This window comes from Bubalus kerabau, chromosome 13, assembly GCF_029407905.1.
Source record: "Bubalus kerabau isolate K-KA32 ecotype Philippines breed swamp buffalo chromosome 13, PCC_UOA_SB_1v2, whole genome shotgun sequence".
NCBI classification, from domain to species: Eukaryota; Metazoa; Chordata; class Mammalia; order Artiodactyla; family Bovidae; genus Bubalus; species Bubalus kerabau.
The window spans coordinates 59,075,336-59,216,085 of record NC_073636.1 but is presented as its reverse complement, the minus strand read 5'-3'; the positions used below and the strand labels follow the sequence as shown (position 1 = coordinate 59,216,085).

At 52.2% G+C, this 140,750-nt stretch overlaps 3 protein-coding genes and 1 long non-coding RNA gene across 10 annotated transcripts in view; 2 read left to right on the top strand and 2 right to left on the bottom strand.

Moving 5' to 3' along the window:
• The window catches only part of PCK1 (phosphoenolpyruvate carboxykinase 1), a 5,802-nt gene extending 570 nt beyond the window's left edge, over positions 1-5,232 (top strand). Inside the window, exons 2-9 of the mRNA XM_055543190.1 lie at positions 528-709; positions 1,439-1,642; positions 1,752-1,939; positions 2,173-2,335; positions 2,952-3,176; positions 3,265-3,396; positions 3,801-3,896; positions 4,249-5,232. Coding sequence (XP_055399165.1) covers positions 528-709; positions 1,439-1,642; positions 1,752-1,939; positions 2,173-2,335; positions 2,952-3,176; positions 3,265-3,396; positions 3,801-3,896; positions 4,249-4,703 — 1,645 coding nt within the window. The 3' untranslated portion in view covers positions 4,704-5,232. The remainder of the gene's footprint in view (positions 1-527; positions 710-1,438; positions 1,643-1,751; positions 1,940-2,172; positions 2,336-2,951; positions 3,177-3,264; positions 3,397-3,800; positions 3,897-4,248) is intronic.
• A 29,640-nt stretch (positions 5,233-34,872) lies between these two features.
• Positions 34,873-38,675, top strand: LOC129625023 (uncharacterized). Its single transcript, XR_008701224.1, has 3 exons — positions 34,873-36,360; positions 37,812-37,931; positions 38,038-38,675. It is a non-coding gene; the product is annotated as an uncharacterized LOC129625023 (long non-coding RNA).
• A 4,502-nt stretch (positions 38,676-43,177) lies between these two features.
• ZBP1 (Z-DNA binding protein 1) lies at positions 43,178-53,350 on the bottom strand. 2 transcript variants are annotated; one of them, XM_055543188.1, is made up of 8 exons: positions 53,122-53,350; positions 50,328-50,537; positions 49,504-49,569; positions 48,932-49,105; positions 47,599-47,760; positions 46,342-46,545; positions 45,110-45,322; positions 43,178-43,828 (listed from the first exon to the last, which is right to left on the bottom strand). In XM_055543188.1, exons 1-8 carry the CDS (start codon positions 53,153-53,155, stop codon positions 43,677-43,679), a joined length of 1,215 nt encoding a protein of 404 aa, XP_055399163.1. In that variant the 5' UTR covers positions 53,156-53,350; the 3' UTR covers positions 43,178-43,676. The 2 variants fall into 2 exon arrangements, with proteins under 2 accessions (XP_055399163.1, XP_055399164.1); XM_055543189.1 differs by having other exon boundaries at positions 47,599-47,757.
• A 19,451-nt stretch (positions 53,351-72,801) lies between these two features.
• PMEPA1 (prostate transmembrane protein, androgen induced 1) lies at positions 72,802-130,130 on the bottom strand. Of its 6 annotated transcripts, none has more exons than XM_055544621.1 (5): positions 106,862-107,919; positions 102,550-102,715; positions 80,563-80,717; positions 77,478-77,531; positions 72,802-76,995 (listed from the first exon to the last, which is right to left on the bottom strand). In XM_055544621.1, the coding sequence occupies exons 3-5, from the start codon at positions 80,671-80,673 to the stop codon at positions 76,447-76,449; spliced, it is 714 nt and encodes a 237-aa protein (XP_055400596.1). In that variant the 5' UTR covers positions 80,674-80,717; positions 102,550-102,715; positions 106,862-107,919; the 3' UTR covers positions 72,802-76,446. The 6 variants fall into 6 exon arrangements, 5 of the variants coding, with proteins under 5 accessions (XP_055400596.1, XP_055400597.1, XP_055400592.1 ...); XM_055544622.1 differs by having other exon boundaries at positions 106,874-107,919; XM_055544617.1 differs by lacking the exons at positions 102,550-102,715; positions 106,862-107,919 and adding an exon at positions 129,600-130,130.
• Between the last annotated feature and the right edge of the window lie 10,620 nt (positions 130,131-140,750).

Genomic DNA, 140,750 nt, shown 5'->3' with positions numbered 1-140,750 from the left:
TTGATGCAGCATCCTTAGTGCCCTTGGTACCTGCCAGGTGTGGGAAGAACATGATGATGAGAAAACTGGTCCCTTCCTGAATGGTCCATGGCTGAGGGAACCTAGGGAGCAGATGCCATGCAGAATATCAGTGCTTCTCTAATCCCCACCTGTGTATTTTAAATTTTTATTTACTTATTTATTTTTAGCTGTGCAGGTTCTTCATTGCTGTGATGGCTTTTCTTTGCTTGCGGAAAGTGGGGGCTACTCTATAGTTGCAGTGCCAGGGCTTCTCATTGTGGTGGCTTCTCTTGTTGCAGAGCACGGGCTCTAGAGTGTAGGGGCTTCAGTAGTTGAGGCTCCCGGGATCTTACACACAGGCTCAGGCTCAACAGTTGTGGTGAAAGGGCTTAGTTGCTCCATGGCATGTGGGATCTTCCTGGATCAGAAATCGAACCTGTGTCCCTTGCATTGCAAGGTGGATTGTTTACCACTGAGCCACTAGGGAAGCCCCTAATCTGTGTATTTTAATTTTTTTTTCTTTGCAGCTGGTTGGCTCTCACTGACCCCAGGGATGTGGCCAGAATTGAAAGCAAGACAGTCATCATCACTCGAGAGCAAAGAGATACGGTGCCCGTCCCCAAAACCGGCCTCAGCCAGCTGGGCCGCTGGATGTCCGAGGAGGATTTTGAGAAAGCATTCAACGTCCGATTTCCGGGGTGCATGAAGGGTGAGTGAAACATTTATTTGACTGGGTACAATATCAGCAAACCTTTTATTATCATCTCTGTCCTACTGGTAATTGTCCCAGGAACTCCCATTGCTCAGAGAGTTATAAATTCCACATGAGAACTGGCCACATGTTGAAAACGTACATCTCAGTTCTTGTTTTATAGACTAATTTCCACACTTGTGAATTTAAGATAGCTTGGTGGAACCCAGCTGCACATTTATGAAAACTCTTTAATTTTGCTGTTATGGCCACCTTTTCATTTGGTGTTGTTGAGTTGCTAAGTTGTGTCTGACTTTTTTGTAACCCCATGGACTGCAGCATGCCAGGCTCTTCTGTCCACCACTATCTCCTAAACTTTGCTCAAACTCTTGTCCATTGAGTTGGTGATGCCATCCAACCATCTCATCCTCTGCCACCTCTTTCTACTTTTGCCTTCAATCTTTCCCAGTGTCTTTTGCATTGAGTTGGTTCTTCGCATCAGGTGGCCAAAGTATTAGAGCTTCAGCATCAGTCCTTCCAATGAGTATTCAGGGTTGATTTCCTTTAGGATTGACTGGAGTAATCTCCTTGCAGTTCACAGGACTCTCAGTGGACTCTTCCAATCAAGGGGCTGGTGGCAAGCAAGACGTGATGCTGTCAGAGGGGGATCATGAGAAGGGTCACAGATGGCGGTTGTCTGTGAGTCTGGGGTTGTTTCTCACCAGCTCCCACCTCCCGGCCCCACAGGTCGCACCATGTATGTCATCCCGTTCAGCATGGGGCCCCTGGGCTCTCCTCTGTCCAAGACTGGCATCGAGCTGACAGACTCGCCCTACGTGGTGACCAGCATGCGCATCATGACGAGGATGGGCACCAGCGTCCTGGAAGCGCTGGGGGACGGCGAGTTCGTCAAGTGCCTCCACTCCGTGGGGTGCCCTTTGCCTTTAAAAAGTAAGCACATTATTTCAAAATCAAAAGCCAGAATTAAAAAAAGAAAAAGCTTGCCCTTAAACTCCATTGGGGACCTGGCACACTCATGTGGGCGTGTCCTCCTGCACAGAGCCTTTGGTTAACAACTGGGCCTGTAACCCCGAGCTCACACTCATCGCCCACCTGCCCGACCGCCGAGAAATCATCTCCTTTGGGAGTGGGTACGGCGGGAACTCGCTCCTTGGGAAGAAGTGCTTTGCCCTCAGGATGGCCAGCCGGCTGGCCAAGGAGGAGGGGTGGCTGGCAGAGCACATGCTGGTAAGATGCAGGGAATTCTAAACGTGTGCAGCAGAGGGTCGGGCAGAGGAGGGGAAGTGGCAGACCCCTACTGCATTAGCATTCCTGGTAGGCATCAGAGTTCCAGTGCTCCAAGGGCACTGGGAATTCCATCAGTAACGATGAATGGCTTCCAGGCCCCCTCCTAGACTAGGGCGTGGACCTCTGGGGCAGAAAGGAACCAAGTGCTTCAGGAGAAATCTTGTCTCCAACAGATTCTGGGCATCACCAACCCCAAGGGCCAGAAGAAGTACTTCGCGGCTGCGTTTCCCAGCGCCTGTGGGAAGACCAACCTGGCCATGATGAACCCTACTCTCCCGGGATGGAAAGTAGAGTGTGTGGGTGATGATATCGCCTGGATGAAATTTGACCAACAAGGTGACTCTTTTAGGCCCAGGTGTTGATGATAATCATTGGACCTGAGTGAAGTTTTAGGGTTTAAACATGCCAAATCCTCCCAAGTCCACAGTGTCTGGATTTTTAAATTCAGTTAGTTCTTGCAAAAGCTCGGACATATGTATTCCATCAGCTTTCTTTAATCTCATATCCAATCTGGATTGAAATGGGACCTTCTATCACTGTTTGTTTATATTTTGTTTAGTTGCTAAGTCATGTCTGACTCTTTGCAACACCATGGACTGTAGCCCACCAGGCTCCTCTGTCCATGGGATTTCCCAGGCAAGGATACTGGAGTGGGTTGCCATTTCCTTCTCCAGAGGATCTTCCTGACCCAGGGATCGAACCCACATCTCCTGCACTGACAGGCAGATTCTTTACCACTGAGATACCTGGGTTGGTTAAAATAGTTTGATGGGAAACTGGTAAGAAATTCAAAGTTGATTAATAATGCTGGCATGAGGCAAGAGAAAGAGATTCTGGGGAGGAGGGAAAAAATAAAGACTTGAGAATTTGGTGCAGAAATTACCCTGGCAAGATAGAAGATGGTACGCTTCCCTTGGTACTCACTTCCACTCCTTGGTTTAAAACTTTCCAGGTAACTTGCGGGCCATCAATCCAGAGAATGGGTTTTTTGGCGTCGCTCCGGGAACCTCTGTGAGGACAAATCCCAACGCCATCAAGACCATCCAGAAGAATACCATCTTCACCAATGTGGCCGAGACCAGTGATGGGGGTGTTTACTGGGAAGGCATTGACCAGCCGCTGGCCTCAGGCATCAAGCTCATTTCCTGGAAGGGCAAGGAGTGGGACCCAAAGGATGGTAAGCCCCCCAGGAAGCCTGGCACCCCGGCCCTTGGGTGTGTGTGCTTGGCCAGACGCTCAGGGCCTGTCTTCCCTTGCTGCTGTAGGGGAGCCTTGTGCCCATCCCAACTCACGGTTCTGCACTCCGGCCAGCCAGTGCCCCATCATTGACCCTGACTGGGAGTCTCCAGAGGGCGTGCCCATTGAGGGCATCATCTTTGGAGGGCGCCGGCCTGTTGGTGAGGCTCCTGGGCAATCGGGCTGGGACACGGGTGTGTCACTACGGGGGGACGTGTCACTACAAGGGCTCACGTTCCATGACCTGGTTGGAGGGTGTCGAGGATACGGAGCTTCCTTTCACAAACAACAGGGTAATGAGCAAGCTCGGGCATAGAACTTAGTCTCTGGTCACTGAAATTCCTGGGTCCTTGTCCAGGGATGGGGCTCCTAGTTTGACTTTGGCCACGTGGCCTCCTGCCATGACTCTGACGTGGCAGCGTCCGCCCTTAGCTCTGGTGCTCCAGCATCAGCCCCTTTAGAAGAGAGACGACACACAGCACATCTTTCCACTTAGGAGACGGAGTCGCGGCTGAGGGGGCTGGGGGTCAAGGCCTCTAAGGAGAGTTTCTTTCTCCTGCTAAAGGTGTCCCTCTGGTCTACGAGGCTCTCAGCTGGCAGCACGGTGTGTTTGTGGGGGCAGCCATGAGATCTGAGGCCACGGCAGCGGCGGAGTACAAGGGTGAGTCTGGCCAAGATCCGGGGCCACCAAGAAGGGACGGTGACAGCTCTGTCTCTGTGTTTCCCCGTCTCTCTGTGTTTCTGTTTTTCTGTTGCTCTGCTTCTCTGTCTCTTTCTGTCTCTGTTTCTATGTCTCTCTGTCTCTCTCTCTCTGTTTCTATATCTCTGTGTCTCTCTGTCTCTTTCTGTCTCTATATCTCTGTCTCTCAGTTGCCCCTCTGTCTCTTTATCTGTCTCCCCGTGTCTCTCTCTGTATATGCAGAGAGGTACAGAAAGCCAGGGGGCCATGTCAACAGTAAATGTGCCCATAGTCCTGTGAGGCCTCACTTACCCACAGAGTCCCCTGTTAACAGGCAAAGTCATCATGCACGACCCCTTCGCCATGCGCCCCTTCTTTGGCTACAACTTCGGCCAGTACCTGGCACACTGGCTCAGCATGGCCCAGCGCCCCGCAGCCAAGCTGCCCAAGATCTTCCATGTCAACTGGTTCCGAAAGGACAAGGCCGGCAGGTTCCTCTGGCCCGGCTTTGGCGAGAACTCCCGGGTGCTGGAGTGGATGTTCAACCGTGTGGCGGGGGAAGGCGGCGCCAAGCTCACGCCCATCGGCTACATCCCCAGTGAGGATGCCCTGGACCTCCGGGGCCTGGGGGATGTCGACGTGAAGGAGCTCTTCCACATCTCCAAGGAGTTCTGGGAGGAGGAGGTGGAGGAAATACAGAAGTACCTTGAGGAGCAAGTGAACGTCGATCTACCCCCGGAGATCAAGAATCAGGTCCTGGCCCTGAAGCAGAGAATCAGCCAGATGTAATCAGGTTCGCCTGACTGTCCACCTCCAATCCATACAACGCACCAGGAGCAGGAGACACGGCGCTTCCCGAATTCTCACTGCCTGCAGCACCGCAATGAGCGCACCCAGGGGCTGATTGAAACCCTTAATTTTTCAGTTAAGGCCGTATAGCAGACTGAAGCTAGTCACTAAAGAGGTTGGGGAGGGAAATAGCAGGCTCCAGGAAATAGCAAACATTCATGATACAATGCACCCTTGTTCAACTTAGGGACACTCAAGCAGACAGTCTTGTCTTTTCCCTTTAGCTGTATCAGTTAGCCAGGATGCCCAGAAAAAGGACACTTGAGCTGTATATATGTGTGTGTGCACACGCGTGTGTGTCTTGTACTGTTGTCTAAAATGTATTTAATGACTTTGGAAAAATCTTGGGCAAGATTACCTCCTAGTTGTTGCTAGAATGCAATGTGGCTTTCTTATTAATATGTGTGTCTAAATTATTTTTATATACCATGGTTCCTTACCTTTACATAATTTCAACATTTTCCCCTAACACTTCTTGGAAAAAAAATAATCACAAAATAAACTTTTATAGAAAAGATGAATTTGTTTGCCTGGTTTTTCTTATCTGAACAGCCAAGAAGAGGGGACTCTGATGAAACCTTCTGTGATAGAATCCCTTCCAAAGAATGTGGGACCACCCTGGTGGAGGGGGTGAGCTGGGGGGTGGAGGGAGCCAGATGGGGAGGTGTGAGCAGAGAGACTGTCACCCAGAGGTGACACGGCACCATGCTTTGGGTTTTCTGAATTAACTCGAAGCCATCCATTAGTGCCCTTGAACATCCACAAACCTTTAAATTGTGGGTCTTGGGTAAGGGGAACAGGAGGGTTTAAAGCATGCTTTTTGACAAAACCTTGGGTGTGGGGGTTAGGCCTTTCATAAGAATTATATTGTGTCCAATTTCACAGACTTTTGTCAATAAATGCTCTTTTCAGCAACTCTTTTCTTCACTGTCATCCACTGGGGAGGAGAGTGGAGACAGAAATATCCTTCAGAAGAAAACAGCAAAAGGCATTGATGGAGCACCTTCTGTATACAGGGCATCATGCCTTTGATGGGCTCAAGGTGGGCTGCCTTGCACCCTCCTCTGGTCCCTCTGTCCCCAGTGTTTATTGGGTCCTCCGGGCAGTTTGAACAGACCACATGCTGGACCGGGCACATGTGTTCCATAGATGCACCAGGCTTTCTCTGGCTGCTAGTCTCCTTTCTGGGCCAGCTCTCCTGCTCAGCACACACCAGGAAGTCAGTTCTTCTCAGCTCTGCTTGCTTCCACAGCTTATGGACTCACCGTCCCCTTAAAGTCCTCTGTTTCTTCTGGGATCCATGTGGATGGGCAAGCTGAGATCCACCTGATGTTATAGGTGGGGAAACCAAGGCCAGGTGGGTCCTTCAGGGCTGCCAAACCATAACCAGAGTTTTCTTCCCCTTTAAGGAGCTGAGAGCCGACGGGGCTCCGCTGGCAAAGTGTCATGTTCTGATAGCAAAATCACTGACAGCGAAAAATCATTTAACTGAATTAAGTGCTATCTGCTGTATTAATTTAAATCAGTGGCTTTCAAACTTGTTTCTTCCTTTTCACTGCAGAACCCATGCTTGACAGCTACTCTGACTCAGAAACCCAACTTCCAAGGAAGACAGAACGGGAGGCTGCCCACCTGAGGCTGGGCAGGTGTCGGGACCCAGGCCTCCTGTTTTCCTTTTTTCTACTCCCTGGGGGCCTCTGAGGAAGTTCCTTGGACCCCTGAGAGGCACTTTCAGGATATAGCTGGGGCACCATTTTCAAAATGCAGGCCCCAGACTTTGGCATCCTGTTCTAGGCTCTCAGAGGCTTCATCTCTTTTCGAGCAAAGCCGTCCATCTCACAGTTCCCTGCGCACAGAATCACCCACCCAGCCAGCAGACTCACACAGGACCGTGTTGCCACCTGGCCTAGGAAGCCAGGGAGACAGCTTGAAGGAAGTGTCTTAAACAGAATAAGAATTTTCAGGGAACGAAAAGGACTCAGCTCTCGCCATTGGTACCTTAGTTGGTTTCCCCAAACCGAGCCAGCTGTGCTCCACTCACCTCCAAGTCCTAGTTTCTGTGCTGAGCCCACAATAATAGGGACGCTAGGACCTTGATGGAGAAGGAAATGGCAACCCACTCCAGTGTTCTTGCCTGGAGAATCCCAGGGACGGGGTAGCCTGGTGGGCTGCTGTCTATGGGGTCTCACAGAGTCGGACACGACTGAAGCGACTTAGCAGCAGTAGCAGCAGGACCTTGATGGCTGAGGTTCTATTGTTGAGCCTGAGCTGTCAAGCGAAGGCAGGAAGTCAGCTAAGGCCAAGGCCACTTGCAGGTGATCAGACTGAGGCCTTGAGAGTGGCCCTTTGCTCAGGGTCAGGGTAAGAATGAGAAGTCAGGCTCCCAGTTCCTGATCAGCTCTCCCCACGGTACACGTGAGTCCAAACCAACAGAGTTTGGTACTGACGTCCTCTACTGGAATCCAGTGTAGCAGCTGCCCCCTGACCTCCATGGGTTCCCGGAGCCCTGCTGGGGTCTGGGTTAAAGACCAGAATGAGGTGGGTACACAGCACATATTGAACCAGGACAACAAACTTGTCTCTATGTTCACCTGGGCATCTGAGGGGAATCCAGGGGAGTGGGGGGTGGTGGTGAGGAGGGGGCTCTTGGGGGCCTTCTCCCTTTTCTCCTTCAGCCCGGCCTAACCCAGAGCCTCTGGTCTGCTGCCCCCCACCTCTGGGCCACACTACATGTACCTTCCAGGGTTCTAAGGCCACAGGCATGGGCTCTGGAGGCTCCTGGTGCTGTGCCCTGCCAGGGCGGTGACCCCTGCTTTGTCCTCACTGTCAGCGATTGCGGCAACAGGGACTGGGTTCCGTCATGTATGGGAAAGGGCCGGCTGCCTGCCCCCAGCCTCCTGCCCGCTTCCTTCCTTGAAGGTAGTAAATACTGGTGACCTTGGACAGCTCCCAGCTCTGCCTTTGACCAGCAGTGTCACTGAAGTGACACCCGGACCTGCAGTGTGGCCTAATAGTAATAATGCCCCTGCTAGAGTCCAAGGAGCGTGAAATGAGCAGGCCAGCTCTGCACAGCTTCTGGGATTCGGAGGGTCTGGGTGTGAGTCACTACCCCCCTTCCCTGTAGCAGGGTATTCTCAGGTGTTGACACACAACTCTGGAAACCTCAGTTTCCTCAACTGTATAATGGGCTCCACTCCACTCTGGGCTGACATTCAATACAATGGGACTGGAAGTGAGAAGCTGAAACCCAACCCCCACCCCTATATGGGCTGATGGGGAGCTCCCTCCCCAGCTCCCAGACTGGCCCCAAATCACCCATCCCAGGTCCTCCCCCAGGACCTCCAGACCTTCCCACACAGCTGCGGGGGCTCCCAAATCTGACCTCTGGATTATCTCTAGGTGGTCATCACTCCCACTGGCTTTTAAGTATTTTGAACATAACTCCTGTCCTAGCCCCACCCCAAAGTTCTGATGCTACACAACCACCCCCCAACTCAGAATTCAGATGAAAACTGTAAAACTCTGCAGGAGGAGAAGAAGCCCTTGAGAAAACCTTGAGTCCACTGGCTTCATTGCAGTGCAATGAGATCCAGTTTCCTCCAAGGGGAAAACTGGGGGCTTGAGAAGGAGACAAAGTTCAGAGGGAGTAAAATTTACAAAGTGGCTTTTTCTGCATTTTGGAAATTTTGCCTTGCATTTTCTTGCATGGGAAGCTGAACACAGTGGGACCCCTGGGAGATGCTCTACATGGGTTTTTGTTAAGTATCACCTCCCAGGATCACAGCACAGGGCAGGATGGCTATGGTTCTGATTATCACACAGCTGTTCTCAGGCTCTGTGTTCTCTCTGCCCCAGCCCAGAGGTTTCTTTGATGCTGCAGAGCTGGGATTCAGGGCTGCCGTGGAGGAACAGCAGACGTTACTGACCCACAGTGACACCATGGTGAGGCCCAGAACATACAGGCCTGGCTGACACCTGCCACATTTTTCACTGACGTATTTGTTCTTGAGGACCTGCTTGTCTGCCACCTGCTCATCACCATGTGGCCCCCTGGTAACAGGATATATAAATGTGTGAATATTCGCACACCAGACCTGCCAGCCCAACAGCAGAACCTTTCTCCAGGCAAAGCCATTTTCAGCAAAATATGCTGTAAATATTTGTTCAGCTCAAGAAAATGACTTTAATTGCATAATTAAACTCGATGTATATGCTGATTCCAGACAGCATGGCTGGAAGAAGCCGAGGCCACATCTGTTCCTCTGTGTTTGTTGAACAGAGGGGCAAACGGCTTGTTTGTGGAGATATTGCTCTGGTCCCCGTCTCTCGTCTGTGCAACGAGGGTTTGGAGAAAAGTCAGAGAGGATGGAGCAAGGGGCTTAGTGGCTTCTGAAAAGAGAAGAAAGGGGAAAATTTCCCCAAATCAGAGAAACAAGAGCAATGGGACCCCACCTCTCAGACAGGATTTGCACTGTGTATTCCAAATGTTCTAAGCACATCCTACCTTCCTTGGGTAACTGGTAACTTAAGCAAATGATCAATACATTAGAGTGAATGAAGAAGAAAATATTACATCCCAATGGTTAATTAAACCCAGAATTCCTCACTAAAGTAAGCATATAAACATAAAGCCTGAGTAGAAGGAGCTAGCCACAAAAGACAAGTACGTTATGTGGTTCCATTGATATGAAATATCCAGAATAGGCAGATCCACAGATATAGGAAGAACATTTGTGGTTTCCAGGGGTCAAGGGTCAGGGAGAGAGATTGGGGAGAAATCATTAATGGGTGCAGGGTTTCTTTGGGGGCTGATGAAACTGTTCTAAAATTGGATTGTGGCGAAGGTCGCACAATCCTGTGAATATATTATAATAAAAGCCATTAAATTGTACATTGTAAGTGGGTAAATTTGATGGCATGTGAATTGAAGCTCCATAAAGTGATTAACACAAAGAATAAATACAATAAAAACAAAAGTCTGGTCTTGTGTTAGAAACCAATTATCTGCCAAGGCTCCGAGATGAAGGCCTTGTTTGCCATGTCACAAAGAGAGATAATGGCAGGGGCGAAGGGGAATGTGGCCACCTGGGAGGCAGCCTCTTGGGCTTCTCTCCTGGAGAGCATCAGGAGGATTCAGAGAAATGGAAACAGGATGGGCTGATTCATTATGGGATTCAGTGCCATTTAATGCCTGGCCTGGTTTCAGATGATCGTGAGCACCCTCAAAGTCATCACAGCAACTGGCAGAGGAGAAACATACCAGCAGCCTGCAGAACTCATGGAGGCCAGCAGGTGGCAGAGCTGAGACCTCAGATTCCAGGTGTCGAGGGGTCCTCAGCAGAGGGAAGGATCCCTGAGTCTGGGGGGTCACGGGCCCCAGCCCCCTCTGACAGTGGATTGGAAGCTCTCACAGTGGAAGAGGGGCTCATGTCACCCCCACAGGGGAGGGCGAGACTCTGGTGCCCTGGACCCAGAGGCTCCAGCCCCGGCAGGAGAGCCCTCAGCCCTACCTGGGAGCAGAAGCCTGTAGAAGGGACTAACGGTAGGCGCTGGGTGCAGTGTAAATACTTCCTCTCCGAGCCTGGGTTTCCTCAGCTGTACAAGACTGCCCTGTCTTGCCCCCAGAAAGTCTCTCCCACTCCAACCTGCCACCCCTGGGACGCCCCCTTGCTCCCTGTCTGTTCCACTGCCCCTCCTGTACTGCTGAGATCTTCCAATGCCAAGACCCAGGGAAGGACAGTGGGGAACAGGAAACTCATGAGCACACCCCCAAGGTCCCCTTGCCTCCACCCCCATCCTGACCCAAAGCCTGGTTCCCCCACGGAAACTCACAACTTGCTGCTGGTTTTGTCTTTGGCATGAAGCTTACACAGTGGGGCCTTCACACCTCCCAGGGAGGGAGGGGACCCACTCTGTGGCAGCTCTGGGGCCATCCAACCAGCATCTGGAAGACCTTGGCTGTCACTCAAATGAAGATTCCTGGAGGGTTCACGGCTATTTTTTGGGATCTGGGTGAAGATAGTCCTCTGTACCCAGTGGGGAACCCCAGCTTGTAGTGAACTCTGCCCAGGCTGAGGATCCTGAATCTCGGTTAGTGGGTTTCTTGGGAGACTAGTTCGGCTCACACTAGTTCGCAGGGGTACCCTGCGCTGTGGTTTTCCCTCCCACCCCCATTCCCCACCCCACCACACCCCCCACCCCCTGGTAGTGGAACACTCTGCCCTCCGAAGTGAGCTGTGGTCTGGCCTTAGTGGGCACAGAGGCAGCGCTGTCTGTCCGAAGCCTGGCCGAGGGTTTCATCACCATTAGGAGCGGGGTCCCGGGAGCCAGGGCCCCGGGTGACTCATGTGGCAGCTGCTCCCGTCCTGTAGGGCTGAGTCAGAGCCATTAGGTGATAGGAGATGAATTTACATTTTGAATTAACTCGGATCATCAGAGTGCTTCCTCTCGACCCGGGGAAATTAAACATAAAGTCAGAGGGAGCTGTGGGCTGGGAGCAGGGGCTCAGCCAAGCGTGCTAGATCGGTGCTTCTTTTTATTTTTTCTTCAACAGGCTGCAGGCAAAAGGGGACGAGAGGACACTGTCTACCGCAGAGTCAGCTCAGGAGAGAGAAGATGGAAAGCTGAGATATTCTTTCTCTCTTCTTCCTTGGGCAGAAACACAATAAATCCGCATGGCAGAATTAAATTCTGATCTGTCCGATTTCTTCCATCTCTTCCTCCTCTAATAATGGTTATTTATTGAGTTCTTATTATGTGCCCGGCAGTTAGCTAAACACTTTAGAGATAAGGCAGAAGTGAATTTGTACCTTCCCCCTCCCCGCACCCCTTTCTTTATTTCCTGGCAGGGAGGGAGTCTGAGGGAAGAAGAAAAGAGACAGTTTTGTTAACAACACAAGGCTCAGTGACTTATGTTAGGAAGTTATCTTTGTTTTTTCAGATGGATCACTGGGAGACCAGAGGCCCACAGACCCCCTCCCACAATGAAGTGCACTGAAACCCACCCTCCTCCCCCTGAGTCACTGTGAAGGGTGCCCCCTGGGGTCGTGCAGTGTAACCTTGTCTCAGGTGCCCGGACAATCTGTAAGACTGTCCAAGTCAGAACAGACCTCGGCAGGCAAGCTGAGGGGTCTGTACCTTCCTGGGACCTCTGAGCCCATCTCTGATCAGCATCTATGGTGGTTTATCCTCCTGGAAAGGAGAGCCTCACTTTGTGTGGAAGAGGCCCGTTGTCACTCAATGCCACGATCACCGCCCTTTATCTATGGGGTCTTCCAGGCTTCACAGGCAGATCGACTCCTGAGAACAGTTTATAACTCAAGTTGCCTTGAATTGACTTGGCCCAACCTCAGGTCCTTCATGCCTGCACCCGGATGGTCAGAGGTTCAACCTCCTGGAACTGTGGATGTTAGTTCTCTTTGGGAGACATGTACCCCCCGGAGCCCCTGGGGTCACAGTCACTGCACAAACATGGGGCCAATAACTGAAGACTGGGGTCTGGGCTTGTTGCTGTGGGACAAGACTTTCCTGCCACTCAGAGTGAGGAAACGAGCTCCGATGGGCTGTTTCCAGCTGGCCGCCCCCCCTTGATGGCTGGCCTCCAAGATCAATTCGTCACTTTCCAATGAACAGTTATTGAACGCCCTCTGACTGCCTGGCACTTAGAGTCAACCCAAGTGCTTAGAGGAGCTGATCAGGACTGTCCTTCTTAATGAATTGGTCCCAAGGGAGGCCTTGTCCTTTCCCCAGGGTCACCAAAAAGCTTCAAGCCTCAAGTTATCAGGAGCATTATTCTCTGTGAAAAAGAATCCACAGGTTTGTTTTCTTCTCCGTTCAGAATTTCTGGGTAGTCAGCCTCCTGGGCCGTCCCTCAGACTTCGTAAATCTTCCTGGAAGCTGGGCTCATCTTCGGCCCTCCTTCCCTCCCTCCCTTCCTTCCTTTCGCCGATCCAGCCCTACCCTTCCACTTAATCACCCACTCTTGCGTCCTCCATCTATGCCCCCATAGACCTTCCATCTGGACACCCATCCAATAGACCATCCAACCTCCACTCAGGGGCTCACCTAATATCAGGGTCAATCAGCCGTAAACTCAGCATCCATCCCTGAGCCACCCTTCCATCTTCTCACCAAGGCCATACAGCTATGATGCTATGAGAGCCAGGATTTGAATCAACTCAGCTTGATTTTTGTCTAGACGACATGCCTCCAGGCCAGAATAGCTGCTCAGCTGGATGGAGAGGAAGACCTGGGTGCCCTCCAGGGTAAAGACAGGTTGCTATAAAGGTTCAGAGAAAGGGGAGGTGTGAAGAAGGAGGTCTAGAGGAAGCAGCATTTGAGCAGTGTTCCTAGATCAAACCAATCAACCCTAAAGGAAATCAACCCTGAATATTCATTGGAAGGACTGATGCTGAAGCGGAAGCTCCAATACTTCGGCCACCTGAAGCAAAGAGTTGATTCATTAGAAAAGACCCTGATGCTGGGATAGATTGAGGGCAGGAGGAGAAAGGGACAACAGAGGATGGGTTGGTTGGATGGCATCATCGACTCAATGCACATGAGTTTGAAAAAACTCTAGGAGGTAGTAAAGGGGAGGGAAGCCTGTTGTGCTGCAGTTCATAGGGTCGCAAAGAGTAGGATATGACTGAGCGACTGAAGCTCTTTCTAGACTCCTGTCAGATTTGGAAAACCAAGATCTAAAGGGCAAAGTAGAGGAAATCCAGGTGGAGCGAGGGATGTCAGCGAGTGTCAGGGTGGGTCAAGGGTGGAATATATTTGCCGATGGGTGGAGGGTGAAGAGAAGGTAGATACTGTGTGGGTGGTTAAAGGCGGAATGGATGGAGTGTGGCCTGGGTGGAGTGAAGGGTATGGATGGTGGAAGGAGGGAAAGGCAGAGTGGGTCGCAGGCTGGTGCAGACTACAGAAAGCCAGGCCGCGGAGTTGGCTGGGGTTCATTTGTTGGCACAGGGAGGTAGGAAGCCTGCTGGTGATGGGGAACATCCAGTGAGAGAAACCCGGGCCAAGAGTAGACCCTGAAATTGTGCGCTATCCCCTCTGGGAGGTTACTGGTGGCACTAGCCTTCTCAGCCTGGGAAGATGGGCCCAGGTTGTCAGCGAGTACAGCCCGAGACCATTTGGCCATGTCTAAAGAGGGGCCGGGGGCGAGGGTCTCTCCATTCAGCCCTCACAGCAGAACTCAACAGGATCTGAAGCAACTTGAGCCAGAAAACAAGTTGCTGTTAGGAGCTTGGCTGCCTGCAGTTCAGAAAACGACATCTCTGTGGTCATTTCATAATGGCCTGGTTTTCCACCAACAACAAAGTGGCAGAGGAAACCGAACAACTTGCCAGGGTCTTGCCTCTGGCAGGGGAGAAATCTATCTTTTGTGGTTTCTGACATAAGTGCTAGCCTGCTGTTATGCTAAAAATCTCAGCATCCGAAAAGTTTCAAGCTAATTTTGAGGGGGGGAATTAGATGCCAAGCGGCTTTTAAAACCCAGAGGATCTTGGGTTTAAAAACTTGGTTGCCAAGGAAACCCTTTCTCTGATACTTCCTTGCCACCGTGTTATAAATTAATCCCCCTAACTAAAGGGTAATTAAGGTGATTGGTGGCACAGCTCCAGACAGAGGAGATGGCAAGGGGGGCCCAACATTTCAGGGGACCCCCCACCTTGGCCCTGGGGAAGCTGGACCTATTAGCGCCCTGGGGGCTTGAAGGCACCTGTGGAGGAGAATGCAAGCCAGAGAACAGCTGCACAGTGTGTTCTGTGAAAGGCACACAAGTGATTGCTGAAAGGAAACCTTGCTGCTACCCTGTTGGCTTGGAATAGGTGAAAAGCTTTGTGAGCCAGTTAATGAGCAGATTGTTCAGGCTGTGGTGTTCCGGCCCCTGCGGCCTTGTTCATGGCTGTGGTGCCAGGCATTAGCTGAAGCAATTGTTATCTCCACCTTCCAGGGGGAGGCAATTTAGGTGTTCACTTGTGGTCCCAGTCATCCAGCAAGTTATCTGCCCATTCATCTCTCTCTCCATCTGTTCATTCAACTAATTGTTCATCAGAATGTCCATCTACCCTTCCTCTATCCACCCACCAAACCAGATATCCACCCATGCATTTATTCATCTACCCATCCATCTATCTGTCTACCTGTCCATCCACTTTCTGCCCCTACAACCGAGAGTTGGATGGAAGAACAGACGGACGGATGGATGCAGGGATGGGTAGCGAATGAGTGCATATCCACTCTCCCATCCATCTACTTCCACTTACTTATCTAGAGGTCTACTTGCTTATAAATTCATCCATCTATCCTCCGCCCATCCATCCATCCATCCTCTCATCCACCCACCCATCTAGTTAGTAAACATTTACTGAGCATTCATGGTCCAACAACAGTAGCTTCTATAGCGTGCTTACAGCATGCCAAGCCCTGCCTCTTTGGTACCTTTGCTCAGAGCTGAGACTGGGGAGTTAGTATTGTCCCCATTATATAGATGAGGCGCTAGAATGGCTAGCCAGGATGGGACTTGGATTTTAACTCTTCTCTCCACCCTGGGGGCAAATCCCCAGAGAGGAGGGTGGTGAGTTTGGCATCATCCATTCACCAGCATTTCAGCCCTAAGTGCAAGATATGAAGGAGGAGGGGGCCACAGAGGGTTAAGCATCAGGAGAAAAACCACAGCCAAAGTTCCAGGGCCTAGAGGCTCTCAGGGGCCTGAGTCTGGCTGCCCTGGCTCTGATCTCCTGCCCTAGTGGGTGTGTGCACGCTGACACACACACATACACATACACACACTCGCCCCCCGTATCTGGCCTTTCCCACAAGGTAAACACTGCCAGCGTGGTCAGGGAGCTGGTGCCAAGGTGAAAAGTCCACGGGTCAGAAACCTTAGAGGCTGAGGCCAAGCCCCCCGGGAAGTGTTCCCAGAAGCGGAGACCTTTCTCCCCATGAGCTCTGCCCTATTTCAGAGGAAGCCCAGTAGAGAAACTGGTGCCCTTGGCTCTGGCCTCTGCCTATCCCTCCCCTCCTTCCATGATACCCCATCCTCGGAACCAGTTTGGTGGTTGGTGGGCTCCTTGACCTCCTGACTCCTGACACATGGGGAAGGGGATTCTGGTCCACAGCAGAGGAAGGAGGAGGGACGGACATGCTGGTGCATGTCCCCCACAACCCAGGATTCTGCTGGGGGCTCCCATTGCCTCTTGGTTAACCTGTCAACACCCTGACTTGGGGCTGGCCTGAAGCGGTCCAGAAAGCCCGTGCCTCTGAGAGGCCTTGGCAGGGCACTGGCAGGGCTGGAGGTCCTCAGTCGGGGACAGGTCACAGTCCCAGGAGAGGCAGCCTCATTGCAGAGACTGCTGGGAGCACGCACTTGGGGAGGGGGGCCCCCCTCAGCCTGTCCTCAGGCACAGGTATTATGACTTTTTTGTGATCCAGAGGGACGCATGAGTATTTGTTGAGTGACCTGCAGAGGAACAGGGCCCCCACCTTGGCACCCAGCACAGCCCGGTGTCAGGAAGGCAGTGAGCAGACATTCCCGAGGGCTCGGGTTGGGGGGGCGGTGGGGGCACTGACAACAGGCTGCCTTTCCGAGCCCCCCACCAACTCTCTGAGGAAACTGACCCATGTGTCTGGCTTTCGAGGCTGAGATGGGGGTCAGGCAGTGCCAGACCACTCGCCAAGGTCGCTGGATGCTGAGGAGCAGAGCAGCTTTGAACCCTGGTGTGTCTGGGTTCAGAGGGGCTCATCTACCACTCTGCTTCCCAGCCACCTGCGGACCAGGGAGGAGCCAGGCAGGGGCTGACCTGATGCTTTTGCATGGGTCACTAACATCTTGCTTGTTGGCGAAGAGTCACTCAGCCCTGGGACCACTTGCTGAATGTTGTCCCCATGGCAGGTGCTGGGGGTCCTGGGTGAGCCAGACTGGCTAGGGCATGGGTAGCAGCTTCAGGACCAGGGATTCCTGCCCAGGAGTCAGCTCTGCAACCCTTGGGACTGCTTCCTGAAGCCTAGAGCTAAGTCTGGACAAACATCATCACGTTTATTCCCTATGGACGGGGGCCGGGGGGTGCACTTGGAGACCCCCGAAGTCCTGGAGGGAGATGCTCCCTTCGTTCCCACTCTTGATAAGAACGCCTAGGAGAGCTTGCTGCGAGGACCACCCCCTCTCTTGTTCAGCGAGCATCTTCAAGTCGAATCGTAGCAAGCATCCTGCATTCGCCTGGGCTTGCCCACCCAACTGCCTCAGCCCCTCGCCCAGGTGAGCAGACAGAGGCGATGCTGAGCACTCCCTGCATCTCTTCAGGCAGGGAAACTGGGGTTGGGCACTGGGAAGGGGCTGCTCTGAGGGCCCCTGAGTTTCTCTTCCTGACTGCAGACAGGCTGAGGGAGTCATCCAAGGTCGCCCGAGCTGCGAGGCGAGGCGCCAGCAGTGTTTTGACTTCTGGTCAGGTCCTTCTCCATCACGACGCGCCGCGTGGGGGAGGGAGGTGTGGGGGCCGCCAGGGGCCTCTTTAATTCATGAGTTACTGGCAGCAGCACAGTCTCGGGGGAAGATTGATGACCGGCTGCAGGTACTGGTGGGCGGATTCATAAAGCTGTCGGCAGCGGGCAGTAAATCAGATGAATATTCAAGATTCCGCCTGGGGAGCAGTTCTCAGGCTCCGGCAATAACACGATGGATGTGGCGCAGGCAGGCAGGCGCGGTGGCCTCAGGAGCCCTCGGCCCTGGAGTGAAGCACTTTCCACCTGCTCAGAACTTCCGCCTTCTGTCTGGGAAACTTGGGCAGCTTGAGAGAGAGAGAGGAGGGGCAGGTGTGGATCCCAAACCCACCTGCAGACCCCGTTTCACGGATACTGTTTACTCAAGCATATTTTACCTGCAGCAAAACTCACAGGTGTTAAGTCGGAAGTGGGAGCAGTTTGGACCCCTGTGTGTACCCACCACCCGGATCCAGATCTGGATCAAGATCCAGAACATTCCATCTTCACCCCCTGAAAGTCCCCTTCTTTATTAACCCCCACCTCCCCAAGCCCCAGGGAACCACTGATCCTTCTGTCACTAGAAACAAGGTTCTCCTTACCCATGGCAGACAAAGTCCCAGGTCGACCTGGGTTCACCCTCTGTGGGCAGTTTTGTTTTCTGCCTGTTTTGCCCTGAGTCCTCACCAGACTGCACTTCCAGAAGCCCTCCCTGGTGCTCGGTCCCAGGAGAGGCAACCTCACTGCAGAGACTGCTGGGAGCTGGCTGTGTGGTTCTCCACTGGAAGCAGTGAGCACAGTTGATTGAGCCATTCCCCTCTCTATGGCTGCCTTGTCTGTTTCCAGTGCTGCCTGTTTAGAATAAGGCTGCTGTGAATGCCTGTCCTGGTCATTTCTTCCGGGCGTTTACTCTTGGGTAGAGCACATACAGAGTTAACTTTTTAAGGAACTGTCAGGCACACTTCCAAGTGGACAAGAAGTTGGCACCCTGGCCAGCACTCAGTGTGGTCTGATGTCTGTCTCCTCCCCTAGCAGATGTGTGATGGTGGCGTCTGCTGTAGGATTCCCCTTTATTTAATCCACAAAGTCTCTGCTGGTCTGCAGGAGGGTTAGCTTTCTGGGCTCCCTCTGCCCGCATCTCGGGCCACCATCCCACCTGTTAACCAGATCTGGTCCTAAGCCAGGGCTTTGCACTGGCTGCTCCTTCTGCCCCGAGAGTGAGGGGCTTCCCTTGGAGGTATCTGTGTTTTCTCCTCTCTCACCCCTGTGTCCTCAGTAGCTGCTCCATCCTGGGGTCCCACAGGCTCACTGGGGGTTAAACTCAGTCTGCAGAGAAGCCTCTGCTGCCTTCCCATCCGTTGGCTCCATCTGTCAGTGGATGCATGTCTGGGGGGTGTCACTACTGTCCTCTGCAGCAAGGCACTTGCTTGCAGGATTAGGTGCCAGGCAAGGTCACTGCCACTGGTCCCTTTGTGAACAAGCCCATCAGACAGACCAGGACACTGAAGTCTCCACCATGTCCACAACCCCCTCCATCTCTAGTCCGTGGAGTCTGGCTTCCCTCGGGGAGGAGACCCTGAGCAGTCTGGGCTGGCTTTGGGCAGAGACTACACTTGAAGAAATGCTCCCTCTTGGGATTCACTTCCTCCCAGTAGGACAAAAGCAAAGTTCTCGCCTTTTCTCTCCAGAGAGCATTTAGTATCTCCTGATACTCGTGAGACAAACTTGTCTGCTAACTCCAGGCTCTGTTTCTTCGCTGCTGCCAGCCAGCCTGGTAGGTGAATATTCTGTGGATTAAGAACCTTTAGATGGTAGTACCTACAAGACCTTCTCTACCCCTGGGTCACCCCTACCTGTCTAGTGTTCCCCTTGGCCATCCTGGTATAATGTCAGCCCCAGGACTCATCAGCATGCCAGGTCAGAGCCTCCAGAAACTCAGAGCAAACTTTGCCCCTGGGAACTGCACCCCTCTGTCTCCTTATTCCTTGCTTCAGGGGGAGGGGCTGTTGACAGAGGACACGTTCCCCTGCCTCCTCTGCCCCAGGTAGCTCTCTTATTTTCCCATAGCTGAGAGAACTAAAACAACCCCAGTCCTTAAAGAAAGAAAACTGTCCCCAGGTTATCTCTTAGGGGTCCTGTAGCAGTTTTGATTTCTATTAATGAATATTGGTGCCAGACATCAGCCCCTCAAATCAACTCCCCAAAAGGCAGTCACTCCAGATGTCCCCCCACTGAGATAAAAGTCTTCTGTCTTAGACTCTCAAAGTCAGAGGAAGAGCCTTAGCAACACAATCACGCCTGCTGGCAGACACGTGCGTTATGGAAACCGTAGAGGTAGCTGATTGGCCCACTTCTGCTGCAGTGTGTCAAGTCCCCAAGCACTTGAAAAACAACCTAATGTATTCCTGTCTGTAGCTCTGAGCAAAAGCTCATTTCATGTCTTGTGTTTCCATTTCCTGAGGATTAATAAGTGTGGAAGGGGGACTCAGGCTTTGTGCCGAATATTTATTCAGTCAATATACACATAAGTTTAGCAAATTAGAGATTGCACGCCATTTCTAAGCAATGCTGTAAAAATAATAGCTGTACTTTAAACTCGTAATGGATTTTGGTGTGGGGGGTGGTGGTGGGGGAGCGGGGGGGAAGCGGCAAATACGTGCCTGGCACTTTATAAGCACAAAGTTTAGTTCTCCTTAAACTACAGTGAATGTCTGAGTCATCACTGAAGTGGTTGTTTGTTGAGAAAGCAGACACCTAAACCCCATTCTCTGGAGGACACAGAAGGGGTCTGGGGTGGGGATTCTGAAACCCACCCTGAAGACAGAGTGGACTTTGAATGAACTGTCCCTGCATTCAGACCCTGACTCTGCTTCTTCTGGCCAGGTGACTGCAGAGAGCGGGGTTTCTCAGACTCAGCACTGCTGACTTTTGGGGTTCATGATTCTCTCTGTAACCACCAGGAATGGCTCCAGACATTGACACATGTCCCCTAGGATACACCCCCCCCTCCAGTTGAGAATTACTGGTCTAGAACCAGATTCTTTGGTCTCTGTAAGCTTCATTTCTTCATGGAGATCCAGTTCTGTGAGCAAGATTCCACCCCACAACCCAGTGAGAGAGTGGCTGCTCTTCACTTCATAGAGGAGAAAAGATAGGCTCAGAGAGATATTGGGACATGCCCAGGGGTACACAGCAGGCACATGGCCCAGTGGAGGCATGCAAGCCATCTCCTGCTTTTTGGAATGGTCAGTAGCTCCATCCAAACGGCTCCTCTTCAGAAAGGCCCACTCTGGGTTCCTCGGCTTGGGTAGGTTTCCACCCCCTCACTCCCCACTGCTCCTTCTCATCACTGTTGTTCTCTTCAGAGGGCTTCACTGCCACCAGCTCAAGTGTGTGTTGATCTGATTCTTGTCTGTCCCATTCTCTGGAGTGCGGGTCCCATCAGTCAGCAAGCAGGGCTTTCTTCATCTTGCCCCCTGCTGTTTTATCAGTGTCTGATAAATGTGCAGTCACATGCTGGCCAATGAGTTATAAGCAGAAGTCTTATGTGTGGCATTCTGGGAGGTGTCCATATTGGGAGAGAGCAAGCTTTTCTTCACCTCTTTCTTTTAACTGATGGTTGGAATGCAGACATGATGGCTGGAGCACAAGCCACAATCTTGGACTATGAAGTAGAAGCTCTGTGTTGCAGATAGAGGGGCAACAAGGCAGAAAGCACTGGGCTTTGCTGACTTCTGCAAGGTGCCTTACTCACCCCAGACATCCTTCCTCTGAGCTTCTCCTACAGGAGGGTAAATAATCTGTTGCTACTCTTTAAGCTGCTTTTACCTTTGTTTCTCCGCTCTGACTTCTAACTCATACTCAGCTAGGCTTTTGGGAGTGCCCAGGACAGAGGAGGAAGCACATGTTTTTGACCCTGTCCAGGTTGTCCTCAGATCTATGGGTCTCACCCTTGCGGGAGGAGTCCCCCCTACACAGTCATGGTCAATGCCTCCAGGTTCCACAGTGAGAGGGGTATTAGTGATCCCATGAGAAAAGCAACACACTGAGGGTCAGGGGGAGGACACAGGAGTGAGAAATGGGCTGAGATTCAAGCCTTACAATGCCAGCTCAGGACGCCAGTTTCCTTAGATGACACTGCTGATTCTCTGCCTCTCAGGCAAGTACTTCTAGTCATTTATTCATCTAGTAAAGGCCATTCTGTGCTTGCTAGAGTCTGAGGACAGAATGGTAAACACTGCTGTTTCTGGAATTCAGGGTGAGGTAGACAGTTGTCTCCAGTGGGAGACAGACTATGAACCAATAAACAAGGAAATGGATGTGGAGGTTCTAGAGTAGGTGGGCTAGGCTGGGAGTGAAAGGGGAATGGGAATTGAGAGGGATGTGTTGGTGGTGGTGGGCTTTACAAGAGAAGTAGGGAGGCACTCCCTGCACAGGGGATGGTGTTGAAATGCAGGGAGGAGGGGAAGAGGGGCTGTGGGAGCTGGGAATGATGCTCTGGGCAGAGGTCGCAGCCAGGGCAAGGGCTCTCAGGCTGGGCATGTCAAGGGAGCAGAAAGCTGGCCGGGGGGGGCAGCAAGCCTGGAAGGTGATTCGATTAGGGCTCAGTTCATGGGGGGTTACGAGGGGAGCTGAACTCCATGAGCTCTTCCCCATGCTCTGTCTGCCAAGGCTGGTATTCTCAGGATGTCCTCATGTGCCCCTAGCTCTCTCCCAGCAGCAGCTGTGACTCTGAGTGCTGGGGGCTTTCTGAGGCCACTGCAGCTGCTCTTCCCACTGTGGGGCAGGCTGCTTACACTGCTCCGCATCCCGCTGGGGGCAGCCATCAACCCACAGGCTGGTTACACTGCTCCGCATCCCGCTGGGGGCAGCCATCAACCCACAGCTCCTCCTGTTGTTGGGTAAACCCCGAGTCTCCCTCACCTTCTGCTGGGAATAAACTCCATCTCACAGTTACCAACAGTGTGTTCTGCATGGGGTCCTGGAGCCCCACTCCCCACCACAGGGCCAAGTCCAAGCTGCCCCTGAGGATGACCTACCTCGTCCAAGCCCCTGCACTGCCTGCCTCCTGCTTCCAGTCTCCCTTCCCTACTCTTCCCCTGGGGCTTCCAGAGTCACTCCCATCCTTGTCTCTAGTCTGCTCTCGGGAGAACCTGACCCAGACATAGTGCTAGCTCATTCAATCCTCACAAAACCCTGGGAAGGAGATGCTATTATTGCTCCCATTTTGAAGAGAAGGAAAACAAGCCGAAGCATGGAGATGTTAAGCCATTTGATTAAGGACACACAGAAAGTGGCAGAGCCAGGGCTTGAATCCAGACAGTCTGGTTCCCGAGTCTGTGTGCTAACCCCTGCCCAGCAGGGTATTGGATGTGTGGTTCTGCTTTTGGTTTGAAGTCAGCACAGGGCCCCATGCAGCAGCAGCAGCAGCAGCACTTGGGGACTCGTTACCAAGGCGGTCTTGGGAGCCCCACTCCTGACATGCTGAATCAGAGACTAGGGGTGGGGCCCAGGACCACTCCCCTCATTTAGACTCTGGCCCACACTCAAGTTTGAGAACCACTCTCAGGTGGCACTAGTGGTAAAGAACCCACCTGCCAATGCCAACTCAAAGGACTCTGGTTTAACAGAGCAGGGCTTCCCTGGTGGCTCAGAAGGTACAGAATCTGTCTGCAATGCAAGAGACCCAGGTTTGATCCTTGGGTCAGGAAGATGGCTGAAGACGGGAATACTGGGCAAGCTAGTCCAGTATTCTTACTTGGAGAATTCTATGGACAGAGGAGCCTGGTGGGCTATAGCCCATAGGGTCATAAAGAGTCAGACACAACTGAAGCGACTTAGCACACACAGTGCAGACAGTAGTGTAGACAGTTTTAAAATGTTCCTTCTGGCTGTCATGTGGGAGATGGGTGAGGGGGACAGAAAGGGTCTCCATCCTATGGAGGAGGGGCTTCAGCAGAGAGAGGAGGGTAGAAAGAATGTGTCAGATTCAGGCTACATCTAGGGTTGGGCCACCAGCCTGGAGATGGATAGGCTGATGGTGGGACATCAAGAAGGACCGAGGATGCTCCCTAGATTTTTGGCTTCAGCCAGGCTGTGGTGTAAGTTCTAGAGTGGAGAACACTGCAGGTGAGGCTGGCTGTACCCCTGCTCACGAAAAAAACTCAACAGCTATGTCCCACAGTTGCATTCCAAGCTTTAAAGTGATGGTTGTCCACCCAAACGTGGAGCCCTCCAAGGATGACCACATCCTGGCAGTCACGAGGTACGAAAGGGGCTTTGTCTGGGACACCGGTGGGCTTACCACGGGTGTCCATGTGAGAGAACAGAGTTATCCTGATGTCAGAGCCAACTTAAAAACCAGATGATAACTTTTAATAAGCGCTGAAAAATAATTCCATTATCTACATGCTTAGGAAAACAATGTCTGATGCTGCCCAAGGATGTTCATGCAGAATGGAGAGGAGGGGAGAAGTGAGTGTATTTGGGACTTGCAGAAATCTGGAATTAAGTGGAGAGCGGTGACAACAGGCAGATGCGGCGGGAAGGAGCAACGTGGGAAGGACCACATTTGGGGACCGACTGGCCTGGTGGCACCCTGAGCTCAGAAGATGCCTGGGGTTGAACTGTGGAGTAGCCCATCAGGCTGGGCAGGGAAGTTCGGGTTCACTGAACATAGGAGCTCAGAAGTGTCAGATAGAGGATGAAAACAGATGCTCATCTCTGGACAAGGCTTTGATTGTGGGTAACCTGATCCAGCACATATTAACTGAGCACCCACCAACTTTACACTCGTGTAGATACAATGGGGGAGCAGACAGACACAGCCCTGTCCCCATAGAGCACAAAGTCCAGTGGGGTGGCCTAGCTAGGGGTCATCATATGAGGTCATCCTTGAGAAATTACTCCCTGGGAGCAGGTTGAGGGCACCCCAGGGGCCTCCAGTGTCTGCTGGGATAGCTGGGAGGTATCTCAAGCAAAGAGGACTGAACAGTACACCCTGTGGATTCTTCCAGAAGAAGGAGAGACACATTTTTGCTGCCATAAGGGACCTATCTGTCTCCCTGCCTCTTTCTCCATCCAAAAAGGAGGCTTCTCAATTTGGGACTGACTCTTGAAGAGAGAGTACAGCGGGCCCAGAAAACTCCTCCTCCTTGGGTGTCCCTGTGCCTGTTTCCTATGTTAAGACTGAGAAGGTGATGGATAGGATTTAACCTTCTTTTTTCATTGGAGCTATTCTGCTTCAGCTCCAAAGTGCAAGTGAAAGTGTTAGTCACTCAGTCATGTCTGACTCTTTATGCCCCCATAGCTCATACATAGGATTGTTTACATAGGACTGTAGCCCACCAGGCTCCTCTGTCCATAGAATTATCCAGGCAAGAATATTGGAGAGGGTTGCCATTCCCTTCTCCAGGGGATTTTTCTGACCCAGGGATTGAACCTGGGTCTCCTGCATTGCAGGCAGTTTCTTTACCTTCTGAGCCACCAGGGAAGCCTTGCTCTGTTAAACCAGTCCTTTGGAGCCATGGCTGTACTTCTTTAGAAGCAGCTGTAGGGGATGCTTTGATCATCTAAACACATCTTTGGAAAAGAGTCTCATCTTCAGACCAGTCAGTCTGTCCTGAGATTTCTTGCAATCACAAACACACTCTTCCTGAGAGGAGCCCTAATAAATATGAATTTCCCCAATTTGTCACATTCCCACCAAAGTTCTAGCACCTGGGGAGTTAGGGCTCAGAGATGTGTCTCAACTCACTCCTTAATTGGTTTCTGCTGCTGCTGCTGCTGCTGCTAAGTCACGTCAGTCGTGTCCGACTCTGTGCAATCCCATAGACGGCAGCCCACAGGCTGCCCCGTCCCTGGGATTCTCCAGGCAAGAACACTGGAGTGGGTTGCCATTTCCTTTTCCAATGCGTGAAAGTGAAAAGTGAAAGTGAAGTCGCTCAGTCGTGTCTGACTCCTAGCAACCCCATGGACTGAAGTGCACCAGGCTCCTCCATCCATGGGATTTTCCAAGCAAGAGTACTAGAGTGGGGTGCCATTGCCTTCTCCCAATTGGTTTCTGACTTAAACCTAAATCCTTCAGCATTTTCTCATCTGGTGTCTCTTCACCATGCTATGCAATTGGTCATATGTATCAATACAAAGGGCTTCCTAGGTGGCTCAGTAGTAAAGAACCCACCTGCCAATGCAGGAGACATAAGAGATACAGGTTCGATCCCTGGGTTGGGAAGATCCCCTGGAGGAGGACATGGCAACCCACTCCAGTATTCTTGCCTGGAGAATCCCCATGGACAGAGGAGCCTGGTGGGCTACAGTCCATAGGGTTGCAAAGAGTCGGACATGACTGAAGCTACTTAAAACACAGCACACATCAATGCAAAGTCACAGACTCATGCAATTCAGGCCAGGAAGGGACATTTATGGAAAAACCAGCACATTAGGGTGCTGTAAGCTTGACGCTATGGTAGACACTTGACCTGGACTAACTCATTTACCCACCCATTCCCACTGTCAAACTGGCACCTGAGGGAACCATCAGTTCACCTTCTTACCCAGGGCAAGCCACTGCGGGACCATAGACAATGGAGTGTACATTCCTTGCTTGATCTCATCCCGGGATGGGAAGCTCCCTCCTTCTTTCCCAAGTAGCTGCAGAATGGCTATATCCAAAGGGGTCAAGAGCCAGAAGCCCCTCTGCATCCTCAAGGGCTTTATGTCTATATCCCAGAAAACATCGAGCCCTGCAATTCCTCCTTAGATCCTGCTGCCCTGGTGTGGGTGGCCCCTCCCTTATTTACCTAACACAATGCCTGAAACAGACCTGGTCTTCCAAGGAGGCTTCTGGGGTTTAGCCTGCAGCATCCCCGTGTTGCTTCACATCAGTCAGGGAGTTGGAAGAGGCAAAAGGGGAAGAAAGGCATCTACGACAGTGAGCTTGGACCCTCAGGCTGAGTCTGCGGACGCTGGTATGTCCTGGGGTGGGGCAAGGACATAAGTAAAACCTACAGTCCCACCTTGGGAATAGTAACACGGGTGCCCATACAAGGCACTCTCTGTTGCCAGGAGTGTTTTAGCTTCTTAGAAGGACTAAGCCACATTCTCTTCTTAGCAGCCTGGGGAGGTGTGGCCCTCCCTCCCCACACCTGCACAGACTAGGCTGTGGTGAGAATTAAATGAGATAATACACTTTTGAGAGTCCCTTGGACTGCAAGGAGATCAAACCAGTCAATCTTAAAGGAAATCAACCTTGAATATTCATTGGAAGGACTGATGCTGAAGCTCCAGCACTTTGACCACTTGATGCTAAGAGCCAACTCATTGGAAAAGACCCTGATGCCGGGAAAGACTGAGGGCAGAAGAAGGGGATGGCAGAGAAAGAGATGGTTGGATGGCATCACCGACTCAATGGACATGAACTCGGGTAAACTCTGGGAGATAGTGAGAGACAGGGAGGCCTGGTGTGCTACAGTCCATGGGATGGAAAGGAGTTGGATGTGACTGAGTGACTGAACAACAACAAATATACATGAACAGCTTAGAGCAGGGCCTGGTAACTTCTAAGCACTCGAGGAGTGCAGACTGTTACTATTTCTGTGTAACAGAAGAGGAAACCAAGGCCAGAAAGCACAAGTGGTTTATGGTCAATATTCCTGATCCCTGGGCTGAACCCTGGATATTAACCCTGGACACTAACCTAGACCTTCTAAGGAATCAGGTCAAGCACATGAATGGTGAAAATGAAGATGCTTCTGGCGACTGGCCCCAGAGTCGCTTTCGGGTCAACTCCCATAAGAGGAGCTGTCATTGTCCTCATTACAAATGGGGACACTCTGACAAGGGAGACTAGACCTGCTTGAGGCCACATAGGGAGGCAGGATTTGAACTCAGGTCCCAGGAGGTGCTAGTGATAAAGATCTCGCCTGCCAATGCAGGAGACATAAGAGACATGACTTCAGTCCCTGGGTTGGGAAGATCCCCTGGAGCAGGGCACGGCAAGCCATTCCAGTATTCTTGCCTGGAGAATCCCATGGACAGGGGAGCCTGGTGGGCTACAGTCCATAGGGTCTCAAACAGTCAGACAGGACTGAAGCAGCTTAGCACAAACATGCATTCCCAAATAGCGGAGCCCCTGTAATTAACAACCACACAGGGCTATCCTTACTACTTCCTCCTCATGGACAGAAAAAGCAGGCTCCACTCTGAGCCAGCATCCTTTACACTGACACCCAGGGTATACCTGGAAGTGGCTGTAGTTCAGAGAGCATCTGCAGGAGGGCAGAGATTCTGGTGATGGCTGGGGGAGTCATGGACAGATATGTGGACAGCATTCCTACAGGGCTGTTTCCCAGCTGTGTGATCCGTGGCCAGTGGTCTCCCCGCTCTGAGTGCAGCTCCCTGAGATGGATTATTGCCCATTTTTCAGAGAACATCATGGCACATCTGGGGTTGGACTCAGCTGGGAAAGGCTCCCAGTCTGATTTGGCTCCTCCCTACCACCCTTCTCTACCCTTGGGGCTGTAGGGAGGAGGAATTGGGGCATATCCCAGCTGGGCACACAGCAGGCCTGGCCCAACCTGACCCTAAGGGGCTGCACTCTGAATCAGGACTGTGGCCCCAGGGGAGAGCTCGGAGGTGGGCTTCCCAGTGCAGAGGCCTGAGCTGGGGGAGCCAGGGGCCCCAGTCTGCAAACAAGCTACCTGCTCCCCAGGAATGGCTCCAGGTTCAAAGCCAGTCAAAGAGCACAGTCAGGACAAAGGACCTGAGGACACAGTCTCCCTGCCCCACTGCCCCATGGATGCCACCAGTTCTGGGGAATTCTCCTTTCCTGGCAGGTGGGGGGAGGTCCCTCCCCCTGGTGTCCCCTGCACTGCCCCTACCCTGCTAGGACAGGGCTTTGCATGCCTGATTTTGCTTTACCAAAGTCCTGGGCAGTGGGGTGCAGACCTGCTAGGGTAGGGGCGGGCTGCCACAGCTAATCCAAACCACTGTCTCCAAGAGCTTGGACGTTTCCAGCCAGAGATCCAGCCCCAGCCAGCTCCATTAATCATTCCCTGTCCATTGGAGTCCTGCCTGGAAGAACTTTCCAGGCCCCAGCTAGCCCAGGCCCCAGCATCATGCCTGGCTGTGATCAGTCCCGTGGGGTGTTTTGTGACCTGCCCGAGGAAGGGGGAACTTTGGGGTCCCCAGGGAAGGTCTGAGTTCCTATGGTTGGGGTCACACCGCCTCACACTCCTTCCAGAGCCAACAGGCGGTGGGATGAGATTAGATGAGAAACAGGGGCTGGGGCACAGGTGCTGGGCAGCCCCAGAGACCCCCCATTTCCTGCCACAGCCTATAAAGAGGGCCAGGGTCTCCTTGGAGCCCTGGGACCGTTGTTTACTCACTAAACACCTGCAGAACACCTGGCGGTATGAGACACCAGGTGCAGACACGAACGTGAAAATGAAATCTTAGTAAAAGGATGTTGAAATTAACAAGGAAATGCTCACATTTATTGAGCTTTTACTACATATCAGGCTTATTTCCAGGCTCTCAACAACTACCCAGCTCACCCTGGCCCCCTGGGTGGGGAGATTACCATCAGCTCCACTCCAGGGCAGCCTGAAGCTCAGAGGGGTCAGCCCCCTGCCGGGAAATGGCAGAGCAGGTAAGCTCTGAGTCCCTTGTCACCTGTGAGCCAATTGTGGGCAGGCCTGGGATGGATATCGACATGGATATGTTCCCTTGGCCAATGGCCAGCTCCCCAGCAGGTGATGTGGGGGTGGCTGGGGACTTGCTGACTTGCAGACCCAGAAGGGCCCCCCGGGGCAGGGCTGAGACCTGCTACCATCAGCTGGAGTGAAGAGCTGGGTGGGGGAGGCTTCGCTGGGAGGGGACCTGAGCAGCAGATGGAATATGTCCCCAGGAGCACCTGGCAGGAACTGGATCCACCCACTCTGCTCTGTCCTGGGGATACTCACAGTCTCTGGTCATCCCAGGCCCACTTGGTGCAACACAGCTGCCTCCAGTGGAGGCCAAGTGCCAGTCCCAGGGCCACATGCAGGGCCAAGACAGCACCTCGGCGGGGAGAGTGACAGGAGCCTCCTGCCTGCAAAGAGACGTCTGAGCTGAGCCACATAAAGAAGTGGGAAGGGCATCCCATGAGAGGGAATAGCCTTGTGCAGAGGTTTGGAGGCCAGGGTGAGGCCAAGGCATGTGGGGAAGAGAAGCGGCAGTTAGGGGTGGTGGGCTGAGCTGGGGGTTAAGCAGTGGGGAGAAGAGGCAGAGGGGCTGGAGGGCCAGTTCTGGCTGGCCTGAGGGCCAAGTTTGAGGGGGCAATGGGGAGCCACTGAGGGCTGCAGTGGAGGAGCAGCAGAACTGGAGTGGCATTTTCCAAGTCTCTTGGATACCGGGTGGAGAAGGGGCAGAGAGGTGAGAGAGGGGCGGTCAGTGGGGAGGCTCCTGCAGTGTCTATAGAAAGATGGTGGCGTCCGGGCTGGGTGGATTTGGAAGCAGGGGGATCTGGTGGGTTTGAGAGCTCTACTGGGTGAATGTTGTCTCTCTCCCTGGGCAGAGTGCTCAAGAGAGATCTGTAGGGTCCTGGGAAGAATGTGATGAGCAGGGGTTGGGGATGCCTGGAGCCGCCTGGCCAGGCCCTCCCCTACTCCCGGGGCACTGGGAGGGTGGAGACCCAGAGTACCAGGCCTCACCCTTCAGGGACTTCTGTCTCACCCAGGAGGAGCCAGGACCACCTCAGAGCAGTGGAAGGGGCAGGGAAGACTGGCTCAGCCCACCCCACCATCCCTCACAGAGGAAGGGCAGGCTGGAAGAGGGGGTGGGGGATCAGCCTGGAGGAGAGAGACAGGGTCAAATGAGTGGGGGCAAGAGGGAGGGCAGCTTGGCGCCATGGGCAGAGAGGAGGTTTGGTCCGGGCTTTGAAAGCCAGAAAAGGAGAAACTGGGTCTGGGGTGGGAGGGCAGCCCCCACCTCGGGTGGAAAGCCTCTGAATCGTTTCTGTCATGTCTGGCCCCAGCAGTTCCCTTAGGCGTCCCCTGTCCAAAGCTGGAATCAGCCAGGACCATGAATGCTTAACCCAACGGGGACATTGGCCACGGTGTCAGCACTTGGACCAGGCCCGGGGTCTCTGTAAACACCCCATCCCAGAGCGAAGTCCCAGCCCAAAGTCCTGGCCCGCCAGTGGGGTTCAAGTCCACCTGCTCGACTCTGTGGGGTGCTTAGCAGCCAGGGCCCAAAGAGTGCTGGGTGCAGAGACTGTGGGGTTCCCGGGGCACCTGACCTTCCTGCATTGTGACTGTGGTCCCCTGAGGAATCTAAGATGCAGTCCTGCTGGGACAGACTCCCCTGATAGGGCGAGGGGACAGGATCGTCTGGGACTGCACACAGGGACAGGGTCCCCAAATGATGGCACAGTTGCTGTCTTCAGATCTCACTGTCCAGTGGAGGGAACAGGGGCTGAGCTAAGTCCCTCCCTGCCATCCAGGTGGGAGGTGGATGGATGAGGGTCCCTGTTACGACCTCGGAGGGTCACCAGCACACCCGCCCTTCTGCCTTGTGTGTCATACGGGGACTGGAAGAGTTGCCCACTCTTTGGACTGTTTCTTTTTCAGTAAACGGCTCTTGCTTCTGTGTCAGGCTGGTTCAAGCACGTCAGGTGTCTGGGCTTCCTGAACCACCACAGTGGCCTGTGAGCTCAGTGCAGGCGGGAAGCCGGGCAGAGAGAGGGTGTGCATTTGCCCCGGGCTGCACAGCCTGGGAGAGGGTTTGAACTGCTGAGGCTGCTCTGGGACAAAGCACTTGCCCTTGGGACAAGGTGGCCAAGGAGGCCTCTATTTCCCCTGCTTGCCCTGGGTCCTGCAGAGGGCAAAGGGCAGAGAGCAGAGGGCAAGAGCTGCTCCTTCTGGGTTCGGGCTCCTGGCTTGGTAAGACATGAGTCACTGAGCTCAGCCAACCACCAGCCCACATAAGGTCCCGGAAAGCAGGTGCTGATGCTGATTCCCGGGCTACACTCATCTTGCCCCTCTTCATCAGGGGCCCCTAAGCCAGCATGTCTATGGAACCCACACTGGGGTCTGAGGATGATCAATACAGGCCAGGTGCCTGGGGGTGCTGCTCCTGGAGAAAACAGCGAATGCCCTGAGAAACCCATAAACTATGGGGTGGAGTTTATGGGACAGAATGATAAATATTGACTCAAGGAACAGTCCAGGAAGGCTTCTTGGTGGAGTCCAAAGTTGGGTGGGGCCTTAACAGTGAGTTCTATGGCAGAGTTGAGAGAGCACCCAGGTGGAGGGCACTGCCTAAGCCAAGGCTCAGGGCCTGGAAAGGGTGACCCTGGACTGGAGTGATCAGGTTTGGGAAGCACCTGGGGGAAAATGCAGGGAGTGAAGCCTTGACCTTCAAAGGCCCTGAAGGGTGGGCTAACTGACCAGGTTCCAGCCCTCACTGGGCATCAGTCACCTGGGGATGTTCACTCATTCATTTATGAATTACAAACATATTGTGTCGTATATGAGAGCCAGATATAGTTCTTGACACTGAGAGGATCGCAGACAAACTGATGGACGAGATCTCTACCCTGGTGGAGCAGAGAATGTGGTCCAGGGAGAGATGGTAATGAAAGAAGCAGGGACATAAGGTATACCAGATCACTCTGGATGCTTAGATGGAAATAGCTCAGCGAGTGTGGCAAAGAGGGCCTGGGGTTGGGGGGAGACTCTCTAAGGAGAAGACACTTGAACTGAGACCTGGAAGGCGAGCCAGGAAGACACAGAGACAGGATACTGGAGGGAGTGTGTGTGCAAAGGCCCTGGGGCAGGAGGCCTGGGATAAATTCAAGGCCATGCAATTTGAGGCCAGGGAGGGAGACAGAGGGATGTCAGGAGAGGAAGGCGAGGGGCCGGCAGGGCCAGGTCAGACCCGCAGCCTAGGCTGGCAGGGATCTTGAGCAGTGAGCTCACCACGGAGTGTTTGCTGCTGATGAGATTTGCATGAAATGCTGATTCCAGGGTCCACCCGGACCTACTCACCTGAATTCTCAAGGGTGGGGTCTGGTAGTCTGCCTGTGCAGACACCTGGACTTTGCTGGACAGTAAGATTTCATGTGGTAGGAGCGGATGCTGAGAGGCAGACAGAGGCAGAGAGAGGAAATCAGATAGAAATGCAGAGAGAGACAGGCAGCCGAAGACAAGAGCTGGTGGGGCTTCAGGCGTGCATGGGGTGTGACACTGACCAGAATGAGGGGGTCAGTGAGGGCTGGGAAGGGGCCCGGACAGGTGGGATCCCTGCAGGGACTGAACACAAGGTCACCTGAAGGTCACTTTGAGGACACACACACCTCTGGGCAGAGGGAAGAGATGTGCAGGGTGGTCACCTTGCTCTATGGAAGAACTGCTGACTTGGGTGTGGCAAGTCCACAGAGACCCCCTACCCACGTCCTAGAGTCTGAAGCTCTGGATCTCAGGACCCAGTCCTGACCCTGGGTGTCCTGGGCTCACTAGAGGCAGAAAATTGGATCCCATGAGCACTTGCCCCACTGCCCCATTAATTCCAAACTTGGGCTTGATTTGCAAAAGAAGATCGGGGGCGCCACCTGGTGGTCAGAGCCCTGGCCATGGCCTACGTCAGGGCCCACAGGGTCGGGGGGCCCAGGAGGCCCTATGACAGATGTTTCCTATCCTGTAAGACCCTCAGTCATGTCCAACTCTTTGCAACCCTATGGACTCTAGCTGGCCAGGCTCCTTTCTCCATGGATTCTCCAGGTAAGAATAATGGAGTGGGTTGCCATGCCCTCCTCCAGGGGAATCTTTCCAACTCAGGGATTGAACCCGCGTTTCCTGTGTCTCCTGCATTGCAGGCAGAATCTCGACCACTAGTGCCACTTGGGAAGCCCATGTTTATAGTTACCCAATTAATGCACTCGCCCTGCAGGGAAAGCTGAAGAAGCAGGTAAAGCAGAAAGAAACCAAGCACCTGGAGTTTCAGCCAAGGAGAGCCTTTCTTCACGTACACACATACACCGACTTTCTTCCGTCTCTTTCCCACGCATCCAGATACTTTTTATCCAAAAAGTGCATCACCCCCGACATGGAGCTCTGGGACCTGCCGGGATTGTCCCCACACACAAGATGCTGGGTCTCCTTCCATGTCACTGAAGGTTCTTTCACAACATAATCTGAGCAGCTGCACATGCCCTCTGGGTGTGGCCAGGGGGTGATTCAGGCTGGCTGAGCACTGTAGGTTGGATTTCTTAGAGCAAAGTGAGTTTTCCAGAGTTTCTCATCCCTTGAGGAAGATTGAAACTTCAAAGCCCTCGGCTCTGTGATAAGAAGGGAGTTTTGACAAATCCACATTTGGACACACACTCATGGCTCTGGGGACCAGGCCCACCCAGCCTCCTAGCATCAGCTATGAGTCACCCCACGACCTGCCCCAGGCTCTGCCTATAGTTGGAGGATCCTGACCCACCATGGGGGCCAGTCAGAATGAGATTTGATCTTGCTTTCCTGGGCCTCAGTTTCCTTATCTGTGAAGTGGGCAAAATCTCTTTGTGCATTTCTTAGGGCTGGTGTGAGGGCTGAACAGGTGACGTCTGTGTGGAGGGACAGCTCAGCATTCAAACGCAGAGTCACAGGCTATGGGATGAGGCCTGGCCTGCTCTCGTCCTCTGCAGACGGGGTCGGGATACCTCCTAGGAGGGGCCTGAGCAGCAGATGGCATTAAGTCACAGCAGCTTAGGCTTGCCGTTTGCGGTCACTGTGGCCAAGGCTGTGTGGGAAGCTGTGAGCACAGGATCACAGCAGCCACGTCCACAGATGTCCGTGGAATGCTCACTGCACACTGGACGCTGCCACGGAGCATGTGTTAACCTCTGCTTTGCAGATGGGGAACCCGAAGCTCAGAAAGACGGCACAGCGTTTCCAGGGCCAAGCCTCTGCTAAGAATATGAGCCCTGATGGTCCCAGGCCTGGCTGCCTCTGGGTAGGCAGGAGGAGGTGATGTTGCCCAGAAGCGTGCGCGTGTGTGTGTGTGCGCGCGCGTGTGCCGGTGGGAGGGGGCTTCCCTGTCGGGAGAGGCACCTCTTCTGTCCTGGGCACTGAGCTGTGTGTGCACTGCGGAGTTGAGGTGCTGAGGCCTGAGGTGGCAGACCACTCAGGGTGAGTCACAGCCCAGAGGGTGAAGCTTCTGCTTGCTGGGCCTGATGGGGATTGCTAGGAGCGGTGCAGCTTCTGACCATCCTATCCACCCTGATGTCGGAGTAAAACCAGGGGCTATACCAGGATCCGGAGGAGGATGGAGGGCTGGGGGGCAACATGGAAAGGTGCGGCCTCTGAGATGTGGGTCTCTTAGGGGGCCATATGGGAGGGCCACACTTATGAGCAGCACTGACGCAGGGGCCCTGGTTCCTAAGAACCAGACACTGATTTCATCCTGCAAACCATCTTGTGAAGGAAGAGCCATGATTACCCCCTTTCACACATATGGAATCTGAGGCACAGACAGACTAGACATCTGCCCAAAATCACACAGCAGGAAAGGGAGTGGCTGAACTCAGAAATGGGGTGCCCCTGAGCTTGTTCCCTTCAGCCCTATAGTGTTGCAGAGACATGGGGGCATTCACCTGCGTGGTGGGCCTGCCTGAGGACAGGTGGCTGGCTGCACTCAGGTGGGGGAAGGTGGGAGCCACCCCCACCTCCCAGACCAAGGCATTGCCCAAGCATGTGGGCCTTCCATGTACAGAGGTTTTCTTTTACACCCCAAGGGGCTGTTTTCACACACTTTGTCCCCTGGATTGGATGCTGGCTGTGTGACCATGGGCAAGTAGCTTAACCTCTCTGTGACTCAGTATTCCCACCGTGTGAAATGGGATGAGAATCCCTTTCTTCACAGGCTGGATGGAAGGATGAAGTGAGTTAGTACACGTAGGAGTTCCAAAAATGTCAGGACTCAGGGCTGTGACGCTGTGGACCAGGTCCCTGGGATTCCTGCAGAAGTTGGGCTGGGATCTTCCAGGGGGTGGGGGTCGGTCCCCAAGCTTATAGGGGTATTCCTCTTGAGGAAAGAGAATCAGCTTTTGCGGGCACTGGGTTGTTGATTTTGGAGTGCTGGCAGCTGGGGGAAGGGAGGGCAGTGCAGGGACTTAATCTGGGGTCTGTGGACAAGTTTAGGTTGTGAGGCAGAGCCCCAGATGTAAGTCTGGCCACTTAAATGGGAGGGAATGGTCCCAGCCCACCCCACCCCAGACTGGGACCCTGGAAGTTCACAAGCCCAGCCTGGTGGGGGCTGCAGCCGGCCACTGGCCAAGTTGCCTGCCGCCAGCAGGTGGCGCTCAAACCAAAGCAGTGAAAGGCTGAACCCGAATCCTCCACAGCCCAGGCTGAGGGCCACCTGGGACCTGGGACCCTGAACCTGGCTGGGATGTGGCTTGGGGTTCTTCTCCCTCTAGATGCTCTCCTGCACCAGCCAGAAGGTGGTGCTGGGTGAGGGATTTCTGCGGTCCTAACAGCTGTGGTCTGTTGGTGTCCTGGGTATGTCCAACTGGAGCCAGACAGGGATAGCTCAGCCCCCAAGGGGCTCCTTGGGATCACAGAGGAGCTTTAAAGAACATACCCCAGCCCAGGCCTCTTTCCCAGAGACTGTCATCAGTCGCTTTGGGGTGGACTGGAACTCAGCATTTGTTAGATGCTCTGAGAGCTGAGAATCACTGTGCAGGATACCCTTTCATCCTCGCAGGGTGTGGAGGTGATAAAGGACCTTGAGGGGACCTGGATAAAGGACCATTATCCTGGATGGGCAGACAGTAATCACAAGGGTTCTTAGAAGAGGCGGAAAGAGGAGGGAAGGGAGAGAATCGAAGATGTGATGCTGCTCAATTTGGGGATAGAGGGAAGGGCTGTGAGCCAGGAGAGCAGGTGCCCCTGGAAGCTGGGAAAAGCAAGAGAATGGTTCTCTGCCAAATCTCTGGAGGAACCGGCTTTGCTCACGCCATGACTTTCACCCAGTCTGCCTCCAGGACCAGATGCTGAGTTTGTGTTGTTTTAAACCCCTCACATGCGGCACTTTGTTACAGCAGCAACAGGAACCCGCTCCCCCTGCCCTGAGACAACCAAGGGTCCAGGTGGGTACCCACCCCCGTGCCAACCACGACACATACTGCTATTTCGTTTCAAAACTAAAACTAGAGCTACTTTTTGACCCCACGATCCCACTCCTGGGCATATATTTGGAGAAAAACAAGATCCGAAAGGATACATGCGTCCTAACATTCATTGCAGCACTGTTTCCAGTAGCCAAGACCTGATGCCACGTTAATGTCCACTGACACGGGAATGGATACAGATGTGGTGCACAGGTACAACGGAATGTTACTTAGCCATGTATGCAATGGAACATTACTCAGCAAAATAATGCCATTTGCAGTAACATGGATGGACCTACGGTGTGTGATAGTGAGTGAAATAAGAAAAACAGAATAAGACAAATATATAACATCGCTTATACTTGCGATCTAAAAGAAGGGAACAAATGAACTTATCCACAAAACAGAAACAGAGTTACAAATGTAGAAAACAAGCTAATGGTTACCAGGGAGTAAAGAGGGTGGGGAAGAAATGAATTGGGAGGCTGAGATTTACAAATACATGTCACTATACATAAAATACATAACTAAAAAGGACCTACTGTATAGCACAGAGGAACTCTAATCAATATATTGTAATGGCCTATATGGGAAAATAATCTAAAGAAGAGTGGATATTTGTTTATGTATAACTGATTCACTTTGCTGTACAGCAAGCTGACACAACGTTGTAAATCGACTATTCTCTAATAAAATGTTTTTAAAAAGAAGGAAAATAGAATCGTGTTTGTGAGCAGGTCATGGTGATTTTGGAAAATTACTTTTAACTCTAGTAGGAAATTCTTCCTTCCCCATCCCAACCCTCACCCTATCCCACTCCAGAGGCTTCAAGTTCTGTGTGCACAAGAATCATTGGGGCAATGGATGAGCTAGTGAGAGCAAAGGCTGGGGATAGATGGACTTAATCATTCTTTGTATTAACGGTAGCTAGTTAATTTCATTCCTGAAGAGACCAGCTTTGACCTTCACCTCCAGCCCCAATTAACTGCTAACAATGCTTTGTCAGCGTGTTTACACCAAATTAATCACACAGAGAGGTGAAATCTCGCAGGAAAATTGAGTGCTCTGGCCTGGGCTGCAGGTGGGAGCTGAAGTTGAGCTCTGAGATGATTTTGATCACCTGCCGATACAGGCCTGGTTAACCACAGACGCCGGGCAAACTTTGAGGCAAGCACTTGGTTTTCAGCTCACTGCAGAGGGAAGACAATGCCAGAAGCAAGGAGCCAAACCTGATTTCATGCCCCTGACATCCTGGTGGCATGTTTGCAAACTGGTTATGCCAGCCAGGAATGATTTTGGAGCCCTAGATCACAGGGGTGGTCGAGATAACTTTGTCCCCTTGTAGACAGAGCCATTCCAGTCCACCAGACAAAAGCCTGCCTTCCTTGTAATGAAGCCAACTTCCTTGTTCTCCCTGAATATTTGTGCAGGTGGAGTGGTGCTTGTTCAGAGCTCAGCATCAAGTTCAGATTCCTCTCCAGCCGATCTTCCAGTTGTATATTCTTTGCACTGGGTTTTTCAGCAACACCTACACTGCTGTGCTGCTCTGAGTAAGTTGTCTTAAGTAAGTTGAAGAAGTTCTGAGCATTGTGTCTTTGCTCAGGCTGAGCCCTTGCCTAGAACATCATTCCCTTCCCAACCCCCTCCTTCTGCCAGGTGCTGAAGAATGAGTTCCAGAGCTATCTCCTTCAAAGCCTCCTGGCCCTGCAGATGGTGTCTGGGACCCTGTTCTGCCCCCCGTTATTCCACGTGGTCATTCCTGTTCAGGACTCACTGCCCAGGCCCGGACTGCCGCTCCTGCTGACTGTGAACTGCTCCCCAAGGGCAGGGACTGAGTCTTCCTGTCTCTGCAGCCTGAGGGCTTGGTACTCAGGAGGTGGTCAGTGTGGTGAGAGGCAGGGGCCTGTCTAGCATCTACTGGAGGATCAAGAGTGAAAAGACAGGGCCTCTGTGCCTAGTGAGTTCACCGGCTGGTGCTGGGGGAGATGCAGCTGGCTTCTGAGGTTTTCATCTGTCTTGTTGTTCAGCCGCTCAGTCGTGTCTGACTCTTTGCAACCCTGTGGACTGCAGCATGTCAGGTTTCCCTGTCCTTCACTCTCTCCCGGAATTTACCCAAACTCATGCCCATTGAGATGATGATGGGAGTTTACCCTTTTCTGGTAACGTTAGGGAATGACCCATCCCTAGCCTTCAAGGAGAAGGTGGGAAGGTTCTAGAAAGGTCAGTTGGTAAAACCATTAGGGGGCCACGATGGGCATTGAGGAAGTCAAGTCTTACATGGAGAGCAAAGAGTGGGTGGCCCTGATGTATGGTGGACCCAGGAAGGCGCCCCCTGGCAGGCTGCTCCTGGCCGCCAGAGGCCCTGTCTGTTGAGTCCTGTCCCCAAGGCCACAGAAGTGGAGCCCAGAACCAAGGTCACCTCCGAAGCTGACTGAGCCCTTTTGTAACTTTGCGAAAAGCCCCCGACCATCATTAACAAGTTTCCTGACTCCCAGCTAGGCAAAGATGCCAACTCCAGTAAATACCCTATAACATCCCAAGAAATCACCTGGTGAAAACCATCCAGCAGGAATGTCCTTTGTCTTGAGGCTATAAAAATTGGTTCAGTTCAGTTCAGTCGCTCAAGTCATGTCCGACTCTTTGCGACCCCATGAATCACAGCACGCCAGGCCTCTCTGTCCATCACCAACTCCCGGAGTTCACTCAGACTCACGTCCATCGAGTCAGTGATGCCATCCAGCCATCTCCTCCTCTGTTGTCCCCTTCTCCTCCTGCCTCTAACCCCTCCCAGCATCAGAGTCTTTTCCAATGAGTCAACTCTTCGCATGAGGTGGCCAAAGTACTGGAATTTCAGCTTCAGCATCATTCTTTCCAAAGAAATCCCAGGGCTCATCTCCTTCAGAATGGACTGGTTGGATCTCCTTACAGTCCAAGGGACTCTGAAGAGTCTTCTCCAACACCACAGTTCAAAAGCATCAATTCTTCAGCGCTCAGCTTTCTTCACAGTCCAACTCTCACATCCATACATGACTACTGGAAAAACCATAGCCTTGACTAGACGGACCTTTGTTGGCAAAGTAATGTCTCTGCTTTTCAATATGCTATCTAGGTTGGTCATAACTTTCCTTCCGAGGAGTAAGCATCTTTTAATTTCATGGCTGCAGTCACCATCTGCAGTGATTTTGGAGCCCAGAAAAATAAGTCTGAGACTGTTTCCACTGTTTCCCCATCTATTTCCCATGAAGTGATGGGACCAGTTGCCATGAACTTTGTTTTCTGAATGTTGAGTTTTAAGCCAACTTTTTCACTCTCCACTTTCACTTTCATCAAGAGGCTTTTTAGTTCCTCTTCATTTTCTGCCATAAGGGTGGTGTCATCTGCATATCTGAGGTTATTGATATTTCGCCCGGCAATCTTGATTCCAGCTTGTGCTTCTTCCAGCCCAGCGTTTCTCATGATGTACTCTGCATAGAAGTTAAATAAGCATGGTGACAATATACAGCCTTGACGTACTCTTTTTCCTATTTGGAACCAGTCTGTTGTTCCATGTCCAGTTCTAACTGTTGCTTCCTGACCTGCATATGGGTTTCTCAAGAGGCAGGTCAGGTGGTCTGGTATTCCCATCTCTTTCAGAATTTTCCACAGTTGATTGTGATCCACACAGTCAAAGGCTTTGGCATAGTCAATAAAGCAGAAAAAGATGTTTTTCTGGAACTCTCTTGCTTTTTCCATGATCCAGCGGATATTGGCAGTTTGGTCTCTGCTTCCTCTGCCTTTTCTAAAACCAGCTTGAACATCTGGAAGTTCATGGTTCACGTATTGCTGAAGCCTGGCTTGGAGAATTTTGAGCATTACTTTACTAGCGTGTGAGATGAGTGCAATTGTGCAGTAGTTTGAGCATTCTTTGGCATTGCCTTTCTTTGAGATTGGAATGAAAACTGACCTTTTCCAGTCCTGTGGCCACTGCTGAGTTTTCCAAATTTGCTGGCATATTGAGTGCAGCACTTTCACAGCATCATCTTCCAGGATTTGGAATAGCTCCACTGGAATTCCATCACCTCCACTAGCTTTGTTCATAGTGATGCTTTCTAAGGCCCACTTGACTTCACATTCCAGGATGTCTGGCTCTAGGTCAGTGATCACACCATCATGATTATCTGGGTCGTGAAGATCTTTTTTGTGTAGTTCTTCTGTGTATTCTTGCCATCTCTTCTTAATATCTTCTGCTTCTGTTAGGTCCATACCATTTCTGTCCTTTATCGAGCCCATCTTTGCATGAAATGTTCCCTTGGTATCTCTAATTTTCTTGAAGAGATCTCTAGTCTTTCCCATTCTGTTGTTTTCCTCTATTTCTTTGCATTGATCGCTGAGGAAGGCTTTCTTATCTCTCCTTGGTATTCTTTGGAACTCTGCATTCAGATGCATATATCTTTCCTTTTCTCCTTTGCTTTTCGCGTCTCTTCTTTTCACAGCTATTTGTAAGGCCTCCCCAGACAGCCATTTTGCTTTCTTGCGTTTCTTTTCCATGGTCATGGTCTTGATCCCTGTCTCCTGTACAGTGTCACAAACCTCATTCCATAGTTCATCAGGCACTCTATCTATCAGATCTAGTCCCTTAAATCTATTTCTCACTTCCATAGTACAATCATAAGGGATTTGATTTAGGTCTTACCTGAATGGTCTAGTGGTTTTCCCTACTTTCTTCAATTTAAGTCTGAATTTGGCAATAAGGAGTTCATGATCTGAGCCACAGTCAGCTCCTGGTCTTGTTTTTGTTGACTGTATAGAGCTTCTCCATCTTTGGCTGCAAAGAATATAATCAATCTGATTTCAGTGTTGACCATTTGGTGAGGTCCATGTGTAGAGTCTTCTCTTGTGTTGTTGGAAGAGGGTGTTTGCTATGACCAGTGCATTTTCTTGGCAAAACTCTATTAGCCTTTGCCCTGCTTCATTCCGTATTCCAAGGCCAAATTTGCCTGTTACTCCAGGTGTTTCTTGACTTCCTACTTTTGCATTCCAGTCCCCTCTAATGAAAAGGTCATCTTTTTTGGGTGTTAGTTCTAAAAGGTCTTGTAGGTCTTCATAGAAGCATTCAACTTCAGCTTCTTCAGTGTTACTGGTCGGGGCATAGACTTGGATTACTGTGATATTGAATGGTTTACCCTGGAAACGAACAGAGATCATTCTTTTGTTTTTGAGATTGCATCCGAGTACTGCATTTCGCACTCTTTTGTTGACCATGATGGCCACTCCATTTCTTCTGAGGGATTCCTGCCCGCAGTAGTAGATATAATGGTCATCTGAGTTAAATTCACCCATTCCAGTCCATTTTAGTTCGCTGATTACTAGAATGTCAACGTTCACTCTTGCCATCTCTTGTTTGACCACTTCCAATTTGCCTTGATTCATGGACCTGACATCCCAGGTTCCTATGCAATATTGCTCTTTACAGCATTGGACCTTGCTTCTTAAAAATCGGTTATTAACCCGCAAAACCTGTCATCTCTCCCTGGCCTGTCGGGAGTTGTTGGTCCACTGCACTTGCAGCGGTCACTTTATCTCTGCTCTTTGTTCTCAATGGAGAATGCAATGGCAACCCACTCCAGTAGTCTTGCCTGGCAAGTCCCATGGCAAATCCCTCCTACAGGAGGAGCCTGGTAGGCTGCAGTTCATGGGGTCGCTAGGAGTCGGACACGACCGAGTGACTTCACTTTCACTTTTCACGTTCATGCACTGGAGAAGGAAATGGCAACCCACTCCAGTGTTCTTGCCTGGAAAATCCCAGAGACGGCGGAGCCTGGTGGGCTGCCATCTCTGGAGTCGCACAGAATTGGACATGACTGAAGCGACTTAGCAGCAGCAGCAGCAGAATGCAGGAGACCCCAGTTCAATTCCTGGGTTCTGAAAGATCCGCTGGAGAAAGGATACGCTACCCACTGCAATATTCTTCCTTTGTGGCTCAGCTGGTAAAGAATCTGCCTGCAATGTGGGAGAGCTGGATTCGATCCCTGGATTGGCAAGATCCCCTGGAAAAGGGAATGACTACCCTTCTCAGGAGCCAAAGGAGACCCCACAGGGTGGGAAGCCAGCACCATCCAGGCAAGTCCTTTTTTTTTTTCCCCACTGCTGCCACACGACTTTATTTGTGAAACCCCGGGCACAGCCCAGATACACATAGAGCACACGGGAAAAGCACAGTGTGTCACGGGGCGCCTCCAGCCCAGCCCAGCCCAGCCCACCCCCACCCCAGGTCCTCAGGCATGATCGGGCCCTGTCCCTGCCCAGCCCACCCCCACCCCAGGTCCTCAGGCATGATCGGGCCCTGTCCCTGCCCAGCCCACCCCCACCCCAGGTCCTCAGGCATGATCGGGCCCTGTCCCTGCCCAGCCCACCCCCACCCCAGGTCCTCAGGCATGATCGGGCCCTGTCCCTGCCCAGCCCACCCCCACCCCAGGTCCTCAGGCATGATCGGGCCCTGTCCCTGCCCAGCCCACCCCCACCCCAGGTCCTCAGGCATGATAGGCCCTGTCCCTGACCTCCTCGGCTGGAGATCCAGCTTGGGCCCACCCAGATGCCCCCTCCAGCATGGCTCGCAGACATCTCAGCAGCCAGAGGAGGCCCCACGGGGTGCGGAGCCAGCACCGTCCAGGCCAAGTCTAGTTTCCAGACCCCAGTGTCTGCCCCCTAGCTTCTCTTCCTGTCCACATGCTGTGGGTGCCAGTCTTGCCCTCTGCGCCCCCTCCCCCCACCCCATGGCCCCAACCAGAGCAGTCTCTGCCCATCAGGTTGAGGGGTCACACAGCGGGGATGGATGTTAGGGGCAGGGGTGGCCGGAGGAACTGAGTCTGGTGACAGGAAGCAGAGCAGCCATCGAGCGAGCAGCCCCAGACAGGGCAGGACAAACCTGGCCACAGCTCAGGGAGCGGGCAGCACCCGGACAGCAACTGCCCAGGCCTGTCGGGACTTGACGGCCCACTGTGATCGCAGTGCCCACGTTATTTCTGGTCTTTGTTCTTAATAAACTCACTCCTTTCTGCAGTACTCTGGGTCTGGAAACTCTATTCCAAGCCACACTCAGACTGCCTCGACACAGCCCTCGCACCACGCCGGGTCCAGCCCAAATGCTGACCCACAGTGGTCGTGTGTCCGGAGGCGAGAAGGTAAAAAATGACATTTATGGCAGCAGAGAGCTCACCCGCCCCCAGGCTCTTTCTGTGTGCGTCTGCCTCCAGGCTGTTTGCTCTGAGTTCCACCCCCGCCCCCGCCCCGGGACACCGGCTCTTCGGGTCCTTCACTCAGCAGGTGTCTTCTGTCCTTTCGGAGCCACGCCTCTCAAGGGTCATCGCTGTCAGCTTTTCTGAGATGAGCGTCTCAGCGCTGACGGGGTCGGCCTGACTGCCAACAGGAGGGACCTCGCTTCTGGATGGTGCATCTCGGTGGGGAGGCTCTGGGGAAGAGAGGGGACACCAGGAACACGTCAGCCGCCTCCCCACGAACAACTGAACAACCGAGGTGACTTGGTTCATGGTTGCTGAAGCCGCTGCCTGGGGTGCGGGCTTCACGGGTGGATGACCTCATGTCCCCATGTCCGAAGCCCCATTCTTTCTCCTCCAGACCACTGCTCCCACTTCTTCTGCCCCCTTTGATTTCAGATTATCTTTGGTCAGACTTTTAAATTGTGCCCCACATCATGTTGCCCCCTGCTCCAACCCCCCAGGCCACCCCAGCTTACTTCAGATAAGACCCAGACCTTTCTCTTGGGCTTCCCAGCAGGGAGAGACCCAGCCTTGCCTATTGGATCACAGCCCTCTGCTCTCTGGGCTCATGTGTGTGGTTCTGGACCTTGTTCCCATCTCAGGGCCTTTGCACTTGCTGTTCCCTCTGCCTGCAGTGCTCTTCCCACATCTATGCTTGTCTGGTTCCTCCCTTCCTGCAGGCCTGGGCACAGATGCCACCTCATCCTGAGCTTCTCTGTGGGCCTGGCTAAGGCACGTCTACTAGGTCACACTCTGCCTCCCGTTTTATAGTTCTTTTTGGTGCTGGTCTCAAAAGGCTAGTCTCTACTCGCTACTGGACTCTTATCTCATGAGTGGGGTGTATTTGTCTCTTTGTGCTCTTAGCTGTATCTCCAGGGATGGGGAGGGTTTGCGTGCAGGAGTGGGGCCAAAGTGGGTGAATGAATGAATGAATGAATGACTTCTTCCTAATAAATGAAGATGTGGGAGAAGCGTAAGGTGGCTACAGTGTTATTTGTGGGGAAGAATTAGTGAGCTGGGTGACTACGAATAGAGGAGGGATCGTGTTCCAGAAGGTTCCAAGGCAGCCCAGCCTCATGGCATGTGGCTTGGGTGGCCACACAGGCCTTCAGATGGGCCTGTGTTCGGCTTACCACTCTCGTGTCTTTGTCTTGAAATTCTTCCTAAGTTTTGAACAAGGAGCCTTGCTTTTTCTTGCCGCACCGGGCTGCACAAACATGTCACTGGTCTGGTCCAGGTGCCGCAGCAGTGAGTGGAGTGCATCCAGTCCTCCCCACAGCCCAGGGGCCATGGGCTCCTCTAACCCTCAACTTATAGATGGGGAAGCAAAGGCTCCCAGCTGAGTGATGGGTTAGGTGGACTCCACTTCTGTCATGATTCTCCTGCCTCCCAGACTCCAGGAAACAGGAGATTCATGACTGTTGAGTGAGTAAGAGAAAGAGCATGCGGGTCCCGCCCTGCCCCAGGCTCACCTGCGTCCCCTCCTGTTTCCCCAGGCCTTTTGACTCCCTTGACATCAGCTGCCCCTGGGTGGACCATCATCCTGTTGCTGTTGCCGACGGTGGTGTCCTCGAGGAAGCAGGAGCGAATGTGGACTCTCTGGGAGGTGACCCCTTCAGACTGAGGTCCTGGTTCAGGGATTTGAATTTCGATGGAAGCTTCTGGGCTGGTGCCCAAGACAGAGGCTGCAGGTCGGTCATAGAAAGGGATTCGGGGAGGGGTTGTGAGCAGCTGGACAGCAGGCCTGACCTCCGACCTGGCTCCCAGGTGCTGCACAGCTGACCATCCTCCTGGAGCCTCCCTGCAGTGGTCTGTGCCATGCTCTGTCATGGGCAGACATGTGGCCTCACGTGGTGCCTCTGTATGTTCCTTTCATGTGCCTGGGCTGCCAGTTCTCTTGGCCCCTGGGTCTGCCAGCTTGAGTTCCCCTCCTCCTGCTGCCCATCCCCACTGACCTGGTCCTCTGTGCCTCCCTGGGCACTCAACTACTGCCCCCGCGGACCCTTGTCCCTGTCTCTCTGCTGCCTGCCTTCTGGCAACTCTGGAACACCATCACCATCTTCAGTTAGAATCTTCACGTGACCCCCAGCCCAGTCCCCAGCCCCTGCCATCTTGCTCCTGCCTCCCCTGCCAAACTTCAGAAGAGAGCTGGCCACGCTCTGTCTCACCTCCTTCCACTGCCCTCGCTCCTTCTGGCCCCTCAGGTCACTGCAGACCCCTTGTTGCCAGACCCCGTGACCCTCCCTTGATCTCACAGCCTCTTCTCTTCTGGAAACTTGTGCCCTGGCATCCCTGGGGCTCCTCCTCTCCCAGGCCTCTCTGCTGCATCTCCCCCAGCCTGTCTCTGGATGCCCAGTGTCAGCGAGGACTTCGCCTCAGCCCTCTGGTCAACAGCACCTAGGTGGCTCCTTAGATGCCTTTCCAACCCAGCCATCTCCTTTGTCTCCACTTCATCTGGCCCAGGAAATGATCCCTGCCCATTGCAGAGATGAAGCCATTGAGGTTTCCTAGGTGGGTAGCAGGAATGGGAACCCTAGTGTTAACTCTGCCAGACCCCCTTGCTCTACTCTGTGGACAGCCTCCTGGTGGGATGGAAAGAATTTCCCATCAAGCCTCTCCCCACAAGGACTGGCTCAAGTCCCATGTATCGAGGAGGCCAGATGGGGTGTGGTGAGGGCAGGATGGCAGCCCACTGTCCCATTACCTGGGGGGCTGTCACAGGCACCGCGGGCAGAGCCCTTGGCTGGGTTGCTGTGAAGTCTCATCTCATTGCCATGGCCCATCTGAACTCGCCTGAGCACAGACTTCTCCATCCGGATGTCCTGGGGCCCCCAGGATCCAGCCAGGGAATCCAGAGTTGAGGGATCAGCAGAAGCCATTGGAGGGAGGTAGCAGGGAGCCGTGGAGCCTGGTAGAGGACATGGAAACATGACCCTTAACCCCCACCCTCTGGTACTGCTCTTCCCACCCCCTCCCCACCATGCACACAGATAAATCCAGACAGAGGAGACAGGACTCTGAATTCTTTCTGGACACCAGCAGACTGGGAGTGACTACTTTAGGCTCTGAATTGAAGAGCAGGTGGATCAGCAGAACAGTTAGCGTGGGTTTCCAGGGTTTTATAACTGGGATGCCTGGGGTGTCAATGGGGCATTGAAAACCCAAATACTGAGCTTGCCCTCTGTTCCTAGCCATTCTCACCCCTCTGGGTCTATTGGGGAAAAGTCTCCTTGGGGTGACCTTTGTGGTTTTCAAGGAAATGCTGTAAAAGTTTACTTTAAAATGAATTTGAGTAGAATAAAAGGTAAACCATTTAGCAACACCGAATTAACAGTCAGCCAAGGACTCAGCCAAAATTACGGAAGGTGGAGCTCAGAGGACTGAAGGTGGGGAAAGGCTGATTTAGAGTCTAGAACAAAGTTCCTCATTTCACAGTTAAGGAAACTGTGGCCCAGAGCGGGGAAGGGCTTTCTCGAGGTCAAAGGGGTGTCCCAAATTTGGGGTCAATGCTTTCACTCATGTCCCATAGCTGGACTGAGAGGTGGCCCTGTCCCCTCTCCCCACAGTGCCTGGTACGGAGTAGGTACTCACTTGCTTACTGTTATTTCATCAAAGCCAGGATGTACCCAGTAAGAGGGATCCCAGTTTGTGAAATGCTAACATGAGGGAAGAAACAGTGTCTTGGAACAAACACAATGTTACAATGATGCCTTGTGCCATCTTAGTGAGAGAGAAGGAATGAAGTTGTTTCTTGTGGAAAATGTGGCAAAAGATGGCAGAGTAAAGGGAATGCAGGAAGGGTTTGATCCAGGCACAAGGAGAGACAGCCTGATTCTTGGGGAAGCCAGAAAGGACCTTGGAAATCTGATAGCTGCCCTTTCTCCCTGGAGACATGCACCCCCTGCTCCTCACCCCACCCAGATGGACAGGACCCCTCTCCCAGGCATCTCAGAGGACTCACCGTTTTCTGCAGAGCCCATTTGTCTCACTAGGAGATTCCCGTGTCCAATCTGGATATCTTCACAGTTCTGGATGGAAATGTGGCTGTTTGGTCCCTTCTGACAGATCATGTTGATTGGATTTTGCTGGTAAATAACTGGGGTGGACTGATTTCTAGAACCTTCTGCAAAATAATATTCCACTCAATCCTTTTGTGCCTCTCAAGGGGTCGGAAGTTCCAAATACTAGTCCACAGCACCAGAATCTCCTGGGTGGGCGGGGTGGGGGGGGCTGGTTAAAACACGAATTCCTGGGGGCCCACCCTGGGGTTCTGAGTCAGTGGGCCCAGGTGGGTCCCAGGAGCCAGAGTGTTTACCAAACGCTGCAGGTAAACTTGTACTTTGTCCCACAGGCCACCCTACCCATGTGTCCTCTGCCACCACGGGAGGGCAGCTGGTGCCTGCTTGCACTCTCTGCCCCCTCCCACTGCGAGGAAACCACGGCTCTAACCTCCGCTTTCCTATAGGGACCTTTCCTCTCGGGACCTTTCCTCTCTCCCTTTAGGGAGCTGTCCACGGGCTGCTTCTAACCATGGGAAAAGCTCTGTTTGGTTCACAAGGCATTTTTAAGAATTTGGAGAAGTCACCACTGTTTAACATCTAGCCTTTAAGATGCTGAGGCCCTCCTTGGGTGCCATAAGCAGGGGTGTTAGCTCCACATGGGCTCCACACAAAGGGCCACATTCCCACCTTCGTGGGCCCTTGGCTCTTGTGTCTTTGTGAGCCCTCAACTCCATAAAAAGTATTTAAAATTGCATTTAATGACTGTGTTGGGATAAAGGCAAATATAAATCAGCTGGAATTATTAGCTATTCATTCTTACTATGATATCCATTTTTTTCTTCCAATTTAAAGAGAAATTGGACCATTTGGTGACCCCCTAAAAGTACTGGAGTCTCTAGGCCTTGGGCCTGCTGTTTGTAATGCCTAAGTCAGTTCTGGGACTCCACCTGTGGGTATGTAAGCCCAGCCTAGCCGACTCCTTCAACAACTTTAAAACTCCAAGTTGGGCAAAATGCTTACAGAAAACTGTTAGCAAACTCAAACTGAGACCTGTGTCCCAGGGTTGATACAGTCAGGGGTGGACCCCACCTCCAGGAAGCCCTCCTTGGTTACTCCCACCAGCATTCCCCTCCCTCCTGGAATCCCCTGCCAGGGACAGGTCAGCAAGACTCCAGCTTCTGACAAGGTGGGGCAGCCAGAGTACTTAGCAGGAGCCCGGCAAGGACCAGGGCTTGTGTGTTACAATTTCTCTTCACAGCTCTGCCCTCTACCCTGTCCAGAGTAAGGGCCTACCTGATCGATAAATTGTCCAAGAGTTTGATTTCTGGTCAAAGTCCAGGAGGTGCTTGTCCCTCATTGCATACAAGTCTGGGTTGACTTCCTTTGCTGTCTTCATCCCCAGGGCCTTGGAGATCATCAGGGCTTTATGGGGCCCATGGGCTTCCAGAAACTGGTAGATCTCTTCCTCTGGGAGGTGGGAGGCCAGTGGTTAAAGAGGACCCTGGAGGCTGGATCTACTCCCCTGCTTACCAGCCCCTCTGTCCATTTTCCTCATCTGTGAAATGGACACAATAATATTACTGCACCACAGAGGTCGTTCTGGGGGTTGGGAATTCTCTTCAGGGGTTCTGAACAGTGCCTGCCCATGCTAAGTGCACAGCAAATGCTAACCATTTATCAGACAAATGATTTCTCAGTCACTTAGCCTCTCCCCAAGAGACAGAGCCTTGCCTCTGAACACTGTGTGCAGTGGGGGGACCTTTCAGTGGGTGGGGTGGTTGTCGCTGGACACGTGTAGCTTCCTGAATGACCGTGAGAGTCTGGGGGCAGAGGGAACTGGCGCTGAATGAAACCAGGATGCTTACCCTGTTTACTGAGCTGGGGGCCCGGCTTCTTTGGAATTGCAACTGCGTCTTGCTGGGGCCTCTCCGCTGGAGAAAGAAAGACGGTCAAGGGGTGAAGGAACGGGAGAGGGGACGTGGATTCTGCCAGACAAAGGTGGGCTGCTCTGTAGAGGACCCAGCACACGGATCTCCAAACTCAGATTCTAGAGTTAAAGGAACTTAGCTTCAAATCCTGCCCCATGCCCTTCTGGGCTTCCCTGGTGGCTCAGACTGTAAATATGGGAGACCTGGTTTCAATCCCTAGGTTGGGAAGATCCCCTCGAGAAGGGAACAGCTACCCACTCCAGTATTCTTGCCTGGAGAATTCCATGGACAGAGGAGCCTGATGGGCTACAGTCCATGGTGTCGCAAAGAGTTGGACATGACTGAGCGACTAACACTTTCACTTTGAGCCCCACCTCCCCCAACCCTGGTCCTGCAACAGCTTTTTGTAAGTACTTGACACATGTCAGCTGTTTAGGTCCATGGGCCGCAGAACCAGAGAAGTGGATCTCATGCGATGCTAAGACTTCAGTTATTATCGTGTCGTTGGTAGTGTCATAAACATCATTATTAAAGTTTGGCTGAGCACCTACTATGTGCTGGCATGGGCTTAGCCCTTTGCATCAAATCCTCTCGACTCCATTGGCCAGAGAAAGAAATCAGGATGCAGTGAGAACATGGCATGCACCCTCAAGGGCAGAGCCCGTACTTGAACCCAGGTCCAAATCTGGGCTTGGCCGCTACCAGGACCGCTCATGCTGGGTCCCGCACCCCCACCTCCCCCGCCGCCGGTGACAGGTTACCCCGCTCTGTGGGAACCACTTCTTTGGTCCCGCCGTAGCCCAAGCACCACGTCGCAGGGCCTGCGAGCATGACTCCTTTTGACTCCTGCTTCATCTTGTGGAGGAGCTGGTTGAGCTTCTTCTTGGGCACTTGCAATTTCTTTAACAGTTGGGCAGTCTTCACAGGGGAGCCAGCATCCCTCAATACCTCCAGAATCTTCTGCTCAAGGTCTGGGAGAGCAAGATAGGGGCAGAGACAGAACTGAGGTCCCCACGACCCAGTCTGGGCCGTCAGGAGCCCTCACAGAGGGATCCAGGGCAGACGGAGGAACAGAGGTCAAAGTAGACATCCATCAGTGTCTCTGTTCAGGGAGGGGTGCGTGGGCTGCTCAGAAATGACCTGGGCCGGACAGTCTGGTGGCCAGAGGAGCTGCCAGGCCTTCCGAGTGTCCCCCGCCTGTGTGAGCACTGGAGGACGTTTGGGAACAGTCAGCTCTCAGGTGTCCTCAGAGCAGAGGAGAGTGGAGGCCGCCGGATGCAGGAGGGTAAGGGCGGAGCAGAGGAGCGGGGGGAGTGAGGCCTGTCCCTGGTGCTCTCCATCCCCCATCCACCCCGCCCTGTGGAATCTGCTCCTTGGGCTCACCATCCACAGGGGCGATGTCACTGTTCATCCCCATTAGAAACCCAGCAGGCGTTCAGAAACAGAGCTTTCACCGTGCTGCCCAACCATGGAGTCCTGGTGGTACCGCTCCAGACTCTCTCAACCCCTTCTTCTCCTTTTCTCCGCCTCCACTCCCCACTCCTTGTCAGCATCCCCTCGATGACAGCAGTTCCACCCACTCCAGGTTCCCTCCAGTCCACCCTCCTCTTGGCTGGCAGAACGGGTTCTGCCAGCCTCATCTTTACCCACCCTCAACTGCCCTTCAAGTGCCAACCTGTTTGAATTCCTTTCAGCCATACTCACCCCTGGGCCTTTGCACATGCTGTTCCCTTTGCCAGGCGTGCTCTTCCCCCCCTCTCCACCTGTCCACTGTGAGTTCTTACTCAGACTGCAATGCTGGAAGGCTGTCCTGAGTGCCCTGAGCAGGTGGGACGCTGGTCCTGTGCGGGTCCCCTGCAGAGTGTCCCCAGGGATCTGCTGCTGTGATTGCCAGGTTCACTGTAGTGGTTCTGTGTCTAGCCATGGGCCAGGCATGCAGTAGGGTCTCAGGAACTATTAGCAGCATTTGAGCGGAGGAGGGACTGGATGAAAGAGTGAGTGTCCACTACTGGGTAGGTGTGTGCTCAGATGGCCTGGGCAGGGGATGGGCGCTCCTCTAAGGCCTCTGTTTCTGCCTCCCCTCTGCCAGAGTTAATGGTCCTAAGCAGGATGCCTCGAGGCTCAAAGAGGAACTTTCCAAATGGCCCCAATCCTCCCAGGCAGGCTCCCATAAACCCAAGCCAGCTGCCCTGCGGGGACTGAGAGAACTGGTGGACGCTGAGTCAGCAGTGCATGGAGCTGGGAGAGAAAGTGTCTGCCCCTGAGAACACCGTGGGAATGCAAAGCAGGGCCTTTCTTGGGAAGGCCAAGTTACCCTTCCAGGGCAGCAGCCCAACCCTTTGACCTCTGGGTTCTTGCTGGATTCTGAGTGGGCAGCACTAGGGGATGACCTGTTTACCAGCTCTGCACTGGGCAGTGTGGCTTGCTCTTGTGGATGGAATGTTTGCATCTTTCTGGGGGCAGGTGATGGGCATTACAACCCCTGGGGTCACCCAGCCTGAACTTCACTCACTAAACACTACCCCCGAGACTGTCATACCCGTCCAACCCACTGATGCTTTGCCTAGCCTTGAAAAGAGTTTTGATTCCTGAAAAACCTGCTCCTGGGTGCGCCTCTCTCTCTTCCTCCTCCTGCAGTCCCCTGACCCCAAAGAGAAAATGGGGTCCATGCAGTGAAGGCTGGGCTTGCCTCCCCCACTGAGTCTTCTGGCTGCTGAACCAGAAATTGCAAAATGGGATGAGGGATCAGTTAAAAGGAAAACCTGCTGGGGAACAAGTTAAATTCAGTTACCCAGTGCCCCTGACATGTCTGTCTCCTTGGGAAAATATAACAGGAACCTGGGAACCAACCAGCCTGGGATCCTGGGCCACTCCCAGTTAACCCCCCTCCCTGACACAACATATTTTCCTGGGTTTGAGCCAAAACTCTGCCACCTACCAGCTGTGTGACCTCTCTGGGTCTCCATTTCCCCTTCTTTGAAATGGTGAGATTCATGACTACTTCAGAGCGTGGTGAGGTTCAGATAGTTATTGATCACAGAACAAAGACAGACGAAAAGCGCCTCAGCCCCCAGCCCACATGCTTTCAGTGGGGACCCTAGAAAACAGCTCTGTTCAGTGCCAGTTAAGTTTTGTGTGTGCTGTTCAATAAAAGAACAGTAGCAGGAGGAAAGCCACATATAAGCACTTGCCAGTCTTAGCAAAGCAACTTCTCTCCTTCTTCAAAATGAAAGTGAAGACGGGTGTTCAGGCCCCAAGCTCAACCGTGGTCCCCTGAGTTATTTCACCTGTGCCGCCTGTGATCTCAGGAGTGAGGTGGGAACCTCAGCGGGCTTCCCCTGAGGGTTCCTGCAAAACGCACACGGAGCGTGTTGCAAGATGCCTGGTGTAGAGCAAGGCTCTGAACCCAATGCAATGCTCTCTCCCTCTCTTTCTTACGGTTGTGCCTTTAGATATTAGCCTATCGTGGTTGTCATCTGAACCAAGAAAAGGAACCAGAAGAAAATTTAAGTCCCACCCGGGCACTCCCATGGGTCCTTAGAGGGAAAAAAGTACCTGTGTCTCCTGGGCCAGCAGGGACCTCGGCCATTCTGGCAGCAGCTGCCTGGGAGATTTGGAGTCAGCAGCAGGCTCTGACCCTGGGGCCTGCAGAAGGTGGGTCCGGTCAAGGCTGGGTGTACTCTTGTGGGCCAGGCTGGTGCTTCTGGCAGCTGTGAAGACACTCCAGCTTCATCCGGACGGCTGTCAGCTGTCAGCTGTTCACACCCGGAAATGGGGCCCTAGGCAGCCAACCTGATCAGTCTCTGGAGAAAATGAAAATGAAACTTCTGTGTGTGGTTTTTCAGAGAAACAAAATCGAAAGCTGAATTGAGCAAGACACAGTTATGCTTTCTACTAGATATTGGTAGGGAGCTGCTGAGATGGAGGAGACCAGAGCTGCTTCTGGGGCTGGGGGGTTTCCCACCGCTGTCCACCTTGACTCCCCCAGCCACAGGCCAAGATACCTGGGTGGGTGGGTGGCTGAGCACCTGTGATCATCAAAACCACATAAGTGTGTGCATATCAAACCGACGACAGTGTTGATGTACAGCAGAGACCACAACTTTGAAAAGCAATTATCCTCTAGTTAAAAAAAAAGGAGGACTCTCTTTAATGAGTACCTACTATGTACTTTCCAAGCTCATGTGCCCCTGACTCATCTACAGGTTAGGGTCTAGTTAGGGTCTCTTTTCTCAGGAAACTGAGGCTTGGGTCAATGAGGCCACTTGTCCAAGGTCACAGAGATGCTCAGGTTCTAACTCAGCCCCACCATTTACTGGCTGTGGGACCTTGGGCAGGTTATTCTACCTATTTATGTCTTAGTTTTCTCATCTATGAAATGGGCCAATAAAAGGAGTGACCTCAAGATGTGGTGGCGAGGACTAAAAGGGTTAATTCAGGCACCTCTACAGCCATGGACACAGCTGGGCACCCACTGACCTGGTTCTGGAAAAAAGACCCATCGCTTCTGAAACTTCTTACAGGGGCCACTGACCTCCCCAAACAGTTCAGGGACACTGCTCAGTCCAGGTGATGGAAGGGGAAACTGAGGCCAACAGAGGTGAAGGGCTTTGTGCGAGGCAGACCAGAGGGTCAAGGGCTCAGGGTCTCAGTTGAGGCCAAGGAGTGGGTGCCAGTCCCAGGCTCCCAGGAGGACACCATCCCCAGCATTTCTGCAAAGGGAGGCACTTGGGAACAAGTACAGCCATGGAAAGGGCCCCGAAGGCTTATCTCAAAGTTGTCTTTGTGTTCCCGAGTCCAGGTTCTCCTGGCTAACTGCACAGCAGGCCAATGAATCAGAGACAAGGTGTGGAGGCAAGAAGTACAACTTTATTTGGAGAGCCAGCTGACCTAAAAGATGGCATACAATTGTCTTAACCATCTTATGGGGTCTGGATGCTAGGTTCTTTCACAGATCAGAGGTGGAGGGAGATGAGGAAACAAAGTAAAAAGGCCATTAATCTTGCAAACATCTCCTAGAATGGCAAGCCTCAGGAAGGGGATGTGTTCATTTCTTCCTTCCTGCCATCTACAGGTGGACAGGGTTCTGAACAAAGGCACTCTAGTTTAATAGTCAGGCAGAGGGGACAGGATTCTGAGGCAGGCCATTATGCGTGAGTATAACAACAAAAGCAACAGAGAGCAAAGTGGAAACAGTTCCAACGTGGAGCCAGAAGTGGTTTATCCCTGCAACATTTGCAGAGCAAGCAAGAAAAATCCCGATGCCCTGTCCACTCTCAGATCAATTAAGTCCCCATCTTGGGAGGCAGGGCTGGAAGTCCCAGAGGACTTCACTTGAACCAGAGGTGAAGTGTTGGACAACTCAATAAAAATAGGAAGCTGCAATGATGTTTTTGCTCCTTTTTAATGTCAGGAGGAGAAGGGGACGACAGAGGATGAGATGGCTGGATGGCATCACCAACTCAATGGACGTGAGTCTGAGTGAACTCTGGGAGTTGGTGATGGACAGGGAGGCCTGGTGTGCTGCAATTCATGGGGTCGCAGAGAGTCGGACACGACTGAACGACTGAACTGAACTGAACGGAACTGAATGTAAAACAGAAGAAACGTGTGCCTCTATGTGCGTTAACAACGTTCATTTTAAATGAGGATTAATTGGGTGTTTTGGGAGAGATTGTCAGGTGTCTTCTGAACTCAGGCTCAGGCTGAGTCACTGTGGGCGGCTGGGAGGCGCCACGCCGGGACTGGCCACTAGGTGGCGCCCGCTCACTGAGTCCCGGCTCCCTTTGCCCAGTTCCTCTCATTTAGCGGGGGTGGCTCTCACCTGCCCCCATCCTAGGATAACCCCAACTCAGTCTGACCATATTCTGGCTTCTCAGCCATGTGGACCTTAGTGTGGACACTCCGACTTGGACCTAGGCCTGGGTACCTGGTGGGTTTGCAGGTCACACTAGAGTCTGATCTGGGGGTCAGCTGCTTCTGGTCTGTGTCTGTATGCACGTGTTTGGGTGACCCTGTGTCCCCATCACCCACCTCTGAGCTGCAACCCTTCTTCTCCCTAACAGTGTGTTGCTTCCTCTCTGAGCCTTGGTTTAATTATAAAGCAGAAATAACAGATAAGAAAAAGCATGTTTATCTGTCACTTAGTAGGTGTTTATAAAATTTGCATCATTTAGAAAGTGCCATGTGATTGATAGATCTCCATAACATAACTTTAGACACTGTGCTGTGCTTAGTTGTTCAGTCGTGTTTGACTCTTTGCGACCCAATGGACTGTAGGCTGCCAGGCTCCTCTGTCCGTGGAATTCTCCAGGCAAGAATCCTGGAGTGAGTTGCCATGCCCTCCTTCAGGGGATCTTCCCAACCCAGGGATCAAACCCAGGTATCCTGAATTGCAGGTGGATTCTTTACTGTCTGAGCCACCAGGGAAGCCCAAGAATACTGGAGTGGGTGGCCTATCCCTTCTCCAGGGGATCTTTCCGACCCAGGAATTGAACCAGGGTCTCCTGCACTGTAGGCAGATTCTTTATGAGCTGAGATGCCAGGAGAGCCCAAGTTTAGACACTAGGCAAAAAAAAAAAAAAAAAGCAAGTGAGAAAGAGAAAGAAAAAAAAAACAATTTAATGTAGATGGGTCCTCCTTCCTTAGCGTTCCATGGTACACCTGGAATGGAAACCATGAACCTACTGTGAACATCTTACCACATTGAATGGGGTTCTTACTGTTAAAGTTTTAATTAGCTTGCATTTCCTCTTCTCTACTTAAGAGAGTTTCAAGGTAATTTTGACTATAAGGATGGTCTTTCACTGAAATATCAGTGACTTACACTATACAGAAACTTCTTTCTTTCTCCTATAACAGTCTGGTAGGTAGCCCAGCACCACAGTGTTGAGACCCAGGCCCCTTCTATTTTGTTGCTCTGCCATTTGTGGGCTTTATGTTCTAAGATGGCTGCTCAAGCTCCAGCCATCACAACTCCATTCCTCACAGGAGGAAGGAAGCAAGGGAAGAAGAATAAGTATCTCTCCTTTAAGAACACTCACAAATTGCACAGACATTCCCCTGACATCCCTCAGTCTCAGAGCCCAGGAGGGAGGCTGGGAAAGAAGGTCTTTATTCTGGGCTACCATGCTACCTAGCTAACACTGGGGGATTGATTAACTTCCAAATAGGGGATAAGATATTGGAAGATACTTAGCTGTCCCTGCCATTTTGAAGCTGTTTTCACCCCAAGAAAGGAGCAGGGAAACCTCCTCTATGCTTTGAAGCATATCTGTTCAGCGGAGCTTCTGTATTGAGCAGGTCTAAGGCTGGCTCACAGGTAGTTCCTACACTGTCAGAGACTCCCGTCCAGGGTGGAAGACAAAAGGGGAGAGGATGCTAGGAGCTCCCTGCTCTCCCTGGGAAGGACCTCAAAGGCCACAGGAGTTTCAAAATGGCGCCACTGCCTGCTGGAGCCCAGGTACATTTTTGCCTTGAAAAGCTCACTCCTTTTTCATTGCTTGTGTTTTTCTGGAAACTATTAGAATTCTCCGCCCCAACCAGATGATAATTACATGTTACTGATCTTGAGTCTTTAAATTTCTCTCTCTTTCTCCCTTTTAAAAGAGAGATATTTTTGCTGCACATTCTGTTGGCAAAACGCAGTCTCCTTTCTACCAGGCAGCCTGAATCTTATGATCATGGTTTCTCTGTGAAATCACCTCAGGGGGAGGGAGTGGAAAGGTCTGAAGGCACCAAGTGGGGACAATAATTACTGCCTTTGTCCAGGGGCAAAGGTCAGAGGACCAGAGGTGGCCAGAGGGAGACAGAGATTACACAAGATCTCAAGAGCTATGGTAGAGGGCGAGGAACAAAGACCAGACCAGGGGCTACGGGAGGCAGCGGGTTCTCTGTGCAGCTTCCGAAGGTTCTGCCCCTAAAGCTGTCTTCCCCAGGCTACATTCACTGCCCTTCAAGGAACAGGTCAGGGAGGCTCCTTGGGCCATCACTGTCTCCTGGAGTTGGACAGACTTGGGATTCTGTTCTGGGGTTCTGATCTTGTGGCTCTATGCCCTGAACCCCTCACTACTTTTTCTGAGCTTCGATTTCTCCCTTGGAGAAAGGGGATCGTAGCAGCCCTGCCGGGGGTCTTTCTTTGCAAGCTTCCCTGAGATCATCCCCCGGAAGGTCCCAGCAGAGCACTGGGAGCAAAGTGTGTGCTCCGTGAGCAGGCACTGTTGTGTCTTCATACTGTGACCCCCATCTGTCCCTCTCTGAATGACAAAGCAGGTCCATTCACTCATCTGGTTTTGCATCAGGTGATTCCGTGTGCCTCCTTTATCCCAGGCTATGTGCTGGGCGCTAGAGCCGGGAGGGAGTGGGGTGTGAAAGCGAGCCCTCCCCTTGCTAGTTCCTGGTTCCACTTCTCATTTAAACTGCAGAAAAAGCCAATCTGCTCAATTGAGGTATTGATGGGTGACTAAGGCCAATTCCTGAGTCCCCCACCACTCCTGGAAGTGTTGCCTGGTAAGAGGAGTTGAGCAGCTCAGTTCAGTTCAGTTCAGTCGCTCAGTTGTGTCCGACTCTTTGCGACCCTGTGGACTGCAGCATGCCAGGCCTCCCTGTCCACTCCTGTCCTAGAATTTACTCAAACTTATGTCCATTGAGTCGGCGATGCCATCCAACCATCTCATCCTCTGTCGTCCCCTTCTCCTCCAGCCTTTAATCTTTCCCAGCATCAGGGTCTTTTCAAATGAGTCAGTTTTTCTCATCAGGTGGCCAAAGTATTGGAGTTTCAGCTACAGCATCAGTCCTTCCAATGAATATCCATCCTTTAGGATGGACTGGTTGGATCTCCTTGCTGTCCAGGGAACTCTCAAGAGCTCTTCTAACTAACACCACAGTTCAAAAGCATCAATTCTTCAGCACTCAGCTTTCTTTATAGGCCAACTCTCATATCCATTCATGACTACTGGAAAAACCATAGCTGCGACTAGACAGACCTTTGTTGGCAAAGTAATGTCTCTGCTTTTTAAGAAGTTGTCTAGGTTGGTCATAACTTTCTTCCAAGGAGCAAGCGTCTTTTAATTTCATGGCTGCAGTCACCATCTGCAGTGATTTTGGAGACCCCCAAAATAAAATCTGTCACTGTTTCCACTGTTTCGCTATTTGCCTTGAAGTGATGGGACTGGATGCCATGATCTCAGTTTTCTGAATGTTGAGTTTTAAGCCAACTTTTTCACTTTCCTCTTTAACTTTCATCAAGAGGCTCTTTAGTTCTTCTTCACTTGATATTTCTCCTGGCAATCTTGATTCCAGCTTGTGTTTCTTCCAGCCCAGCATTTCGCATGATGTACTCTGCATATAAGTTAAATAAGCAGGGTGACAATATATAGCCTTGACGTACTCCTTTCCCGATTTGAAACCAGTCTGTTGTTCCATGTCCAGTTCTAACTGTTGCTTCTTGACCTGCATACAGATTTCTCAAGAGGCAGGTCAGGCGGTCTTGTATTCCCATCTCTTCCAGAATTTTCCACAGTTGATTGTGATCCACACAGTCAAAGGCTTTGGCATAGTCAATAAAGCAGAAATAGATGTTTTTCTGGAACTCTCTAGCTTTTTCAATGATCCAACAGCTGTTGGCAATTTGATTTCTGGTTCCTCTGCCTTTTCTAAAACCAGCTTGAACATCTGGAAGTTCATGGTTCGCATACTGTTGAAGCCTGACTTGGAGAATTTTGAGCATTACTTTACTAGCGTGTTAGGTGAGTGTAATTGTGTGGTAGTTTGAGCCTTCTTTGCATTGCCTTTCTTTGGGATTGGAATGAAAACTGACCTTTTCCAGTCCTGTGGCCACTGCTGAGTTTTCCAAATTTGCTGGCATATTGAGTGCAGCACTTTCACAGCATCATCTTTCAGGATTTGAAATAGCTTGACTGGAATTCCATCACCTCTACTAGCTTTGTTCATAGTGATGTTTCCTAAGGCCCACTTGACTTCCCTCTTTTGCATTCCAGTCCCCTATAATGAAAAGAACATCTTTTTTGGGCGTTAGTTCTAGAAAGTCTTGTAGGCCTTCATAGAAGCCTTCAACTTCAGCTTCTTCAGCATTATTGCCCAGGGCATAGACTTGGATTACTGTGATATTGAATGGTTTGCCTTGGAAACAAACAGAGATCATTCTGTCATTTTTGAGATTGAATCCAAGTACTGCGTTTCGGACTCTTGAGCAGGAGAACACAAGTCATGGGGTGGGCAGGGATCAGGGCATTGAAGGCTGTGATTTGCAACTTATGATTTTCCCTGAGGGCAGAAGAAGCCCCACTGGAAGGTGTTCATCCAAGGTGAGCTGGGGATTTGGAGAGGTCGCCTGGGTGCTGGAGAGTGTTGACAGGGAGTCAGCAGGGGAGGGGGCTGCCACCTTGAGGAGGCTGTATGAGTCCAGGGGAGGGGGCTTAGCCAGCATCAGGCTGTTCTCCCCTTCTTCCCCCTGCCCTGACTCTTTTTAGAAAGTCCTTCCCCACATCCCCCCAAAATAGATTGAAATGAATTCACAACTAACTCGTATATAATCATCTAACTTGTTTATAATTAAAAGATTTTTTTTATAATTCTGCTTCTAAAATGCTTTGCCTACAAGAAATTCATTTAATTATAATTGGCCACAACTCCTCCACCAAGGGGTCAGTATTCTTGGGCATTCTTGCACAATGAAGAGATCTCACCTATAAATTCGTTTCAGACATAATGAAGTATCCTGAAATTTTTATGGTGATTAAATGGAGCAATTAATGAACCTGACATAATGCCATGTCTTCTAGATGTTTAATTAAACATTTACTGAGTCTGATTTTGCAAGGTTTTCCCCCATATTTTGGAGCTCAAGCATTTTCATGGGCTCTTGAAGCATCTATAGGTCTGAGGTACTAAGACTTCTATACCTAGAAGATAAAATGGGGAAATGCAGGGACTTCCCTGGTGGTCCAGTGGCTGAGATTCCATGCTCCCAATGTAGGTGGACCTGGGTTCAGTCCCTGTTGGGGCAAATAAGGTCCCACATGCCATAAGTAAGACCTGGCAGAGCCAAATAAATAAATATATTTTTTAAAAAGGCCTTCACCTTTAAAAAATAAAATAAAATGAAGAAATACAGAGAGACAGACCATGAGGGCCAGGGTTCCTGGTCTTTGGGGGATCATGGCTCCAGGAGAGTTGTGCTCTGGGGTGTTGTCAAGCATGTGATGGAAGATGGGGCAACAGAATCTTTTACATGTTAATTCGTGACTTCTTTTCATTTAAAAAAAATGGGAGGAATATGCGGAAAATATGCAGGTAGAATATTGTTTTTTGAAAGAATGAGTAATTAAAAATGTGTTGCTTTAAAGGCGGCTTAGTTGAAATTTCCAGGTGGCTCAAGAATCTGCCCTGCGGTAAAGAATCCACCTGCCAATTCAGGAGCGGCACGTTCCATCCATGGGTTGGGAAGATCCCCTTTAGGAGGAAATGGCAAGCTACTCCAGTATTCTTGCCTGGAAAATCCCATAGACAAAGAATTCTTAACAGATTATAGTCAATAGGGTCATGAGTCAACACGACTTAGTGACTAAACCACACCCTACAATGTGACCCAAAGATGTTTCTTAAAAGACTTAGCAACTGGATAGCAACTGATTTATTTAGTGCTTATTATGGACCTTATTCCAGTGTTTTACATTATTTTTTTCAATTCTTCTAGCTATCTTATTGTTGTGTTTGTTCAGGCACTAAGTCGCGTCCAACTCTGTGACCCCATGGTCTGCAGCATGCCAGGCTTCCCTGTCCTTCACTGTCTCCCTGAGTTTGCTTAAACTCATGGCCATTGAATCGGTGATGCCATCCGATCATCTCATCCTCTGTCGCCTCCTTCTCCTCCTACCTTTAGTCTTCCCCAGCATCCCATGAAACAGTGAAGTGTTAATCACTCAGTCATGTCTGACTCTTTGCAAGCCCATGGACTGTAGCCCACCAGGCTCCTCTGTCCATGGGATTCTCCAGACAAGAATACTGGAGTGGATTGTCATTTCCTCCTCCAGGGGATCTTCCCGAACCAGGGATTGAACCTGGGTCTCCTGAATTTCAGGCAGATTCTTTACCATCTGAGCCACCAGGGAAGCCTGGTTCTTAAATGCTATCTTCTCAATGTGCCTTCAGCAGGTGGGGGGGAGGTGGAGCAAGCTCTCTTGTGATTCTATTATAAAGGCCCTAGTCTCAGGATTTCCCTGGTGGTCCAGTAGTTAAGATGCTGCCTTCCACTGTAAGGGGTGGGGCATGGATTTGATCCCTTGTGAGGAGGTAACATCCTGCATGCCACACAGAGAGGTCAAAAAAATAAATGAAATGAATAGCTTTTTTTTTTTTTTTAAAGACATTAATCCTATCGTGGGGGCTACCCCCTCATGACCTCATTTAATCCTAATTACCTCTAAAAGTCTCCACCTGCTAACACCATCACATTGTGGGGTAGGGCTCCAACAAATGAATTTATTGAGGGGACCCAAACATTTCAGTTCCCACTTCAGTTCAGTTCAGTTCAGTTCAGTTAGTCGTGTCTGACTCTTTGTGACCCCATGAATCACAGCACGCCAGGCCTCCCTGTCCATCACCAACTCCCAGAGTTCACTCAGACTCATGTTCATTGACTTGGTGATGCCATCCAGCCATCTCATCCTCTGTCTTCCCCTTCTCCTCCTGCCCCTATCCTCCCCAGCATCAGGGTCTTTTCCAATGAGTCAACTCTTCACATGAGGTGGCCAAAGTATTGGAGTTTCAGCTTTAGCATCAGTCCTTCCAATGAACACCCAGGACTGATCTCCTTTAGGATGAACTGTTTGGATCTCCTTGCAGTCCAAGGGACTCTCAAGAGTCTTCTCCAACATCACAGTTCAAAAGCATCAATTCTTCGGCGCTCAGCTTTCTTCACAGTCCAACTCTAACATCCATACATGACTACTGGAAAAACCATAGCCTTGACTAGACGGACCTTTGTTGGCAAAGTAATGTCTCTGCTTTTCAATATGCTATCTAGGTTGGTCATAACTTTCCTTCCGAGGAGTAAGCATCTTTTAATTTCATGGCTGCAGTCACCATCTGCAGTGATTTTGGAGCCCAGAAAAATAAGTCTGAGACTGTTTCCACTGTTTCCCCATCTATTTTCCATGAAGTGATGGGACCAGATGCCATGATCTTCGTTTTCTGAATGTTGAACTTTAAGCCAACATTTTCACTCTCCTCTTTCACTTTCATCAAGAGGCTTTTTAGTTCCTCTTCACTTTCTGCCATAAGGGTGGTGTCATCTGCATATCTGAGGTTATTGATATTTCTCCTGGCAATCTTGATTCCAGCCTGTGCTTCTTCCAGCACAGCATTTCTCATGATGTACTCTGCATAGAAGTTAAATAAGCAGGGTGACAATATACAGCCTTGACATACTCTTTTTCTTATTTGGAACCAGTCTGTTGTTCCATGTCCAGTTCTAACTGTTGCTTCCTGACCTGCATACAGGTTTCTCAAGAGGCAGATCAGGTGGTCTGGTATTCCCATCTCTTTCAGAATTTTCCACAGCTTATTGTGATCCACACAGTCAAAGGCTTTGGCGTAGTCAACAAAGCAGAAATAGATGTTTTTCTGGAACTCTCTTGCTTTTTCGATGATCCAGTGGATGTTGGCAATTTGATCTCTGGTTCCTCTGCCTTTTCTAAAACCAGCTTGAATACCTGGAATTTCACAATTCATGTATTGCTGAAGCCTGGCTTGGAGAATTTTGAGCATTACTTTACTAGCGTGTGAGATGAGTGCAATTGTGCGGTAGTTTGAGCATTCTTTGGCATTGTCTTTCTTTGGGATTGGAATGAAAACTGACCTTTTCCAGTCCTGTGGCCACTGCTGAGTTTTCCAAATTTGCTGGCATATTGAGTGCAGCACTTTCACAGCATCATCTTTCAGGATTTGAAATAGCTTGACTGGAATTCCATCACCTCCACTAGCTTTGTTCATAGTGATGCTTTCTAAGGCCCACTTGACTTCACATTCCAGGATGTCTGGCTCTAGGTCAGTGATCACACCATCGTGATTATCTTGGTCGTGAGGATCTTTTTTGTATAGTTCTTCTGTGTATTCTTTCCACCTCTTCTTAATATCTTCTGCTTCTGTTAGGTCCATACCGTTTCTGTCCTTTATCGAGCCCATCGTTGCATGAAATGTTCCCTTGGTATCTCTAATTTTCTTGAAGAGATCTCTAGTCTTTCCCATTCTGTTGCTTTCCTCTATTTCTTTGCATTGATCGCTGAAGAAAGTTTTCTTCTCTCTCCTTGCTATTCTTTGGAACTCTGCATTCAGATGGGTATATCTTTCCTTTTCTCCTTTGCTTTTCGCTTCTCTTCTTTTCACAGCTATTTGTAAGGCCTCCTCAGACAGCCATTTTGTTTTTTGCATTTCTTTTCCATGGGGATGGTCTTGATCCATGTCTCCTGTACAATGTCATGAACCTCCGTCCATGGTTCATCAGGCACTCTGTCTATCAGATCTAGTCCCTTAAATCTATTTCTCACTTCCACTGTATAGTGTCCATATGAGCAGAGCACTGTCCTAAGTCCTTAGAGGGGCAGAACCCTGACACGTTAGTAGGAAAGAGTCCGATATTTAAGACTGGTGTTCTCATTAACAATTTTTACATTCTTTCCATGTTGAAATGGTATTTTGGATATATCTGGTTGAAAACAAAACTTGGTGACTGTATGTCCACACCTGAGCAGACACACACAGCCCTGAACACAGACACACACACACACACACACAGGTCCGTCCATGCCTTTTTCACAGGGGACCCGTCTCGCCAAGGTGCTCTGACCTCACATTATAGTTTGTTGTCTTTTGCCAGCACTTTATAATTTGTTGTCTGAGCCTGGGAGCCCCAGAAGCACACCCTGAGGCACAGAGTTGAATGCAAGTAATTGTTTGGGAGGTGATGCCAAGAAACCCTGGGAGGGTAGTGAGAACGTGGGGCAGGGGAACAATGGACCAGTTGCCAACAAGCAAGCCACCTGGGTACACTTGGGGGCATTAGGAATGCTGGGCACATGGGGAGCATCTTCTTGGGGTCCCCCACAGAGGGCAGGGAAGCTGACGTGTTTACCCTCCACTCCCATCCCTGGAGGAGGCTGCTCACAACCGTGTCAGTCCCTCAGGCTATCTGGCTTGCAGCATGGTGGGCAGAGAAGCTTCTGGACCACAGAAAGCCTCAGGTACCAGGGCCGAGGAGTGCTGGCTGGAAGCTGGACTCACGTGGACAGACATGGAACTGGTGAAGCAGTTTTCCATACGATGGGGAAACCAGTGGCATTTGCTACGGTTCTCTGGACAAGTCACTTTTCCTGGGACTGAGGCCCCAAGGGGTTAACTAGCTGGAAAGGGACAAAGGGCAGATCAGATGATTATAGAGCCAGACCCTGACTCCATCCTTTGCAGCTTCCCCTGCCTTTGCTCACGCCTGAAAAGAGCAGGCAGGAGTCTAACTCCATGAATTTTAAAAATTCATTTTTGCATTTGCTCACTCGATCAAGTTAGATGCTTTTAAAGACAAATTTAATTATTTTGAGCTCAATAAAAGCCTTTTAATAAGCTGAACATCATAGTTTCAGCCTTCTGCTTTCAGGGTTATCAGTCATGGCAAGGAGGGGGCACGAAGGGGAGGGAGAGAGGTGGTGGAGGGATGTGGCGAGGGAGAGGGGCGAATCACACACATGGGCATGAACACACACACACACCATTCACACACACACACACGGATGGATATTTATTTTAAAATTTTATTTGCACATTTAAACCCATAATCTGTTCTAAATCATTTGATTGTATAGCTTTTATAATAGTTTGTTTTATTTTTAGAAAAAGTTCTTTTACTTCGGGACAACTGAACAAAGTGTTAAAGAAAATGCGATGCTGGTTTGGCACAGACTTCTTGTGTGTTCTGTCTCTCCCGTTGGCTCACACACTCTTCCTCACTCTGAACGTTCCGTCTATGCCTGAGACTGAGACAGGAAGCCAGACACACATGCTGAAATAATTTCAACAAATATCAACTCTAAACCAACTTCAAGCAGTCAAAATGGCAGGGCTGGTTCAGGCACTGCTGCCTTCCCCAGCTTGTTGCAAAGGAGACAGCATGGACCACACAAGGCAAGAATGTTGCCGTGTTCATAAAAAGCTTTCTTTTTTCATTATTCATGCATTTACTTGTCCAGTGTAACGGCACCTACTGGTTTCGACTGCCCAGCACCCAGCCCCCTTCTTCTGACACAATCACTCCAGTTTTCCTTTGGTGAATTCCCTCACTCCCATCTCATCCACAATAGATGGGAGTAAGATGACCTCAGCTCCAGGGCCAGAGCAGGGCATACAACTCAAACCAGGCCAATCAGAGCACTCTCCTCTTGTGACTGGAGTGATGGGCTAAGAGATGGGTGCCTGGCCTGAGCCAGCCAATAGGATTCTATTCCGGGACTTACAATGGAAGATTGGGAACAAATTTCTTCTCACTTGACTTAGAGCTGTCAGGAAATGAATCTGGAGAAAAGGCAGTGAGAGGATAATCTGCCAGAAAGAGAAATCGGGAGAGATGATCACCAGTTTGATGGAGATAGACACCTTCCTAACATCATGGTATGTACATCTGGACCTGGTCTAAGCCCTGCTCCCAGCCAGTTACAAGAGTCAACAATTCCGTCTTCTGCTGAACACAGTGGCAGTTGGTTTGAGTCACTTGTTTTTGGCCACCTGCATGGCATGCAGGATCTCAGTTCACAGACCAGGGATTGAATCTATCTACCCTGTGTGGAAGGTCAGAGTTTTAACCACTGACCCACGAGGGAAGTCCCTGGGTCACTTATTATATAAAGAATTAATGAGAGCATACATTATTATTAGACAGAAAACTAAAATACTGGAGGACCCGATTCAAGGCTGCTTGGTGGGCATCTAGGGATGGAAAGCATTTTTGAAGGATGAGAGAGAGGACAAGAACGCTTTTGCCACATGCTTGGTATGTGGCCTCAGCTTTTTCACCCTCAGTTTGGAACACTCTGTTCTGTAACAACATTAATATTAGGTGCTTCTTTCATCTTGATGAGATAATATTCCCTATTGTATGCATGAACTATTCATCACAATTTAGTTTATAAAGGTATTGTTGTTCAGTGGCTCAGTCGTGTCTGACTCTTTGCAATCCCATGGACTGCAGCACCCAAGGCTTCCCTGTCCTTCACTATCCCCCAGAGCTTGCTCAAACTCATGTCCACTGAGTTAGTGATGCCATCCAACCATCTCATCCTCTGTTGCCCCTTTCTCTTCCTGCCCTCATCTTTCCCAGCATCACGGTCTTTTCCAATGAGTCGGCTCTCTACACCAGGTGGCCGAAGTATTGGAGCTTCAGCTTCAGTCCTCGTAATGAATACTCAGGGTTGATTTCCTTTAGGGTTGACTGGTTTGATCTTCTTGCAGATATATATATATATATATATATATATATATATATATATATATATATATATAAAGGTGAAGGAATTATAAACCTAGATGTCCAACCAAAGGGGACCAGTTAATTTGGAAATCTGTACAATAGAATGTTCTGGACATATGAAAAAATGTGATATATAGAACTGATTTATGGAGAAAAGTGTTCATATTATATTAAAGAAAGATGTTTATAAAACTAGAGTATGATTCCATTTTTAAATACATGTGATTACATATAACACAGAAAAGTGCCTAGAGAGAGTATGGATTATCTTTTAGCAAAACATAGGTGATTTGTATTCCATATTTTCTAATATTTTTCTACAATACATGTGGATGGCTTATATGTCTTGTCCTCTGGGGCTGCCATAACAAAATATGCAAAAGAATGGTGGGGAGGAGGTGCTTAAAGAACTGAAATTTGTTTTCTCACAGTGCTGGAGGCTGGAAGTCTGAGATCAGTGTGCCGACCTGGTTGTGTTCTGGCAAAAACTCTCTCTTCTTGGCTGACACATGGCTGCTTTCCACCTGTGTCCTCAGAAGATTGAGTGAGAGAGAAAGAGGTAGAGAGAACACGAGGCGGGAGTTTGGGGGAGTTCTCTGGTGTCTCTTCTTGTAAGGACACTAATCTCATCCTGGGGGCTCCACGATCACTATCTCACCTAAACCTAATTGCATTTCAAAGGCCTCATCTCAGGGGTTGTTGTTCAGTCGCTCAGTCGTGTCCTGTTCTTTGTGACCCCATGGACTGCAGCACATCAGGCTTCCCTGTCCCTCACCGTCTCCTGGAGTTTGTTCAAGTTCATGTCCATTGAGTTGGTGACTCCATCCAACCTTCTCATCCTCTGTCATCCCCTTCTCCTCCTGCCTCAGGCTTTCCCAACACCAGGGTCTTTTCCAATGAGTCGGCTCTTCACATAAGGTGGCCAAAGTATTGGAGCTTCAGCTTCAGCATCAGTCCTTCCAAGTTTTCAGGGTTAATTTCCTTTAGGTTTGACTGGTTTGATCTCCTGGCTGTCCAAGAGACTCTCAAGAGTCTTCTCTAGCACCACAGTTCGAAAGCATCATTCTTCAGCACTCTGCCTTCTTTATGTGGGTTAGGGGCTCAATATTTGAATTTGGAGGTGGGGGACAAAATTTAGTCCATAGCTCTTTGTAATAAAAAATAACAAAACAGTTCTTTTTACTGAATGAGACTTTGCAATACAATGAGCAATATACACATAGCCACAACAATGTAAAGAGCATTTGCTGAGTTTCAGTTTTAGGATCAACTCACAGATAAAGCACAGAGGACTGAATTATGATACAGGGCAGAATAGGAATGTCACTTGTCTGGATAAGTTGGAAGTAAAAATGGAGAGAAGGTAGGTAGAAAGGAGACGAAAGAAGATTGGGAGGAGGGGGGGAGCTAAAGACCAGGCTGGCAGCAGCACAGTCTCAACTTGCCAGGTGGGGAGTCCAGAGATCCTGTCCCCTTGGAGGGAGCACAAAATAGTGTAGATAACAGTAGTTGAAGTCACAAAGACAATCATAAAAGGAACCCAAAATAAGAACATTTTTATTGGGAAGTAGGGAGATGTATCCATGTGTTAGATCCTCGTTTGTCAAAGCAAGAAGCCAGTAGGTAATGTCTAGACTTTGGAAAACCACAGACTTAGAGGCAGAAGATTATTGTTTTGATGACGAAGTGGTCATTCTCAGAAGGAAGAGGTCTAAGGACTGTCGTCACCCCCAAGAACTGGGCTGTGAGTTTGGGAATGATGGAGCATGGGCCATTGCTTTGGACTTGTTGTTTTACTTTGATTAAAAATGTAAAATATACACAATTTAAAAGAACTATAACTTCGCCTGTTACAGATGATAAGGGACAACATCCTGCTGATCTCATGGGGGCTCTCAGTGAGGGGACAGGACTCACTGACTCACTGCCCAGGCCTGTTTCCAGGATGAAACTAGGATTCAGATTCATAAAACAACCCACGTCTGCAGGACCTTGAGGGGTGGGTGGTGGAACAGGTGAAAGAAGCCCAGGGAGTTTCTCAATACAGTGAATCTCTTGTGTATGATACTGTACTGGTGGATACATGACACCATGCATGTGTCAAAGCTTGACAATATAAAGAATGAATCTTGAGGTATGTAAATTAAAAAAGCATTTAGGAGGTCAGAGGATCCCAGGATGGCAGAACATGGCAAGACAATGTACCTATCTGACAAATGTGTGTCACGGCCTCAGGGAAACGGGTTGGGGGAAGTGGTGCTGACCTGAGTATCTTTGGAAATGTGTGACCAAGGGGTTGGGGGAAATGGTGCTGACCTAAGTACCGTTTCTTTGGAAATACGTGACCCTTGATAGGATGTGATGAGAAGGGCACTTTACCTCTGGAGTCTTCCTCCCCAAAAACCATCACCCCAGTCTAAACCATGAGAAAAACATCAGGCAACTTCTGATACATCAGACATCCTACAAAGTACCTGACTGGCACTCCAAACTGTCAAGATCATCAAAAACAAGGACAGTCTGAGGCTCTGTCACAGTGACGAGGAGGAGCCTGAGGAGATGTGATGAATAAAAGTCACGTGGTGTCCTGGATGGAATCCTGGACCAGGAAAAGGATGGTATGGAAAAGCTAAGGAAATCTGAATAAAGTTTAGACTTTAGTTAATGATAGTATATCAACATTCATTAATTAACTGTAGCAAGTATACCACGTTGTACAAGATGTTAATAATAGGTAAAGCTGGATGTATGGAAACTCTACTATTTTATCAGCTTTTCCATAAACATAAAAGTGTTATAAAAATAAGGCTTATGTTTAGCTTTATGTTTTTTAATAAGATGCATAGAAGAATGGGATTCTTTTTCACCTTTGTGTGTGATGCCTGGGGCTGCAGCCATGTGACGTTCTAAAGCAGAGACTGAAAACTTTCCTGTAATGGGCCAAATAGTAAATATTTTAGGCATTGTGGACCATTTAGTCTCTGTAGCAACTGGTCAATTTTTTCAATTGCACAAAAGCAGCCAAAGATGATGTGTAACTAGACTGATGTGGCTGTGTGCCAATAAAACTTTATTACAAAACCAGGCAGCTGGGGATTTGATCCCTGGATCATAGTAGTGTAGAAGGCACTGGCTTTGGGTCATGAGGATGGTGGGTGATGAGGCGACCAGTTGGCTTGATTTTTAGGTAACTGCTGAGGCTCCAGTCTCCAGGAGGGCCCATTGCCTGCCCCCGCCCCATCTCAAATCCATGTGAGACCTGCTGGAGGCCAGGAGGGGCTCTTCCTGTTTCCTGCAGCACACACCAGCCTTGGGGGTGCAGAGGGCAGGAGGTGTCTTGTCACGTGTCCCTGGCACACGGAAGATGTGAAATATCTGCTTATCAGATTGTCTCTAAATGAAACTTTCACTCCTCTCTTGGTCATGTGGTCTACCTGGTGTTCCTAATCCTGCTGGATTTCTCTGTGCCCCCACTTCCACCTTGTCTGGTGCTCAGCCTCCCCCATTCCAAGGCATCACACTGCCTGGTGAATCCCCTTGCTGCCTCTGCTCATGCAGTCACCTGGTTTGGTTTCTAATATCCTTGTCTTCCTTTCTCATGTCCCTAAGCTCCAAATCCAGCCTTCATAAAACTTCTGGCTCCGGACAGTCCAGTCTTCTTGCCCTCACTGTCCTGGGCCATGATCCCAGGCTGTGACTCTGTCTCTAGAACCAGAAGGTGAGCTCACTGAGTTCAGGATTGGATCTGATGCACCAGCAGCCTCCAGCAGGGCTCAGAAAATGCTTTTTTTTTTCTTTTTGCAGGGGCCGAAGGGCAGTGAGTGCAAGGTGAAGCTGCTCCCTTCACTCAGATGTTAGCATCATGCTTGGCAGCTTGTAGATGCTGTTGTTGTTTTTGTTTAGTATTGTTGCTGTTGTTTAGTCACTAAGTTGTGTCCGATTCTTTTGTAACACCATGGGCTGTAGACCTATTCTTCTGTCCATGGGTCTCTCAAGGCGAGAATACTGGAGCGGGTTGCCATTTCTTTCTCCAGGAGATCTTCCCGACCCAGGGATAGAATCCGGGTCCCCTGTGTTGCAGGCAGATTCTTTACCACTGAGTCACCTGGGAAGCCCTTCAGTAAGTAATAGCTATAGAGGTTTTGGCCTTTATTGGGCCAATACAACAATGTCTGCTTTAGCTAAACTCAAAGTGGGGAGGAGTGTCATCTTTTTGGTTAGAACTCGTGACTCCCCTCTCAGGTGGGGGACAAGCTCTACTCTGACACTATGGCTTGGGGAGGTGGTGTTGTCTGTGTGCTTGGGACCTGAAAACTAATCCAGAAGCTTCGAGGGATATTCAGTGATATGAAAACTGTCCCAGAGAGCCTGTTATTAATAAGTGGCTAATACTTATGTCTTCCAGGCACCCTTTGGCATTATCCAATCAGAATCCACCTCACAAGCACTGCTGTTAACCCATTCTGCAGACCAGGTGAGCAAGGGTCAGCAAGGGGAGTGGCCACCAGAGAGAGGCACTTGGGTTCCAGAGCTGGGCTGGGCACAGCACCATGGTCCCTGCTCTCACCAGCCGAGAGTAATGAGTTCTCTTGGTGTCTCCCCAGTTCTTTATAATCTGAGGCTTATCTTCACTAGATAAGGGGAACAGGTAAGGCAGAGGTGTGTTCTGGCTTGATCATAGGGCTCTATGGCCCAGAAGATTACAAAACCCTGGAATGAGGCCAAAGTGTTCATCCCTGGAGATCGACTCAGTTTTGGCAGATTTAAAAAAACAAAAAACAAAAAACTTTGACTAGACATGAAAAGTGTTAATCGCTCAGTTGTGTCTGACTCTTTGCGACCCCATGGGCTATAGCCCGCCAGGCTCCTCTGTCCATGGAGTTTTCCAGGCAAGAATACTGGAGAGGGTTGCCATTCCCTTCTCCAAGGGGTTGAACCTGGGTCTACCCACATTGTGGGCAGATTCTTTACCATCTGCACCACCAGGGAAGTAATAAGAAGTAGTAGTGGGCACTGCCTCAGCCAGACCCTCTGGCATCTTTTCCCTGCTTCCACGTGAGTGGCTGCTAAGGGCTTGCACCTGGCAACGTCTTCAGGGGGCCACCCTGGGACCTGGGGGACCCCTCTCTGCCCCACTCTTAGGCAGGAAGAACCCGGAGCATCTGAGAGCCTGCTTCTCTTGGGGGGAGGGGAGGTGGATCTGCATCTCAGAGCTTGCCACAGATCCCCTGGAGATCAGCCTGAGGTGGAGGCTTTGCCTAAAACAATCCCCCTTGCACAACTTCTCCCTCTGCCCTTTTCCTGACTCCTTTCATTGTCTCCCTTGGGAGCACAACCTGGATACATGCCTTCACACAAGTATACGCCTCTGGGAAGAGCCCCACCTGAGACAATTTCTTGCAGCCCTTATCAGAGCTTTTATCATGTCCTGGCAGATGATATCCCAAGAGGAAATATACAATGTTTTACAAACTCTTTACCCCCACGAGGCCCAATGTACTCCCTGCCTGTGCAAGTGCTTTCACTGAGCGCCCTGAATGCTGCCTGAACTAAAACAGAGAGGTCAATGGAATTGCTTAAGGCCACAGAGCAGCCCTGCAGAATTTGCTTCCTGCCCTCGAAAGGCATCCAGGGTTTGGTGCTGAGAGAGGCAGAAGGTACAGGGGAAAGCAACGCAGCTCAAGAAAGTGGAAGAGCCTGGCTCCAAAGAATTGTAAAATTTATTGTATAAGTATTGCAGCTTTTCAGAATGTCATCATTGCCACTAATGATTACTGATACACAACAAGCGATTTCATCAGGCCTGTGGATTGGCATCCAAATACAGAGTCTTACGCAGCAGCAACGTGGGCACTGCACCCAGCGTGCCACGGAGTTTACACACATGTAACTTGAACAGAACTTGGGAAACGGGGCTGCAAAAGAGAGCGGTTCCAACACCAAGGGAGCAATGTAAAAGAGTCGCCATCAGCACAACCACCGTGGAATCAGGCAGGCAAATGAGAGCGCAGCGGGTCCTTCTGAGCTCTATAGTACAGCAAAATTTGAAGCGCAGTTTCCGGAAAACCAAACTGAACATTTTTCTCTCCTTTATCACCAGGATGTTTTATGGATCTGGAAGCTTGGTGTTGCATGTAGAAAAAAACAAATTCTCTGAAACGTACCATTCACAGAGCAGACAGACAAGGAGGGGAATGGGTTCGGTCCTTGGCCTGCCCCGGTGTTCGCTAGACGTGGAGGGGAGTCGCTTTCAGCCTCTGGCAAAAACGTGAGGACGTGGACGGCTCTGAGTGCACTCTGCTAAGGCCGTCTGTGTAGACCTGGGCTTTGCAGGGGAAATGTTTCCTCCAGAGGAAATGTGATGATGGAAATACAGGGAAATAACGTGAGTAGAAAAAGCTGAGCTCCGCCACCTTCTCTGAGCCCAGCCTGGTCCCCCTCCAACCAGCCACTGCCGAGGACCCCTCCTCTTCAACCTTCTCCTGGAAAAGGGGGCCCTCCCAAGGGATGCTCAAAGGCCTTTCAAGAATAAGAGCATGACAGGCAACACCGCGAGGAAGGTTGTATCCTCAGGGCTCTGGGTTCGGCAGGGAAACCAAGAGCTCTGCAGAAACACACCCGTGGTCTTCTTGGGAGGTGCCCTGGCCCTGACAAGTTGCTCCACCATGAACTCCTGCAACTGTCATCTGCTGCACACGGAGCCCAGGCATGATATTGTGGCATCGAGGACTGGACTACAATACTGGGGCACAACAAGGAGAGGGATGCTCTGCCCTCAAGCCAGCTGAGGTCAGTAACCCCCGCCCCTGCTTCCTTTTCTAATTCATTGCCCATCTGGCAAATGCAGACCACACCTTCCCCCCCACAACCCCAGTAACAAGATGCAAGTTTTAGCTCAAGAGGAAGGACCTCGGGGACCCCTTGGTCTGGCCTTCATCTAACGCTGGAAACAAGGTCCGCATCTAGGTTCTGACCCAGATGGGAGTTAAATGCTGACAGGAGGCTGGAGGGGTGGCCTGACCAAGGGAGGCACAGCCAGGGTGGAGGGAGGGTGGGTGGGACACGGCACGAGGGTGATGGGGGCGTTTTTAAAGCAGTCACCTCTGTCGCCCACGAGTGGGAAAGGCAGGCCTGGGTGAGTTAGGGGCGCTGTCCAGGAACACTGCTGCCAGGGGACAGAAGGGGTCAACCGCTTCCTCAGTAAGGCACTAGGGAGACGCTTCACATAAAGGAAAGACACATTAAAAAAAAAAACAACTTTATAAATGTGTCCCTGTACCTTTCAGGACAAACTCTAGGGATGTCTCTGCATGAATGATCTTTACAAAGAATCTTCAAGAGAGAGGCAGAGGTTAGGCTGAAGACCCCACAGAGAGGCAGGTTTTATTGTCAAGGGACCAGAACTTTCTGCCAGGCTGGTGAGCGGGCACTCAGACACCTCAGTCACCTATTGGTCATCATGTTCTTAAAAGGTGTATAATAGAAATAGTTCAAATGGTCAGAACTTCAAAACTGTTCTCAAGTTTTTCAAGCAATAAAAAAGGTTGTTTAAAACAATAGTTATTGCCTCTTATCCTTTTCTTTTCTGTTAACCGGCTAGTTGGGATTCTGTCGAAAATGAAGAGACAGTTCTGCGGGATGGGAGGGGCGGGGTGGGGGGGGGGGCGTGCTACTCTCTTGCCAGGGGTGTCACCCCATGGAATATGAGCCCGTTCTTGGTGGCAGGAAGGACTCTCATTTGCTCAACTCTCTCCCGGTCATCTTCATCTGCACACACGCACGCCACCAGCGAGGGGTCCCACCAATATCTAAGCAGTAAAATCCTGGTAAACAAGAGTTGTGTCTGACAAAGACGCTTGTGAAAACACAGACACACAAAGACACCAAAAACAATGGTTTCCACGGGGAAGGGAATGAAAAAGCGAAAAGAGAGAAGGGGAAGAATTCTGCTTCTACATCCTAAAGCTTGAGTTTGTGTTGGTTTGACGGTTTTTCTCATTTTCACCCTTTCGCAGTGTCCTGGGAGAAACCTGGGCATACCGCTCTTTCGTCTCTGGTCTTCTGGTTATGGGCCTGTTACGTGAGAACCGATACAAAGACAGGGGTGAGGTCACGCGGCTAGTCCTTTGGGCCTTTCCTACACGCCAGCAGGCTGCACCACCTCAGCTGGCGCAGTGTGGAGCTGGCTGAACTGCCGAAGCATCCTGCAAGCCCGAGCCACCTAACTGCCTCTGGCAGGGCTCTGGCGATGCAGGCAGGGAGCACCTTGGCGAGCCCCTTCCTATGGGGACCTTCATGGTTCAAAAAAGAAGAGAAAAAAAAAAACACCCAAAAACTAAGATTCCTTCAGTAACAGTTAATCTTCATTTCGGGAAGAGCAAAGCCCACCTTTCTGGAACTTGGGGCCTGGAGTTAACTTTTCCTATTTCATTTGCGATCCAAAGGCTGTCCTGGCCCAGAGGAGGGCTAAACAGGTCTCCTTCAGGAGGGAATGTAGACCGAGGTAATTACCTATCACTAGATGAAGGCTTCCACTCTGCAGGAGGTCAGCCCTGGGGAGCCTCTCTCCAGCCCCAGCGTGGAGCCCACGCTCTGCCTGAAGTTGACCGGGATATTCCGACATTTCTCCCTTAAAAGTCTTGACACACGTGGATAGAAGTTTCCATCAAACAAGCACTGACATATTTATATTAAAAAATAGTGCAAAAGCTCAACATTTATATAAATAACTCTAAACCCCTGCTTTGTAGTTTTTTTTTCTTTACAAGGTAATACACACTTTCTCAGTTGGCACTCAAAAATTGCCATTTTTTTTTCTCTTCTAGTTCAGAAAACAACTTTTTTTGTAATAGGCCTCTTCTAATACAAAAATACTCCTGCCCTCGCACATACAGTTTCTCTTATTTTATATATATTTATATATATAATATTGCAGATCTTTAAACAAAGGTTTTGTGCAAATATGTCTTTAAAGTTAAGTGAAATCATCATAAACAAACAAAAGAAAGTAAGCATTCACGCACGCAGCTCAACTAGAAACAGAAAAGACTAGTGTAGAATATTTTTTTTTCTCTTTTGCCTTCAAGACACAGCTCAACAAAGAAACGTGGGGTGGTTTTTTTTTTTTTTTTTTTGCTTTTTTTTTTTTTTGCAAGCTTTCTTAGCTTGTGCATTCAGACCAGACAGAACACGTAAATATTTATACACAGAGAGGTGGGGGACAGGGGGAGGAGGATGGTTACGCGTCGCATTTTCTGTGTGTCGCCCCGGCCTCCTCTTTTCTTTCAAGAAGTGCGGAGTGATTTGCGGTTTTTACCTACTGCGGCCCCGGCCCGCCCTCGGGACTCCTAGAGGGGGTGTCCCTTCTGTTTATCCTTCTCTTTGCTCCAGGCCGCTGTGCTCTCCAGGGGGGCGATGTGTGCGGGGTGCAGCCGGGTGCCCTCCAGCAAGGAGGCCGGCCCGCTGCTCTGCTGGTGCTGGAAGGTGGAGGCGCCTGGGTAGTGGCCGATGACCTCGCTGTAGGTGGGCGGCGGCCCCTCCATGCGCCCGCCGCCCCCGTAGCACGTGGCGCTGATGCCCGAGTTACTGCTGGGGGGGCAGGGGCCGCCCAGCATGGCACTTTCCATCAGGTCGCTGTCGAAGATGGTTCTGTTCGGGGGTGCGCGCACTGACTCCCGGTTCAGCTCCAGCTGCTGCTCGGGGTCCCGCAGCTGGAGCGTGCAGGGGCCCTGGTAGGGCGGGGGCTCCTCCCCGTCCGACAGCGAGATGGTGGGTGGCAGATCGATCTCGTGCTGCAAGTACGGGTAGGTGGGCTGGAAGCGGTGGAAGCGGTCCCGCTGGGCGAAGGCGGGCACAGCCAGGCGGTCGGTGGCCCGGGGTGGGGCGTACACCTGTGGCTGGAGGGCAAGAGCCAAGTGAGGGTCCTTCCCCCACGTGCAGCAGGGCCCAGCGTGGGGGTGGGGGTGTTGGGGTGTTGGTGGAGGGTGCTGCCTATGACTCTGCTCTCTGGGGAGTGAGGATGGGGGTAGGGAGCGGAGTCCGGAATCCAGCGCCTGATGCCTGGAGAGCCCTGGAGTGTCCCACAGTGGCGTCACACGAGTCCTTCAGTGTCGCAGAGATTAAGGGCTGCTTGCTGGGGGTGGGGAGCGCACAATGTCCCGGTGGGGACCATCCCGGCTGCCCAGGAGGGTTCTTCAGAGAAGAGAAGGAGTGGGCCTCGAGCAGCCACTCTACTAACAGGGGAGGTGCCTCCGGCCTGGGGAAGGGAAGCTACTGGGCAGAGGGGCGTCCACGACAGCGGCCTCGGGCGCAGGGGACGGAGGGAGTCCCCCTCCATCACTTGGGAGAGTGATGGAGGGTAGGCAGCGCTAGGACTCACCTCTGGAATTCCATTGCCTGACACCGTGCTCTCTGAGGGCCAGAGGCATCCTTCCTGTATGGGTAGAAGGCCACAATCAAGATAATGAACATATCCATCACCCCAGAGTTTCCCTGGGGACCTGTTTTCTTGAGGATCCCCAGATAAGGCGGTTATCACCTGCAGTCTTGCGGGGTGGAGGGCGGGGGGCGGGGGGGCGTCGCCTGGAAGATTTTAATTTCTTATATTGCCGCTAGGGGGCTCTGTGAGTCTCAAAACCATCCCATCAGGAAAGCAGTTACCCGACACAGACTCACTGGGGTCTAGTTTATTCCCGGCGTGTGGATACAGAGAGCAGATACATACTGTTACTGTTAATATGGTAACCCAGGGCCCTTTCGGTACTGATGTTAGGAATGCCTTGGTGCCAGGCACTGTGCTCAGCTCTTTAAAGCACTAACTCAATTCTTCCGACAAACACCGTGGAGCTGAACGGCATCCGCCCAGCTGCTAAGAGGCAGGGCTGGGATCCAAACCTTTTCTGCTGCTTCCAGACTCATTCGGACTCAAGCCGGCCCTGGCAGGCTCTGTGGCCCCCGGGTGGGCCCCTGGCACAGCCCACATGGGCATCAGGAAGTCAGATGAGGGCACACCTACCTGCTCCCCATTCAAGTTGGGAGCCCTGGAAAGGGGTGCAAGCAGCCAAGGTCAGCTTGGATCAATGTGAACTTGCCTAAAACCCTTCTGTGAACCCCTCCATCCAAGGTTCAAGCCATCTCTGCTCACCCACTAGCCCAGGGAGTCTCCACTAGGGAGCTTAGGAATACACCAGTCAATGCTGCGAGGCCCCACTGCAGACCCCAGAATCACCGCCATCCTTGTCACCTGACTAACCCCAACTTGTGCACCTGGAGGTCACCTCCTTCTCCAGGGAGGCCTCCAAGGACCACCCACCCACCAGAGGCCCCTCCCCAGGCTCCCACGGCATCTCTGCTCCTGTGCCAGCTCGGCTCCACTGTGAGTAACCTGGCATCAGCTTGCTGCCCTGCACCTGCCCACTGGCTGAGTCTTAACTTACCCTGTTCCCTGACTCAGTGAATGGCCCTGACACCTTTCCAGGTCCCAGTGCCAGACCCATGCGCTGCTTCTGGCAGCTCCTTCTCTCGCTCCCTCCACTCCCCAACACTTCCTTCTCTTCCTAAAAGTATCCCTGGAAAGCCTGTCCAGCCTGCTCATGGCTTCTCCATCTAGATCAGGGGTCTGAAAGCTGACTCCATCAAGGGCCGGGGGGTCTGTCACGCCACTAACACGGCTGCTGCCGGTGAAAGCAGCCATGGTAAATGTCCAAGGGAATGAGGCAGGAGAACCTGATGGAGCGGGCAGCCGGCCCAGGTCTGTCTATACCCAGGTGGCCTCCGACCTGCCCTCAGCTGCAGACTTCGAGCTGCGATCTGTCACTGCAGTGGCTGGCATCTCCGCTGTCATCATCATGCGGTATTTTCTAGCTTCTCTGGCACAGCACCAGCCGGGACGTGCGGTCTCAGGGCACAGGGCTTACCTGAACATGAACCCCACCCTCTGACAGATGAGGAAATGAACTCCCAGGGGTCACCCTGAAAAGAGGCCACAGCAGGACAGCTATGGCAGGGGTGGTCCCTGTGCCAAGCAGAAAAACGGCTGTATCTGCGTCTCTCTGGGAGGTCATGGGGCCCCAAGACTGTGCAGATGTGCCCTGTCTAGCAGGAGCCCCAGGGGAGCCGCTACACGTATTTCAGGTCTAAGAAGCCTGTGTTTACCCAGCTGGGCATCCCCAGGGGCCCATGCAGGTGGCTGGTAGATGTCGAGGGGTACTTTCCTTTAGCCTCAAAGGTTCAGGAACCAGAACCTGGATCCTGGTCTCCATCTGGGCACGAAGTCCCAGTGCTGCCCACATGGCTGTCCCCTTCCCATGGTGACCAGGATCCCTCACGTGGGAACCTCTGCCATCTCCCCAGCTCTCACCACTAACATCACCCTTCCTGTGACCATGCGGGGGGGTGGGCAGGAGAGAGGCGAGCCCCTCCCATTTTACAGATGTGCACACTGAGGCTCAGAAGGGGTGAGATGCCCCGTCCTGGAGCACAGCTACCGGGCTGCAGTCTTCCCGTTTGTCCAGAGTACCCTCTTTTGCACCAGGATCTGAGAGGGGTAAAATAGGCCTCAAGCTGTCGCTTAGAAGCTATGTGCTGGGACACGCTTCAGTCGTGTCCGACTCTGTGCGACCCCATAGACGGCAGCCCACCAGGCTCCCCCGTCCCTGGGATTCTCCAGGCCAGAACACTGGAGTGGGTTGCCATTTCCTTCTCCATAGAAGCTGTGTAGCTTCAGGCAAATGTTCCCGCCTCTCTGAGCCCTAGTTTCTCCTAAGATGGGCAGATCACTAAGTGCAGATGTGGCAGTGCAGCTGCTGGCTCCGTCCCCTGGGAAACAGCACATAAACACACAGGTGAGCCTCAGATGCTTCTGAGCAGTAGCACAGCGCCCTCGGGTACACTGGGCCTGGGGGTTGGGGTGCCCCGTGTTCGCGGTTGAGGGACCTGAGCAGACGTGCTCCTTGCCCTGGCAGCCTGGTGACATACACAAGCGGAGATGCCCGAACCCGCCAGGGATAGGCCTGCCAGCCCGACGTGACCAGAGACGTCCCTCAGAGCTGAGAGGCCACGCTGGCTGCCCCGGCCTGCTTCTGTCATTGCCCGCCCAACACAGGCTCAGGGACGTGCTCCCCGCCGAGCCCCGGGGCTGCCCTCTCCGTGATCTGCAGCCTGCCAGTCACACACCTGCTCCTGTCCAGGTTGTTACACTCCACCTCACAGGTGTGGAGATGGAAACTGTTTAGAAATGGACTCTGCACCGCCTCCTGGTCCATCTGCTGAGGAACACCTACCGGCAGGCAGGGGTGGCCTGGAGGCACAGGTGAATGAGGGGGGACGTGGGTGCTGAGATCTGGGGGAGGGCGAGGGCCCATCCTGCTGGGAGCTGCTCTGTCTGCCCCAATTGTGAACACTCAACCCCAACACCACACGCACTTGATGGGGGCATCCAGGCCCCTGGAAGCTCAGGCACTCACCGAGGACAGGGCGTCTTCCCTCCTCCTGCTCTGGCTGTGCCGGCCGATGAAGGAGCGAGCGGACAGCTTGTAGTGGCTCAGCAGACACGTGATCACCACCACCATCACCATGACCACCACCACGATGATGGTGATCTCAACGAACTCCAGCTCCGCTGCAAGACCAAGGGGACATGTGAGACGTTGGGGATCCCAGAGCAGGCAGGGGCTCGGGGCCCGCTTTCCTGAGCACCCATATGCCCCAACACACGCACACACCAGCACACACACCCCAACATCCCTATAACACCCCCAACACTCTGCCACACCCATACCCACAAACACAAACACAGATAACACACCCACGCACAGACATATTTATCACACACACGACGCACAGAGACACCACCCTCGACAGGATGGGAGGGTATGAGGGCCACCCCCACCTCAGACGGGAGGGTATGAGGGCCACCCCGACCTCCAAGAAGAGGCCTCAGAAAAACCACATTCCAGGAGGTTGCAAACACTGCAACTCTCATTTCTTTTTTTTTGGGTTGTTTTGTTTTTTTCCCCCAGAAAGCGGAAAAACCCTCAAGTGCTGGAAAAGGAAAGAGGTTATTTTGATCCTGCCAGAGTCAGGGCGGTTTCTGCTGACTCCAGCGGGTCTGTGTCGGGGCTGATCGGCAGCTGGCCATGCGCCCTGCCAGCAGAGCCCCCAGCAGTGGCAGGTGAGAGGCTGGGGGCCCGGGCAGTGACCTGGCTGTGGGGGGCCGGGGGGCACAGCCAGCCTCCCCTGGTCCGAGGCTGCCCACGGACAAGCCAGGAAATGTGTCTCCCCAGATCCCAGAGGGCAGGCAGGAAGACCCTCCCCGCCCCCCCGCCCCCTGGCACTGACAAGCAATTAGCCGAGGTCTCCCCAGGGGTACAGGTTCAAGCTCAGGGCCACTGACTCAGCGCTTCCTCTTCTCAGACAGACACACGGAAGCTGGAGGAGTGGGGGCGGGCGAAGGTGGGGCCTGGAAAGCAGGCAGTGAGGTGCGCAGTGTCACCGTGTGCCATGTGCCACTCACCCGGGGCCTGGCCAGAGCCTGGGAGGGCAGCCCCTCCTGCCACCAGCCTCTGCTTCCAGCGGGAGATCGACGCGTCCCGGGTGGACGTTCCTGCTGGTTCAGCAGAACCCCTCCGCACGCAGCCCGCCCACAGCCCTCTCTGGAGCCCTGGCCACCCCTTCTTCCTACCCAGGCTCTGTGGGACACCCACCTTCTCCCACCATGTTAAGCCTTTTTGCCCAGACGTGCCAAAGTCTGCCTGATGCTGTTAGCTGAGTGGGTCTGCCCCCTGGGGGACCCGTGGCAATGTCTGAGGACACGAGTGGCTCAGACTGGTGGAACTAGTGACACACTATGACACAACCGAAGGTGCTCCCAGAACCTAGAGGGTGAGAGCCAGGGTGCTGCTTAACAGCCTACAGTCCACAGACCACAGGGACAAAGAATGTGCCGGGGCTGAGCGTCTCTGTGCAGCGCTGAGCCTATATACGGTTGACTTTTCATCATCCCGCCTCACAGATGAGGGGACCCAGGTTCAGGTCATGTGACAGACTGCTCGCTGGTGACTCCCTCATTGGATATCCACTGCTGCACCCAGAATTCCATCTGGAGCCTGGGTCCTGGCTCCAGCCGGGGGGGTTAGGGGTGGGAGCCACATCCTTATCTTGCCCTGGGAGGGACCAGGAGGGACGATGAAGTAGCCAGGGACTTCAGTGAGTCCTTCCTGATGCCCTAGTAGGCTGGGCCCCGCCTGGCGGGAAATAGGACAAGCCTCAGACCCTCAGAGGGACTCGTTCCCTTTCCCGCCAGGAGGGTGCGGGGCCTGAGCTGGCAAAGGCCAGGACGTTGGCCTGGAACCCAGTGGCTGTGGCCACACCTCCTGCCTCCCCAGACAGGCTGGTCCGGGGCCTGTGCGCTAGGGCCTGGGATAAAGCTGCCCATTCAGGGGACACACAGGCTGGCTTTGTGCAACACCCACGCCCCCTCCTCAGAGGGGCCTGCAACCCCTCCCCCAACACCGTGCACTCTTCACCCCGGCCTGGACTTGGGGGTAGGCACCCTTGCCCTCCTCCGCTCGTCTCCAGGGGCCCTGCCCACGCCTGGCCTGAAGCAAGGGAGGTGTCTGCGTCTCCATCCCAGGCCTGGTGGCCTGCAGGCTCCTGGCCAGGCCGCCGCCCTCCTCCAGGTAACATCCAGTGAGCAGGCAACAGGGCTGGAGGTGTCCTATTGGGGCAACAGATGAGGCCCCACAGGCCGAGTGGGCATGAACAAAGCCCACAGCTCTCCTGACCCCCAAAGGGTGGGAGGACCTGATTTCTGGGGTGCAGTGTCAGAGTGAGAGAATCACCCCCAGAAAGGAGCCCAGGGTGCTGAAGACACTAACATGACCGCACTGGTTCCTGGGCCACAACCCCACACAAATCCACATGGGGGACGACCGGGCGAAATTCTCAGGAGACCACGAAGCGCTTCCAGGCTCTATTCTGGAAGCCAGAGGCCTGGGGTCGTGGCCAGAAGGGAAGGAAGACTCCTAAGGGTTGCAGAGTCCCTGAGGTGGCTCCAGGGCCGGCACAGCACTTCATGGGGATGCCCAGGCTGGCTCTATGACCCTCACTCACTCTGAGTCCTACCAGGTTTCCCCACGTGGAAGGGAGAGGCTGTGTGGGGGCCCACATGGTCAGCACTCAGGGAACACTCCCTCAATGTGACCATGGTTAGCAGGGGCTCCCCAGCACACCAGCCAAAGCAAACAAGGACAGTCCAAACCCATATGTCTGAAGAGAGAGGATCAAGCAGGACCCAGCTGGATATTCCAGGGTGTGCAAAGACATGGGGTCTTCCTAGGTGGTGTTAGTGGTAAAGACTCCACCTGCCCATGCAGGAGACGTAAGTGATGGGTTCGATCCCTGGATCAGGAAGATCCCCTGGAGGAAGGCATGGCAACACACTCCAGTATTCTTGCCTGGAGAATCCCACGGACAGAGGAGCCTGGCAGGCTACAGTCAGTGGGGTCACGCAGAGTCGGACACAACTGAGCGACTGAGCATGAGCAAAGACATGGAGACATGGGGAGAGGGAGATTGAGGGGGTCAGGAGAGGCCCCCCGGCCAACAGGTGATACATCCCAACCCATAAGGCAAAAATAAGCCTAGGCTGGGTGTCTTGACCTTGGCCATGGGGTGAGGGGGCTCTGGTCCCCTGGATAGCACAGTGAACTTTCACACTCAGGGTTCTCCTTCCTAGAGACTCTGCCTTCAGGGGACATGAACTCACCTCTTTGGGACATGCATCAGAAAGCATCTGCTGGAATATGGGGCAAGTGGGGGGCCTGAGGGCATTTGCATCTACAGTCCCGTCCCCACTCAAGCAACAAACAGAGCTGTGGGTGGCCACCCTCTTAACACAGGCTGTGCTGTCCACTTGCCCCAAGCTCCACCTGGGCCCTAGTTCTGCTTGACCTCATCTGTCTGGCCCCTCTGGATCTTCGTGCTCAGCTCCTCACTCCTGCTCCCACTGCAGGAATCACTATCGAGCAAGAGCTCCTCCCCATCAGGTCCACAGGGTGCTCCAGACATGCACTGCTAGCTGGAACCCCAGCGGGCCAGACAGCCCCCAGGCAGGCAGGGCGGTGCAGCCACAACTCCCCATCTCTCCAGAACCCAGAAACAGTTGGTGAAGCTGCCTGGCCGTTAACGCCGGCAGCATATTCAAAGTGCTTTAAAAGCAACGAGAGGCCAAAGTCTGCAGGATGGGTGGCTTCTAGACTTCCAGCCAAGAGAGGAGTCCCCAAGACACAGAGCCACACCGATCCTGCCTCAGCGTCCTCAATCTCACAGGCTTCCCTTTACTTGGATGTGGGACCAGGTGCCCAGCACACTGGCGGAAGGCATAGGTCCAACCGCTGCCCTCCACTCAGTTCAAGTCTCCTGTGACCACGGGGCTCACAGCAAAGCCTGGTCACAAACAAAGGGGAATCAGAGCAGGAGGGGGTGGCGGGCTGGTCCCCAGCCCAAACTCCCTGTTGTCATAGCAACCACTCACTGGGACTACAGTCAGGATGCTAACATGTACAACATGTGCACCACCCTGCGCTGAGCCCACCTCCCCCAGGTCTACGAGCGCCATCACCATGCTATTGTGTAGACGAGCCAACCAGGGGACAGACAGAAGTTCCTCCAGATCAAAGGGCAGGGCCGGTCCCAAATCCAGGAGTGAGAGGGGAAAGGGCCTTTATCTCCTGATAAATGCTCCCAGCCTTCCCAAAGTACCTGTCAGTTCTCCCGCCTATGTGGGAACACCTCAGAAGATGCCTAGTCCTGCATCTGCCAGCTGCTGGCCGTGTGACCCTGGGCATATACATCCCTGAGAGCTCCAGGAAAGATGAAAATGTACATGTCAAGGGCTCAGAACAGGGCGGGAGACAGTGGGTAATCCACTGTCACCACCGTCACAACCCCCTACATGCCTTTGGGACAGCAGGCTCCCCTCATCCAGGCTGATGCCCTGGAAACACCGAGCATGCTTTCACGGGCCTCTGTCCCAGAGTCAGTCAGAAAAGGTCACCCGGGGTGGTGGCTGGACTTAGGGGCACCAGTCCCGGCTTAGAGGACCTGTGCAGAGAACAGGAGTCTTTGGGGAGGAAGCATCACACTTCCCTCATTCTGATCTGGGCGTCAGGTCCGCTTCCCATGGGGCAGCAGTCCTGTCATTTTTCTTGGTAATTTCCTCTTTGGGGCGGGTGATGGATGCAGCAGGTTCTCTGGGGGTGGCCAAGCCCATCTTCCACATGCAAAGTAAGGTCACTCTTATTTAATTGAGGGTCTTCTTTCCTCGTGAATAACTTCAAATTAACAGCTTCGTCCGCCTCATTGGAGCAGCCTTACTGCTTTTGTGTCTCCTCCTCCAGAGACGGATGCAGTCACTTTGAGGTGTGCATACGGGTGTCTCTGGTCCTTTCCCAGCTCGCCTGACACTAGTGAGGGGTAGCGTCTGGGAGCCCCCTCAGGGTCAGGTGTGGCCCGAATCTCTTTGGGTATCATCTTATTGAATCCTCAGCTGCATTCTGTGAAATAGACACTAATATGACCCCCGCCGCCAACTTTACAGATGAGGAAACTTGAGGCTGTGAGACGGGAGATGACTGGCCAAAGGCCACACAGTTCAAGACCCCAGACCCTCAAGCCTGTGCTTTCAGGGATGGGTTAGGCCGACAGCCCCACACCCAATGGTCCTGGGTACCGTGGTCCCAGAATGTCAGAAACAGTGTTGGTTCAAGTCAGGCGCTTGTGGAATGGGACTGGTTTCCAGGGTAGATCGAGACTGCCTAGAGGATCACTTGCCGTGTGGTCCATGAAGCCAGTATCTTGCCCAGTGGTCCCCACCTCCCCACCAGCACAGAGGAAAGCCACAGGATGGTTGTTAGAAAGGCCTCATGCCATGCATTTGGGGGAGCTCTGGGCACCTCCAACAAAACTGCATAAAGACACAGCTGCCTTCTCCTCTGTCTCTATCTGAGTGCCAAGCACCTGCCCAGGACAGGACATCCCTCCCCACTTAGTTCCCACAAACCCCCGATGGGCAGTGTTGGTCCCGTCAGGCCAGGAGTCAGAGAGCAGTCCTGACCCCATGGCTTCCTTCCCTGGCAGCTGGGGGAGCCAGGATGAGCTCTCAGAATGTGTATTTTAAAATAAAATTAAACTGAATAAAAATTCATGTGAGGCTTTAAAAGGAACCCAACTCTATCAAAATATAGTTCTCAAACTCTCAACCAGACTTTCGATAAGGAACATACAGGACCACACAAGTGACCTGGGATACTAGCACATTAAATGCGACCCGGCAGGTTTCCATGGATAGGAAGTCTGTGGTTTCTACTGGTGACCGGATTGCAAGTAGCTGCTGATGCCCTGTGGTTTGGTACCCGTGTTCCTGTTAGGGGTGGTTAAGGTGAAGATGCAATTCTTTTGCAACTAAGTTTATGGCTCCCTGTTCTGAGTGATGGAGCCAGACCAAAACCAAACGCAGGAGCCTCAGTTCAAACCCCTGTCTGGCTGCTTCCCGGCTGTAAATAGGGAGAGGGCTGGTGCAGAACTTGCCATGCAACGTGTGGGCACAACCATCACTGGGTTTTCAGTTAATCATCGGAAAAGCAGCCGGATGCTGGAGATCTTTTCTCTTTCCTTGGCTAGAGAGCTGGGCCAGAGTCCACCCAGCTCCTGCCAGCCCACAGGAGGTTTCCAGACCAGACGACCCCCCCTACCGCCCCCCGCCCTGTGTCTGCTCCGGGCGGAGGGGCAGCCGGCGTGCTCCCTGGTTAACAAGCAGTCCGTGCAGGCGGCCCTGTCTGGCCTCCTGGCCGCACACTGAGGAATTAGGAATTGGCACTGTCTGAAATTTATGAAAATCTAATCTCGTTAGGCCTGCCTGGATGAGACTGGCCGGGGCAGGCCTCATTGTCATTCTGAGGAGCCCCAGCCAGCCTGGGGTTCCTGCCACTTCATTTACTGCCCCTCCCCCCCACCGCATTTGAATAAGAACCCAGCTCCTTTTCCCCCCTGGAATTTCAAATAAAATTGAGCCAGACGTCAAAGGAATAACTTTCTGATCACTCCTGGTGCCATTTCAAACACCCCTGACGGCACATTGATTTCTTAGGGTAAGACCGTTTTGAGTAAAAGAACGGATCTTTCTCTTAAGGTTCGGGAGGTGGGCAGAAATCTAGGCCAGTTTTCTCATTTTTAAAGACAGACTGTACGCTTACCCAGCCCCAACTCTGTGCCAAGCATGCAGCTGGGCGCCAGGCGCCTGATAGCGGAGCACGTAACCATGAGATACTGTCCATGACGCTGTCCAGTGCTGGGTGCAGGGCGGCGGGGGAAAGCCTTGCACTGGGGCCTGGGGCTCCCCGCATTGCTGCTCACGGCAGAATTCGGAGCACTGATTCAGAACACGAAGTGTGCCCCCAAGATTCCTGGGTTCGAATCCCAACTTTGCCACTTTAACTGTGACCTCAGGCACATCACTTAGTGTCCTCATTTGGGGGAGAAAACACAGAGGGCTGACCCAGTCCCCATCCCATGTGGCTGTGGTGAGAACTGTATGGGTCGGTTTGCAGCCACAGACTCAGGTTGGCAGCGCCTCTGCGAGGAAAACACCTGGGAAGCCTCACTATGTGGAATCCGGAATCCTAAGCCCTGGGCCACACCTATCCTCTGCCCCATACAGACCTGAGCTGGGCGGTGGAATCACAGTGGCTGGAGAAGGCCCAGCAAGGCAGATCCCTCTGCCAGCACCGTAGCTGACAGATGGTGCAAGCTGGGAGCATCTCTGAAAAGCAAAGTAACAATCTCTCAAAACTTTCAAGTGAGAACTCCTGACCAGACAAATCACCTCCTGGGTATTTATCTCCACACACAGGTTTCCTGGGATTCTCTGCCTTTAGCTCTCTGCTCTAGTGAGGATTTTGTTCTGTGCTCTGTGAAAAAAAGTGAAAAAAAAGTGAAAGTGTGAGTTGCTTAGTCATGTCCGACTCTTTGCGACCCCATGGACTGTTGCCCACCAGGCTCCTCTGTCCATGGGATTCTCCAGGCAAGAGTACTGAAGTGGGTTGCCATTCCCTTCCCCAGAGGATCTTTCCGACCAGAGCATCTCCTGCATTGCAGGCAGATTCTTCACCGTCTGAGCCACCAGGCAGGGAAGCCCCTGTGCTCTGTAAGAGGACCAAACACAGCCCACTCCAGGGCCTTTACATGAGCCCCTCCTTCGGTCTGGAATGATCTTACCCACGAGCCTGTGCTTGCTCCCCCCTCACTACCTTCCTGGTCTCCATTCCAGTGTCACTTACACAGGAAGCATGCTGAGCATCCTGTCTGCATCAGTGTCTGTCCTGGTCCCTGGGACTCATGTCCCAAGCCTGCTTCACGGTTCTCTGTAGCTCTCATCAGGGGCTTGTGCCTCTCCCTCCCAGAACGCCAGTGTCCATCGCTCATTCTCTGTGTCCCCAGCACCTTCCCCAGGGCAGGCACACAAGAAATGCATGGCATAAAGGATTACAGTATTCTCAAGTATAAAGAGGAGCACAGGAAGGCCCACTGCAGGTGAAAAGGCAAAATCCCTGGGAACCACTTAAAGTCTGCCCCCTCCAAGGGGCTAACAACCTAGGAAGGCGCTGCTAGCAGATTTGTGTACAATGAAAAATTACACACAATTTGTGCTTCTTCCTGAGCAAGAGAAGCTATCCAATGAGACGGGACCATCTTTGTTTAAAAAAGCACAGACGTGTGTATTTTTAAATAAAAGTGATTCGGGTGAAGCATATGAACTTCTGTGAGTGACTACATGCAGCTACATGGCCCAAGGGCCAGGCATGGTTACCCTGGGGGTGCCCGAGAGGGGATGGCTCCTTCCTTATAATACACACTCCTGCACACTCACCTTCAAGCACGTGCAATTACATTCACAGTTATACAGACAAAGCGTCTGTCGGTCTCCAAACCAGGTGGCTGATCCCTGGAACAGAGCTTCCCAGAGGACTCCTGGCAAAGATGCTGTCATCTTGGGTCTGGCAGCACTTCTCGGGGTTGGGGGGAGGCTGGGTCAAGCCCCTCAGCCTGGGATTGAAGGCAGTGGAGCCCTGGCCTCCGGTGCCTCTGATGGGCCCTGGGAGTTTAGGTGCTGAACTAGGGTTGCTCTTCGTGGGGCAGGCGAGGGCCTGATCGCCCCTTCACGGTGCCCTGGCTGAGGAGCCCAAGGTGATAACCAGGTGCCAGGTGGTCGTCTAGTCCACTTACCTGGAGAGGGGAGACAAGTGTGGCTGAACACAAAGCTGCCCTGTGAGACTGTGTCTCCCGACTCTCTCCAGCACCGGCTGAACTGATGGGACACTCTGGGGATGAACGTGTTGTATTGTAGAGCAAATGGGACGACAGAAGATGGGCCACACTCACACCACTCCTTCCGTCCACCTGAGCCACCTACAGCCTTTCCTCCCCTGGCTGACTCCTTCCCTCCCTTCCCTCTTCCCCCGCTGGACTGCGCCTGCGTGCACAAGTATGCATGAACACACACACGCTTTTCTGCTGGGCTTCCCCCCGATCCCTCCCTGAGCTCCCCAGCATGCGGGCATCACTCTCGCAACTCCTGTCTACCCTACTCTGCTCAAGAGCATCTCAGGATGGGAGATCCCAGCTCTGTGGCCTGTCCAGTGGAGCCTAACAGAGAAGGCTCCACACTGGCCTGTCCCAGTGTCGGTGGAAGCATTCGGAAGCCCAGGGGACCATACAGTCAAGGTGCACTAAATAGCCAGCCAGATACAGGGCCAGGTTTAAAGGATGTGAACGATAAGTCTTCAGTCCCACATACCCTTCTGTGCTGTGCATCTCCTTTAACTAGTAAGACACCTAGTCCTGCATGTAGGCGAACTGCCTTCTTGAACCCAAGTGGCAAAGTGTGCAGAGCTTCACTCATTTCTGGGCTTCAGCCCACACATCCTGAGGTCACCTTGCAGGAGGTCACCTGAGAGAGGGCTGCAGCTGGGTGATGGGTGAGCCCTGAGTCTCAAAGTGTGTGTGTGGGAATGGGGAGGTAAAATCAACTCCAGGGCGAGCACAGGGCCTGTGTAATCATTTTAGAGCCTCGTGATTAAACGCTCCTTCAATAAGGAAAGACAAAGCCGTGCCTTTTATCTTTCTTGCTATTACCCAAATGGAAAGAACTAATGGGATTTTTTTTCCTATTGTCACCGACATCGAACATCTTTAAACACCCACTGTCAGCAAAATATCAATCACCGTTCGAGAGTTATTGGCGGAATGGAGTGAATTTGCGGTGAGAGAGAGTGGTTTCTGTCAATGGACACGGAGGTGCAATGGAAAGTTATTTAAAATAAATCAAATGCGCTTTGTTAATTGAGGAGAGGAGGAGTGGGTGAGTGAGCTGTCTGTGGTGGCAGCGTCAATGACCGTAATCAGCTTGGAGGGCGTCGTGGCAGGACCTATCAAAATCTAAAAGGCACGCTACCTTTCCAGCTTGCAATTTTAACTTCTAAGATTGTATCCAACAGAAAAATCTGCAGAAGGACCTGAGAGCATACATGTATAAGGACACTTCTGCAGGGTTTTTTGTGACTGTGAACAAGCAGAGACCATCTAAATTCCACTACACTAACCCTCGTATATATGTATCTCACTGTCTTGGCATTTATAAGACCCCAAAATCCCATTCCTGGGCATGTATCCAGAGAAAACCATAATTCAAAAGGATGTATGCACCCCAGTGTTCACTGCAGCACTATTTACAACAGCCAGGACATAGAAGCATGTCCACAGACAGAGAAATAGATAAAGGAGACGTGATACATATATACCATGGAATATTACTCGGCCATCAAAAAGGAACATATAGTGCCATTTGCAGAGACTTGGATGAAACTAGAGACTGTCATATGAAGTGAAGTAAGTCAGAAAGAGAAAAAGAAATATCATTTATGCATGCATGCATGCTCAATCATGTATGACCCCAGGCTCCTCTGTCCAAGGAATCTTTCAGGCAAGAATACTGGAGTGGATTGCAATTTCTTCCTCCAGGGGATATTCCCAACCCAAGGATCAAACCCTGTCTCTTGCGTCTCCTGCATTGGCAGGTAGATTCTTTGCCACTCTGCCACCTGGGAAGCCCATTTCACTTATATGTCGAATATAGAAAAATGGTACAGATGAACATACTGGCAAAGCAGAAACATAGTCACAGCTGGTAGAGAACAAACTTCTGTGTACCACTGTGGGAAGATGAGTGGGACGAATTGGGAGATTGGGATGGACATACACACACCATGTATAAAACAGATAACTAATGAGAACCTACGGTTTAGCACAGGGAACTCTACTCAGTGATCTGTGGCGACCTCCATGGGAAGGAAATCTAAAGAAGAGTGGATATGTGTAGCGGTATAACTGATTCCCTTTACTGTATAATAGGAACTAACAACACTGTAAAGCAACTAAACTCCAATAAAAATTACACGCACACAAAAAGACAGGTAAATCCTACAGTGGGGTTTCCCAGCCTTGGTGCTATGGAGATTTGGGGGCTGGATAATTCTCTGCGGTGGGGCCTGTGCACTGCAGAATGTTTAGCAATACCCCTGGCCTCTGCCCACTAGAAACCAGTAGCACCATCACGGTCAAGTTGTGACAACCAAAAGTGTCTGCCGACATTGCCCAGTGTCTCCTGGGGAGCACAGAACCATGCCTGGCTGAGAACAGCTGACCTATATAGGTTTGAGGATGGATGGCTATTTTTGCAATTATTGCCGAGCAGAAATAATGAAACTGGAACAGTATGTATAATATGCACCCATTTTTATAGCAAAAACGAGGATAAAAATCAAATTGTTCATGATGACTACTGTGAAAGAAGGCATCTATCCTTTATACTTTTTGTATTTCTATATTGGTTGCATTTTTTATAACACACACGGACAGCTTTAGTTTCACCAATCCTAATTTACATACGAAAGAGACCGGGGCGCGTGCGCTTCTGCGTGTGTGTGAGTTTCCGAACTTGGTGACAACGTGACTCTGGCTTGCCCTCGCCACTCGGGAGTCACCGTGTGCTCCTTGGAAACCAGCAGTGTTTCTCTCAATTACTGATTTTCAAGAGCCTGGTGTTTCCCAACATGAGCTCAGAGGGGCTTGGGGGCAGCGCCAGGAGAGGGGATGTGAAGGGGGCTCGGTCTCCAAGCCTCTCTGACAAAGAGCTCAGCTCTGAATTGGCCCACAATGCGGCCGGGATTGAGCCACTTCTCAATAGCTCCTCCATCAAAACGGCAGCCGCGTGCTGGGGGCCTTCGGGGTCGGCGGGACAGGTTTGGTCAGGAGGGGTCTCAGCGCCAGCTGGGGGTGCCCCTTTCCATTAGGACCACGAACAGCCCAGCTATTCTAGGTCTCATCCAGGGCAGAGGCAGGAGATGCAATGATGGTCACGGTCACATGGCAGGAGAGGCCGGGGAAACTGTGAGGGCAGAATGGGTTCTCCTGCACCCCTGGGCTCTTTGGAACTGAATCGGATTCAGCAAACACCAGGAGCAGGGTGAGCAGAAGCCCTGGAGCTGGCTGCCTGGGCCCAAACCCCAGATCTACCCATGGCCATACGTGTGACCTAAGGACATGGCTAAATTCCTTATCAAGCGCCCAGTACATGTGAAGTAGTCCAAAGCATCAGCTGTTATCCACAAGGACTTGTGTGACTCTCCTGGGACCCGGGCCTCCCACTTTTCACGCCAATTGCCTCCTGACAGCCTGCATGGTCCTCTCGGCCTGGCAGCATCTCAGCTGCCCTCTGAGCAGAACCTCAGCTTCCCTCTGGCAGGACCTTTGCCCAGGCTGATCCACCTGCCTGGGACACCCTCTCGCCTCCTGTTCCTCCTAATCCAGCTTCTGATCCCAGGTCCAACTGCCCCTGCGGCCACTTCCTTCTCTGGCTTTCTCTGGCAGTTGTAAGCTTTCCCATGTAACTGGAGGTTTCTTTTGTAAACAGCACCCAGGTTATCTGCTATGACTTCCAGGAAAATGCATGTCATGACTTAGCCATCCATTGGTCTGCGTCTTACTGTCACTGTCCATCTGCCCATCAGCATGCGGTCTCCTTGTCCTGCAGCCTCCCCACAGCCAGCATGAGACTGGCAAGCAGGAGCCTTTCTGCCCAGTCGTTGAAGGACTCCTCTTCAACCCTCAAAGCCCAGCTATGGTTGCTCCAGAGCAACTTTTACATACTATTACAGTGCCAAACCCTGGCCATCACCATGTGGGACTCCCAGCTCCAAGGAAGAAGGCCATCCCCTTTACTGGTCTCTCTCTGGTATCTGGCCTATCCTGGTGCTCAGGCAGCAAAGAAACTTGCATTGGTCAACACACAGTCAGGCAAGCAGCCAGAAGCCTGGAACATCCAGAGCAGTGCAGGGGCTCGAGATGTAGACCTACAGTGTGGGGCTGGTGCTAAAATCAGCCAACACGGAGTGGCAGTTCTCACCTGCCTTCCCAAATCCTCTGCTTGGAGCAGAAGGGTACCTTGTATTATGCACTGAATCTGTATCTCCCCCCACCCCAAATAATACATTCAAGCCATAACTTCCAAATGTGGCTGTATTTGGAGATGGGGCCTCCAAGTAAGTGATTAAAGATAACTGGGGTCACAAGGGTGGAGCCCTGGTCCTATAGGATTCGTGTCCTTATGAAGAGAGACATCAAAGGGAATTCACTGGTGGTTCAGTGGTTAGGACTCGGAGCTTTCACTGCTGGGGCCTGGGTTTAATCCCCGAGTTAAAGCAAGCTCCGGGAATTAGTGACGAACAAGGAAGCCTGGTATACTGCAGTCCATGGGGTTGCAAAGAGTCAGACATGACTGAGTGACTGAACTGTGAACTGCACTAGGGAACTAAGATCCTGCAAGTTGCACAATGCAGCCAACAGAAAAAAAAAAAAAAAAAGGAAGAGAGACCACAGAGCTCACTTTCTCTGCACACATGCCAAGGAAGGCCCATCTGAGGACATAGCAAGAAGGCAGCCATGTATGCCTGAGGAAGAGCCCTCACTGGCACCCTGAACTTAGACATGAGCTCGCTAACACATCTTGAATAGCAGGAGCTGATGTAGGGAGACTGGCTGGCTGCAAGCTGTAGAAGTGGCAAACCTGCCCTGCATGGGGGGCAGATGTCTGGGGGGTGGGGGGTGGGTCTGTGGAGACACAAATGTACCTGTGGGGACAGCAGCAGCCTGCCCACAAGCCCATGCATGACGCCCAGGGCCTCTGTGATCTTATTTTCCACGAGGGATGTTCTCTTCTGTGGTCTACTTCCAACCTCAGGGACTCTGTTGTCCCACACGATCATTCTAGGAGCGTATTCACCAAGCATCTGCTGTGTGCTGAGCCCAGACCCTGGGAGCTGAGGTTTCCCAGGGTGATAAATAAATCCTGCTCTCCACAGCAAAAGGGTTCAGACCTGTGCTGCCAGAAACCTGGCTAAATTTATTTCTGGTACAGATAACTGATGGTCTGGACTCTCCCAAGGCCATTCATTCTAACAACACACCTACAACAGGCATGGCCCCAGCTCCCAGGGCTTCCCAGGTCTGAGCTGTCATCTCATGGACCTTTCCCAGCAGCTCCAGGGTTGGGGGGCTTAGTCCTGTGGCACTCATGTCATACGGACAGGGAACCTGAGATTTGGAACTCACACAGATCTCTACGTGGGGCCTGGTATCCTAACTGCTGTCCTCTGGACCAGAAACTCAACACAAAGCCGCAGCACAAACCACCACCTCCCGGCAGCCCCAGCTGAAGTGGTCCCTCACTCTGGCTCACTTCCTCTTGCCTCGTAGCAAGAGCAGCAGCCGGCAAAGGCCGATCCATCAGGGGCCAGACTGGACCACGAGGTGACACACGCACCACATGCTGGCTGGGGGTAGGATGGCTCATCGCCTGGATGTGGGATGCAGGCCCAAGGGAGCGTCCGGACCCAGGGGGAGGAACTCCTGACTGAGAGTTTATTTATAGGCTTGGGGGGTTGGGTGGGGGCTCTAGGAACCAAGGAGGGATATACTGACAGTTGGCCACTGCATGGACCCCCTGGCTGAGAGGAGCTCAGGTTGCGGGGGTGACTGCACCCCTGCAGAACCCCGCCCCCCACACCCCAGCAGGTGGAAGTATTAGCGTCTGTCTCTGCCTCTCTCCAAGGGCCCACAGGTCAGGGTTTGTCTGAGGGTGTCTGTGCATCTGTCTCTCACTGTTGACTTCCTGTGTTCGTATGTCCTTCTCTTTGAGCTGTCTGTCTTTCTGAGGGTCTCCTGTGGGTTCAAGTGTGCACGTGTGTTTCTGTGTGTGTTTGAGATTGTCTGGAGTCTAAATCCGTCCAGTCTTTCCCTGTGGTGCTCATGAATCCCTTCCTCTTTCCTTTTTGGATGATGAACGAAGCAAATCCCCAGAGGGCAGTGACAAGCCTCCCAGACGCCAGACGCCTCCCCGAAAGCGGTTTGCCGCTCCATGGTCTCCACCCCACGGGTGAGGCTACTCCAGCCCTTGTATCATTTCCTCTTGAACATCTTCCAGCAGCAGAGAAATCCCAAACAATGGGAAGAACAAGGTTCTCTGAGGGACGCAGAGGCTCATGGAAGGACTGAGATGTGGACCAGCAGGGCAGTGGGAGGCAAGTGGCCTGGTTTCAGACTTGAGTCCAGACGTCCCACCTCCTGTGTGTGTGACCTTGGCCCCCTGCTCTGCTTCACTATCGTAAATCACAGATCAGTAACAGCGTCACCTGCCAGGATGACTGAGGACTACCTGAGCCAGTGTTCATGGGGTTCTCAAGGCAAGCATACTGAAGCACTTAGCCATGCCCTTCTCCAGTGGACCATGTTTTGTCAGCAAATTCTGACATTTTGAGCAAACTCCAGGAGATGGCGAAGGATAGGGAAGTCTGGTGTGCTACAATCCATGGGGTTGCAAAGAGTCAGACTGAACAGCAACACTAGCACCTCAGAGAGGCCTCCCAGTGGCCCCACCCCAAACATACTCACCTCTCACCTCGCTCTGCATCTCCCGATGGCCAGTCTTGGCCACGAGGGGCAATGCAGTGTATATTAGGAGCCTGGACTGTCTTTCCCACAGGGCTTCCCAGATGGCTCAGTGGTAAAAAATCTGCCTGCCAATGCAGGAGACGCGGGTTAGACCCCTGGGTCAGGAGGATCCCCTGAAGAAGGGAATGGAAACCCACCCCAGTATTCTTGCCTGGAGAATCCCATGGACAGGGGAGTGTGGCGGGCTACAGTCCATCCAACTCTGCAACCCCATGGACTGTAGCCCGCCACACTTCCCTATCCATGGGACTGCAGAGTCAGATATGACTGGGCACACACGCATGCACCATGGCTCTAGGGGCAAAGGACAGTCCCTCCCTGGTCTGCTCGAGGACAGTAATGCAGCTGCAGAGTGCCCAGCATGTAGGACAGCGCATGATAAGAGTAACTGTCTTTACTGATGTGCCTGCCTGCTGACTGCTGATCTCACCTCAGCAGCAGGAAAGCTCCACGCAAAGACCCTTGTTTATCTTGTTCTCACTGAATCCCTGGAGGGCAACACCATGCTTGGCACAATATGCTGCCATCAATTAATAATTGAAGGAGGAAGGAATTCACGTCCAAGGTCCACTCTCCAGGACTCACATCTCTCCCCCAGAGGCCAGGGGATAGATGGGTGTTGATGAAACGTGGAAGGTCTTTTCAGAAAACGAAATCTGCAGCTACCATATGACCCAGCAATTACGCTCCCGGGCTTTTAGCCCAGAGAAACGGAAACTTATGTTCACACAAAAACCTGCGCGTGAATGTTCATGGGGTCTTTATTTGTCTCAGCCCCAACCTGGAAGCAGCCCAGATACTCCTGGGCAGGTGAATGGTCAAACTTACCCTGGGTATCTCCGTGGCACAGAAACAACAGAAAGGAATGAACTATTTCAAACGACCTGGGTGGATCTTTAGAGTCATGCCAAGTGGGAAGAAAAACCCCATCTCAAAAGGTTACATACGGTATGATTCCATTTATATAACAGTCTCAAAATGAAAAAATTATAGAGATAAACAGATTACTGGTTGCCAGTGGTTCATCTGATAAAATTGCATAGAACTCAGCATGCACACAGGCACCCACAAATGCACGCACACACATGCTCACTCACTCGGATGAATGCATGTAAACAGGGGGAACTGGAACAAGGTCAGTGCATGTCAATTCCTGGTTGAGATACTGAACTATCACTATGGGAGACGTCAGCACCGGGAGAAGCTGGAGGATACATGTAAGAGTTCTCCCTGTATCATTACTCACAACTGCATGTGAATCTACAGTTATCTCAAAAAGTTTAAAAAGAAAAGTGAGGCTGTACTGGGGACCCGTCCGGTAGAGAGCAACACCAGCTACTTCAAGCGACCCCCGGGCTGTGCACAGCCCAGGCCTGGTGCTGGGTGAGTGGTTTACTTGTGGATGGGGGGTTAGGAGCCGAAACAGAAGCTGCTCCCCCTACTCCGCCAGCCTCCCTCCGTCTCCCGCTCACAGCATCTGCCATCTGGCTGTTGCAGCCAGCCAAACGAAACCATCTCTCGGCTGTCATCTTTCAACTTGCAGGTCTGGCTCCCAGGTTTGAAGATTAAATTCTAAACATGCCATTTAAAATTTAGAAACGAAGAAAGAAGATTTTAAGTAACCTCTAAGCCCTGTCTTCCCCCCAGCAAAGAGCAAAGCACCTCCTACTTCTTTCCCAAAGGGAGGGAGAGCAGCTGGAGTTCCCCCAAAGTATCACCACATCCCCAATACAACCCAGGACCCCAGTTCTGCAGGTCAAAGTGTCACATGTCCCCAAAGTAAAGAAGCACCGCTAAGTGTCAATGTGTCGCCAATGACGAAGTGCCTGCAAGCTCTGCTGCCAGTCACCACCTCAGGCACAGAGGAGTCAGGAACTACAGGGGTCTGTGAACAACACGGGCATCTTGGGAGACACCTGAGTGTCCTCTCAAATACTGTTCACCCGTCTTCTCCGGAAACTTGACTGGATCTGGAGTTGACCTGTCATGAGTGCTGGTCCCTCTTCACTTGGGGTTCAGTCCAGCCCTGTGGTAGTTCTGGAAAAGCTAGAACACTCCAGTATTCTCACCTGGAAATTTCCATGGACAGAGGATTCTGGCAGGCTATAGTCCATGGGTCTGAGTACACAATATTTAAACTAATTATGATGACAGGGAGAGGAAGGGGTGGACACCTAAGTGGTTCAGAGAACCTTGCAGCGATGGGGGTCATGAATGAGGCTGGCTGAAAACAAACCTATGAGATGCTGGGCCTCTGGGGGAGGCAGCAGCTTGGAAACCCCCAATATGGTCAGACACAGAAACGATGGACCACAGAGTGAGGAGGGTTACTCAGAGTCACATAGCTACCTGGGCAAAGCTGGGGGTGGGGCCAGCATAGGCTTCCCAGTCCCTTAGATACCAGCTGCCCACACTGGCATACCTGGCTGGGGTCAGCACGATGCACCACTCCAGAGAATAAGGGACATGATCTTGCCTGTCCTTCCATGAGCCTGCCTCATACTCACTGAAAGCCCCAAGGAAGCCTGGTGTGATGAATAAATGGTAGGCATGACTTCCGCCCATCAGACACACCAGTGGGGAGCATTTTAGCTTCTATGACTTGGCTGGGTTGTGCTATAAGCTTTAAGTGCAAGCTATCTATCATTCACCTATCTACCTACCTATCAATTAATTATCTATATGTATCTATCATTCATCTATCATGTCTATGCCTTTCAGTCATCTATCATCTATCTCTATTATTCATCTATCATCTGTCTGTCTATCTGCCAATCAAGGCTCCCAACCAGCCACATGTCCTCTGTCATCACCTACCTGGACAGATGCAGAGACCTCCAGCCTGCCCACAATCACACACTACCTTGAGGGCAGGCTCTGAGGGTAAAGGCGGTGGTTCTCACTGGGGACGATTCTGCCACTAAGGGACCTCTGGCGATGCCTGCAGACACTCTGGTCTTCCCACCTGGAAGGGGTACTGCTAGCAACATGGGGGGGGAAGGGGCCGGGGATGCTGCTGAGTACCCCATAGCACACAGGACAGCCCCTCAGAGAGGGATTATCCTGCCCAATGCTGCTAGTGCCGAGGTCCAGAGACTCTGGAGTCACAGTGCCTGGTACATAAAACCTGCTCCCTAAACAGCAGTCAGGCAGCACAAGAGTCCTCGTTTAGGCTCAGCACGGAGACAGTGGCAAGGACGCGAGTTACACGTGGCTGGTTTAAGGACTAACAACAGCTCAGTTTTAAATCTGATGTGAAAATAGACAAATGATGGAAAAGCCCTTGCTCAATGGACACCCGGATTATACGTTTCTGAGGGTTAGAGATGGAGCAACTCCCTCTTTTCCTAGGCACACAGTAGGTGCTTCATAAATGCTTGTAAAAGATGCACGTGTGCTCAGTTGTGGCCGACTCTTTGTGATCCCATGGGGTTCTCCAGGCAAGAATACTGGAGTGGGTCGCCATGTTCTCCTCCAGGGATCGAACCCACATCACCTGCACTGGCAGGCAGATTCTTTACCACTGAGCCACCTGGGAAGCCCTGTGAAAGAGTACATGAGTGAGAATGAGAGAAAGCAGCCCGTGTTGTTTCCAGGCTCTTCTCTGGAGGATGGAGAATGAACTGACTATGTGTGGGGCCCGTATCAGTGATAAAAAGGATCTCTAGATGAGATGTCAACCCGTAGGAAAACCAGGGTTTCTGACAACATCTGGCTTCTGCCTTTTACGCAAACAGCAGTCAGTATCTGAGAGCCCTTTTACCCAAACACAGAGAAACTGTAAGCCCCGGTGCCTCTAAGAAACCCAGTGTCTTCACTCAGTCTTGACAGAGAGCTGCAATGCCCCGGGTGGCCTGGGGTATAGCCTTCAGATGTAAAGCAGGGGCCCCTGATGGCTGGGGAACTCGGCATGGCCATCTTCCTGGCCAGTCCTCCTGAGCCTTGAGCTCCTACTCATCCATCCCAGGTTCTACCACCAATGGGGTGAGGCTGTGTCCAGGCCTACAACAAAGTGTGCCATGATTGATTAGTGATGTCTGCCCCTGGCAGGACACACAAGAGACGCGTATGGTTCCAACTTCTGGTGGTTACAAGAAACCCTGCCTCACTGGGATCTACTATGCCCTCCAAACCTGCTGCCTACCTGAGACCCAAAGGGCACCCTGACCCTGGCATGGGTCTCCTTCCTGCCAGGGCAGTAAGGGGCAGTGGGCAAGCTGCCCTGAGCCTCTAATTCTAGACTCTACAATTTGCAGGTGAACATAAGAGAAGTTTTTTTTTCTTCTTCTTCTTTTCTTCTTCATCCTATAAAATGGCATCATTTGTGGCTTTCCCAGGTGAATCAGAAACTTCCCTACCTTTTAGTCAATCCTTGTTTTACAGAGCAAGGACTAAACCCTGATTCCTCCCGGATCCAGGTTTCACAGCCAGAAGACCCCCACGCCCTCACCATCACCCTTTCCCTGAGATTCTCTGCTCCACATCTTTCCATTGCTGGCTGGGTCCACCCTTCAAGTCCCAGCACACGTCAGCCTCTCTGAGAGGCCTCTCAACTCCCGTCCAGCACAACCTCTGGCATGGTCATATGACCCTGTTTTAGTTCCTTCCTGGCATTACCACTGTCTGAAATAACTACTTTCTGCTCTCCCACTAGAGCCTGAGCTCCGCTGAGCATTGGCACAGATGCTTTTCAGTCACCACTGTCCATCTATAGCTGCCTCAGGGGCACACACAGTAGGAGCTCAAACATCTGATGGATGAACGCACAGTGTTCAGTTCCCCAGACACTGGGGTTGCCCCCCACCTCCCTCCACAAGCCGCATGGACACAGGCACCAGGCTATGTTTGGCTGGGAGTAATGGTATGTGGAAGGCTGAAGTTGGGAATGAATGCTTGAGTAGAGTCTGAACAATCTGGTCATTTCTGGAACCAACCCCAGAGCCAGGGGACCAGCTCCACCATCAATTTACCACCTGACCTTGGGCAGGCTGCTTCTCTCTGAGCCTCCGTGTTCACATCCGTAAAATGGGGAACGGACACCCATGTTTCCTTGCAAACCTAAGCATGAACGCCCCACTGGTACGAGGTCCAGATCCAAGGTCTTCATATTAATGCCAGTTGCTTGCCCAGATGGGTCCTCCAAGATCAGCCTCCAACTGCCCCTTCTGACAAAGAGCTGCAAACAGCAACAGCAAAGTGGGGCTCCTTAGCAAACAGCCCACTCTGAGAAGACCCAATGATGGGGTGAACCACAGCTGCTGTGCCACGCTGGCAACCCCCCATCCTGCATTAAAAAAAAGAAATTCCTTACAAAGTACCCACTGCCCACAAGAGTCAGTGTTGCCAGTCGCCAGGAGAAACCAACTTCTGGAGGAAGAAAAGTTCAATTGACGAGCTATAAATATTTCTGTTCAATTCTGCTGGTGAGCTGGGCTCTCTGGATGAGCAGGCCCCACTGAAAAGGAAGGCGGCCCACCAGATTTGTTTCGAATTATGAAAATAGATGTTGTCTCCCAGCCACATCTGTTTTGCCTGACAAATGAGCAGCGATTCGCGTCCTAAATAAAGCCGCGCACCAAGGCAGTCTTGAAACTCCAGCTTCCCCAAGAAAAAGAAAAAAAAAAAAAAAAAAAGGCCAGGCCTCCCAGATTTGAGACTCCGACACGAGACTTTTTTCAATCTCGTCTCTCAAGCTGCAGGCTCTTGGGGCGTCTGAGCCACGCGCACATCCTTAAACTCGGCTTTCAAAGCTCACATCTCCCAGTGTGAACAGAAGCTGCTTATATTAGAGGGAATGGGGTTCCCGCTGTTCTTTAAAAAGAAAAAGAAGACCAGGAGACATATGATCAAGTATAGAAATGCAACAAAAAAAGTCCCCCCAAACTCAAGCCAAGAGTGCATTTTTGATGTGCTGGAAAAGGCCAATTTTTGGAGCGTACATCAATAGCAGCGGCACTCGTTTCTCTATGCCACGCTGGCTTGGTGACTGGGTTAATATCATCATTTTCCTTTAATTACTCCAAGACAGACCCAATTAAGTGCAGACATGTCTGCCAGCCCAAGGATCCGATATTTAATAGCCCATCCTTCTTTAAGGACCATCCCTGCTCAGAAGCTTGGTAAGGGGAGTGGGGCCAGCAGTGTGCTCGCGGGCAGTACAGACTTGGTGATACTGTTCTGGGCTCTCTCTCTTATTTTTAAGAGGCCCCTGACCTTCCTTTTGGATCGTTCTCCTTCAAGATGGATGTTACAGTAATGTGGGAGCAGGTAGAGACCCCAGTGACTGTATAACTAAAAATATTACAGTTCAGCCGCAAATCAGAACTTACAGATCGGGACTCAGAGACTTGCAGGGTGAGGTGACAAACAGGACAGACGGCCCTCTTGTTCTTCTTCGGCACTCTGTTCACCTGCCCCCACAAAGCCGGTAATAAACCAGTGCCAGGCACAAAGGGAGATGCCGTGTCACGGGCCACTCCTGCCTGTGGGTTTTGTCTGTTTGGGGGAAGAAATAAAAGGGATTGGGCCAAGAAGCCAGATCTCCCATCTCTTGCAGATGAAATGTCCAGGCCCACCCACCGCCCCCTCCCCAACCTGCCCAAAGAAGTAGATTGATGTGCTGGATCTGCTTGGCCTGGCAAAAATGAGATGCAGTTTAGGGATCCCAGGAGACATCTGGTCGGCTGGCCGCCCCCAGCCCCCTCCTTTTGTGCCCCCTACATGTAAAACCCAGAGGGCAGATTGATGAGTGCGGGGTGGAGGGTGAAAATTTACAGCTTGGCAGCCAGGTCAACAGTGATGACCATAGTTCTGGAGGTGGGGGGAGTGGGTTTGGATGGGGGAGGGGTGGGAGGCAGGGCAGTGGGCTCTGCATCCTGCAGCTCCCACTCTAGAGGGGAGCTCTGGAGTCTGCCTCCCTCCCAGCCTAACTTTCAGCTGGATGGCAGTTCCACTCCATTTCCTAACTCCTGGGCCTTGTGGCTGCCCCAAAGGCGAGGAGCGCTTGAGAAGACTCCTCAAAACACACCCCAACTCGCACTGCAGGGTTAGGAAACCAGAGCGGCCACTTGCAAACCACTGGCAGGACTATGTCTGTTTGCAGGTTCAGGTCCTACAGGGCTGGCAATTGGCGTCTGGGGGCCCAAGACCCTCCGCCTCACAGGCTGCCCCCACTTCACTGAGGCAACAATCACCTAGTCACTATGGCAACGAGGTTAATGCATGCATCTATTTCGAATAACTAAAACCCGGGACCCCATTCAAGTTGCCCTGATATTAATGTTTTCATCCTCAAAAAGCTAACCTCTGGTGTTTCATTAGTCTATATGTGCCACCAAAAAAAAAAAAAGAATGCAAAAGAGTGATAAGAAGTGGGGTAAGTTGTAGGGAGGGGGTGGGAGGGGTCTCCGCTCACTCTTCAGAGAGGAGAAAACCTGGATGTCACTTTCTCTCTTTTTTTGGTGATGGTATAAAATTAGCACAGTCAAGTAAATGTGTTATAAACACAAAGACGCTGCCAGAAGGCGAAGTGCCTTAATTTAAGAGAGGGAAGATGGCGGAAGAAGGTTCTGGGCAGGGGGGGTGGGGGTGGGGGTGGGGGGTAGGAGAGAGAAGGGCGGTAAGATGGTGGGAGGGGTGGCGTCTACAACCTTCCTACTCAGCGTCCCATAACCAGAGGGAAAAGCCATTCCCCCCCCCCCGCCCCCCCCCCTCGGGAGCGCACATCTGCAGGGCGTCTAGACGGTCATAAAGAGGACAATTAAAGAAAGAAAAAAGCTGCAAGCCCCAGTCACCCCTCGCCTCCTCCTCTCCAGGGCACCCGACTGCAGCCCGCTCACTGCCCAAACAGGCGAAAAATTATAAAAACAAGAAAAGCCAGCGTGGGCGAGGGGGAGGCCAGGGCGAGTGGGGTGGGGGGGAAGGGGGGAGTCTGGGCCGAAAACAGTTTATGAGCAAGTGTTTTGAAATTCTGCTTTAAATAAGCCGGTAAATGAATTCAACCTTGTCAGATCTCTCTCCCTCACGCAGACCAAATATCCCGCTGGCGTGCTGTCTAGACACAGATAACAAAGGACTTTTTACGGCGCCCAGAGACGCGCTGACAAAGTCGCCATTTAAAGATGCAGTGTTGCTTTCTCCGTCAAAACCATTTGTCAGATGGACTTCAATGGAAATGCTAAGTTAACGGTCTGGTTCGGGGTCTGCGGGTGGACGGGGCGGGGAGCGGGGTCAGGCTGCCCCAGGAGAAATAGCAAACGCATCCTGTCTGATTGGGCCGTCCTCCAGGTTGCGCAGAAAAGAAGACTGTTTGACAGTCCGAGGCCCGCTGGCAAACGATTCTCGATCTTGTTTGAAGGAGCCGGCTGCTAAAATGTGTCTAACACCCAGGCTGGGCAGATTCTGTGCGCTGGAAGGGTGGCAGAAACACGGGGTAACGTGGAAATGCCCAGGTGGGGCTGGGGGGCCAGAGGCGGTGGGATGAGAGCCTGTCTCCACCCGCCTCTGGGGGACACTGAGAAGGAGTAGGGGGAGCGGGGATCTGGAGCACTTCTGACTGCGCTGTGCAGGTGCGCCCTTGCCCCACCGCAGAGTCTGCACCAAACAGGCAAAGGCAAAACGTCCTCCCTTCCCATGCTGGGGCGGGGATGGGAGTGGGCTAGCCACAGGGGCGCATGCCTGGCACACGGGGTGCTCCAAACACCTCCAAAAGCCAGGGGACGTGTTTCTACTCGGCCAGCCCGTGTCAGAGGGAGGAGACACCGCACCTGAGGTCTTGGGCCCCTGCCCAGGGTGTGGGCAGGACCTGGGGGGGCCTGATGTGGGGTGGGGGATCTCCAACATGGGGTCTCTGGTCTCTTCCATTCAGATTTGCCAACTTCTAGAGGAAGGCGTGGCGCCCGCTGGGTGCCCAACAAAGAGTCATTCTTTCCATCAACCCTCACTGCCTTCTCTGCCAGGGTGCTGGGGTTCTGGTCTCTTTGAGCCTCAGTCTCCCCACCTCTGAAAGGGGGTCCTGGCCACCTGACCCAAAGGGCCGTCCAGAGTATTAAATGCCCCCGCCACTGGCCCCACACCCTGCAGGCCCACTCCCTGGTCTGGGTCTCACTGCCCTCACCTGGGAAGTGGGTACAGCCTTACTCGTAGGCAGAGAGGGGGAGGCAGTGGGAACACACAGAATACCACCAGGATCGGGGGTCCCACAGTCTATACCATCCACTGGGGAGGACAGTGTGCAGATGACATAAAGCCTCAGTGGCCTCCCCTGCTGGTACTTACAGGGACCCCAATCCACTCAAATAAAGGGGGGGGTTGATTGTGGGCTACATGTCAGAGGACTCATGACAAGCACTTCCCCCTGTTCTGTTTTTGGTTTCCAGACTCATCTTTAATAACTGCTTTTAAGAGGCAGCTTCTAATCTCTGCTCTTCCCACAGTGAACAGCCCACGGGCTCTGCCGACTGTGGGCAGAACCCCTGGTTTCACCCAGACACACGGATGTGAAGGTTCTGGAAGACACCCACTGCTGTGGGGGATACGATGCTGGGGTTTAGAACAGTGTTCTCTCTGGTCAAGGGTTCAACCAGAGCAACAGGAAATGGGAGCCTATGGTCTCCTGTGCCCGGGGCAGGGCCAGCGCTTGGTCAGCACTGCTGTCTAACAGCTGGACTCCAAGGCTACTGGTGATGTGACTTGGCCGGGTGACCTATGCAGGACTAGAGAGAACCCAGACGCTTCCTGCACTTGTGAGTTCCTCCTACACACACCTGCTGCCAGTCTCATCCCACAACCACAGCAGACATTACTAATCAATGACTGCGCTTCCCCCCCAACCTACCCCCAGCCCAGGCCTGGGGAAATTCCTGTCCCCAGAGTCCCAGGAAGTTAAGTGAAACATTTTTCTGCAAACTCTTCTCCAAACATAGATGTGGGGAGTCTTTGAAAGGAAATGATAAAACATGGGGAGTAACTAGAAGTCCTGAAGGACAAGGTCTAGGGAGCTGGGAGGACCACTGATGGACTGACCCCAGGGATTATCACAAACACCCACAGACACATCTCTCCGCACCTTTGCCCACACAGGCTCCTGCTCTGCCTGCCTCTCCATCCCGTTCCACTTTCCCAGACACATCTCAGACCCTCAGGGCCTCCCAGATGGCTCCTGAGAAGGAGCAGCTCTTCCCATGAGTGGAGGAAAGTGTCCAAGGGAAGCCTAGTCCCCTCACCACGGCCTCTGACCCTGACCATCCCAGGTCTTCTGTCCTTCTGTCTTGCTCTTAGCTGTGACCACCTCGAGGTCAAGCTGGTGGTCCAGGGCCTTCACCATAACCTTGACCCTGCCCTCCCTCCCCTTACACCAGGTCCAACTGCCGTCCCTGGTACCCTGGAACATGGCAGGACCACCTCTGCCCTGTGTCAACCCCATTCTCCACGCTGCAGCTGGAGATGGGTGTCCACTGGACTCTGTTATCCCTCCCCCTCCAGCTCTAAACCCTTGCAGGGCTCCCCATTACCCCAGCATCAATTCCAAACTCCCCTGAAACTTGGTGAGATCAGACCCCATCCTCCAAGCTCTAAGGGCCCCCGCTTCACCCCTCAGCTCCAGCCATCCTGGTGGCTTTGAAGGTCTCAAAGGCAACTCACAGGTTCTCTGACCTCTGCGGAAATTCTTCATCCCTGGGATGAAATCTTGCTTCTCCTTCCGCAAGGCTGCACCAACAGGTATTGTGGCTTGAATGGGTGATGGGTACCGTGTGGCATTCCCATTCTAGGAGCTTCTCCTCAGCACATAGGAGAACCTCTGGGAGGTTCTGGTTCTTAACTAGTGAGGTCTGTAGGCACTAAAAGCCTCAGCTGCCTCATCTGTAAATTGGGGCAAACATGAGCTAACCCATCAGCTAACCCACTCAGCTAACCCACTCAGAACCTCTGGGAGACCTGGTTCTTAACTAGTGAGGTCTGTAGGCACTAAAAGCCTCAGCTGCCTCATCTGTAAATTGGGGCAAACATGAGCTAACCCATCAGCTAACCCACTCAGCCCCCTGAGTGCCATCCCTCTTGACGTTGGTAATTGTGATGTTGTTCGTCTTGGGATAGAGCCTCCTAACCCCCTGGTGAATTCAGAGCCAGTAGACAACCTGGGCAGAGGCCATGGCAGTCATGAAGAGAAGCATCTTAGGGTGCAGGATGGCATCGGAAGGTGGGGGTGGCTGGGGAAGCCAGGGGCTGGATTGGGGGTGATGTGCCCAGGATGAGAATCACCCCAGTGGGGCTGGGCCCTGCCAAGGACTTGCGTGTGATGCAGCCAGTCGCTTGCTCTGAATGACCCCTCCCAGCTCTGCTGGTCTGGGAGGACCACTGATGGACTGACCCCAGGGATTATCACAAACACCCACAGACACATCTCTCCGCACCTTTGCCCACACAGGCTCCTGCTCTGCCTGCCTCTCCATCCCGTTCCACTTTCCCAGACACATCTCAGACCCTCAGGGCCTCCCAGATGGCTCCTGAGAAGGAGCAGCTCTTCCCATGAGTGGAGGAAAGTGTCCAAGGGAAGCCTAGTTCCCCTCACCACGGCCTCTGACCCTGACCATCCCAGGTCCTCTGTCCTTCTGTCTTGCTCTCAGCTGTGACCACCAGAATTAGAGGTTCCAACTGTCTCTCTCCTTGGTCAGCACCAGCTCCCAGGCAGAGACGCCCTGAGCTTTCTGTCACCAGTGGTCACAGACAAGGCGTCTTAGGGACGCCCCCTAAGGTCTACCCCACCCCGGATGAAGCACCCAGACATGGGGAGAATACGGGGCGGACAGAGCCTGGAGGCTGGGGGATGTGGTAGGGACACATCTCTTCCCACGGGGTTTCTTGGGCTCGGGCTGGGCCAAGCGCTACCCTTGGGATCCGGCTGGCAGCCTGGCCCAGATCTCCTGGCACGGGCTGCGGGGTTTTATTTAGATGGTGTCCGCTGGGCAGCTCTGGGCACACAGGCCCAAGTGGGCGTAGCTCCATCAGGTTTCACGGCGCGTCTCCGCTGGGAGCGGCCTCCAGCATTACAAATCAGTGCTTGTTTTGCTGGGAGGCTGGTCACTGGCTGAGGAGGGGACAATGGGCTTCCTCCTTTGAAATGGGTGTCCCTTCACCCTTCCCCTCCCCTTTCTTCTCTGGGGGAAGATCTCTTCCTGCCTCGGCCCAAGTCCCTTTCTCTGGGGCCTCTCTCCAACCCCTGACCCTCCAGAACAAAAGGGAGCGTGAGGGTCTAGACCGCCGGTCTGAACGTGAGAAGAGGGCATTGTATAACAGGGACGGAGGCCTGCCTCCCGGGTGGAAAGGTCAGGGCACAGCAGGGGCCGGGAGGGGTGTGTGAGGGCCCGACACCTCTGGGGTCCCCCTGCCTGCCCTCCTGGGGGACAGGGATGTGGCCAGAGCTCAGTCCCGAGGATCCGGTTTGGGTGGCTGCCAAGGCTGGATGTGCCATCTCCAAATGAAATGCAGGGAATCCCTCGGCCCGTCGCTAAAAAACTAATTCACTCGAGGAACTAATTCACAGGAAGCCCTAGGAGCAGCGCCTGAATGCAGGCACGTACAGAAATGTCAGGGGCTTCCCAGGTGGTTCAGTGGGTAAAGAATCTGCCTGCCAATGCAGAGACACAAGCAGACACAAGTTTGATCCCTGGGTCAGGAAGATCCTCTGGAAGAAGGCATGGCACCCACTGCAGTATTCTCACCTGGAAAATACCATGGACAGAGGAGCCCGGTGGGCTACAGCCTGCAGGGTTGCAAAGTGTTAGACATGACCAAAGTGACTGAGCATGTAAACGCACGCACATAAAAGTCAGCTGTTTATCAAGACCAGTTTAGAAGCTTCAAGTGTGTTCCGGGCTGAGGTGACCAGGCTGGGTTAGCAGGGACCCTGGACGTGAGGAGTGTTCCTGCATCTGGAAGGCCTTGCTTCGAGTAGCAGAGGGGATGTGTTCTTGGACATCTGGGTGGCAAACACTGGCTGTGTGACTCCACCTTCCTACTCACCCTCTCTGGGCCTCTAGGACACCTTTGTAAAAAGGCTAGAGTAAGATCTGTGGTTTCTCAGACTATGTTTTACCAGGAAGACCTCTGCTTTAAGAGAAGTCTGACTCAGGAGCGTTGATCTATCGAATGGATAGAGGCAGCACTGCTTGGCCAATGTGAGGCCTGGAGGTAAGAGACTGTACAACCACCCCCCATAGCAACTGGGGTCCACCAGACACCCTCTTCGTTCTGGGCACTGGCCCAGCCTCTCTAATGGGCATCAGCCCATTTGAGACGTAAAGGCACAGGCTGCTACCCAGGCAGCCAGGATGAGCAGGAGGTCCCCACGGCAGTCTCAGACTCCTCTCAGGGAGGAGACAGGGCACCCAGAGGGGACGTCTCCCTCCCCCTCCCCAAAACTGCTGGGGCGTGGTGGGGGCCCTGCACTCTCCAGCCACTGCTATCCCCCCTTTATCAGCCTGCACTGCAGGTGCCTGGAGACAGGCCTGTGGAACAAAGTAATCTCCACGTGACGAGGCTGTGAGCGTTTAGACGTCTGTCTCTGTCATTTATCAAATTCTTTGAATTTTTCTTAAATAAGGAGCATGTATCACTTTTTTTTTCTATCAGAAGAATCAGGCTATTTTCACTGTGAAATTATCATTATCTCTTTAGGGCGGGTAAACATTGCGATGGGCATTCCAAGAGGTCTTCATGGAAAAGGCAGAAACCTGAAAAGCAAGCACACGGCTAGGCTAGCCGGCAACTCGTCTGCTGGGCCTCTGTCCTAGGAAATGCTCAGAGAGGGCACAAGGGCTTCAAGGCCAGTCCTGACCCACCGCAAACCCTGGGGGTGGGCCCTGGACGCTGGCATTGCTGGGGACACTGCTCATCAGAATCCAGGACCGTGGGGTCTCGAATCTGTATCTCCTACAAGAAAACATAAAAATTCTGACTCCGGGCACACCCCCAGTTTCCAGATCAGTGCCCCAGTGGGCAAGTCCAGAAGTTTCTGTTTTTCAGTTCCATGTCTGAGTTAAGAACCCATGCATCTGATAAAACGGGCTGCACTGGTCCCACGGGACACCCGCATTTACAAGGCTGATGGAAAAGCAGAGGAAACAGAGAAACCCAGCCCTGGCCTCCAGGCCCACCTCTCCCCAGTCTCTTCCTGTGGGACTTGGGGAAAGCTGTTTCACATTGACTGGTTTCCTTACTTCCTGTCTGCCCCACTCAAGTGGGGCTGCCTTCTCGTGGCTGTGAACTTCTAGAGCATTAGGCCCAGCACACAGTAGGTGCTCAGCGTGGTGCCTTGTGTGTGCGTGCTCAGTCACATCCGACTCTTTGCGACCCCACAGACTGTAGCCCGCCAGGCTCCTCTGTCCATGGAATTTTTCAGGCAAGCATACTGGAGTGGGTAGCTGTTCCCTTCTCCAGGGGATCTTCCTGACCCAGGGATCGAACCCAGGTCTCCTGCATTAGCAGGCACTTTATTTACCAGCTGAGCCACGTGGGAAGTAAATGTGCTCAGTAAATGTGTTGAATTCACGAATGAAATACTGAGGCAAACTACCCATTAGTGAGGCTCCTGTATGAGCACAAAATAATAGATGACACACCCACCCAGCCTTCCAGCACACCTGTTAGTTAGGATGGGCTGAGGGCTCCTTTCCTACACCCACAGAAGAGCTTTGAGTGGGGGCTGGGCAGGGGCCTGGGGCAGGCTCTGAAGGGGAAGGGGCAGATTCACGGGGGTCAAGGTCCCCCACCGTGCTGCAGGGCTGGGTCACCAGGGTCTCTTGGGAAGGAGGAGACAAGGGTGAAGGAGGTGCCCGGGGAGCCCAGGTAAGCAAGCCCACAGGCAGGGTCTGCAGGGGGGCCCCCTGTTGGGCAGCAGCTCCCATTCCTCAGAACTCTTCTCCTGGCCCCTGTGGGGAGGGGAGAAGGAACTTTCCCCCGAAGAAAGCACTCCTCTGCGGTGGAAAATGAAATGGGTCAGAGTGGAGACTGGTAGATGCCAGCACCCTCATCTCTCCCTGAGCAGAGAAGACACTGTCCTGAGGCTAGAGAGCAGGCTGAGGCCAGGTCCACAACTCCAGGTCTGGGTCTTGTCCACGACACACCTACAACAGGTGGCTCAGACCACCTCGCTGGTACCCAGCCTCAGTACTGATGCCACCCCCACTGTGCCTCTACTTCCTGTGGACAGCAGGGTGAAGAGAACCCTGAATGTGCCTGGCAGGGGCTGGTACCTCTAACCTCACAGGAGGAAACTTTCCCTGGGTAGAACGCCTACTTATGCCTCAAAGCCTTGTCTAACTTTCCCCACTACAGCCAAGGGCTTCCACGCCACTCCTTCCTCCCTTCTCATGGGCAGGTCCTAGGGTTCCCAAAGCCATCTCTCCCTCAATACTGGCCACGTCTTAACCATAGGAGAGGCCGCATTGGCGGAGCATCTATAAGGCACCCATCACTGAGCAGGTCTTCTCTCCCGCAGTCCTCACTATGACCCCATAACGTGGGTGGCTGTCACCACCCCCATTTTGCATGGGAGGAAACAGAAGCTCAGAGAGCAGAGGCAGCCGCCCCAAAGACATTCTCCTAAGCTTCAGAGGTTGGAACCTGGCTTTCTTCTTCTTGGATCTGGATCCTCTGCCCGCTCACTCCCTGCACGCCAGGCCTGGCCTCAACAAGGACTCTGAAGGCTGCTCCCCTTCAATGCACATCAAATGTTCCCCTGGAACCACAGGGTGGGGCTGATACCCACGGGGCAGCCAGGATCAAGGGCCTGGTCCCTCCCCCAGAAGCCCCCCTCCTCTGCTCCTTCAGGGAAGCTGGGTGTCCATGTGGCCTAAGGCTGGGAAGGGATGGACACGGCCACTCCTGGTCACAGAATTCCTCGAGGGCCGAGGCTGCCAGATGGAGAAGAGGCAGGACGGCTCTCCGACGCTGGCTAGCACCGCTGGCTTGAAACCCACTGACGGGGTGACCCATGGAAGCTGGAATCAGTCAGCCTGGAGTCTGGGGCCCCTCTGTCCATTGCCACCTCACCTGGACAGTCTTCAGAGTCGAGAGAAAGGGCAGAGCTCTGCGACCCCAGGCCACCCTAGACTGGCCAGGCCAGTCCCTCCTGGCGCTGAATGCCAAGGCTGATCAGATCCACAAGGACCATAACCATTCCCTGGCCAAGCCCGTAGCCCACACAGATAAGTGTGGGAGCCAGACTGCTAGGGTTCAGGGCCTGGCCCACCACTCACCAGCCATGAGCCCTCAGGCCGCGCCCTCCCAGCTTCAGCCTGTGCGTGTCTATACAAGGGACCTAGAGATCACAGTCCTGCCGGGGGCGCCGGGAGGACTCCACACTACAGCGCGAGTCCTGGCCCTCATTCTCTGGGACACAGTGCGGCTGCCTAAAAGCTCTTACTCTTAGGACTAGTTTCCTGGCTTTCACACCTGATCACAATCAGCTCCTGATTTAGCCCCTGGCATGGGTTAAGGTCTCGGGGGAAGTGATCAGACCAAAATCTACCCAGAATCAAGGAGGTGGGACCAGGGGGTGCAAAGGCCAGACAGGCCCCCGGGCAGTGGAACTGCATTGGCCCAGCTCACCTGTGAGCAGGCCAGGGGCCACTGAGCCTGCATTCCCACCCAGGGGCCAGGACCCATGGGTCTGACGCCTGCCACACGCCCAGGATCTTCCACATTCCAGCCAAGCTGCAATGCCTCTGTGGGCTGCAATAAAAATTCCTAGACAGGTAGTCAGGGAGGCGGCAGGCCGGATGAGCAGAGGGCAGGGGAGCTGGGGCTGTGCGCTCACATAAGTAAGGCCAGTGGGTTGAAAGAGCGGCCTCTTTGCCCTTTCCTCTCAGATCTTTCGGGCTGCCCCAGGCCTGGGGTCTGAGACTGGGAGTGCAGGGGCAGGAAGGTCCTTGAGTCTGAGGCTCTTTGGAAGGAAGCTTGGTTCTCCCCATCAGACCAGCCTCTCCAGTGGGGCCCACCAGACAGAGCTGTGACACCGCCGAGACACTCAATACCAGCCTCAGAAGGGGTCTTCAAACAGCTCCCTCCACCATCTGTCACATACTTTGACTGTTTTGAAAATAGTTGAAATGAACACAGCTCTGCCACCCCCAAGTCAGACAGGCGGCAGAACTTCCTCCAATGCAGGGGCGTGACCCAGACATAATCAGGGGATAGTGGGGGCAGTGCAGCAGATGGCCGGTCAGGAGCCCATGCCCCCGTGTGAGGCCCAGGACAGAGCTGGGACCCATGGGACTCTGTACTTCCCTTATGCCTGCCTCTCCTCAAAGCCAAAAAGGTGCATTAGGCACCTACACAATAAACCAGGTCTATTCTGCAAAATACCACATCATTCCAGGCACTGGAGGGCAATTAAGCTAGGGAGAATTCTTTTTTTCTTTTACAAAGAAAGAACACACAAATCTTGATTCCAACACATACAGAGATCCGAGGACACACAGCTGTATGGAGCAGGTCATGGACGCCAGGGCAATGGGTTGGCTTCTCCCCACCTTCCTGAGCATAAAGCCAGAGCCTGTCACTTGCAGGAAGCTGCTTGGAGCTGTGTGTCTAGGGGAAGGATGGGGGCTTCCCCCTCCATCCATAACTCCGTGCCCATGAACTATCCCCTTGGCTTCCCGCCTCTGACATGACCCTGCGACCTTGATCTCATTAGAACCGAGTTGACCCCGACCTTCAAACGGCCAGCTGACCCTAGTAGGGCAAAGAGCAAAGTGCTGTGAGCCTATAATTGCTTATTAAAGACCCCTGAGGACTCCTTGGGAAGTGCACCTTAAAACATCACTTCAACCAGCCTTCCTGAGCTTTGCCATTTCCAAATACCCTGTTACAGGAATTTAAATTTCTTGATATTTAAAAAACGTAAATATTCAATCCCTTTGACTACGTGGCCTTGTTTTAAGCAACACTCATGAAATCAATGATGCACTTTGCTTGTCCCATCCTTCCTAATTTACATTCAACATCTTTTAACCTAAGGACATAACTATTAAATCTAAAATGCCCGTCCACATGCCATCTAAGGTTTTCTCACGGGCTGCCAGTCGGCTTTGGGTCTGTCAATTTCTCTGAACTTACAAAGTCAGGAGGTTATGACTCAAGTGGTGTCAAGGGGTCCCAGATCCAACTCAGCCAATTATCCTCGTGTGCCCTTGGGCAAGTGACTCCTGTCCTCTGAGCCTCAGTCTGTCTGCCCATCTGAAAAACAGGTCTAGTAACAGCAGCTCCTGCAAAGCTGCGTGTAGCATGGTGCCTGGCATTCAGTAAATACCTATAAGTGAGCTGTGTGTTGTCACATGCAGCCCAGAGAGTCAGCACACTTACTAGCATCCCCATTTTACAGATGAAGAACTGAGGCCTGGGGAGTGACAGAGCCGTGATTCTAAACTGGCATTCTGTCTCTAAAGCCACTCTGCAAGGGTCCTTTCCTTCTTCAGGCAACACTCGAGTCCAAGTGTCAAGGACCCCTTCTGCCAGCTCCACACTCTCCAATGAGGCATGCCCAACCCCCAGGACACACAGCTCCATCCCAAGGTCCGAGCTGTCCATCGGCATCAGCCAGCAGGAACTCAGACTCAGTGCTCTCTGCCTCTGAGTAACCACCTCCCCAGACATGATTCACACCTGTCTGGGGTCACCCACATCCTCATTCCTGGCAGAGGAATGCGGGCCAGGTGAAGCAGGCTGGAGGACTGGGCTCTGCGGCTGGTGCAGTCGTGCCAGGCGGCGGCAGAGGTATGGACTGCTGAGTTTCCAACGCCTCTGCCACCATCCTGAGCCCCCCGTGCTGGAGCTGGACAGACACCCAGGTCCTCGATGCCCGTTCATGGGGCTCAGATTCAGGTTATAAAACCTCTTCCCCATGAAGGCTCCTGGAATTCCACCGTTAAACAGTCATTCCTTTGGGTTCATGTACCCCTTTGACGAGGCTTTCCACTGTGTGAACAGCAGCCCTGTGGTTCATCCATACAATGGAGAGCTGCTCAGAAATAAAAAGGAACCACAACTGAGACACACAACACGAATGGATCTCAAAGTCAGGAGGCTGACTGAAAGAAAGCAAACAAAAAGAACATACGGTGTGACTCCATTTATGCAAAGCTCTCCACTCGGAACATTTAATCTCTGGTGATGGAATCTGCAGTGGCAGGGGCAGAGGGGCAAGGGGCAGAGGGGCTTGTGGGGAGCCGGAAGGACCTTCCTCTTGACCTGGATGGTTGTCACAGACACAGACACTTGCCAAAACTCACCACAGTGTACACTTACGTCTGTGCATTTTGTGCGTATAAATTATACCTCAATAAACACATCACAGCAGGGGAAAACACAGATTCCAAAAGGAAGTTTAACAACTGAAGGGAAGAGAAGGGGCAGCTGGTGAGATCTGACTGGGCCTTTGCAGTATCTTCCTTCTCACAAGAACCTCGGGTTTCAATTAAGCCTGTTTTACAGAGAACAAAATTAAGAAGGGAGGAGATGGGGAGAGATGGTAGGGGACAGAGGTAGGAGCAGGGCTCATCGGGGGCTTCAGTGATGGGAAAACCTTAAGTCTGGAACATTCTGCCTTTGGCTACAAGCCCACCAGTGCCCTGTGTGAGTGATGCCCCTTCAAGAAGCAAGGTGCCACCCCCAGTGAAGCAGAAAGCCACACAGAGGCAAACCAAGAATGCCGGAGGCAAAAGGAGAGGGCAGATACAGTCGAAGGCCAGGTTTCAGGCCGTGGCTGGCAGCCACAGGGAGCAGAAGAAGAAGCCAGGACACCAGGTACTCGTCCTCATCCTGGCGAAACCAGGTGCCCCACCATTACCCAATAGACAGTAACATACAGCCCCTGGCTACCACTCCAGCCACCAGGCCCCCGACCATCCCCCTGCACCATGGCGGGCAGAGGCCTCAGGTGTTGCCCGGCTGTTCAAGCACCTGGCCCAGAACGCCAGACGGGTGCTGGAAGGCGAGGCCCGGGCCCCATGGGCCCGGCTGCCCGACTCATGGTGCAGCTTGCAAGCGTTGCTCCAGCCTGGCTCGCGCGGAGTCCCGCCAGCCTGCTGTCCTCACGGTGATGACATTATTAGTGGCAGTGCTCCCATCAGCCGCAGAAGGGTTTCGTGCCCAGGTTTCCTGTACTTCCTCAACTGGATCTCAGTTTCTCTATCTGCAAGCACTGCCGGGTGGGGGCCAGCCCAGCGGGGTTTGCTGCACCCTGGAATTCCCTGGGAAGTTTTAAGAAGCCCCGCTCCCACCCTGGGGTACGTCTGAGGGTCAGGGTTGCAGAGGCACTGTGGCTGTGGCTTCCACGGTCAGCAGAATGGAGAAGGGCATGGTTGAGAAGGGAACTGGAGAGGATCCTCAGTGGAATGGTCTCCGGACCCTCTTCTCACCCCTCTGCCAAAGCAACCTTGCCGGAAGCCCAGCACCCCACAGGTCATCATGACCCCTTTCTCCTGTCAATGGCAATCCGACCCAGGACAGAGCTCTGCTCCCGCTGGCCCCAAGCCCTGGGATGACTGCCCATGACCATTCCAAGAAGGAGAGTGTGCAGAGGAGGGAGGAACAGGACGCCAGGCCAGCTGCAAAAGCCGGAGGGCAAAGGCAGGAGGCCTGGAGCCGGCCACACCAGCACACGGGTGACAGGTGGTTATGAAGCTGGGGGGAGAGACTCTGGAGCCCTGCGGCCCAAGATCAAGTCCTGCTCTGCTCCTGGCTGGCGATCTCTGCACCCTGGCACGTGCCCTGGCTCCGCCTCCTCCATGCCAATGAGGCTGCCACAAGGGCGTGTATGATGCTTGGTGAGCATCTGAGAGCCACAAAACCACTAAGGAGATCGCCAAGAAAATAAAACAAACAAAGTCACTGGGGGCTCGGCCCCCAGATACTGACTGCCCAGCTTTTCTCCTCTCCTGCTCTTTTTTTTTTTAATCCCATCCCCATCTCCTGAGTCTATTCCAGGGAAGGGTCCAGAGCTCATTCTCACTAGAGTGTAAAGGAATGCCACAACACACATTCAAGGTGAAAACAGAGGTTTCTGTGACGTTTGAGTTGGTGACCCCGACTGTAAAGAAAGACAACTGAAGTACTGTCTGGCGGGGCAAGAGTAACATGGGTAGGGGTCTTATTCCAGAGCTCATCAGGAACAAGTCCAGAGAACTGTGAGGAACCCAGGCCTGACAGCTGAAGCTGGGATTTGGGTCACATCGAGGTGGCAGCACAGCCTTAGATCTGACAGTAGGGACGGCTCCTGACTTGTCAGGCAGCCCAAGGGCCCCTGTGTAACATGCTGAGCAGATGGGGAGTCTCGGTGGCTGCGTGCAGGACTGATTCCTCCTCTTCCAGGATTTCCGCAGCCCTTGATGCTTCCCCGTGCTGGGACTGATTAGCAATGTCTGTCACAGGCAACAAGGGGAGTGCTGCCTCAAATACCATGTACTCATTCTTGATCCGCACTGTGAAAGTCGCAAAGCAGCTCAGTAAGTACCAGCTAGATTCTCTTCTAACTGTGTTAAAGACATAGAGGAGCTGGGAATCCACAGATACCTGAGCTGATGCAGAGGACAGGAAACAATGGAGCAAGTCACATGGACAGAATAAACCGGACAAGAGGACATCGGGAGAAAGGGCTGCAGGAAGAAATATTCCTTATCTCAACAGACCAACTTCTGGATTATGCACTAGCAGGCAGGGCCTAGATTTATGTGGACGATGGGAGGTTGGAATCATAATTGTACCTCTAGGCCAAGTAACAGGTGACTCTAATCACTCTCCGGATGGGAGAACATGATATTTTTATTTAGGGCCAAAAGTAACTAATAAAACTAGACAAAATAGTGGCTCCACGTGAAAGTCTCCAAATACTTAAGGTTAATGCAAAGCCTTGACAACCGCAAACATCTAGTAACTATCCTTGTTAGAGAAATGGAGAGGGGATAGGCGTGGCCCCTGGCCCTTGAATGTGCATTGTGTGTATTCAGTCACTAAGTTGTGTCTGACTCTTTGCGATCCCATGGACTGTAGCCTGTCAGGCTCCTCTGTCCATGGGATTCTCCAGGCAAGAATACTGGAATGGGTTACCATTTCCTTCTCCAGGGGCTCTTCCTGACCCAGGGATCGAGCTTGCCTCTCTTACACTGGCAGGCAGATTCTTTACCACTTGAGCCATGTAGGAAGCCCCTTAAGCCTGGATATTTAGACTGTTCCATGGTGGACCCAGTGCAGAGACTTTTTAAAAAGGCAACATTCTCTGCCTTTGTGGCTTTTGGGTTGAAAACTCTGCTTGAGGCTTGATGGGGATGTCCTTACATGTCAGCCTGCTCAGAGATCGGCATCCATAAATGTGGGAGAGATACACCCGAGATAGGAGTGCATTTAGCTGTGGTCCATCAAGGACCATCAACAGTGGCAAATGCAGGGATGCTCAAAGGGCTGGCTGGTGTTATTTAATCGGTTATACTCACCAATGTAATTGACACCCTTCCCATCACTACGATACAGCCACCTCCCTCTCCCATATCATAAACAGATTAGGAAAAATCATTTCCCTATGGCCGTGACCCCCATTGGCTGTTCAGTTCAGCCCCTTATGAATCACTCTGGGCTCACCGCGACGGCATTCTGAAATGACTGCACGATAACGGGGCGGCACAGACACCAATAAATGAATCATGCCTTCCCCAGGACCAAACCTTTGGCTTTTACAGACACCAATTACAAAGGAGAAAGAAAAGAACAAAGAAATTACTCAGGGTGTTTGCGCAAAGTTGATTCATAGGTTAACAGAATTATTACCGACTAAACTGTTTTCAGGAAGGCAATTAGACCTATGACCAGCCTGAATTCTCAGACTTGGGAATTTGCAAAATGGGGGCCCTGGCAGTCACCAAATTCCTGCAGGGCTCTCCAGGCTGAAAGGAGCCTCCCTGCCCCCGCTTCACTTTCTACTTTCTTTTGGACATTTATTTAAGACCTTAAAATGTATAGCCACATGAGCAGTGTCTGGATGTAAGCACATATGCACTGAGTCTTACCAAATGTCTTGGTATTAACGTTTATTTCATTTATCTAAGTGTAGCAGCCACAACAGACCATACAGATTCTCCTTTCCCTGATCAGGGTTTTGAAACACATGACCTACAGTCACCAAACTCTTCTGTCACTTCTCAACTGACATCCACTGGAGGAATATCAGCTACTCTACCTGGTATAAAATTTAGGTTGATTCAGAAACAGTTTGTGGTGGCCACGTGCAAATTCTGAGCTTCGCCAGTGGAAGTGTGGCCTCTGGGACCGATCACCCCCCAGGGCTTGGGTTGATGCTTGTTGACCAGGCATCTGAACCTTTTGTTGTTGTTGTTCTTTAGTTGCTAAGTCATGTCTGACTGTTTTCCGGCCCCATGGACTGTGGCTCCCTGCCATGCTCCTCTGTCCATGGGATTCTCCAGGCAAGAATACTGGAGTGGGTGGCCATTTCCTTCTCCAGGGGATCTTCCTGACCCAGGGATCGAACCTGTGACTTGACACTTGTGGGCCAGGCATCTGAACCTTATGGGGCAGCTTGAGCACAGCAGAAAGCATCCCCCTCAGCAATGTCTGACTCTGGTGGGCAAAGTCCTATGAGTGAGAACAAATCTGAGCTCACCCCCAGCTGATACTCTCAGGCGGCAGCCTGTCTTACCAGCAGCTGCCTGGACCAACTCGGGCAATGCAGGACAAGGGGGCAGTGGGGCCGTCCTGCCAAATCCACTCTGGATGAGCAGTTGGCAACCAGGTACCCAAGACGAGTGGGGCTGAGAAAACTTCTTCAGAGAGACGGCAGTTTCTTTGCCACACATGTGCAGGAAAACGGACTCAGCACCCACTTCTATTGCTTCTGAAGGACAGAGCCTGAGAGTCCTGATTTCATCTCCAAGGGAGCCCAGGGTAAAGCCAAGGAAAGCCTCAGTTTCAGTCCTAGCACACCTGCAGGCAGAGGTGGGGAGGTCCTCCCACGGCCTTGAGTAGAGGGACCTCAGAGATGTCTCCTAGTCTTGGGTGGAATGCATCCATCTTAAAATTTTCTGCATGTTTTATACTATCAATACATGTATGTATATTTCTTATATCCAATGATACATGGTTTTATGGGCTTCCCTGGCAGTTCATTGGTAAAGAATCTGCCTACAATGAAAGACACATAGGAGATGTGGATTTGATCCCTGGATCAGGAAGATTCCCTGGAAGAGGGCATGGCAACCAACTCTAGTATTCTTGCCTGGAGAATCCCACGAACAGAGGAGCCTGGATGGCTACTGTCCACAGGGCCAAAAAGTGTCAGAAACAACTGAAGCAACTGAGCACACGTGCATGAACATGGTTTTATATATTAAAGCATATATTTCTGTATCCTTAACCACTGACACCCAAACAGATTCATGGCTGAATGTGTCACTTTGTCCCCACCTGCAAAGCCAGGCATGGAAACACCAGCTCCTGTAGACCTTAAGGACCAACAGAGACTCTCCTGTCCCTAAAGCCTGACGTGACCTGCACGTGTTTCCCCATCTGTATGGTCAAGGCTGGCAGGCAGGCCAAGGGCCCGGAGTTTACAAAACCTCACTGTGGGCTCCCAGCAGCCCTGGGGGCAATGAAGGAACACCATAATCCACTCTTTCACCCACGGTTTCATTATTTATTGAACATCTACTCTGTGCCAGTATCATGCAGAAGTGGTATCCATCCCAAGCAGAAGGTGGCACTGCTGCCAGTCCTCATCACCACCAAAGGCCGTATCAGGGACAAAAGATATGGGACCACTTCTCCAAACATCGAAGGGAAGCTGGTGTCTCAAACCCACGTGACTGCTTAATGGTTCAGTTGTATCTGTCCAGCCCCGGGGAGCCGAGCCCTGGTGCCACGCATGGAGCACCAGGAGGTGTTTCTAGAGGACAGTGGACAGTGGGACATTAAGAGCTGGCTTATGGAGGTCAGAGTCACTCAGATTTTACACTCATTACCAAATAAGTAAAGTTCTCTTTTCTGCCAGGAGAGCCGTTTCCCAAGCCCACTGATACAACAGTGCATAACCGTAGTTACAAATATATCTGAGGGCTTCCCTGGTGGCTTAGATGGTAAAAAACCTGCCTGCAATGCAGGAGACCCAGATTTGATCCCTGGGTCAGGAAGATCTCCTGGAGAAGGGAATGGTAACCCACTCTAGCATTCTTGCCTGGAGAATCCCATGGACAGAGGACCCTGGTGGGCTACAGTGCATGGGGTCACAAAAGAGTCAGACATGACTGAGTGACAAACACTTTCACTTTTTCTTTCCATAAATACATCTGAAGGGAAAGAAGAGAAATCAGACTCCACATTTCCCGATGCTTTTGACATCGGAGCAAGTACACTGCAGAGGCTCCGACAATAAGTCCAGAGACTTACCCCTTCTTCCTTCCACCCCTACCCCAGTGAAAAACAAATGCATTATCAGACTGTGCGGGAAAATCAGGAAGAGCCACTCACTACCTGGAACCTCACAGTAGCTGCCTCACCCCTTCCAATCTACGGGTCTCACAGTTACGTTGGAGCCAATGCCAAACGGAAAGGGCAACCGAAGCAAGTGTGTGCAGAAAAGAGTTACCCTAGAAATCCTCCTTCTGGGGATGTGGGGCAGGTCCTGGTGATGTGCCTTTGTCACTTCTAAGCTCTTGTGTGTGTGCTCAGTCATGTCCAAGTCTTGTGACCCCATGAACTGTAGCCCGCCAGGCTCCTCTGTTCATGGGATTCTCCAGGCAAGAATACTGGAGTGGGTTGCCATTTCCTTCTCCAGGGGATCTTCCTGACCCAAGGATTGAACTTGAGTCTCCTGCATTGGCAGGCGGATTCTTTACCACTGCACCACTTGGGAAGCCTAGTGGCACTAAAGTGACACTGAGAGACCCCCAACCTCCCTGGGCAAGACGGCGGTGGCAGGGGCGTGTCTGCGTGGGCTTCTGCACCTGCCCCCACGTAGGGCTCTGAGGTCTTCAGGAGAGATGGTGGGAGGAGGATGGGAGGGCACACAGCTTCCTGCCCCAAACAGTGGAAACGTCTCTGGTATTCAAAATGGTATTTTGTGCTAGAGGTGCTTTTGATTGCTGGGCGACTGTCTTGACAATTTCTGAAGTGGGTGTTAACCTCCCCGCTGTTCTGCAGAGGGGCAAGCGGAGGCCCGGGATGGAACCCCAAAAGGATAGTCTTGCAGGTCTACATCCTGACCACATCCTGTCCTGCCTGGAATCTCTTAGGAGTCTGCCTGTCCTTCCCTTCCATCCCCCTTCATACACAAAGTACCAACCAGGTTCAGAATATAATGAACAAAACTGATACTATCTCCAACCTCTCGGCACTTGGCAACCAGAAGAGAGAGAGATGGCACAACTCATTACACAACATTCAACACCATGGATAGGTCTGGAAGGAGAGACCCAGAGAGAGCTTGCAGAGCCCAAACAGGAATGACTAGTCTGGGATGCTCTGCTCCACGCAGGTGCCCTGTAAAGTCTAGATACTCATCATTTCACCGGGCCAGAAGGCTGGCATGCCCAGACCCCGGATGACCTGGAAATCCTGGAAAAGTAAAGATATGGCCCCTCCAGGGACAGTCCTGGCTGACTTTCCAAGCCCCTGACACCAGATCAGATGGTGGTAGTTTGGAGGTGGGGGAAGGAGCTGGAGACAGCAACAGCCTGATGCAAGATACGTGTTTGATGCAGACCTTTCCAATGAATAGTCAGCCAGTGCACTGCTAGAGTGAAAAGGACACAATTGTGTGCCCTGAGATTTGTTGGTGCTTCTCCCTAATGAATGGGAGTTGCTGTGGTGTCATGGGGAAGAAATCACAGGAGCATGGGCTGCAGGGTCAGGGCACTGAGATGTGAATCCCAGCAGAACATCAGTTCTTGGCTGTGTGACCTGGAGCAAGTGTCTTACCCTCTCTGATTCCCACTATTTGTATCTGCAAATTGGTGACAGCAACAGCTTTCTTCCAGAGTTGTTTTGAAGATGGAGAAAAATGCGTCACTAGTGCCTGGCACATAATAAGCTCTCCATATCCAGCTAGGAAAGGGAGTGGAAACAAAAATCCATCAGTCACCCTGGAAACAGAAGACAGAAGCTGCTCTGTGGCTCTGGGAAAGCCTGGGGATGCCCCAAACCTTTCTCGGCCTCTCCTGGGGTGCCGAAGCCCCAGCTCCTGTTGGCAAGCCATTCCGGGCCCTTTCCCAGCTTGCCGACAGACACCTCATGGATGCCTGAGGAGGCCCTGGCGAGACCCTGCGGTGTCAAGGTTTGGCTTTGTGGTGTCACCCAAAAGAAAGAGAAGTTGACACGACTTCAGATGCAGGTGGCTCAGAGGCTGAGACTTGAGACAACCCCCCACCCCCCGGAAAAGAAGAATGGAGTATCTTTATGATGGCCACCCCCCGACCCCCATACAGTCACTTGTTAAAAATGGAAATGAATTTTCAAAACAAGAGCCTCACACCCACATTCTGAGTCTCTGGCCTGTGAGCTCCCATCTTAAGGAATGGATCCGGTGGGTATCTGAGGTCAGGGTGGTGTTGACTTCAGGGCTGCACACAGCCCCAGAGCCCAGCTTCTGCCTCCAAAGTGGGCTATGGGCTCCAGGAAACCAGCAGGGGACCCTAAGAGATGTCTGGAGCTTCTAGACCAAGGGCGGATGTGCTGGGGGTTTGCCAGCCAGGGACAATGGCACACACAAATATTCAGTCACCTCCACTCTCAAGGTCATGGTCCCGCATGGGCCTGTTCATTCCAACATTCCCAGCCAATTCTGGCACCCCAGGCTCAGAGTGGGGAAACCCTCTTCTGAAGGTCTTCTCAACAGGTGAAGGGCCAGAGTGTGACTGCTGGGGACAGGACAAGTAGGTCATCAGGCCAAGTCCACCCACTGTCACTGCCGACCCCCAGAAACACAGAGTGCAGACAGCAGGCCAGACTCCTCGAGAATCCTCACAACACCCCAGCACATGGGAGCTGCTGTCACCCAGCCTGACAGATGGGCCGAGGGACATGGGACAGCCAGCATGCTGATACGGGGGCGGAGCTTCCATCCCTCTGGCTCTGAACCCACTGCGGTCCTTGGGCTGGAAAGGGTCTGCAAGCAGGTGAGAAAACAAGAAATAGCTTGTACTTAAAATCCAGGAGTTTTACAACAAAATGTAGCTCGGTCCCCTGAAACTGGGAGATCTGGCCTCATGGGGCCCATATCCCTTTCGGTGGGACTTCTGCCCTTGGTTCTCTGCAGCTCCGCCCCCCCCCACCCACCCTGAGGACAACAAGTTTGCCACCCTGAGCTGTCCTCTTCGGGCCTCGGGAAGCCCCCAAGCAGCAGGTACATCCTTTCTGCTCCACGGGCTCACAAAGATGAACGGGCATGCGGCACACACAGCACCCAGCCCTACCCCAACCAAGGGTACCTCACACGCACACACAGGCACACGTGCATACAACACCTTTTAAAAAGCACAGAATGGGTCCTCAGCCTTGATCTGCTACTCAGCACGTGCACCAAAGTGCCCAAGGCCAACACTCAACCTGTCAGAGCTCCTTCTCTTTGTTCAGGATCCCAGGTGCCTAGCTGCCTGCCAACTTCTCTCTGGGTGATAACACCAGAGGAGACAATGCCACGCAGGCCTTCCTGGTGGGGGTCCACCACCAACACCCTCCTCTCCAACACTTTCTTATGATTTGACAATTGCCAGAACCATAAGCGTTTAAAAACCCTGGCCCTGGGCTAGATGAGGTGGGGCAGGTACATGGAGGCGGGTACTTAGGCACACCTGAGCTGGTTGCTCTGGGATTACTGGGGTGCAAATGGATCTTTCACATCTTGCAGTCCCAAACGTAAGAAATGCCCGCCCCACTCCCTGCCTCCAGCCTCCTCTCCTCTGCAGCCTCACCCACAGCTCCATCTCCCTTCTCTTTCGAAGGGAGAGTGCATATCTTTGCACAACTCATTAGGGAGAAGTGTGTGTGCACTTTTTTTCCTTTTTATTTTTCTCACATGCCCAGAAGAAGCTGTAACCATTCCCAACACCAAGAGAAGCTGGTAGGAAAGGCAGAAAGAGCTAGCAGCTGACTATGTGAACCCATATGTGTGCGTGTGTGTTTGCATGCCGAGGGGTGTGTGTGGACACGCACATGTGTGCTTGTGTATGCATGTGTGCACAAGAGCCACTAGTTGTTCTGTGTTTTGACAAACACTAAGCTCACCCCTGACCTCAGGTCACACTAAGTGATGTAGCTGGCTTGACCCAGGCCTCCTGGGAGGCCATGGCCAAGGGCCTGACCTGAGATCCAGTCAAAACTCAGCCTCTTACAGCACCTCAACCTAAAACCCAGGGAGAAAACATGTGGGTTAGAAGTCCCAACTGAGAGGGCCCACGGGTGTAAAAGCTGGTGTTGAATCAATAGTTTAACCAGAAACCTGAAATATCTGTTTTCATGGGTGCCTGCGTCTTTCCTGGTGGTAAAAGCAAATTTAAGGCGAAAACCGGAAATTTCATCAAGAAGGAGCCCCAATCTTCCCCGTGTGGCACACAACAGGTGCTCAATAAAGGCTACGTGGATGAGTGGCAGATGCCAGCTTGGGCTTCACAGGGACTGATTTCGGAAGGGAACTGAAGATCATCTCTGTCCTCCTCCCCCACCCAGTCCCCTTGGAAAAGCCAGTAACTGATTAAAACAGCAGTTGTCAGCCAGGGACAATGTGCCTCTCAGAGGGCACCTGCCAAAGTCTGGAGACATTCTTGGTTGTTACAACTTGGTGGGGGGAGGACAATCCTATTCCTGATCTCTAAAGGGTAGAGGCCAGGATGCTGAGTAAAACGCCAACACCCAAGACAACCGTCCCCTTCGTCCCAGCAAGGAACTGTCTGGCCCAGGCATCCTAGAGCCCGGGTTGACATTCCCCGGCATTCAAGTGTTACACATGCATAGCACACGTGCCACACAAACTGCCAGAAAACTCGGTTGTCCTGTGAGCTTCTGAGTCTCTAGTGCCGAAGAAGATTTTCGGGATCGGAGGAGAGGTCAGAGAAGAGGAATCAGAGGCTTATGATGCCAGTGTTTAAAAAATAAACGCTCCCACATTAGACACTGCTGCAGAGGTGCAGGGCAGGGTTAGGGCAGGGGCACCTCCCAGGATCCTCCTGAAACACTGCCACCAGAACCAACAGTTGGTTATTGTCTGGTCCCACAATTCAGCCTGTCCAGAAAGCAGAGTGGGCACCTGGCTGCCCCCAAAAGTCTCAAGCAGAAGCTGGAGGAGAAAGGGGGTGATTTCTAACAGGCGCAGAAGAACTAAAAAGAGGTCAAAGAATGCCAAGAAAAATGCAAACGTATTCCAGGAGGAATCCTTTCCTCAAAAGTCAGTGCATCCGACTCCTCAGCGATCATCTCCTGTGGGCTGGCACTCGAGCTGGCTGTGTCTGATTCTAAGACCCCTGGCTCATTTACAAAACGGGTGTATTTTTTCAAGGGGCGTGTTCTGGGAACAGTGAATTCCCATCAGACAGCAGCCCTCACCCCTCGAGGCTCAGAAAAGATGGGGGCCCCTGGAGAGTCTGGGCAGTGTCTTCTCAAAGTCAAGATGATCCTCAGAGCCCACCCAATTCCCAGTCTCCCGGGGGCAAAGGAGATGCTGCTGATCTCCAGCCCACAAGGTGAAGGTGGACCCCTACTCTGGGGCCCCCATTCCATAATCAAGATGGTGTGCACATTCCACGAGTACCTACGTCTAAGCATTGACTGGGGGCCTGGGCAAAGCTTTTCATTGTCACTTCCCTGCATCTCTAAATTGAGGATATGAACCCCGGTTGTGAAATCTGGTGCCACTGACGTCCACACCAGGGCCCAGCACTATTCAAGCCAGACTTTGGAGGGGAGAGGTCTCATCTTAAAAGATGGTAGAGTTTGTTTTTTCAACCATCACGGACTCCTTTTTCAGATGATAGAGCTGAGGCCCAGAGGACTTAAGGGACTGCCAAGGGACGTCTCTTCTTCTCTAGAAGAGGAGCCACCTGGACACTGCCCTTCAGCCCACTTCCAAATCCAACTCTGACCTACTTGAACCCCCAACTCAGGCCACAGGAAATGCACAGTGGCCACTGTCCATTTCTTTCCTTCCTTCTTTCTTCTTGTAATAAAGAAACTCCAGGCCTTAAAGGCTTCCTCATCAGACCATTTCCGGGAAACCTGATTAGCACTTGCAACAAACTGTTATATTATACCTGCGCTTTACAGACCGCTTCCCTCCCTGCCCTGGGCTTTCTTCCAGGAAGCAGGGGCCATGTGTAAAAAATACGCGGAACATGGTGACTAATGGGCCACCTCGGGGCCAGCTGGAGCAGGCCCGGGTTCCAGGCGCGCTACCCTCAAGGGTCCCTTCGGATGCCGATGCACGGCAGCCACAACAGGCAACGGCCTTAACAGCCCCTCCGTGTCAGCCAAGATACCGTCAGGGCTAGTTAGCCCAAGAAGGCACAGAAATAAAAATGAATTTTTTAAAAAGTCCTGAACACAAAGGAAGAAGAGTGGAATGTCTGACTGTGCCCAGCCCTCATAATGGATAAGTTCTGGCTACCACTGCGGACCCCTGGTGGGGCAGGGGGAGCTCCCTAAGGCAGCTTTACAGGAGGCGGAGAAATAAAGCCCCACAGAGGGACGAGGCTCTCCAAACGTGTGCGAACCTATTTTAATAATATCCTCGTGCATTTCATTAGCCTCCCAAGTTCACAAAGGGCCTTTGGAAGCAATGTGGTTTAGTGCAACTCAATTCCGCAAACGCTGGCTCTGGGCAGGTTCTCCTGGCATCTCGCTGGCCTGGCGTGGGGCAGCTGGGAGGGGTGGGTGGGGGGGCGGAGCAAGGCTTTCAATTCCAGGACTGGAGGGCGGGGAAGTGGGGGGGACCGGCAGATGGAAGGACCTACCACCAAAGCCAGCCAGCCTGCCCCAGCCTGGCCGGTCACGGGTTATTTTTACCTCTTGCGCTTCACTGTACAGGCTCAGGGGCCGAAAACTGTGGCAGCCGCCTGCGGAAACTGGCTTATGAGTCACCCAGTGACTGCCCTCGCCTTGGTGGCGGCTGACTCTGGACTCCTGGTCCCAGCTGGAAGGCTGGCCCTTGCAGGGAAGGGCTGTGTGCCACCCCCGCCTGGAGTGACTGGGGGCAAAGACTAGGAATCTGAAGCTCAGAGAGGCAAGAGGTCCCCAAAAGGATGGGCGGGGGTAGGGAGTATAGGCTAGAAGACAGTCCCCTGGCGGTGGCAGTCAATTCACCACCTAGACCAAAGCCCACCTGGGTGGGCTACGGATGTTGGGACTCCAGGCTTATTCCCCTCTCAACTCCTCCGAGTGCAGGGCCAGTCAGCATCAAGCTTCAAACACCCCCCTCCCCACCCTAAGTCTACCTCCCCCTTTCGGAGCAAGGCAGTCCCAAATACAGACAGCCCCAAACTTTGACTCATTTGTAACCACCGTCCCAGCCAGACTGAGCCAAGCTGTCCAGACAGAGGCTATTTATAGGTGCGTCGGGGACACAGACACTCACACAATGACACACACTCAGGATCCACGTCTCGCCAGCGCTGAGCCCTGGACTCGGAAACCTGGACACAAATGGTCCCCAGACCCTCAAAGAGACGCACACACTCAAAAGAGGTACCCAGACCCGGACACAGAGGGACTCAGAGACCAAGAAGACTCGGGCACACACTCCTGGGGCAGCCAGACACACAGACAGGGAAGCCGAGACCCAGACAGAGACACACAGTCACAGCACACTCCACGGACGGCACGGAAACCCACTCCCATAGACCGAGACCCACAGCGCCACGCACACTCCAGACACACACCCGGAGCTCCAGACACCGCGCAGGCCAGACAGTGTCTCACACGCCGGACTCCCCCCCCTGCCCCCAAGCCAAAGTTGATAAAGAGCCGGCCTAATTGCTCCATTGCGACTGCCCCTTTGGGAAATAAAATGGAAACTTCACGGATCCACCCGCCCCAGCCCTCCCGCGCACTGCGCCCTGCCGCCCTCTGCGCCGCTCGGCCCCGGGTCCGAGTCCCGGCGGGCGGGGCGCGGGCAGCGGGGGCCGTGCCAGGCTCTCAGCGCCGCGGGACAAAGCCGGGCCGGCCGCCAGCTGCCGCGAGCCGGGAGGGCGCGCCCGGGGCGCGGCGGGCGCAGCCGGGGCGCAGGGCGCACAGCCCGAGGGGGCGCGCACGGCCCGGGCCCCCGCCCGCATCTGCATCTCGACTCGGGGTCCGAACCTGACGGGGCCTCCGGGGAGGGGGGCGCGGGGTCACTCACTGATCTCCATGCTCTGGAACAAAGAGCGTTTGCAGTTGCACGTGCAGGAGACATTGGGCTGCCCGGCGGCGGCGGCGGCGGCGGCGGTGCTGTTGACCCCCATCAAGCGGTGCATGGACGGCGCGGCGGAGCGTCGCGGGGCGCAGGGGGCTCGGGGGCGGCCGGGGGGGGCTCCGGCCGGCGCCCGGCGCTCGGGCCCCGCATGCAGGAGGCGCGCGGCGGGGAAGGCGCGCCCCGGCTAGCCGGGCTCCGGGCGCTGCCAAGTTACCGGGGAGCCGTGGGACTCAGTGCTCGGGGCCGCGCTCCTCTGCGCCCCCCCGGCTGCCCCTCCGCAGCCCCGGGGGCGTCCGCAGTGCCCGCGGGTGGCGTCCGGGAAATGGGCTGGCAGCCGGGGCGCGCGCTGCCGGCGGGGCTGAGCCTCTGCTGCTAGCTTCCCCCAGCCGAGCGCCTCCGCCGCCGCCGCCTCCTCCTCCTCATTCAAGTCCAAGGAGATCGGGTTTCGCTCCGAGACCGCGGTCGGAGGCAGGCAGACGGTCTGACGTCAGCGCTAGACGGGGCTGCCGGTTCCCACCGCGCGGGGGCCGGGGAGGGGGCGCGCGCTGCGCCAATCCCCGCCGAGGTTCTCCCGCACCCCCTCCCCGGGCCGCGGGGCGGGGTAACGGGGAAGGGGGCGGGCTCTTAAAGGGCCAGAGCAAGGCGGTCCGCGTAGACCCGGGACCCGCGAGGCGAAAGAAGGGTGCAGCGTCCCTTCCCAAACGGCGGTCAGTTTGGAAGCTCTGACCCGCTCAGGCCAGGCCCGGGAGAGCGGGATTGGGTCCCAGCCTTTGTGGGTGCGTTCCCCACAACCCGGGCCTCGGGGTCCTTGACCGAGGCTTTGGGGGGAAGCTTGTCCCCCTTCAAAGGAGCACGAGGTCCCTCGGACTCAGGGCAAGGGAAATTAGGGAAAGGCGGGGAGCCCTTCAGATCATCCGTTACCTGATTTCGCAGTCAACTCCCCGATTCCAGATCTGCAGCTCCAAGAGGCCCCAAGCCCACTGCGCCCCCCGCGCAATTTATCTCGACCTAGAGGAGGTCGACTGGGGAAAACTAGAACTCCTGTAGACACGCCCCGGACTGCTCCGAGAAATGCCCGGGAACCCTTGTCATGTAAATACGTGTCGGGGACTTGCACGGTCCCGGCCAGCGAGGCCCGGGGCGAATCCACATCCTACGTCTGCTGCCCAAAGGGCCACTGGCCTGTGGTGGGCGATGGGGAAGAAGCGGCTCCGGAGTTCTAAAGACGGGGGAGGAAGTGTGGGGGTGTACTTTTATTTCAAGTTTTAATTACACAAGTGCTACAAGAACATAGTCTCCTGGAATTAAAAAGATATTAAAATATTATGTAAGAGGCCCCCCTGCCTGGCACACCTCCATCCTCTCAACAATTCGGTGTATCCTCTCCTAGACCCTGCCCTGAGTCTCTATTTATTTAACAAGTACTTACTACCTTGTGCCAGAAACTTACCAAACAAGAAGGCAATCTGACACCTACTCTGAGGGGCAGGTATATTATTGTTCCCATTTTACAGATACGGAAACTGGTGGGGTGGGGGTGTCACACAATGGAGGAGTTCTAAGCTGAACCCAGGTCAGACCCCCTACTCCAAATATTTTTAGTTCTTGAAATATCCTCCACATATCCCTGTACTGCCTAGAATTTTTTTAATAGGCAGAGACAACTTTTGCATTGGTCCGGGGGTGGGGGGTGGGGGAGGCGAGGGCGGGCAGGGACCAGGCGGGCAGCTTGGTGGGGGGAGGCTTAAAAGTTATGGAACCATAGCTGTATCTCGCAGAACTCAGGGAAAGCCAGCTCAGGAAGTGGTGAGCTCTCTTCTGCAACTGGGCACAGTGATGCCTCTTGCTTTCTTAGCACAAGCTGTAAGCTTTTTCTAGAGGGTTCAAGCTCAGGGTGACTTGCTGGTGAGGAAGCCAAGCCCAGGGCCCTGGAAGGGAGGGCCTGCTCAGGACTTACCATGGAGGGGACCTGTGTCACAGACTCATGGCAGTCTCAGCCCCTCCCTTAAAGAAGAGGCAGGTCTCACCAACACGTCTAAGGAAGGAGGGGGAAGGTCTTGCTGCAGTTTAACTTCAGCAGCTTGGAGGAAAAGCAGGAGAGTCTTGAGCATTCCTTGGGGGCAGGGCTTGCGGGGGGAGGTAGTGAGAATGTTGTCAGGGCCTGGGAATGACCTTGAGCCCCATTCACGTGTCAGGCCACAGGGGGTCACCAGCATTTCCCCTCCTTTAAGCCATTCCTTGAGTCATTCAAACAACAGACATTCCCTGAGCCGTAGCGAGCCCTGAGTGCCAGGAATTGGCTGAGGCCAGGAGCGGCTGTCTCTACCCTCCTGAAGTCTTGCAGCTGATCTGGCCTGTCCGGCCACAAGAATCACACAGGTTGATTGTCTTGGAAATGGGGCAGCATCTTATACAATCCAGGTTAAACGTCTGGCTGGCAAAAATAGCCAGTTAATTCGGTGGATGAAAAAAACAAATCCACAATATCAACCCCTGGTTGATCTGTCTGGGACAACAGCACGGGAACATTTAATGAGCACCTACACTGTGAGCATGCTGTTTTGATGGTGTCACCGGGGACGAGTTATTGGTCTCCGTCCTGGTTGCAAAGTGAGTTTTGCCTGGAGGCCTAAGTGGCAACTGCACCTCCAAAGATGAGGGAACACAGTCATGTGACCTCAGTGAGTACCTTCCTCTCCGCCTCACTTTCCTTCTCTTCACAATGGGAATGCTAATAGTGTCTTTGCCTGGGGTGATCCAAAGAGGTGAAGGAGGCAGTGGCTTTGAAGTTGGTAAGAAGAGGTTTGAATATATATTAGCATGCATGCATGCTCAGTCACTTCAGTCATGTCTGACTCTTTGCGACCCCATGGACTGTAGCCCGCCAGGCTCCTCTGTCCATGGGATTCTCCAGGCAAGAATACTAGAGTGGGTAGCCATTTCCTTCTCCAGGGGATCTTCCCAATCCACGGATCGAACCCAGGTCTCCTGCACTGCAGGCAGATTCTTTACTGTCTGAGCCACCAGCAATCTATATATTAGCAGTTAGGCTAGTTAATCCTCATAGAATCTTGGGAGGGGAGGAACTGGTATGATATTATTTTCTCTTTTACAGATGAGGGCATTGACAACTGGAAAGTCTTCCCACGATGACAGGGCCCCTGGCTGAGTAGGAAGCAGGCAGGGACAGAGGTGCTCTGGAAGAAGCAAGCACCTGACTACCCACACTCACGGAAGTTCATGTGTGCGTGGGGCTGCCAGATAGATCAATGTGAATGTCAGACAAACCATGAACAGCTTGTTGTATAAGTGTATCTTGTGCAGTATTTGGGACATACTTACACTAAACATTTATGTGTTGCTTATCTGAAATTTAAATTTAACTGGATGGCTTGTGTTTTTATTTGCTAAATCTGGCAACCCTATGTGTGCCAGGCACAGCCCTACGTAATGCTGGGAATTCAGTGATGAGGAAGGGCAGAGCCCACTATTGGATCAGGCAGGGGATGAGGTGATGTGGGCAGGGTGGGAGAACTTGCCCTCTTGGAAGCGGGAGGTGGCCCACCTCTGTGGGACCAGCCTGAGTCCGTGGGAAGAAGACTGAAAGCTGGGGAAAGAATTTCCTTCCTTTGTGCCCCTCTTCAGTGCCAGGCACTGTACTGGATCTAGTAGACACAGGGCAGCTACCCAAACAAACTCCCGGGGCTTCCCAGGTGGCTTGGGGGTAAAGACTCCACCTTGCAATGTAAGGGCCTCTGGTTCAATCCCTGGTCTGGGAAGATCCCACATGCCATGGAGCAACTGAGCCTGAGCACCACAATTATTGAGCCTGTGCTCTAAAGCCTGGGAGCCGAAACTATTGAGCCTACTTACCCTTGAGGCTGTGCTCCATAACAAGAGAAGCCACTGCAATGAGAAGCCTGCACAGAGCAACTAAGAGCAGCCCCTACTCGCCCCAAGTAGAGAAAAGCTCACATAGCTACAAAGACCCAGCACGGCCATAAATAAAAAAATAGAAAAACAAACTCCCCACCCTCATGTGACATTGTGGGTGTGGGGGGGCGGTGGGCAAGAGAGACTATAAACAGGCATGCAAACCCATAGCTAAACTAAGTTACATCAGACATGGTAACAGTGAGATAGAGGCTGGGTTAGGAATCAGAGTAGCCCACTCAGAGGAGGTGGAGTTTCATTCAACTCATCTTTATGGAGCATCTTCCTAGGGGCCTCCTGAGGCTCAGATGCTTGCAGGTGAGACAGACAACAGATTTGTAAACATATAAGTCCAGGCAATGGTTTCAGAGGGACAAGAGTCGGAAAGGAACAAAAGGACTCATCCTGGATGCAGCTGGATCCCAAGGGGTCAGATGGCCCCTCGGCAGAGTGGGACAGCAGGGAAGGAACCCCAGGCTGGGGACAGCAAGTGCCCCGGCCAAAGTTCTTGGTGGAAGAGGAACTAAAGGAAATCTGGGACTTAGAACACATTTCCCAACCCAGTTACAGGTGGTGGGGTTGTGAAATGGGTGTGTGTTCCCAGACAGCCGCTGGGCACAGGTGTTTCAGGGCCTCCAAACAGCACATGCTGCTGTCTGCCCTGAGCAGGGGCTGGATCCGCCACAAGGAGGTTTTCAGATAGAAACCGCGTGGTCCAGGCCAGTAAGGAGGCCTCGCTCCCACTAGAGGGCTGGGCTTCGTGCACACAGCTTCACAGGTGTGCAACCCAACCAGGTGCCAGTGTCTCATGCTCAGAAGGGCCTGTGCTTGGTTTGATGTTCTATTGTCACCATCTTGAAATTCTTCCTAATTGATCATTTTTGAACAAAGGGCCCGGCAAATCCTGCAGACGGCCTGCTTAGGTGCCAGGCCCAGGTTGGCAGCCAGTCGGGGACCAAGAAAGCCAGCGTGGGTTTTGGCTGTGGCTGAGGGTGGCTGGCCGTGTCCTGACCGTGCCTGCTGGGGCCTGCTTTGACAGCGGACAGAGGGGACCAGGCAGATCCCAGCCTCTGCGGTCCAGCTTTGCCCTCTCACCTCCTGCCACCCCCAGGCCTGTGGGACAGAGCTGCCTTTTCAGAAGCAGTCTCCAATGGCCTGAAGTGGTTTAACCACTTCTACTCCTAACTTACCACCTTTGGAAACCCCTTCCGGCTGAGTCACTTTTTCCCCCAGCTCCCTACCCCTTAGTCCTGCTGGTGGTTTAAGGGGCCTGTTGATGTTCCCAAATTAGTATTTTGGGACTTTGTATTTTTATGATTTTTTTGGTCTTGTTTTGCTTTTAAACACTAATAAGAGCATTTATTGGAAACTGCCTGTGTGCCAGGACCTCTTCTGGCCACTTCATATTTGTCCATTTAATCACTCGACAAATATGCATCAGAATCCTACAGGGAGCCAGGACTCAGTCCTCTGGATCCCCACAGCAGTCCTGTGAAGTATAAGCTAATGGCATTCCCATTGGGTGGGTGGGGACACTGAGGCTAGTGGACCTAGGAGGGAGGTGGAGCAGAATGTGAATTCAGGGACTTTGGCCCTACAGCCCGTGGACTGACCTCAGCAGGTAGTGTTTCTGCTCCTCTGCCCCATCCTCATTACCTCTGCCTGGGTTTGCCCTGCCTTTCCCACTGGACTGGGTCACCACTGCTCCCTGGGCTTCATACAGGCTTCCTTTGCCTGCTGCCGAAATCCCACTTGGATGAACTTTGCAGCCCACATCTCCTCACTGAAGCCACGTTTCATCTGCCCTTAAGCAGGGCAGGAACAGGATTTCATAGGATGTGGGTCTGGGGAGTGTTTCAAGGTCTTAGCATAGTGACCAGCAACATCGGACATGTGTTTGCATGTTCACTGTCTGGCAACTGCTTACTGTTCACTGGCAATGCCACATGGGCAGGGCATTCTGGCTTGTCCCCCATGAGACTCTGGTGAGTCCATTGGTCAGGGTCTGGCATGCAGTGGGCAGCTGGCAAATGTCTGCAGAGTAAATGAGCAGTATCTGCATCTGTGGGGCTTCCCAGGTGGCACTAGGTAAAGAATCCACCTGCCAATGCAGGAGACTAGACTTGGGTTTGATCCCTGAGTCAGGAAGATCCCCTGGAGGAAGGCATGGCAACCCACTCCAATATTCTTGCCTGGAGAATCCCATGGACAGAGGAGCCTGGAGGGCCACAGTCCATAGGGTCACAAAGAGTCAGACACGACTGAATCGACTTGGCTCGCATGCAGGCATCTGCATATGTAAACAGATAAGTCACACGTGAGGCCCCCTTCCTGACAGGCTATCTCCTCAGCTTGCTCACCCGCTCCACTCCCAGTCTCCTTTTGCCCACCTACTGCAAGCTTCTAACTTAGTATCCGGAAGCCAGAAACCTGGTCTGCGCCTACCAAGAAAGAGTGCTTGCCTGGTACCAGAGCCCGATGTGGTAACCATAAAGATGTGAAGGGACTTCCTTGGTGGTCCAGTGGTTAAGGGACTGCCTTCCAATGAGGGGGCATGGGTTCGATCCCTGGGTGGGAAACTAAGACTCCACATTCCACAAGGCAACTAAGCCTGAATGTCATAACTGCTGAGTCTGCATGCTCTGGAGCCCGTGCACTACAACTAGAGACAAGCCCCATGTCTCAGCGAAGATCCTGCATGCCACAATTAAGACTAAATACAGTCAAATAAAAAAATAAAGATTTAAGAAAAAAAAGACGTGAGGAGGGTGTGTGTGTATCTGTGTGGTCTGTGTGTTGTGTGTGTTTGTATTTGTTGCACATGTGTGGGGTGTATCCCTGTGCATACTCGTGCTAGGATGGGTGTGTGTATGTTGTATGTTTTGTTGGTTGTGGTTTGTGTGCTTAGCTGCTGATACAGGAGTTCAGCTCCTGGACAGATGTCACATCATCGAGCTCTCAAGCAACAAGCCAAAGGAGCCCTGCTAAATTGGTCACAGATGCAACTAGAGGAGTCACTTCTTTCTCTTCCGTCCAGTTTCTCATTTCCCACAGGGAACTGGTTTCCATAGAGAAGGCAGGGCTTTGGGACCAAGGCAAGGAGATGAGGTATGGGCTTGAAGGAAAGGACAGAAGGAAACATTTGAGTTACGTTGTGTCTTCTGATAGGTGGGTAAACTGAGGCCCAGGCAGGGACATGACTTGGCTAAGGGCAAGCTGCTGGAGCAAGGCCAGGTTGAGCCAGCATCCTGCTCCCAACTCCCAGCCCTGCAGAACCTTTGGTTACCTTAAATAGCTTAGTATATAGACTTCCCTGCTGCAGGCTGTGCCTGAGAGGGGTTTGGAAGATTCCAGATGTTCAACTCATGTCTGAAACACTTCCAGAAAGAACTGTCTGTCATTCAAGTTGATTTCATGGACCAGAAATACTGGAGCAGAAATGTTCTGTGTCTCTGTTCTCAAGAGCCATACATTTCACTGTTGTCAGGAGTGATTAATAATGTAAACCTGTGATGCTTGGTGGCATAAAAGGCCTTTGTGCCAGGTTGGGTGGTGGCATTCTGCTGCTGGGTTTGGGGGGTGGGGGCTGCTGAAGAAGGAAGCAGGTATGAGGGTATCAGCCAGGCTAGTTGCAGAGGGTGCTGGGAAGACTGTGTCTGCCTAACTGGGCTGGGCTGACGATGGGCACCCTACCTGGCACACAGAGACCATGCCACAAGGTGCCCATGGCAAGCCAGGCTCTGCCTGGGCAGAGTTTACCCTCTGGGGGCTCAATCATTCAGTGATTCATTCCCCAAGGACTGGACTCTGCATGCCCAAAACTGGGGTCACATTAGGTATAGGCCACCGCTGCTAACTGCAAGGCCTTGATTGGGAACATTACTTAATGATTCCAGGCCTCAGTTTCCTCACCTTTAAAACGAAGACCATCAAGGAACTTATAACACTATTGGGAGGATTAAATACGAAAACTCCCAGGCTTGGCTGGGAAGAGACTCTTGAAAAAAGTTTATTATTATTTTTTTAATGCGGGCCATTTTTTTGTCTTTATTGAGATTTTCTTACAATATTGCTTCTGTTCTATGATTTGGGGGGTGGGGGGTTGGCCATGAGGCATGTGGGATCTTAGCTCCCCAACCAGGGATCATACCCATACCCCTTGCATTGGAAGGCAGTCTTAACCCCTGGACTGCCAGGGAAGTCCCCCAAAGTTAATTGTTGTTATTACTTCATGCTCTGTGCTGCAGGAACTCCCTGTTCCATACAAAACCCCAGTGAACCCTAGAATACCCTCCTTCCCTTTGGAGAAGTTAGCCCAAATTGTAATTTTAAAATGACTTTGTGAGTTGCTTTGTTCAGTGTCTCTCGCTGGACTGTCCCTGCACGTCCTCCATGTTTGGTCCCAGGAAGGGACACTCAGAGGTCCCCAAGACCTCCAGAACACCAGGCAGGAACCGTTGGAATCCAGAGGAATGGGGCATCATTATACCCCAACAGGCCCCCACCACCCAAGGATGTGGCACCCAGAAAACGCTCTAAGCCTTCCATTTGCAGACCCTGTGCTGGAGCTGGAGACAGAACCTCTTCCCCTCTGCACAGGGAGCCCTGGGCTTAGGAACACAATGCTGGCTTCAGAGGTGATGAAACTGGCGCAGTACTTTTGAAAGAGGTATGGGTTACGTATGTCTTGTTCTTTGCTGTATCCACAGCAGGAACTGGCAGGTATAATGGCTCAGTACATACCTGCTGAATGAATGTACGCAAGACAATTTTGCAATATGCATCAGGCCTTAAAGGATGAATGTCCTCACCCTCTGATTCCATTTCTACAACATATTTTAAGGAAATAATCAGAGAACTTGATCCTATTTATTTTCATTTGGAAAAGCAAAATTCAATGAAATTAAGAAAAAAATATAAGGGATTGGTTGAATCATGAAGACCAAATATAACACAACTGTTTAAAACATGCTTTCAAAGATTATTTGACAATATAGAAAGAAGCCCTTCTTGGACTTCTTTTAAAGTAAATTTTAAAATGGGCTTCAGAACTGATCCCAGTTTTGTACAAATAAAATTATATTATTAGAAAAAAAGACTAAATGATACATGCCAAAATGTTAACAGCAGCTAGTTTTATGTAATGGATTAAGTGAAATTAACATTTCTCTTATATGGTTTGCTGTATTTTTTACAATTAACGTTATTTTTTAAAAAAACATTTAAAGGTTACTTGAAAGTGCCTCTGAAGCAACATGCACGTCTTCTCCCGTGCGGCTCCTTTAACTCCAGTTAAGACGCGGAAGAGGCGGGGGTGCCAGACACCGCTGACGTCAGGAGCAGCACGAAATGACACAGCGGACGAGCCAATCCCAAGTTTGCATTCTGGGAGCCCCTATTCGATTGGACACAAGTGCGGGCGGCCTTGCCCAATGGCGGAAGAGGGGCAGGAGCCGGGTGGCCGCGTGGGTTTTAAATCCACGTGGTGGCACAAGGGAAGGGCGGTGGCAGCGACTGAGCCTTAGGGGAGAGAGCGCTCTACCCTGGAGGGTGTGCATGGGTGCCACCCTCCATGCCTCCTGCGACGTGGGCCTGGTGCTCAGCCTCACCGCAGCTGTTTGTATCAGCAGGTACCTTATAGGATCTTGTGAGTATCCAGTGGTATTCGTTCACTGGACTGATGTTTGCTACCATCTACCGTGTTGCCAGGCAGGGCCCATGAGAGACACCCAAAGAATCCACGCTTCTGTGTAATTTCCGGCAAGTGGTTTATCGCTACCTCCATGCTGCTCTTCTCCATAGCTCTTACTCTGTTCCTCTAAGAAGATGTGAGCTTCACGGGACAGTGAGTGATGAGGAGATACCCTGTGTCTTGTGAAGGGTTCGCCCCACGTTCATGTTCAGTCTGTACTTGTGGAATAATACTTCAGAGACCAGTTTTTAGCACAGTGCTTGCCACGTAGTCGGTTTGACAAATGGTAGCTATTTGTGGAATAAAGAACAATTGATTTTATCATTGATTAAATGACTATTAAATGCGTTCTGGGCACTAGCTGTGTATTATTCATTTAATGGTTACAAAATTACATGTCTTATGTAACTTAATAGTCATAAAAGAAGTAGGTTAAGTACTATTATTATTCCCATTCTACAGATATGGAAAACCAAAGCAATGGGAGGCCAGGTATTTTCTAAGATCCTATAGCTAGGTGGTGATAGGGTTAGATTCAAGAGGCCCTGATCTTAACCACTGTGCCATCCCAATATTTATCCAGTACTTGTCTTTCTTTCCTAAGAAAATTCTCATAAATCATCCCTGTGCTCCTGGGAATCCAGAGAAAAGGGAGGAAGTAGGAATCAGGTGTGCGTGGCATAGCCAGGTGAGCTGGCATCCTGCCCTGTGCAGAATAGCCCAGCTTTGCTGTGTGGCAGAGGTCAGAGAGGGGTGAACAGAGAGGCTGCCTTTGGGGCATGTCAGGCCCTGTGCTGGGCTGGGCCATGGGTACATTGATGACAGACCCTCATGGGGCTGGTAGTCTAAACCAGCAATCACTAAATGGTGACCTGTGGGCAGCCTGCAGAAGTGCTTTAGGTTTTGCCTGCCTAATGTTTGTTACAATTTTTCTAAAATTTTCTAAATTGCCATGGTGTCCACCCCTCTCTATTGTATCACACGTGTCTGCCTTTATTAACATGTCCCTACCAGTATCTGAGTCTGTAGCCCCTTTTTTAACCATGAAGGCAGGCCCCAGATGAGGCCCAGCACCTGAAGACCAGTCTCCTTGGGCTGGCACTCAGGTGGGAATTTCCACCTTGAGCCCTGAAGTTCTGCACCTCCCAAAGCTGAAAGGCCCTCAGTTGTGCAGCCCTCAGCTGGAATTTCTGAAAACTCTGGCAGTGAATGCCAGCGCTGGCTTAGTTAACCCTGGATTTGAATCCCAGCTTCACTGCCAACCATTGAGTGTTGCTCAACCATAACAACCTGCTTCTGTTTCCTCTTCTGCAAAATGGGGATAACAATAGTCCCTGATCACAGGGTTATTGTGAAGAGTCAGATGATGCAGGGAAGATGCTTGGCACTCAGTCAGTGTTCATCAAACAGGCTGCTGATCTTTCTTTAGGAGGCACTGGCACTGGCAGGAAGTTCTTCCTTACATCAAGCCG

Excerpts from the sequence above, each read along its gene's own strand:
- PMEPA1 (XM_055544617.1), bottom strand. The coding sequence starts at position 129,714 with ATGCACCGCTTGATGGGGGTCAACAGCACCGCCGCCGCCGCCGCCGCC. Across the intron at positions 77,532-80,562 it reads GGGAAGACGCCCTGTCCTCG|GAAGGATGCCTCTGGCCCTC; the intron begins GTGAGTGCCTGA and ends CTACCCATACAG. Across the intron at positions 76,996-77,477 it reads CAGGCAATGGAATTCCAGAG|CCACAGGTGTACGCCCCACC; the intron begins GTGAGTCCTAGC and ends CTTGCCCTCCAG.
- ZBP1 (XM_055543188.1), bottom strand. The coding sequence starts at position 53,155 with ATGGCCGAGGTCCCTGCTGGCCCAGGAGACACAG. Across the intron at positions 50,538-53,121 it reads TGCTGGCCCAGGAGACACAG|ACCTTGAGCAGAAGATTCTG; the intron begins GTACTTTTTTCC and ends TTGCTCTCCCAG. Across the intron at positions 43,829-45,109 it reads GGAAACAGGAGGGGACGCAG|AGCCTCCCCACCGAGATGCA; the intron begins GTGAGCCTGGGG and ends TCTCTTCCCCAG.